At 38.2% G+C, this 144179-nt stretch overlaps 2 protein-coding genes, 2 long non-coding RNA genes, 1 other non-coding gene and 1 pseudogene across 7 annotated transcripts; 3 read left to right on the forward strand and 3 right to left on the reverse strand.

Annotated features, from left to right (window-relative positions):
* Positions 1–20376: 20376 nt before the first annotated feature.
* On the forward strand, positions 20377–109379 carry IRGM (immunity related GTPase M). 2 transcript variants are annotated; one of them, XM_009235811.3, is made up of 4 exons: positions 38823–39509; positions 39987–40954; positions 72685–72746; positions 107579–109379. In XM_009235811.3, exons 2-4 carry the CDS (start codon positions 40388–40390, stop codon positions 107628–107630), a joined length of 681 nt encoding a protein of 226 aa, XP_009234086.2. In that variant the 5' UTR covers positions 38823–39509; positions 39987–40387; the 3' UTR covers positions 107631–109379. The 2 variants fall into 2 exon arrangements, 1 of the variants encoding a protein (XP_009234086.2); XR_008525560.1 differs by lacking the exons at positions 38823–39509; positions 39987–40954; positions 107579–109379 and adding an exon at positions 20377–20453 and having other exon boundaries at positions 72685–72806.
* On the reverse strand, positions 53160–57548 carry LOC129059578 (uncharacterized). The gene is made up of 2 exons (XR_008525561.1): positions 56854–57548; positions 53160–53436 (listed from the first exon to the last, which is right to left on the reverse strand). It is a non-coding gene; the product is annotated as an uncharacterized LOC129059578 (long non-coding RNA).
* LOC112133633 (small nucleolar RNA SNORA77) lies at positions 78642–78766 on the forward strand. Its single transcript, XR_002915262.2, has one exon. It is a non-coding gene; the product is annotated as a small nucleolar RNA SNORA77 (small nucleolar RNA).
* Positions 89121–101982, forward strand: LOC134761472 (uncharacterized). The gene is made up of 2 exons (XR_010140110.1): positions 89121–89253; positions 100084–101982. It is a non-coding gene; the product is annotated as an uncharacterized LOC134761472 (long non-coding RNA).
* On the reverse strand, positions 101385–118007 carry ZNF300 (zinc finger protein 300). Of its 2 annotated transcripts, none has more exons than XM_009241198.4 (6): positions 117725–118007; positions 110841–110956; positions 110118–110161; positions 105428–105554; positions 105062–105184; positions 101385–103960 (listed from the first exon to the last, which is right to left on the reverse strand). In XM_009241198.4, the coding sequence occupies exons 2-6, from the start codon at positions 110872–110874 to the stop codon at positions 102411–102413; spliced, it is 1878 nt and encodes a 625-aa protein (XP_009239473.3). In that variant the 5' UTR covers positions 110875–110956; positions 117725–118007; the 3' UTR covers positions 101385–102410. The 2 variants fall into 2 exon arrangements, with proteins under 2 accessions (XP_009239473.3, XP_054412055.1); XM_054556080.2 differs by lacking the exon at positions 117725–118007 and adding an exon at positions 109386–109543 and having other exon boundaries at positions 110841–110908.
* Positions 118008–137679: 19672 nt separating this feature from the next.
* Positions 137680–144179, reverse strand: part of LOC100439575 (zinc finger protein 300-like) — a 22822-nt pseudogene continuing 16322 nt past the window's right edge.

A 144179-nucleotide genomic window follows, 5' to 3' on the forward strand; every position in this document is an offset into this window, starting at 1 on the left:
TAAACAGTGGACATGAAAACTCTATAAATCAATTGAACATAAAAGATGTATACAGAACGCTCTACCCCAAAACAACATAATATACATTTTCATCAAAGCACATAGAATATTCCCCAGGACAGACCATATGTTAAGTCACAAAATAATTTTAATGAATTTTTAAAGGATTAAAATCATGCAAAGTATTTTCTCTGACCACAAGGAATGAAATTAGAAGTAAAAAATAGAAAGAAATTGGAAAATTTGCAAATACGTAAAAATTAAACAGCACATTTTACAACAACCAATATGTTAAACAAGAAATCACAAGATAAATTAGAAAATACTTAGAGATGAATGAAAATAAAAATACAAACAATAAAACTTATAGGGTGCAGTTAATGCAGTACTCAGAGGGAAATTATAGCTGTAAACCCATAACTTAAAAAATGAAGATGGATCTCAAGTTAATAATATAACTTATAATGTATCTTAAAGAACTAAAAAAAGAACAAACTAAAGCAAACCTAACAGAAGGAAGGAAATAATTAAGATTAGATTAGTGATAAATAAAATAGAGAATAGAAAAGCAATTGAGTGAGTTAATGGAAACAAAAGTTGGTTCTTTGAAAAGATCAACAAAATCGACAAACTTTTAAAGCTGGACCAATTTTAAAAAGAGAGAAGACTCAAGTTACTAAAATAAGAAGTTAAATGAAGGCATTTTCCTGGACACACAAAAAGGAAATGGATTAAAAGAGAATACTATGGACAATTGTATACCAACACATTAGAAAACCTGGATGAAATGGGCAAGAAACGCACAAACCCTGAAATCTGACTCAAGAAGAAATAGAAAATCTGAACATATCTATAAGAGTAGACATGTTTACACCTTCCAAACACTTTACTTCTCCTAAAAAGACAGAATCAGTAATCAGAAGCCTCCCAACAGAGAAAAGCCCAAGACCAGATGGTCTCATTGGTGAATTCTGCCTAACATTTGCAGAAGAATGAACACCAATCCCTTTCAAACTCTTCAAGAAATAGAAGGGGAGAAAATACTTTCTAACTGATTTTTTGAGGCCAACATTACCCTGATATGAAAGCCAGACAAAGACACCTCAAGACAAGAAAACCACAAACCAACATTCCCTATGAAAACATATGCAAAAATGGTCAATGTATACTAGTAAACCAAATCAAGTAATATACCAAAAAGGCTATACACTATGATTAAGTTGAATATATCACAGGAATACAAGGGTGGCTCACCTATGAACATTATTCAATGTAATACACCACAGTAACAAGATGAAGGGGAAAATGAATGACCATCTTGATTTATGCAAAGTATTTGACAATCACAAGAATACTCAAAAAATTAGAAATAGAATGGAACTTACTTAACATGATGTAGAGACCTAATTAGAGAAAAGGAGTCAGGTTGGCGGGACCAAGAGAAAGCAAAAAGATAGAACAAATAAACTACAAATATGACTTTCTTCATAGTTATATAAACAAAAGAGGAATTAAATGAATTATAGGTCTGTTTTTCTTTATGGCTCAAGACATATAGCCCTCCTGAACAAATAACATACATAACTTACAAACTTCCTGCTTGCCATAAAATGCCTCAATTTATCAAACATCCTGGCTGACAGAAGAATGCAAGTTTCCAGGTTCCATCCTATAAAATCTCCAGCAAGCCTTTGTTTCTTTGCAGTCAGTTCCTCTTCTGCTGGCCTGCACACTGCCTCCTCACAACATGTTTTCATACTTTCTTTAATAAATCTGCCTTTCTTTACCTACAATTGTCTTGGTAAATTCTTTTATCTCTACACCACCAACCCAGATAGTCATCACTCACCTACAACACATGATAAACAGCATTTAGGGAAAACACATAGCTACATCATACTCCATGAAGAATGAATAAAAGCTTTCCCTAAGTATAGGAAAAATACATGATGCCTGCTTTTGTCCCTTCTATTCAGTACTGAAAGTTCTGGCTAGAACAATTATGCAAGAAAAAAACAAACAAATAAAAGGGATCCAAATTATAAAGGAAGGAGTAAAACTATTTGCAGATTATATGATCTTATAGATAGGAAATCTTAAAAGATATACACACACAAACTATTAAAGCTAATAAATTCAGGAAAATATTGAGTATATAACTAGCACTTAAAACTTAGTTTTGTCAACATGCTGTTCGCTATGTTAAAAAAAAAGATTAGTTTTGGTTCTACTCATAGCAATGAATGATCCAAAACTAAATTAAGCAAATAATTTCAGAAGGGTGGAGCAAGATGGCACAATAGAAAACTCCACTGATTGTCCCTCAATGCTAGGACACCAAGCTGTCTACACAGACAAAACACCTTCATAAGAATGAAAAATCAAGTGACCACTCATAGTACCTGGTTTTAAATTCATATCGCTGAAAGAAGCACTGAAGAGATTAAAAAAAAAAGTCCTGAATCGCAGACACCACCCCTCCCTTACCCCCGGCAGCAGCAGTGGGCATCTCTGGGCACTGGGGGAGGGAGAACACACCAACTGTGAAGCATTGAAAGTGCTGTTCTATTACAGCAGAAAGGAAACCCAGACCAAACTCAGCTGACCTGCCCACAAAGGGAGGGAGACAGTGATCTAAACTTGAGTTCCTGCAAGCCTCACCACCACGTGCTACAGCACTGTGTGTCTCCAAGTAAACTTGAAAGGCAGTCTAGGCCATAAGGGTTGCAACTTGTAGGTGAGTCCTGGTGCTGAATTAGACCCAGAGACAGTGGACTAGGGGGACAAGTGACATACTGAGACACCAGCCGGGTCAGCTAAGGGAGTGCTGGCACCACCCCTCCCCTAATCCCAGGCTGCACAGCTTGTGGCTTCAAAGAGAACTCCTGTCTTCTGTTTGAGGAGAGCAGAGGGAAGAGTAGGGAGAACTTTGTCTTGCATCTAGGATCCCAGCCCAGCCACAGCAGGATAGGGCACTGGTCAGAATTGTGAGGCCCCTATTCCAGGCCCTGGCTCCCAGACAACTTTTCTAGATACACTCTGGGCCAGAAGAGAACTGGCTGCCTTGAAGGAAAGGACCCAGTACTGCTACCATTCATTCATCTTGCTAATCAAAGAGCCCTTGGGCCCTAAAAAACCAGCAGCAATATCCAGGTACTACATCGAGGGCCTTGGGTGAACTTCTGAGATTTGATGACTTCAGGTGAGACTCAGGACACAACCAGCTATGGTGGCTATGTGACCAAACTCCTTCCGCTTGAGAAAAGCAGAGGGAAAAGTAAAGAAGACTTTGTCTTACATCTTAGATACTAGTATGGTCACAGTTGTGTAGAGCACCAAGCAGGCCCTTGGGGTCCTCAATCCCAGGACTTGACTCTTGGATGACATTTCTGGACCTGCCCTGGGCCAGAGCAGTACCCACTGCCCTGAAAGATGAGTCCCTGGCCAGGCAGCATTCGCCACAAGCTTGCTTAAAAGACCTTGGGCCTTAACAGAACACCATGGTAATCTGGCAGTATTCTTCATGGCCTGGGGTGGCAGTAGCTATGCTGAGGCTCCTCTTCCTTTGGAAAGGGGAGGGAAGAGTGGGAAGAAATGCATTGTGTGGTTTGAGTGCCAGCTCAGCAGAATACAACAGAACACCATGTAGACTTCTAAGGTTTTTGACTCTAGTCCCTGACTCCCAGGTGGCACTTCTGAACCCACCTGGGGCTTGGGGGACCTTGCTGCTCTGAAGAGAAGGACACAGGCCTGACTGGCTTTACCACCTGCTGATTGTAGAGCCCCAGGGCCTTGAGTAAACATAAGAAGTAGTCAGGGAGAAGTTACAGTGGGCCTTGGGCAAGACCCAGCTCTGTTCTGGCTTCAGGTTTGACCCAGTGCAGTCATAGTGGTGGTGGCCACAGGGGTGCTTGTGTCACTCCATCCAAAGCTTTAGGTGGCTCAGAACAGAGAGAGACTCTGTATGTTTGAGATAAAGTAAGGGAAGGGAACAAGGGTCTCTGCCTGGTAATCCAGAAAATTCTCCTAGATCTTGTTCAAGATTAGCAAGGTGGTACCTCTACAATACTGCAAGAACCACAGCATTACTGGTCTTGGGTTGCCCACTAAAGCAGATACAGCTTCGATCACAAAACCCAAGTCCTTTCAAATATCTGGAAAACCTTCGCAAGAAGGATGGCTACAAATAAGCTCAGACAGTGAAGACTACAATAAATACCTAATCATTCAATGCCAGACTTTGAAGAACATCTACTAGCATCAATGCCATCCAGGAAAATGTGACCTAACCAAATAAGGCACCAGGACCAATCCTAGAGAAACATATATGTGACCTTTCAGACAGAGAATTCAAAATAGCTGTGTTGAAGAAACTCTAAGAAATTCAAGATAACACCAAGAAGGAATTCAGAATTCTATCAGATAAATTTAACAAAGAGATTGAAATAATTAAAAAGAACCAAGCAGAAATTCTGGAGTTGAAAAATGCAAACTACTAAAGAATACATTAAAGTCCTTTAATAGCAGAATTGAACAAGCAGAAGAAAGAATTAGTGAGCTTGAAGACAGGCTAATTGAAAATACATAGAGGAGACAAAAGAAGATTCTAAAAGCAGCAGGATAAAAGAAACAAATAACATACAATGGAGCTCCAATACATATGGCAGCAGGCTTTTAAGTGGAAACATTAGAGGCCAGGAGAAAGAAGCATGACATATTTAACGTGATGAAGGAAGAAAACTTTCACCCTAGAATAGTATTATCCAGTGAAAATGTCCTTCAAACATGAAGAATAAAGACTTTCCCAGACAAACAAAAGCTGAGGAATTTCATCAATACCAGACTTTTCCTACAAGAAATGCTAAAGGGAGTACTTCAATCCGAAAGAAAAGGACGTTAAAAAGCAGTAAGTAATCACCTGAAGGTACAAAACTCATGGATAATAGTAAGTACACAGAAACACAGAATATTATAACACTGTAACTGTGGTGTGTAAACAACCCTTATCCTAAGTAGAAAGACTAAATGATGAACTAAAGACTAAAGAAATCAATAAAAAATAACAACTACAATAACTCTTCAAGACATAGTCAATACAAAGTATAAATAGAGACAAAAAAATGTTAAAAAGCAGGTGGATGAAGTCAAGGCATAGAGTTTGTGTTAGTTTTCGTTTTGCTTATTTGTGTATACAAATAGTGTTAAGTTGTTATCACGTTAAAATAATGGGTTATAAGATAGTATTTGTTGGCTGGGCATGGTGGCTCATGCCTGTAATCCCAGCACTTTGGGAGGCCGAGGCAGACAAATCACAAGGTCAGGAGATTAAGACCATCCTGGCTAACATGGTGAAACCTCGTCTCTACTAAAAGTACAAAAAGTTAGCCAGGTGTGGTGGCATATGCCTGTAGTTCCAGATACTCAGGAGGCTGAGGCAGGAGAATCACTTGAACCTGGGAGGCAGAGGTTGCAGTGAGCCGAGATTGAGCCACTGCACTCCAGCCTGGATGACAGAGTGAAACTCCATCTCAAAAAAAAAAAAAAAATAGTATTTGTGACCTTCGTGGTAATCTCAAACCAAAAAAACATGCAATGGATGCACAAAAGATAAAAAGCAAGAAACTAAGTCCTATCACCAGAGAAAATCACCTTCACTAGAGGAAGATAGGAAGGAAAGAAAGAAGGAAGAAATGACCACAAAACAACTAGAAAACAAATAACAAAATAGCAGGGTAAGTATTTACTTCTTAATGACAACATTGAATGTAAATGGACTAAACTCTCCAATCGAAAGACATAGACTGGCTGAATGAATTAAAAAAAAGATCTATTGATCTGCTGCCTATAAGAAACACACTTCACCTATAAAGACACACATAGGCTGAAAATAAAGGGACAGAAAAAGATATTCCATGCCAATGGAAACCAAAAAAGAGCAGGAGTCACTATATTTGTATCAGTTGAAACAGATTTTAATCAAAAACTATAAGAAGAGACAAAGAAGGTTACTATGTAACGATAAAGGGGTGTATTAGTCCGTTTTCATGTTGCTGATAAAGACATACCAGAGAGTGGGAAGAAAAAGAGGTTTAATTGGATTTACAGTTCCACATGGCTAAGGAGGCCACAGAATCATGATGGGAGGTGAAAGGCACTTCTTACATGGTGGCAGCAAGAGAAAAATGAGGAAGAAGCAAAAGCAGAAACCCCTGATAAACCCATCAGATCTCATGAGACTTATCTGTTATCATGAGAATAGAATGGGAAAGACTGGACCCCATGATTCAATTACTTCCCCCTGGGTCTATCCCACAACACGTGGGAATTCTGGGAGATACAATTCAAATTGAGATTTGGGTGGGGACACAGCCGAACCATATAATTCCACCCCTGGCCCCTCCAAATCTCACATCCTAACATTTCAAAACCAATCATACCTTCCCAACAGTCCCCTAAAGTCTTAACTCATTTCAGCATTAACCCAAAAGTCCACAGTCCAAAGACTCATCTGAGACATGGCAAATCCCTTCCACAAATGAGCCTGTAAAATCACAAGCAAGCTTTACTTCCTGGATACAATGGGGGTATTGGGTAAATACAGCCATTCCAAATGGGAGAAGTTGGCCAAAACAAAGGGGTTACAGGGCCCATGCAAGTCTGAAATCCAGAGAGGCAGTCAAATTGTAAAGCTCCAAAATGATCTCCTTTGACCCCAGGTCTCACATCCAGGTTATGCTGATGCAAGAGATGGGTTCCCATGGTCTTGGACAGCTCTGCCCCTGTGGCTTTGCAGGGTAGAGCCTTCCTCCCGGCTGCTTTCATGGGCTGGCATTGAGTGTCTGAGGCTTTTCCAGGTGCACGGTGCAAGCTGTTGGTTGATCTACAATTCTGGGTTCTGGAGAACAGTGGCCCTCTTCTTACACATCCACTAGGCAGTGTCCCAGTAGGGACTCTGTGTGGTGGCTCTGACCCCACATTTCCCTTCTGCACTACCCTAGCAGAGGTTCTCCATGAGGGCCCTACCCCTGCAGCACACTTTTGCCTGTGCATCCAGGTGTTTCCATTCATCTTCTGAAATCTAGGTGGAGGTTCCCAAACCTCAATTCTTGACTTCTGTGCACCCACAGGCTCAACACCATGTGGAAGCTGCCAAGGCTTGGGGCTTCCACCCTCTGAAGCCACAGCCCAAGCTGTATATTGGCCCCTTTAAGCCACAGCTAGAGCAGCTGGGACAAGTGGACCAAGTCCCTAGGCTGCACACAACCTGGAGACCCTGGGCCTGGCCCATGAAACCATTATTTCTTCCTGGGCCTCTGGGCCCATGATGGGAGGGGTGCTGTGAAGGTCTCTGACATGGCCTGGAGACATTTTCCCCATGGTTTTGGGAATTAACATTAGACTCCTTGATATTTATGCAAATTTCTGCAGCCAGCTTGAATTTCTCCCCAGAAAAATGGGTTTTTCTTTTCTATCACATTGTCAGGCTGCAAATTTTCCAAACATTAATGCTCTTCTTTCTTTATAAAACTGAATGCCTTTAATGGTACCCAAGTTACCTCTTGAAGGCTTTGCTGCTTAGAAATTTCTTCTGCCAGTTACCCTAAATCGTCTTTCTCAACTCAAAGTTCCACAAATCTCTAGGGCAGAGGCAAAATGCTGCCAGTCTCTTTGCTAAAACATAACAAGAGTCACCTTTGCTCCAGTTCTCAAAAAGTTCCTCAGTTCCATATGAGACCACCTCAGCCTGGACCTCATAGTCCGTATCACTATCAGCATTTTAGGCAAAGCCATTCAACAAGTCTCTAGGAAGTTTCAAACTTTCCCACATTTTCCTATCTTCTTCTGAGCCCTCTAAACTGTTCCAACCTCTGCCTGTAATCCCAGCATGGGCAAATTTCTTACTGTCTGGGATACTCACTTAAAATTATAATAGGTGTACCCAACTAATAAACGAAGTCATTTGATCTTATGAGTAAGCAATGATATGGGGAGAGCTCAACTTCTCTTTTGCTTCTTTTTCATAACCACTATTTGTTGCCTATGCTGGACATATATTTAGCATGAAGAAGGATATCCAGTAGTCCTTTCTTATCCACAGGGAATATGTTGCAAGACCTCCAGTGGATGCTTCAAACTTTGGATAGTACTGAACTCAATCATTGTCAATTGGAACATTTTCTGTCCATGTCTTCCACCCACAAATTTAATGCCTTTTCCATCTTAACTAAGCACTTATCACACACTGTGGATGTAACTTTTACCGTTTGAGGTGTGAGCAAAACTAGCATAATTGTTTTCCTTCAGCGTTTCATGGATAGAAGATTCATTCTTACTGTAGATATTAGCAACCTAGTATATGACTTTTCCCCTTATTAAGTCAAGAATTTTCACCTTTTCACTTAAAGGAAGCACTTTACAACTTCTCTTTGGTGTATCTGAATTGCCAGCATCACTATTCTTGCACTTTGGGGCCATTATTAAGTAAAGTAAGAGTTACTTGAATATAAGCATGTGATATTATGATACATCTGATAATGAAGACAGCTAGTAAGTGACTAACAGGCAGGTACTGTCTATAGTGTGGATATCCTGAACAAAGGAATGATTTATGTCCTGAGTGGGATGAAGTGGTGCAAGATTTCATCACCCAATTCAGAATGATGTGCAACTTATAATTTATGAATTGTTTATTTCTGGAATTTTCCATTTAATATTTTCAGATTGCAGTTGGCTGTGGATAACCGAAACTGCAGAAAGTGAAGCTGTGGATAAGGGAGGGACAACAGTGCATCACATTAACAGAATGAAAAACAAAAACCATATAATCATCTTGATACATGCAGAAAAAACATTTGATAAAATTCAACCTCCCTTTATGATTAAAAAAACCAACAAATTAAGTATACAAAGAATGTAACTCAAGGAAATAAAGTCCATATATGACAAACCTACAGCTAACATCATATTCAATGTTGAAAAGCTGAAAGTTTTTTCTCAGTATCAGAAACTAAGACAAAGATGCCCACTCTCATCTCTTCTATTCAACATATTCCTGCAAGTTCCTAGCCAGACCAATTAGGAAAAAAAAAGTCATGTAAATACCATTTGACCCAGCCATCCCCTTACTGATAATACACCCAAAGGAATATAAATCATACTGCTATAAAGATACATGCACACATATGTTTATTGCAGCACTACTCACAATAGCAAAGACTTGGAACCAACCCAAATGTCCAACAATGATAGACTGGATTAAGAAAATGTGGCACATATACACCATGGAATACTATGCAGCCATAAAAAACGATGAGTTCATGTCCTTATACATCATGGAATACTATGCAGCCATAAAAAATGTTGAGTTCATGTCCTTTGTAGGGACATGGATGAAGCTGGAAACCATCATTCTCAGCAAACTATTGCAAAGACAAAAAACCAAACACTGCATGTTCTCACTCATAGGTGGGAACTGAACAATGAGAACACTTGGACACAGGAAGGGGAACATCACACACTGGGGCCTGTTGTGGGGTGGGGGGAGGTGGGACGGATAGCATTAGGAGATATACCCAATGTAAATGATGAGTTAATGGGTGCAGCACACCAACATGGCACATATGTACATATGTAACAAACCTGCACATTGTGCACATGTACCCTAGAACTTAAAGTATACTAATGTATATATATATGTATATAAAAAGAAAAGTAAGAAGTGTAATTGTCTCTGTTTGCTGATGGCATGATCTTCTATATACAAAACCCTAAAGACTCCACCAAAAAACTGGTAGAATTAGTAAACAAATTCAGTAAAGTTGCAGGACACAAAATCAACACAGAAAAATTAGGAGCATTTCTATATACTAACAGTGACCTATCTGAAAAGGAAATTAAAAAAAATTACATTTACAGTGGTATCAAAGGAATAAAAACAATTTTATTTAAAATTTAGAAGTAAATTTTTTAAAATTTAGGAATAAATTTAATAATTTGATAATAAAATAGAAGATAAAACTTAGAAATTAACTAAGAGGGTGAAATATCTGTACACTGGAAATTATGAAACATTGATGAAAGAAATTGAAAAGACACAAATAAATGGAAACATATACCAGTTCATGGGTTGGAAGAATTAATATTGTTAAAATGTCCATACTACCCAAAGTGATCTACAGATTCAATGCAATCTCTACAAAATTTCAATGTTATTTTTCACATTAGAGGTAGAAACAATCCAAAAATTTATATGAAACTACCAAAGACACTGCCTGAATAGCCAAAGCAATCTTGAACAGAAAGAACAACATTTGAGGCATTATGCTACCTGACTTCAAAATATATTACAAAGCTATAGTAATTAAAACAGCATAGTATTGTCACACAGACAGACACACAAACCATTGGAACAGAATAAATAATAGAATTAAACCCATGCATTTATGGTCACTTGATTTTTGACAAAGGTATCAAGAAAATACAATGGGGATAAGACACTTTTCAATAAATGGTGTTGGAAAAACTGGATATCCACATGCAGAATAATGAAATTGGACCTTTATCTCACAACCTGTACACAAATCAACTGAAATTAGATTAAATACTTAAATGTAAGACCCGAAATTGTAATGGTCCCAGAAGAAAACATAGGGGAAATGCTCCATGACATTGTTCTGGGCAATGATTTTTAAGATATAACCCCTAAAGCACAGGCAACAGAAACAAAAATACACAAATGGGACTGTATCAAACTAAAAAGCTTCTGCACAGCATAGGAAGCAAGTAATAGAGTGAAGAGATAACCTACAGAATGGAAGAAAATATTTTCAACACACATCTGAAAAGGGGTTAATATCCAAAATATATAAAGTACTCAAAGTTCAATAATAAAAAAATAATTAATCCAATTTTAAAAGGGCCTGAATAGATGTTTCTCAAAAGAAGACATACAACTGGGCAACAAGTATATGAAAAAATGTTCAACATCAATAATTATCAGCAAAATGCAAAATAAAACCAAAATGAGACACCATCTCAAATCTGTTAGGATGGTTATTATAAAAAAGACAAGAGGTAACAAGTGTTGGTGAGGATGTGAACAAAAAGACCCCTTGTATGCTGCTTGTGGGAATGTAAATTAGTACAGCCATTATGGAAGACACCATGGAGGTTCCTCAAAAAACTATATGATCCAGCAATCCCACTTCTGGGCATATCCAAGGGAACTGAAATCAGTATCAAAGAAACATCTGCACTCCCATGTTCATTTCAGCATTATTCACAATAGCCAAGCTTTGGAAGCAACCCAAGTGTCCATCAACAGATAAATGTATAAAGAAACCATGGCATGCATACCCAATAGAGTACTATTTGGCCAGAAGAAAGACTGAAATCAAGTCATTTGCAGCAACATGGATGGAACTGAAGGTTATCATGTTAAGTGAAATAAGCCAGACTCAGAAAGACAACTATTGCATGATCTCACCTATATATGGAATATAAAAAAATAAAACTCATGAAAGTAAAGAGTAGAATAGAAGTCACCAGAGGATGAGGGGAAATATGGAGATGTTCATCAAAGGGTACAAAATTTCTGTTAGGAAGAACAAGTTTTGGAGACCTATTGCACAGCACAATGACTATAGTTAATAATGTAATGTATATTTCAAAATTGCTAAGAGAGAAGATTTTATGTGCTCATACAAGAAATATGTTAAATATGTGATGAATATGTTAATTTTAGCTTGACTTAATTATTCCATAATGTATACACATCTCAAAACATCACTTTGTATGTCATAAATATATACCATTATTTTTTGTCAAGTATTTATAAAAAAACTTGTCATGTTAAAAAAGGCACATGCATACCTTCAGCCTAGAAAAATTCTACTTATTGTTTCTGGCTTAGAATAATAATCATAGAGGGGAGGAGCCAAGATGGCCGAATAGGAACAGCTCCGGTCTACAGCTCCCAGCGTGAGCGATGCAGAAGACGGGTGATTTCTGCATTTCCATCTGAGGTACCATGTTCATCTCAATAGGGAGTGCCAGACAGTGGGTGCAGGTCAGTGGGTGAGTGCACCATGTGCCAGCCGAAGCAGGGGCGAGGCATTGCCTCACTCGGGAAGCGCAAGGGGTCAGGGAGTTCCCTTTCCAGGGGTGACAAACGGCACCTGGAAAATTGGGCCACTCCCACCCGAATACTGTGCTTTTCCGATGGGCTTAGGAAACGGTGCCCCAGGAGAGTATAGCCCACACCTGGCTCAGAGGGTCCTACACCCACGGAGTCTCGCTGATTGCTAGCACAGCAGTCTGAGATCAAACTGCAAGGCGGCAGCGAGGCTGGGGGAGGGGCGCCCACCATTGCTCAGGCTCGCTTAGGTAAACAAAGCAGCCAGGAAGCTTGAACTGGGTGGAGCCCACCACAGCTCAAGGAGGCCTGCCTGCCTCTGTAGGCTCCACCTCTGGGGGCAGGGCACAGACAAACAAAAAGACAGCAGTAACCTCTGCAGACTTAAATGTCCCTGTCTGACAGCTTTGAGGAGAGGAGTGGCTCTCCCAGCACGCAGCTGGAGATCTGAGAATGGGTAGACTGCCTCCTCAAGTGGGTCCCTGACCCCTGACCCCTGAGCAGCCTAACTGGGAGGCACCACCCAGCAGGGGCAGACTGACACCTCACATGGCCGGCCGGGTACTCCAACAGACCTGCAGCTGAGGGTCCTGTCTGTTAGAAGGAAAACTAACAGAAAGGACATCCACACCAAAAACCCATCTGTACATCACCATCATCAAAGACCAAAAGTAGATAAAACCAAAAAGATGGGGAAAAAACAGAGCAGAAAAACTGGAAACTCTAAAAAGCAGAGTACCTCTCCTCCTCCAAAGGAATGCAGTTCCTCACCAGCAACGGAACAAAGCTGGATGGAGAATGACTTTGACAAGCTGAGAGAAGAAGGCTTCAGACGATCAAATTACTCCAAGCTATGGGAGGATATTCAAACCAAAGGCAAAGAAGTTGAAAACTTTGAAAAAAATTCAGAAGAATGTATAACTAGAATAACCAATACAGAGAAGTGCTTAAAGGAGCTGATGGAGCTGAAAACCAAGGCTTGAGAACTACGTGAAGAATGCAGAAGCCTCAGGAGCCAATGCGATCAAATGGAAGAAAGGGTATCAGCCCTGGAAGATGAAATGAATGAAATGAAGTGAGAAGGGAAGTTTAGAGAAAAAAGAATAAAAAGAAACAAGCAAAGCCTCCAAGAAATGTGGGACTATGTGAAAAGACCAAATCTACATCTGATTGGTGTACCTGAAAGTGACGGGGAGAATGGAACCAAGTTGGAAAACACTCTGCAGGATATTATCCAGGAGAACTTCCCCAATCTAGCAAGGCAGGCCAACATTCAGATTCAGGAAATACAGAGAATGCCACAAAGATACTCCTCGAGAAGAGCAACTCCAAGACACATAATCGTCAGATTCACCAAAGTTGAAATGAAGGAAAAAATATTAAGGGCAGCCAGAGAGAAAGGTCGGGTTACCATCAAAGGGAAGCCCATTAGACTAACAGCGGATCTCTTGGCAGAAACCCTACAAGCCAGAAGAGAGTGGGGGCCAATATTCAACATTCTTCAAGAAAAGAATTTTCAACCCAGAATTTCATATCCAGCCAAACTAAGCTTCTTCATAAGTGAAAGAGAAATAAAATACTTTACATACAAGTAAATGCTGAGAGATTTTGTCACCACCAGGCCTGCCCTAAAAGAGCTCCTGAAGGAAGCGCTAAACATGGAAAGGCACAACCGGTACCAGCCACTGCAAAATCATACCAAAATGTAAAGACCATCGAGACTAGGAAGAGACTGCATCAACTAATGAGCAAAATAGCCAGCTAACATCATAATGACAGGATCAAATTCACACATAAAAATATTAACTTTAAATGTAAATGGACTAAATGCTCCAATTAAAAGACACAGACTGGCAAATTGGATAAAGACTCAAGACCCATCAGTGTGCTGTATTCAGAAAACCCATCTCACGTGCAGAGACACACATAGGCTCAAAATAAAAGGATGGAGGAAGATCTACCAAGCAAATGGAAAACAAAAAAAGGCAGGGGTTGCAATCCTAGTCTCTGATAAAACAGACGTTAAACCAACAAAGATCAAAAGAGACAAAGAAGGCCATTACATAATGGTAAAGGGATTAATTCAACAAGAAGAGCTAACTATCCTAAATATATATGCACCCAATACAGGAGCACCCAGATTCATAAAGCAAGTCCTGAGTGACCTACAAAGAGACTTAGACTCCCACACATTAATAATGGGAGAATTTAACACCCCACTGTCAACATTAGACAGATCAACGAGACAGAAAGTGAACAAGGATACCCAGGAATTGAACTCAGCTCTGCACCAAGCGGACCTAATAGACATCTACAGAACTCTCCACCCCAAATCAACAGAATATACATTTTTTTCAGCACCACACCACACCTATTCCAAAATTGACCACATACTTGGAAGTAAAGCTCTCCTCAATAAATGTAAAAGAACAGAAATTATAACAAACTATCTCTCAGATCACAGTGCAATCAAGCTAGAACTCAGGATTAAGAATCTCACTCAAAACCACTCAACTACATGGAAACTGAACAACCTGCTCCTGAATGACTACTAGGTACATAATGAAATGAAGGCAGAAATAAAGATGTTCTTTGAAACCAACGAGAACCAAGACACAACATACCAGAATCTCTGGGATGCATTCAAAGCAGTGTGTAGAGGGAAATTTATAGCACTAAATGCCCACAAGAGAAAGCAGGAAAGATCCAAAATTGACACCCTAACATCACAATTAAAAGAACTAGAAAAGCAAGAGCAAACACATTCAAAGGCTAGCAGAAGGCAAGAAATAACTAAAATCAGAGCAGAACTGAAGGAAATAGAGACACAAAAAACCCTTCAAAAAATTAATGAATCCAGGAGCTGGTTTTTTGAAAGGATCAACAAAATTGATAGACCGCTAGCAAGATTAATAAAGAAAAAAAAAGAGAGAAGAATCAAATAGATGCAATAAAAAATGATAAAGGGGATATCACCACCGATCCCACAGAAATACAAACTACCATCAGAGAATATTACAAACACCTCTATGCAAATAAACTAGAAAATCTAGAAGAAATGGATAAATTCCTCAACAAATACACCCTCCCAAGACTAAACCAGGAAGAAGTTGAATCTCTGAATAGACCAATAACAGGAGTTGAAATTGTGGCAATAATCAATAGCTTACCAACCAAAAAGAGTCCAGGACCAGATGGGTTCACAGCCGAATTCTACCAGAGGTGCAAGGAGGAGCTGGTACCATTCGTTCTGAAACTATTCCAATCAATAGAAAAAGAGGGAATCCTCCCTAACTCATTTTATGAGGCCAGCATCATCCTGATACCAAAACCTGGCAGAGACACAACCAAAAAAGAGAATTTTAGACCAATATCCTTGATGAACATTGATGCAAAAATCCTCAATAAAATACTGGCAAACCGAATCCAGCAGCACATCAAAAAGCTGATCCACCATGATCAAGTGGGCTTCATCCCTGGGATGCAAGGCTGGTTCAATATATGCAAATCAATAAATGTAATCCAGCATATAAACAGAACCAAAGACAAAAACCACACGATCATCTCAATAGATACAGAAAAGGCCTTTGACAAAATTCAACAACCCTTCATGCTAAAAACTCTCAATAAATTAGGTATTGATGGGACGTATCTCAAAATAATAAGAGCTATCTATGACAAACCCACAGCCAATATCATACTGAATGGGCAAAACCTGGAAGCATTCCCTTTGAAAACTGGCACAAGACAGGGATGCCCTCTCTCACCACTCCTATTCAACATAGTGTTGGAAGTTCTGGCCAGGGCAATTAGGCAGGAGAAGGAAATCAAGGGTATTCAATTAGGAAAAGAGGAAGTCAAATTGTCCCTGTTTGCAGATGACATGACAGTATATCTAGAAAACCCCATTGTCTCAGCCCAAAATCTCCTTAAGCTGATAAGCAACTTCAGCAAAGTCTCAGGATACAAAATCAATGTACAAAAATCACAAGCATTCTTATACATCAATAACAGACAAACAGAGAGCCAAATCATGAGTGAACTCCCATTCACAATTGCTTCAAAGAGAATAAAATACCTAGGAATCCAACTTATAAGGGATGTGAAGGACCTCTTCAAGGAGAACTACAAACCACTGCTCAAGGAAATAAAAGAGGATACAAACAAATGGAAGAACATTCCATGCTCATGGGTAGGAAGAATCAATATCGTGAAAATGGCCATACTGCCCAAGGTAATTTACAGATTGAATGCCATCCCCATCAAGCTACCAATGACTTTCTTCACAGAATTGGAAAAAACTACTTTAAAGTTCATATGGAACCAAAAAAGAGCCCACATTGCCAAGTCAATCCTAAGCCAAAAGAACAAAGCTGGAGGCATCACACTACCTGACTTCAAACTATACTACAAGGCTACAGTAACCAAACAGCATGGTACTGGTACCAAAACAGAGATATAGATCAATGGAACAGAACAGAGTCATCAGAAATAGTGCCACATATCTACAACTATCTGATCTTTGACAAACCTGGCAAAAACAAGAAATGGGGAAAGGATTCCCTATTTAATAAATGGTGCTGGGAAAACTGGCTAGCCATATGTAGAAAGCTGAAACTGGATCCCTTCCTTCCACCTTATACAAAAATCAGTTCAAGATGGATTAAAGACTTAAACGTTAGACCTAAAACCATAAAAACCCTAAAAGAAAACCTAGGCATTACCATTCAGGACATAGGCATGGGCAAGGACTTCATGTCTAAAACACCAAAAGCAATGGCAACAAAAGCCAAAATTGACAAATGGAATCTAATTAAACTAAAGAGCTTCTGCACAGCAAAGGAAACTACCAACAGAGTGAACAGGCAACCTACAAAATGGGAGAAAATTTTCGCAACCTACTCATCTGACAAAGGGCTAATATCCAGAATCTACAATGAACTCCAACAAATTTACAAGAAAAAAACAAACAACCCCATCAAAAAGTGGGCGAAGGACATGAACAGACACTTCTCAAAAGAAGACATTTATGCAGCCAAAAAACACATGAAAAAATGCTCACCATCACTGGCCATCAGAGAAATGCAAATCAAAACCACAATGAGATACCATCTCACACCAGTTAGAATGGCTATCATTAAAAAGTCAGGAAACAACAGGTGCTGGAGAGGATGTGGAGAAATAGGAACACTTTTACACTGTTGGTGGGACTGTAAACTAGTTCAACCCTTGTGGAAGTCAGTGTGGCGATTCCTCAGAGATCTAGAACTAGAAATTCCATTCGACCCAGCCATCCCATTACTGGGTGTATACCCAAAGGATTAAAAATCATGCTGCTATAAAGACACATGCACACGTATGTTTATTGTGGCATTATTCACAATAGCAAAGACTTGGAATCAACCCAAATGTCCAACAATGATAGACTGGATTAAGAAAATGTGGCACATATACACCATGGAATACTATGCAGCCATAAAAAATGATGAGTTCATGTCCTTTGTAGGGACATGGATGAAATTGGAAATCATCATTCTCAGTAAACTATCGCAAGAACAAAAAACCAAACAGCGCATATTCTCACTCATAGGTGGGAATTGAACAATGAGAACACATGGACACAGAAAGGGGAACATCACACTTCCGGGACTGTTGTGGGGTTGGGGGAGGGAGGAGGGATAGCATTGGGAGATATACCTAATGCTAGATGATGAGTTAGTGGGTGTAGCGCACCAGCATGGCACATGTATACATATGTAACTTACCTGCACATTGTGAACATGTACCATAAAACCTAAAGTATAATAATAATAATAAAAATAAATTTAAAAAAAGAAAAATAATCATAGATGTATGTAAAGATTCACAGGTAATAATGTTCATCTTAATATTTTTATACACAATGAAAAGTTGAATATAAGCTAAATGTTTAATTGTAGCTACTAAAAATTAGGTTTTAGAAGAATATTTAATGATATACAAGATAAACGTTACATTAAAAAGAAAAAAGAATTGAAAGTAAAGGGATAGAAACATTAACAATTAAAATTAATCAAGTGAAAACTTTTATAGCTACAATAATACTAAATTAGTCTTTAAGGAAGCACTACTAGCAATGAATAAATTACTTTAATAAAATTATCAATTAAAAGTAATGGCCAGAAATTCTAATTTTATGTAAAATTAATTTCATGGCTTCAAATGTATATATAATGGGATAAGATTACAGAAGTATAATTAAAAAAACAAAAGAAATCCAGGTACATAGTTGGAAATCTTAACACAATTCTCTCAACAATAAATAGAAGATAGAAAAGTTAAAAACATTTATATATTTATTCATGGACAACATGAAGAATGGACTTAATAAACTCATATGTAATGATAATTGAACTTATTTTAATTAACATATATAACACTACACTCTCAGCCCAAAAAACACATATTTCTTTCAAGTTTACATGCAACAGATATCTGAAAAGACCATAAACTGAGCCATTATAATGATTTTGGGAAAAAAGCTTCTAAGTTTGGAAATTACACAATATACTGCAAAATAATGCCAGAGGAAATTACAATGAATATTTAAAAATAGTTCATATATAGTGATGATTAAAATATAATATGTTAAATTTGTGGAATGCAGCTAAATGTGTGCTCAGTAGAAATGTGAAGCTCTAAATACATTTGAAAGGAAAAAAATTACATAAAAAAAGTCAGAACCAAATTTATCAGAACTCTGGAAAACAGTGAAAGTTGAATAACAACCAAGCAAATGCTAAATGGAGCAAAAGACAGCATAAAAAGTAGAAATTAGTAAGCATTCCTCAAAAACATTGTAATACAACCAAACAATCCACATTCACTTGGTGCAAAATATTAGAACTGAATAAAGTAATAGATACTCAAAAGCATAAAAGGAAAAGCGGGGAACAGAGTTTCTTTAGAAAATTGGTTCGCTCAAAAGAACCTATGTGTACTAGAAATTTAGAAAGTCAAGTTCCTGCCCAGGGCAGGACATACATTTAGAAAAAAACTGAGGAAAAACAGTACGGAAGTTTCGCAAAAAATTAAAAAATAAAACTATTATGTAATCCAGCAATCCCACTATTTGGTATACATCCAAAGGAAATGAAATCAGTATGTCAAAGAAATACATGTACTCTGATGTTTACTGTTATTTACAATAGTTAAGACATGGAAGCAACCTAAGTGTCCATAAAGGGGTGAATGGATATTTTAAAAAATGTGTCCTGTATATACAATGAAATACTATCCAGCCTTAACAGAGAAGGAAATTCTGTCATTTGTGACACCACGGATAAGCCTGGAGGGCATTATATTAAGTGAAATAAGCCAGGTACAAAAAGACACATACTGCATGATCTTATTTATATGTAGAATCTAAAAAAGTTGATCTCGTGGAAGAAGAGAGTAGAATGGTGGTTTCCTGGGACTCAGTAGTGGGGTGAGAGTTGGGGAGATGTTGATCAAAGGCTATAAAATTTCATCTGGGTAGGAAGAATAGGTTCAACATACCTGTTGTACAACATCATGACTATAGTTAATACCAATGTATTTTTTTCCTTGAAAATTCCCAACAGTAGATTTTGTTGTCTTACCACATACAAAAATGATAAATATGTGAGGTTATATATATGTTGATTACATTACCATTCTGGAGTGTATACATATCTAAAAACATGTTGTACAAAATAAATATATACAATTTTACTTGTCTATGTAAATAAACTAAAGAAAGAAAACAAAATGCATATAATAAAAGATAATAAGAAGAAAGAAGAAACCTGAGAAGACCCTCAGCTTTCACCTCTGGCTAACAGCTGGATCAGTGCAAGCTCTAAGAGAAGGCTAAGGCAGAATTATAAACAGCCTGTTAAGCATTGAAGGAGTGTTCCAGAACTATGCTAATCTGCAATGATTGAGAGAGATTTTTTTTTTTTGGCTGTCTTTTATTTCTTCATTTATTTTTGGGAAGGGACTTGATATGGTACACTAAAAAAAAAACTAAAGTCGTTTATCAGTTCTAGGAGCATTTGGGCAGAGTCTTCAGGGTTTTCTAGTATAGAATCATATTGCCAGAGAAGAGAGATAATTTGATTTCTCCCTTTTCTATGCCTTTTATTTTGTTTTCTCTTGCCTGATCGCTGTGATTAGACTTCCAGTACTATGCTGAATAGGAATGGTGAGAATGAGCATCTTTGTCTTGTTCCAGCTCTCAATGGGAATGCTTCCAGTTGCTGCTCATTCAGTACGACATTGGCTGTGGATTCGTCATAGATGGCCTTATTATTTTGAGGTATGTTCCTTCAATGCAGTTTGTTGTGGGTTTTTAGCATAAAGGAATGTTAGATTTTATCAAAAGCTTTTTCCTTATAGACTTTAGTAAAATTTCAAGATACAAAATCGATGTACAAAAATTAGTAGCATTTTGATACACTAGTAATATTCAAGCTGAGAGCCAAATCAAGAATGCAATCCCTTTTACAATAGCCACAAAAATTAAAATACCTAGCAATACATCTAAACAAGAGGTGAAAGATCTTTACAAGGAGAACTACAAAACACTGCTAGAAGAAATAATAGATTACACAAACAAATGGAGAAATATTCCATGCTCACAGATTAGCAGAATCAGTATTGTTATAATGGCCAGACTCCCCAAGGCAATCTACAGATTCAGTGCTATTCCTATCAAACTACCAATGTCACTTTTACACAATTAGAAAAAACTATTCTAAAATTCATGTGGAACCAAAAAGGAGCCCAGTCAGCCAAAGCAATCCCTAGCAAAAAGAACACAGCCAGAGGCATCACATTACCTGTCTTCAAACCACACTATAAGGCTATAATAACAAAAACAGCACAGTACTCATACAAAAACAGACACACAGACCAATGCAACAGAATAGAGGACCCAGAAATAAAGCCACATACCTATTGCTATCTGATCTTCGACAAAGTTGACAAAAACAAGCAATGAGAAAAGGACTCCCTGTTCAATAAATGGTGTTGGGATAGCTGGCTAGCCACACACAAAGGAATAAAACTAGACCCTCAGCCAGGCACGGTGGCTCATGCCTGTAATCCCAGCACTTTGGGAGGCTGAGGCGGGTGGATCACGAGGTCAGGAGATTGAGACCATCCTGGCTAACACAGTGAAACCACATCTCTACTAAAAATACAAAAATTAGCCAGATGTGGTGGTGGGGACCTATAGTCCCAGCTACTCGGGAGGCTGAGGCAAGAGAATGGCATGGACCCGGGAGGTGGAGCTTGCAGTGAGCCAAGATCGCACCACTGGACTCCAGCCTGGGCGACAAGGCAAGACTCTGCCTCAAAAACAAAGAAACAAAAAAATACAAAACAAAAAAACTAGACCCCTACATTTCACCATATACAAAAATTAGCTCAAGAAGGATTAAAGATATAAATATAAGACTTCAAACTGTAAGAATCCTAAAAGAAAGCCTAGGAAACACCATTCTGGACAATTGGCTTTGGGAAAGAATTTATGACTAAGTCGTCAAAAACAACTGCAGCAAAAAAAAAAAAAAAATTGACAAGTGAGACCTATTTAAACTAAAGAGTTTCTGCACAGCAAAGGAAACTATCAATAGCGTAATGAGAAAACATACAGAGTGAGAGAAAATGTTCACAAACAATCCATGTGACAAAGGTCTAATACCCAGAACCTGTAGGAAATGTAAACGAACCAACAAGCAAAACCCAAACAACCCTATTAAAAAGTGGGCAAAGTCATGAACAGACACTTCTCAAAAGAAGACATCTAGGTGTCCAACAAACATATGGAAAAATGCTCAACATTACTAACCATTAGAGAAATGCACATCAAAACCACAATGAGATACCTTCCCACATCAGTCAGAATGGCTATTATTAAAAAGTCAAAAAATAACAGATGCTGGTGAGGCTGCAGAGAAAAGAGAATGTTCACACACTATTAGTGGGAATGTAAATTATCCCAGCCACTGTGGAAAGCACGTTGGAGATTTCTCAAAGAACTCAAAATAGAATTACCTTTCGATCCAGTAATCCCATTACTGGGTATAGCTAAAAGAAAATAAATTATTCTATTGAAAAGACATACGCACTCGTATGTTCATCACAGTACTATTCACAATAGCAAAGACATGGAATCAACCTAGATGTCCATCAACAATGGACTGGATAAAGAAAATGTGGTACATATATATCATGGAATACTATGCAGCCATAAAAAATGAATCACATCCTTTGCAGCCACGTGGATGTTACTGGAGGCCATTATCCTATGCAAATTAATACAGGAACAGGAAACCAAATACTGCATGTTCTCACTTATAAGTAGGAGTTAAAAAAAATCAGTATTTGTGAACATAAAGATGGCAACAGTAGACACTGAAGAAAGGGGGGAGGAAGGGAGGGGTCCAAGTACTAACAAATGATTGGGTACTATGCTCACAACCTGGGTGATGGGATCAATTGTACCCCAAACTTCAACATCACACAATATACCCAGGTAAGAAACCTGCACATGTACCCCCTGAATCTAAAATAAAAGATGAAATGATTTAAAAAATTAAAAATGGACTAAACATAAAAAGAAGGTAGTAATGGAGGAAATGAGAGGGGTAAAGTATAATATAGAAAGAAAAAGTAAAATGGCAAAAATAAGTTCTTCCTTACCAACGATTACTAAATGTAAGTGAATTTAACTCCCCGGTCAAAAAGCAGAGACTCCTATAGAGTCATTTCAGATCTAAAGATACACATAGGCTGAGAGTGAAAGAATGGAAAAATATATTTCATACAAATAATAATGAAAAGAGATCAAGGCAGAAATTTCCCCAATAATAGTTGGATAATTCAATATTCCACTTTCAATAATGGATAAAGCATCCATACAGGAGATCAATAAGGACCCAGAGACATTGAGCAACACTAAAAACTAAATAGACCTAACAATTTAGAACAATACACTCAACCAGAGCAGATTATATATATATTTTCTCAAGAGCACATGGCATATTCTCCAGGACTTTAGGCCACAAAATAGGTCTCAGTTAATTTAAAAATGTTGAAATCATGCAAAGCATCTTTTCTGACTACAAAAAAAAAAAAAAAAAAAAACCCTACAAATCAATAAGAGAAGAGGAACTGGAAGATTTACAAATCTGTGGAATTCAACAGCACACTATTACACATCCAGTAGGTCAAAGGAGAAATCACAATGGAAATTACAAAATACTTAAAGATGAGTGAGAATAAAAGTACAGCATACCAAAACTAATGTGATGTAGGGAAAGGAGTGCTCAGAGGGAAGTTTACAGGTGTGAACACCTACATTAAAAAGAGGAAAAATCTCAAATTAACATAAATTTACACCTTGAAGAACTATGGGAAAAGGGCAAATGAAACTCAAAGCTAGTGGAAGGAAACAATAAAGATGAGAGTAGAGTTCAATGAAATTGAGATAGATAAACAATAATCAATGAAAACATCAGTTGATTCTTTGAAAAGATTAACAAAATCGACAAACTTTTAGTTAGACCAGCAACGAAAACCAGAGAAAACACAGATAACCAAATCCAGAAATGAAAGTGAGGACATTACTTACCAACCTTACAGAAATAAAAAAGATTATCAGAGAGAATAATGAAAAATTATTCACCAGAAAATTAGATAACCAAAGGCAATGGACAAATTACTACATACACAAATGACCAAAACTGACTCAAGTAGAAAATTTGAACAAACCTATAAATGCTAAATGAATTCAATAAATAATCATGAAACTCTGTACAGGGTGACATCAGCAAGACTTTTCCAGCTGCTGCTTGAGGGTCTGACATCAGGGAGTTCTAGTTTCTGGAGGGATCCAAAAAACAGGAGTAGGAATTTGCATTTTTTATTCTCTATGCCCTTTCAGGGCACCTCCCTTTATCTCCTTGGCTGGGAAACCATGGTTTTTCTCTTGCTGAAGAGACCCACTCATAAGGCAAAGGGCTGCATGGGCCTCTTATCATGAACATTTAAATGAACAAATTGTGTGTGTATGTGTGTATGTTGTGCATGTGTTTGAACAATTATTAAATTCAGCACACAGTGTCTGCCCTGAACCAGCACATTACACCAGGGAGTGGATACTCCAGGGACTCCCAAAACACCCACACTTTGGAAGCAGAATGGTCCAAAGTTGTAACCAAAGTTGATCTTCCCCTGTGTGGGATGATCAACACTGTGTTTGAAATGCTTGTTCTTTGGTGCTGTAAAGAAATAGCAGTTGAACATAAATTTAATTTTCTCAGCAAGGCCATTTTTATACTTTCTGCAGAAAGCGTACACTCACCAGCAGTTTTGCCACAAGAGTACACTGAACAAAGGAGACAGGGTCATTTACAACTTGATGCATCCACCTTACTGCTGTGTCTGCTTTCTATTGGCTGGAACAGGACTTCACATTCTGTATTTGTCTTGATTGGCTAGGAACTTAGAACTTTTTAAAAGGGGCAAAGGCAGAGGAGAACAAAGGAAGCAGGCAGTAACTTGTGGAATGCTGAGAAAGGTAAAAACACCTTCAAATAAGGAAGAGGAACAGGCAATGACCTAATGCTTTCTTGGACCAGTATAAGCATGCCAGGGCAAATATTTAGGCTAAATTGTGGGAGCTCAGAACATAAAGTACATTGATTTCTTTATTACAGCTAACAGATATTTAAGGATGTTAGCACAGGTCTTTGAATAAATTTTCCTTCTAAGAGAAGTTACTATTTATTCCTAATTAGATGAGGAGGAACGTCTTTGAAGAGGAACCTCTACTTTACTTTTCACAATTCCTTCTCTTCTTATTTCATAACTCCTCTTCAAACTTGTTTAATATGTTTTGACTTAATTGCTTTGTTTGTCTTTCTAAGAGAAGTAATTTTTCTGAATAGGGTGGAGGAGAGTTAGGAGTTAACTCTGTAAGAGTGGCACAGACAAGTTTTTGTATAAAACTTTGAAAGCAGGGAATAATAGCCTACAAGAATAAGTACACTAATAACAAGAGTGAATGAGGTGAGAATTGAAGTTCAAATTTATTTTTATCCACTTAACTAATGCTTTATTATTTTATTATTATTATTATTTTATTTTGTTCTTTCTTTCTTTATTTTTTTGAGATGGAGTCTGGCTCTGTCACACAGGCTGGAGTGCAGTGGCACAATCTCGGCTCACTGCAAGCTCTGCCTCCCAGGTTTACGCCATTTTCCTGCCTCAGCCTCCTGAGTAGCTGGGACTACAGGCACCTACCACCACGCTGGCTAATTTTTTTGCATTTTTAGTGGAGACGGGGTTTCACTGTGTTAGCCAGGATGGTCTTGATCTCCTGACCTCATGATCCACTTGCCTCAGCCTCCCAAAGTGCTGGGATTACAGGTGTAAGCCACCACTCCCAGCTGTTTTAATATGTTAGAAAAAGGATTATTTATTTTTGAATTTTTGGCAAGCTTATTGGATAGGGCTGTTAATCCTTGTAGCACTTTTGTTATAGTTCCATCAGGGCAGTATTATTAGGAACAAAGGTACAATATTGAGTTTTAATTATGACACAAACATCCCCTTTTTCTGCTAATATTATATTTAAAGCTATTTTATTTTTCTAGGCCATCTGGCTTAGCTTAGCTATCTCTTTGATGCTTAGCAATCTGTTTGATGATGTCCTGAGTGTAATGTATGAATTGTTGCTGATTGTAGTAGATATAGTTCATTTAGTCTACTTTTTTTTTATTTATAGTTACTCATCAGAACAACATGGATTCAAATTTTGCAGCTGTTTGATTTTGTGCTTTAAACTTATTTGGCACTTCTCATAGGACCTTAATAGCATTTACATAAAACTGAGGATTAAAGGACTCATAAGGAGTTTCTCTTGGCCTGTGGTGCTTTGTTTTTACTTTTTTAGACTGATGAAATGCCAGGGTGAAGGGGATAGCCAATTGGATTAGAGCACAAGTACTGCTCCAATTATTTGGCAGAGTGTCCAGTAAAGGACCTTCACAGCACCACCATACATTTGCTTGAGGATGGCTAAGCATGGACTGATAGGCAAGCTCTTGGAAAGGCTCGAGCTCCTTGCATCTTTTTGTGCTTCCAAAGAACACCAAATTTTCCTCTTGCTGTGAGAGGCATAAAGTAAACTTGGCATTTAGAGGTGGAAGCTGGATTGCCTTCAGGGGCTGACCAGAAGAGTGTTGAATTTCAGGAAATAGCAGAGAGAGCTTGGCATGATGGATGATCCTAAGTAGTGGGATTCTGAAAAAGAGCCACCATACAGTCCATATCTGGTCGATGAGGAGACCGTCTGAGTGGAAAGAAGATAATCTGGGCCTCTGGCCTACCGTGAATACAAGGGTAATAATCGCTTTTATTTAAAGTGTGAGCGGAATATTTAATCCATTCCAGCTACACATTTGCATCTTGATATTTTGTCTTGATGGCTAAGGTCTGTCTGTCTTAGATCTCTTATTTTTAAAATAGACACTCTAGTTTTATTAGATGTAGGAGCAACCAGTGTGGGATCTAGAACTGAGGCTACTGAAGAAGAGGAAGATGGGATAATAATGCGTGTTTTCTAGAGTTAGTTAAGGTGGAGGTAGTGACAGAGAGAAGGACAGGGTTATATTGATAAGGCTAACAGTTAGAAGGGGTAGTCTTTTTAGTGAAATAGATGAAGGGTTTTAGATCTGCACAAACCTTTTTTGTGGAAGTCTAACTTTGTTCCTGAGTAGTTTAAAGGACGTAGTCCTATTTACTACAAGGTTACCAGGCTATAGGAGCAGAAAATCAGCATCTTGGCTGCAGGTGATCACAACGATGAGTGCTAGGGGTAACTGTGTCAATTAGAGGGCCAGGATATAAATATTTGTGTGAAAAAGCTAACTGTCATTGATCTTTTACATTTCCACAAGGTATGATAGAGCAAGCATTAAAGGCAATGGTCTGAGGCAGACTTAGTTACATTAATAACAAAGGAACTAGTAACAGAATAAGGAAAGAAAAGGAAGCAATATAGAAGGTATGTGAAAATTAAGCTTTCTTTAACTTTAACTTAGTAGGGCTTGATCTTAGTACAGTAACCTAAGATGTTTTCTTGACTCGAGTATGGTGGGTCCATTCTTTCTCGGCTGTGCGGATGGCAGTCTCAGTGGTTAACAGCATAAAATAGGGTCCTTCCTAGGCTGGCGTGAATTTTTTTTCTATCTTTTGATGAGAATGTGATTTTTAGGCTGGTGCTGGTGTACTGGAAATTCTAGGGGTGGTACCTGTGCTAAAAGACTTTTAGTTCTGAGGGAAGGGAAAGTGGAAGATAAATTAAGTATATCATTTCTGCTGCATATCTTGGGGCTTGAGGCCTCATGGTGATGTCTCCCACTCCATTCCTGCTCAGCACTGCCCAGGGGATGTGGCGGCCTTGACCCCTCTTAAGGTCTTGGCTGTCTTGTGGCCTTCGCCACCCCTGCACGTTGTGGCCTTGGGGATGAGGGGCCTTGTGGGACTTACCTGGCCACCTTCAGGCCTCAAGAAAGCTAAACACCATTTTATATTTGAAAATGCTTTTTGTATGATTTTATATGAGATAAGTTAAATTTTACCTTTATATTAATGTGCTATTAATGCTAAACTTAATTTTAATAAAATCTTGCAGATATTATTTATCCAATTTTAATGTCTGACTATAAGGTAAGATTTTTATAGACACTTTTTAACCTTTTATAATTTTTGTTAAAGAGCAGGTTAGTGCTTTAAGAAAAATCTATTGTGCTTTTATTTTAATGTCCAGTTCACAGAAAAACTGGATGATACCTCTTCAACTTTAGCCAATATGTTTACACACAGAATTTCCTTTGCAATTAACATTTTAAAACTTGCTTAAACCTTTAAAACAAATTTTCTAACCTTTTAATATAGGTAAGAATCCATATTCTTATGCCTTCTTATAATCCTGTTATTAAAAGTATATTTTATTTTTCTTACATACTTTGTACATAAACTGTTTTTTAAATAGTTTTACATTCAGGAGGCCTAATTACTTTTAAATTATACAATATTTATTGCATAAATTCATTTTTGTAACTTTCCTTATGACTTTCACAGACAATCTTCAACATGTCTTAACTTTCTGCCTTCCTTTTACACTATTTCTTTTCTTAGTTTCAACTTCTGGGTCTTTCTTTGATTTCTGTCTCTTCCAGTTTCTCTCTTACTCTTTTTTTTCTATTTCTCTCTCTCTCATTTGCACTCTTATTTTCCTCTCTCTCATTTGCACTCTATTTTTCTTTCTCTCTCTGTCATCCTCTGTTTCTTTTTTCCTTTCTGAGTTCTCCTGGTCTTGCGGCTAGCAGGGCTGGGCAAAGGCATGGGCCTCGCCCCCAAGTATGCGCTGCTGTCTATTTCTCCTGTTTTTATTTTTTTCTGATTTCATTTTTTACTTTTTTTCCCCTTTCTTCCTACACTTAGTTTCTCAGGCTGGGTGGGATTTGCATGGCTGCAGTCCAGGCCCTGGGCCTTCACTGGCCTTGAGGCTTGGCAGATGCCTGCAGCAACTTGCAAGAACTGTACCTTTTCACCTCTTCTGCTCTCCTCCTGGCACTGGTCCTCACCCTCTTTTTCACACAGAGCTGGGCTGGGGAGAGGGACTTAACTTTTGGCACACCTGGCTGTTTGGCACCATGCTTGCTGTTTTTGCTCTCTTTCTCTCTGACTTCCTCTCCTAGTTTCTTTTTCCTCTCTGCTGGTCTTTCCTTTGCCTCTGCCAGCCACCTACGCTGCTGTTTTCCTCCCTCTCCTTCCTCTTCCTCTAGGGGAGCCACCGGGGAGAGGAGCTTAGGCTTTTTCTTTCCTCGAGAAGAGGGGGAAGGGGAGTTTTGAAAATATATATATATATATATTTTTACTACCAGAGGTTTGTGTGAGGTTCAACCCCCTCTCAATGGGGATTTCTCACCTCTTTTTGAGGTTCAAGCCCCCCTCAATGGGGATTTCTCACCTCTTTTTGAGGTTCAACTTCTTCAATGGGGATTTCTCACCTCTTTTTTGAACTCCAAGACATCCTGACTAAGGAATACTTCACTGGCCCCTGTCACTTTCTTTCCTTAGTCCTGCCTAAGGAATGCTTTATCTCTCCTGCAGTTTCTCTCTCCTTGGTATGTCCTAACCAAGGAATGCTTTACCACCCTGTGGCTTATTTTTTAGTCTTGACTACCAAGGAAATAGTTTACTGGCTCTCCTGGTGTTTTTTTTCCTTGGTCTGTGCACACAGTTTCCTGGTTCAGGTGATATATGAAGATCTTTTACTCCAGGTCACCGGCCAGTGTTTTTTTTTTTTTTTTTTGTGTTGCTGAGAGTCTGGGTTTATTTGTCACAGCAGGTGGGTCTCGAGTCCTTATCCCTGAGGCCACTGCAATGAGGCAGAGGAGTGTGCTCCTTCATGAGAGAGGACTGGAGACCACCTCCAGAGAAGAATGTATCCCCGTACCAGCCACCAAATTGTTTGAAATGCTTGTTCTTCGGTGCCATAAAGAAATAGCACTTGAACATAAATTTAATTTTCTCAGCAAGGCCATTTTTATACTTTCTGCAGGAATGTTACACTCACCAGCAGTTTTGCCACAAGAGTACACTGAACAAAGAAGACAAGTTCATTTATAACTTGACGTGGCCACCTTACTACTGTGTCTAGTTTCTATTGGTTGGAACAGGGCTTCACATTCTGTATTTGTTTTGATTGGCTAGCAATCTAGAACATTTTTAAAAGAGGAAAAGGCAGAGAAGAACAAAAGAAGGAGAAAGTAACTTGTGGAATGCTGAGAAAGGTAAAAATACCTTCAAATAAGGAAGAACAGGCTGTGACCTAAGGCTTGCTTGGACCAGTATAAGCATGCCAGGGCAAATATTTAGGCTAAATTGTAGGAGCTAAGAACATAAAGTACATTGATTTCTTTATTATGTCTAGCAGATATTTAAGAATGTTAGCACAGGTCTTTGAATAAATTTTGCTTCTAAGAGAAGTTACTATTTATTCCCAATTAGATGGGGCAGAAAGTCTTTGAAGAGGAACCTGTACTTTACTTTTCACAACTGTATGAACTGGTTATAGAAAAGAGAAATGTTCTTCAGAGAAAGTGACAATCCTTATGGAGAAAGTGAAAAAATCCTGAAATTTACTGCCACACATGCATACTTTCAGAAATTTGCATAATTGTAGAACTCTTCTTCCAATTTGATCACCCCACCCCATCTTTTTGTTCTTTACTTACTATTATTTCAGAGGGATTCAGGAAAACAAGGGAGATAAATGCATGAATTCCACTCTACACTGTGCTATGGAGCCAAATTTACTTTAAGTCCACCTAGCTGGTGAATTTAAATGGTTTAAAACAACAGTAAAGGGGAGGAGATGGGCTGTAGAAGAAACTGCTTCGTTATCATGAAGTGATTGATAGAAATAGTAGATTACCATTCCAGAGACTGAAGATAAATTTCATGAACATTTCTAATGGATGACTTGGGCCTGGACCTAACAGAATCATTAGAGTCCTTCCTAGAGATGACAGCAATCTTTGTTTCCTACAATTCTTGGTTCTTCCAAGATCCAGCAATAGGGTGTTGATGGTTTAAGACATAAAGACAATATAATTATTACTTTCATCTCATTTAAAATTAGAGGCATTTGGCCAAGCTATTTTAGTTTAGGTTCCACAAAAGCAATGCCCCCAAAACAAAGACTTGGCTACAGATAGATTATCCTGTGGGTGATCCTGCCTTATTTAACTGGGGCTCAATCCAACATGCATATGCCCCCAAATTGTCCAAGTGGGACAATGTGGGCAGCTTGGACCTGGCTCCCAACCCACATTGGTAAAGGTACCCCCCAAATATTTCCTCCTCACTACTTCTAGGCTGAACATGCATGCTGGGCAAATGGGCTCTCTTGGATCTGAAGACTGCTCTAAAGCAGAAAAGCAGAGAGACATGTTGGGAGGACACCTAATTCAAGTTAATAGAGTTGGCTGGCCAGTTTACAGACTCTCTCTCTTTCCCTCCCTTGTCAACTTACGAATTTGGGCAATTGATTCAAAATTCTTGCAAAGGCAAATTTGGGTAACTAGGGTCTATTGCCAGGCTCTATTGATAACAGAGTACATCCTCACTGAGCATCCTCCACTCGGTGCCAGCAAGCTCCTGGTGTCAATGGTGGGGAGGTCATTATGTACTCAGGTGCACATCTCTGATGGATAAATATATTGACTATTATCCATGGATACCCAGCTAAAGTCAGCAGTGTGCAGAGATGAAGAGTTCAAAAGAGGCAACGACTGAGAAGAGCTAGGATGAAAGAGAACCAGCCTACAACAGATGGGAAGTAACCCTTGTTCCTGGTCATTCCGTCCTCTGTGTCCCTTCTGTCAGGGACCTAGATACACAGCAGGCATGCCCCTGTACCCCTGCCTACTACCCAGTCTCTACGTGAGTTGGATAAGGAGTACTTTATTCTATAGTCTTGGATGAACATCAGCTAGAACAATGGAATAATAATGAGACTTTAAGTAACTAAATTCTTCAGGATTTCCTGAGTGCCTACATACACATTATCTACTTCAACTTCATAAAGCCTGAATGAAATGAAAATAACTTTAAGATAATGAATCTCAGACACAATGGAGGAAAAGCTCCAGACACTGGCTGAGGAGGACCTAGGACCTCAGCCCATTTGCAGGACACTTTCCTCTTCTATCAGACACCCATGCTCCCCTCCATCTGCAGCCTCCCACACCCAGGGACTAACCATCAGGAAAACGCCTAGTATTTCTTCCCTCACTTGCGAATTCCTCACTAAATGCATCTCTTCTTGCTGCCTTTTACTTAACTGGCTGCACTTTGCTCAGCCCCCTCTGCTCTTACTGTCTTTCCAAGAAAGTCATAACTGATGGATGTACATTTTTTGGGTTTTGGAAACTGTTGACTGTTGTCACAACAAGGAGGTAAGACATGCTGGCAAAATCCTTTGGCACCTGCCTTGCTGTGGCTGAGTGGGGCTGGGCTGTGATGGCAAGAGATAGAGGGGTCCTCATTATGGGTGAAAGCTGCATGGGGCTCTTTGCATACTAGGGCACCAGAAGTTTTCTTAGTGTGGCACCCACAGCCCGGAGGGGTATCACTGATAATTAACATCCAAAGAACCTGAGGCCCAAAGCAGAGATAGTAGCTCCAAATCTCTTATTAGATGGAAGACTGAGATTCCCATCTGATTTTTTTTCAAACCAGCCAGAGTATTTGGAACAGAAATGCCTAACTTGCCTGTTAAAAAGTAAGAGAGTGCTGATATTTAAGCTCTGGCTGGAATTTAAGACTCTGGCTTTTTCTTGAAAGCTCCATATATGAAAAAGAAAAGTGAAATCAGATTATGCTTTTTCCTCTTCCCAACAAAGCCAGTATTTCCAAGAGTGAAAGGCTCTCTGTCCAGTACTCAGGCTGCCCGGTGTGGATGGCTCAGTGAGAGAGGGGAGAGTGAGAAGCCATTGGGGCCAAAACTAGGGCTCTCAGTGACTGAGAGGAGTGGACAAGTCTTCAGTCAGCAGAGTTGGATTTGGGATGACAGACCAGGATTTCTGGGGTCAGTGCAAAGGCCAGTGAGAGCCTCCTTCTTCCCTTCTCTGCTCAGCCCCTGGGGTCTTCTTCCTCCACAATGAGTACTGGTGAGTCTGAAATCTCTTCTCTGCCTATGCTCCACTGAGGGAGACCAGGCCTTTGTGTCCTGGGAGCAGAGTGAGATAGAATTAAGGAATCTGCTCTGGAATCACTGAAAGCAACATGATGTTTTCACATCACTGCCCCCTGCATCACAGCTCCAAAAGGGACACATTATAGTCCCCAAGAATTGGCTGGAATACTACACAGGTTTGTTAATTCTCTGGCCACGCTTAGGGAATATCCTCTCTCCCGGTCACACTCAGGTAATCAGAAGTCCAGACATTCTAATAAATAAGCCCTAGACCCTTGTTGAACTTAAATCTCCCTCTCCCCAGCTCAGTCCCACCTTGGAGTGAGAAATCAGCAGTAGGGACAAGAAAAGAGTCAGCTTCTGGTCTTTTCTTTCCCCTACCTCCTCTTCTATGAGCGTCTGATGTTTGGGACCCTTACAAGGTGTCTGTGTGGGAGTGGCGAGGGTGGTGAAGGGTAGAGAGGTGGGGAGAGGAGAGGCAGTGGTCAAAGTCAGGACAAGTCTCACTTGTCATATGGTTGCAATCTGGCCTTAATGGCCTCTGGGGGGTGGTGAATGTTACTGCCTATCCTCTAGTATGAGGGACCATGAGGGACCCTCTCTGATATTCCTTTTGGGACCTTTGAGATAGGCAAAGCCCTAATCCGCAGATTTACTCTCACCTCCTCAGTCTCTGCAACAGGTGGGCCCAGTATCTTTCAACTGAGGTCCTGTTGACTGTGTTCTGCACACTGGGCTCTTCCCTCTAGTCCTTACTGTTGGCCTTTGATGAAGGCACATCCACATGCCCTTTCTGCTTCCTCAATCTGACAGTTGTCCTGTTCTGACCCGGGCAAGGAGTTAAGGGGGCAAAGCCAATCTCACGATCTCATAGCTGCATAAGTGGTTTTGCAACTTCTTAGTTCTGTAAATCTCCAGAAAGCAGACACACTATCATCTTACTAGCCTCATAGCCACCTTGTGCTGGGGCATCTCTTCACTTACTTTAAACACCCTGGGGGCTTTTCTTATGGTCCCCATTTAAAACAAGGAAATGAAATTCTCTGAGAGGTGAAGCAGATAACCAAGGTCACTGCTAGTATAAACATGCATGTGCAAGTGTCTTTTTCATATAATCACTTCTTTTCCTCTGGGTAGACACCCAGTAGTGGCATTGCTGAGTCAAATGGTAGATCTACTTTTAGTTCTTTGAGGAATCTCCATACTGTTTTGCATAATGGTTGTACTAGTTTACCTTCCCACCAGCAGTATAAAAGTGTTCCTTTTTGCCACCTGCATGCCAACATCTGTCATTTTTAAATTTTTAAATTATGGCCATTCTTACAGGAGTAAGGTGGTATCTCATTGTGTTTTTAATTTGCATTTCCCTGATTATTAGGGATGTTGAGCATGTTTTTTCATATGTTTGTTGACCATTTGTCTATCTTCTTTTGAGAACTGTCTATTCATGTCCTCTGCCCCACTTTTTGATGGGATTATTTGTTTTTATTCTTGCTGATTTGTATGAGTTCCTTTTAGATTCTGGATATTGGTCCTTTGTCAGATGCATAGTTTGCAAAGATTTTCCCCCACTCTGTGGATAGTCTGTTTACTCTGCTGATTATTTCTTTTGCTGTGCAGAAGCTTTTTAGTTTAATTAGGTCCCATTTATTTATTTTTGTTTTTGTTGCATTTGCTTTGGGATCTTAGTCATGAATTCTTTGCCTATGTCAACATCTAGAAGAATTTTTCCAGTGTTATCTTCTAGAATTTTTATGGTTTCAAGTTAGATTTCAGTCTTTGATCCATCTTGAGTTTATTTTATTATTATTATTATTCTTTTTGAGATGGAGTCTCACTCTATCACCAGGCGGGAGTGCAGTGGCGTGATCTCGGCTCACTGCAAGCTTTTCCTCCTGTATTCAAGCAGTTCTTCTGCCTCAGCCTCCTGACTAGTGGGGACTACAGGCATGCACCACCATGCCCAGCTAATTTTTGTATTTTTAGTAGAGACAGGGTTTCACCATGTTGGTCAGGATGGTCTCTATCTCTTGGCCTCGTGACCCATCCGCCTCAGCCTCCCAAAGTGCTGCGATTACAGGCATGAGCCACTGCACCCAGCTGAGTTTATTTTTGTATAAGGTGAGAGCTGAGGATCCAGTTTCATTATTCTACATGAATCATCACATTGATTTTTCCCTCAGCCTTTTCTGATAATGATCAAACAGAGAAAAAGCCTGGGATTTGATCCACATTATTTTCTGGGCTCATGGAGTTCTCTGATGCACCAGCTTCCACATCTGTGATAAGGCCAGGTCTTAGTTTGCTATAAGTACCTTTGTTTGGGGATCAAGATAATTGGCACGGAATTAACTATATATAAACTTACATGGGAAATCTATTAATCTGTGTTCATCATTCTGCATGTTTTACTCATGAAATTAATTCATTGGATTATGAAAACAAACAGATGAAAAACATTCATAGAATGGAATAGGAGTTATAGGGTGTATTTAAGGCAAATTGGTCTGTAATACCTCACATTCACCTGTGTGCTGGTATTTGTGTGCATGTGTACTTGGTTCCTATATGCTCACTTAGTAAATTTAGGAATATGCTCCTTCTAGGATCTGGTTCTTTTTTTTTTTTTTTTTTGTATGGCTGCCACTCTGTAATTGAACCTGGTCCCATGACTCCCTTTAGAAGGGCCTCCTCCTCCTCTTCCAAAAGGACTCCTCTGCCCCTGTCTGGAGGAAGGTATCTGGCAATATATCTGAGCAAGATATTCAAAGAGCCGAGCTTGGAGCAATTGTAACCCAGGCTGAATTCTAACCTTCCAGGTCAGTGCTCCTGGAGGCTCATGCAAACAAACACACAGGCACACTAACAACACCTGGAAGACACTCCAACCTCATGCAGAGGAAACCACACCCTCACTGGCAGTGACACAGGGGCCTGGGCAGGCATAGCACAGAAGAGTCCTGCTGGAACTGAGATAAAGTATCTCAATTGTACAAATAATTATTTTTGGCTTGGTTGTGTCTAGCGTGCAGCTGGTGAGCCTTCACCATGGACCCAGGAGAAGTGGATCATATGATCAAGGCCTGGGGGTGGGACAGTTGAGCTGGGGCTGCAGGGGCTAAGGCTCTTTTCCATGGGTCTCAGCACTGGTGGACAGGTAAGCAGACAGGTTTGAAGATGCTGGCTTGGTTCACAGACATGGTCACAGAAAAAGCCTGGAAAACTATAGGGTTTTCTGCTGACCTCCCACACTCACTATGGACGGTCAGTACCCTGCACTGGCCTGTGTCGTACCCAAGCAGAGTGTGCTTGAAAATCGGATGTATATTAGTAGACCCCGTGCTCAGCGGGGACAGTTTAGAAAGGAAGTTAATTTATCTGTCAATTAGTAAGTTAACAACACACAAAGTGTACTGTGTTTTACTAATCAAACAAAAATATATTAAACACCTGCTGGGCACAAGGAGTACAATGGTAAAGAGTCTAGTGGAAATGTTTAATGGTTAATGCCAAGACGTGTGTATGCATTAATATGATGCCAATCATTTAATACCTCATGAAGCAATAGTTTCTGGGACTACTTGGGTTAGAAAATGGCCCTGCCACAGGCCCAAGCCCATCCCCCACCCCGCATGTGCTCCTGCTCCACTCCCTTGTGCATCTCTCTGGTATAATGTTGTGGGGAAGGGGAGTGCTCGATTCCTCACCTTAACCAGCCTGCCAGCTATCCATGCAGAGACATTTGGGCAAAACTCCGAAGACGAGACCTCCCCACTCCATTCTCCTGCTAGGCTGCTGAGGGACTCCATTTGAACCTGGTAACTACCCTGCCCCATTCCCTCCAGATTCCATAGGTTACCTCTTCCTCTTTGTGGACTAACTAAAAGCAACCGTATCTAAGTAGCATTTGATGAGAAGAAACTAGTTATTTACATAAACCAAAATAATGTTACAATGGAGAAACTTTATATAGCAGCCACAAATGAAGCCTGGCATGAGGAAGTCAATGATCAGTTGCTGCTCTCGCCATATGGTGGGTTATAAAATCTCCCCAAGACAAGTGAGGCACCGAGAAACTGAAGACTCATATACATTCCAGAGAACAGGGCCTCTCTCATCCATCTCCTCCATTAGGGCCTTTCTTCATGTTTCATAGATAGACAGCTGGAGCCAGTTCTCTGCTTCCTGGGCCCTCTAAAAGGGCCAAAGACTTGGACAAATCCATCGTCCTGGGCACTCAGGAGGCAAGATTCTGTGTGTGCATGAGTGTACAAACATGTGTCATGTGAGAGAGTGTGTGGGCACTGGGCACACGAAGCATGAGTGAGTGAGGGTAGGTGAGTGAACACGTGTCAGCCTACATGAGTGCATATATATATGCACAGAGTGTGTGAGCATGTGTGCACCAAACATAAGTTTGTGTGAACGTGGCACCACAAGTGAATTTGTGCGTTTGTGTGTGGGGTAAGTGAACATGTTGCAGCCTGAGTGAGCAAGTGTAGTGGGTGCAACAGGGATGAATCTGTGTATGTATTCATGTTTACACATGTCAGCTTAAGTATGTTAGGGTGTGTGAACCTGTGTCAGTGTAAGTATGTGTGGGCCTGTGCACAGAGTGCAAGTGAGTGTATGTGTGCATGCCAAGGGTGAGTGAGAGTGTGTGTATGGGTTGGGGTGGTAAGTAAATATGGCTGGGCATGGGTGAGTGTGCACACCAGGTGTGAGTGGCTGTGTGCACAGTGTTGTGTGTGTTCACAATGAGTGTGTGAAACAGACCTGCCAGGCCATGCTAGTGAGAGGTGACAGTGTGCTGGCAGCCCTCACAGCCCTTGCTGGCTCTAGGAGCCTCCTCGGCCTTGGTGCCCACTCTGGCCACACTTGAGGGGCCCTTCAGCCTGCTGCTGCACTGTGGGAACCGCTTTCTGGGCTTGCCAAGGCCGGAGCTGGCTCCCTCAACTTGTGGTGAGGTGTGGAGGGAGAGGCGCGGGCAGGAACTGGTGCTGCGGGCGGCGCTTGTGGGCCAGCATGAGTTTTGGGTGGGGGTGGGCTCAGTGGGCCCTGCACTCAGAGCAGCCATCCCCGGCAGTGAGGGGCTTAGCACCTGGGCCAGCAGCTGCTGTGCTCGATTTCTCCCCGGGCCTTAGCTGCCTCCCCGCAGGGCAGGGCTTGGGACCTGCAGCCTGCCATGCCTGAGCCTCTCTCCCCGCCCCTCTCCATGGGCTCCTGCGCAGCCCCAGCCTCTCGGATGAGTGCCGCTCCCTGCTCCACCCATGGCGCCCAGTCCCATGGACTGCCCAAGGGCTGAAGAGTGCGGGTGCATGGCGGGGGACTGGCAGGCAGCTCCACCTGCGGCCCAGTGAGGGATCCACTGGGTGAAGCCAGCTGGGCTCCTGAGTCTGGTGGGGACTTGGAGAATGTTTATGTCTAGCTAAGGGATTGTAAATACACCAATCAACACTCTGTATCTAGCTCAAGGTTTGTAAACAGACCAATCAGCACCGTGTGTCTAGCTCAGGGTTTGTGGATGCACCAACCGGCACTCTGTGTCTAGCTAATCTTGTGGGGACTTGGAGAATCTTTATGTCTAGCTAAGGGACTGTGAATGCACCAATTGGCACTCTGTATCTAGTTCAAGGTTTGTAAACACACCAATCAGCACCCTGTGTCTAGCTCAAGGTTTGTGAATGCACCAATCTACACTCTGTATCTAGCTAATCTAGTGGGGAGGTGGAGAACTTTTGTGTCTAGCTCAGGGATTGTAAATGCACCAATCAGCAACCTGTCAAAACGGACCAATCAGCTTTCTGTAAAACAGACCAATCGGCTCTCTGCAAAATGGACCAATCAGCAGGATATAGGTGGGGCCAGATAAGAGAATAAAAGCAGGCTGCCCGAGCCGGCAGTGGTAACCTGGTTGGGTCCTTTTCCATGCTGTGGAAGCTTTGTTCTTTCCCACTTTGCAATAAATCTTGCTGCTGCTCAGTCTGTGGGTCCACACTGCTTTAATGAGCTCTAACACTCACTGCAAACGTCTGCAGCTTCACTCCTGAAGCCAGTGAGACCATGAACCCACCGGGAGAAACCAACAACTCCAGACCCGCCACCTTAAGAGCTATAACTGTCACTACAAAGGTCTGCAGCTTCGCTCCTGAGCCAGCGACACCACGAACCCACGAGAAGGAAGAAACTCAGAACACATCCAAACGTCAGAAGGAACAAACTCCGGACACATGGCCTTTAAGAACTGTAACACTCACCGGCTTCATTCTTGAAGTCAGTGAGACCAAGATCCCACCAGTTCCACTAGGAGTAGAGAATCACATCACCTTCTTTTAATCAGTCTCAAATACCTGGCCCCTTGGGGAACCTGCAAGAGCCAGGTTTGGCGAATGCAATGATAATCAATTGTCTAATCACTGCCCTGAAAAAGAGCAGAGCATTTGAGTATGCTCTCTCCTTCTTTCCCTTACTTCAGTTGGGCCCAACATGACAATCCTAATGGAAGCTCAGGGGTCAAAGGCTGGTGGCTTACTTCGTATATATTGCAGCATTTCAGTACTGCTCTGCACGTGTGCGCCTCTGCCTGATGAGGTAAGTGTTAAACAGGGATGATCACAGCTTCAAGTAAGCAATTTATGTCCTCTGGCGCCATCTTCAGCAGAGAAATATATAGGTCACTTTTACTTGTCTGGTCTTGGTCGTGAAATACGTACTGAAACTTGTGAAGGAGCAGACCTATATTAGGATAGAGTAAAAGAGGGAAAGACAAAAAACTCTTGGGCTTTTCAGGAGACTTGGTTCATTCTCTGCTTTTCAAGCCATCTCATACCACATTCCTGCTTTGGAGGCTGACTGTTGGAGGCACAACCGGCCTCACGGCATTCCTCAGGGACCCTACCTTTCTTGCTCCCTGAAGGAATGTGCACATTGCTTGAATAAAAACAATCAAAGAACACTCAATCAAGATCGTCTTTGCTGCAGTCTTCGTTGAGGGCTGGGGATGCTAAAAGTCAGATGATTCATGTGTACCCTGTCCATCCTAACTCACCTGCTCTTCTACTTCCGCAGCTTACTTCAGTGCCCACAGATACGACAGAGTTCCCAAGTGCCCCTCACAGTCCATTAGCTGCATCCCTAACGTCTTTTTGCCACACCATAAGCATTGGGGTTTGTTTGTTTGTTTGTTTTGAGACGGAGTCTCACTCTGTGGAGTCTCGCTCTGTTGCCAGGCAGGAGTGCAATGGTGTGATCTCGGCTCACTGCAATATCTGCCTCCTGGGTTCAAGCGATTCCCCTACCTCAGCCTCCTGATTAGCTGGGACTACAGGCGCACACCACCATGCCCAGCTAATTTTTTGTATTTTAGTAGAGACAGGGTTTCACCATGTTGGTCAGGATGGTCTCGATCTCCTGACCTCGTGATCCGCTTGCCTTGGCCTTCCAAAGTGCTGGGATTACAGGCATGAGCCATGGTGCCCGGCCAGCATTGGGGTATTTTATTGAAGATGGAGGCCATGAGTGTTGAGAAAGCCTCAGCAGATGGGAACTTGCCAGAGGTGATCTCTGACATCAAGGAGACTCTGAAGATAGTGTCCAGGACACCAGTCAACATCACTATGGCAGGGGACTCTGGCAATGGGATGTCCACCTTCATCAGTGCCCTTCGAAACACAGGACATGAGGGGAAGGCCTCACCTCGTACTGGGCTGGTAAAAACTACCCAAAGATGTGCCTCCTATTTCTCTTCCCACTTTTCAAATGTGGTGTTGTGGGACCTCCCTGGCACAGGGTCTGCCACGAAAACCCTGGAGAACTACCTGATGGAAATGCAGTTCAACCAGTGTGACTTCATCATGGTTGCATCTGCACAATTCAGCATGAATCAGGTGATGCTTGCCAAAACCGCTGAGGACATGGGAAAGAAGTTCTACATTGTCTGGACCAAGCTGGACATGGACCTCAGCACAGGTGCCCTCCCAGAAGTGCAGCTACTGCAGATCAGAGAAAACGTCCTGGAAAATCTCCAGAAGGAGCGGGTATGTGAACACTAATTCCTGTCTTCATTAAACATTTTCCATCTCCTCCTATTGATTCCTTTTCTCCTTTATTTCACTGGACTCATTGAAACACACCTGGTGCAGAAGGGTATCTTACAATTTTAGGGGGCATGTAGAAAGTGTGGTTGTGTTGTTCTTTGAGATCTTTTGGGTGCTGGGGCCAAGATTCCCAGGCAAGGCTGCTTGCTTCAAAGGTCCTTTCCCTTCACAGAACTCTCCACCAGGTGCTAAAAATGATCAGTGTCTTAAAATGGATGCAAGATTATATCATCAGGGTCCTAGCACTCTCAAACTGAGTCATTTGAGAAGACTTTAATAATGAGGGTATTTTCAAAGGTGTGGACAGGGTGCAGGGAGACTACCAAGACAAAACGTTAACCCCACAGTGTAACCTCAAGGCAAGTAGCGGTCGGGAGGAGTCCTCTCCAGGTTTGAACAGGCAAGTAGAGAGGCAGGTTGCTTGAATCTCAAGATGGAGTTTATCAGTAATAGGCTTCTGGGCTTACAAACACACAATTGAAATCTACAGCAAAACCTCTAAAACAGAAAAAATAGTAACCATGTTAAAGGGTTCTAAGTTCTTGTTTTATCCAGAGCATGAGTAAAGATGTTGATTAAGTTTAAACTATGGTTTATAAGCAATGCCTAATATCTTATGGTTTATAAGGAATGCCTAATATCTTAAATAACTAACAAAGGAATATAAACTGTGCAAATAACTTGCAAGTGACAAGAAAAACAATAGTATAGCAAAAATTCACTCAATACAAAGGAAGGCATCAGAAAAAATATAGCACAAAATAAAATGTTACATATAAACTGAAAATATCAATAATTATATTCCGTGTCACTGGACTAAATGTTTTAGTTAAAAGTAAAATGATCATCAGGCTGGATTTTAAAATTCTAACCATATATGTGCATGTAATTTTTTTCTTTTTCTCTTTTTTTTTTTTTTTTTTTTTTGAGATGTAGTCTTGCTCTGTCGCCAGGCTGGAGTGCAGTGGTGCAACCTCAGCTCACTGCAACTTCTGCCTCCCGGGTTCAAGCGATTCTCTTGCCTCAGCCTCCCAAGTAGTTGGGACAACAGGTGCACACCACCACGCCCAGCTAATTTTTGTATTTTTAGTAGAGACAGGGTTTCACCATGTTTGCCAAGATGGTCTCTATTTCTTGACCTTGTGATCCACCTGCCTTGGCCTCCCAAAGTGCTGGGATTACAGGCATGAGCCACTGCACCTGGCCACCACATATATTTTATAAGTGACATGCTAGATAAGGATACAGAAAATATGTAAGAAAACCTACCCCTCAAGTCCCAAGTCAAATAAAGCAATTGTAAGCCAAATATATAGTAAATAATGTTTCAGAGAGATGCCTGTATAGATGGTATAAGCATTCATTAAAAAACCAAAAATATACCCAATAGTCAGACTGGTTTTAAACTCTAGCTTTTGGAGGGGAACGAGTTTTCTGTGCTGCTGAAGGGTCCTATTTCTTTTCCTTTCTTTCATTCATTTTTTAAAAAATGTCTGCTTTATTGAGATGCTAGTCACATACGTAATCTAAAAAAATCTGTATGGCAGTAAAAGATGTGTGCTTATAATTTAAACAGTACATAATTATGCACTAGTATGTAAGTTCTATTTCCTAATAATAAGAAGTTGTTAAAAATGTCTTCAAAGGAGGTCTTCATATACTGAATATGGAGATCTTCAAAGGAGGTCTTCATATACTGATATAGAACAAATACCAATATGTTAAAGAAAAAATAGATTGTTAGACGTTATTTAAGAAATGCTTCCATGTCTGTAAAATAGAGAAATAGCTTGTGCATACTTGCTTATGTATACATACAATAGTTCTGCAAGGATATTATGGTCATTTCTGAGGGGTAAGGGGTGAATAAATATGGAGTGGGAAGACATATTATTATGTACCCCCCTTTTTTGAGATAAGGTCTTGCTATTTTGCCTTGGCAGGAGTGCAGTGGTGCCATTATTTAATACCTTACTTGAGCCTCGAACTCATGGTATCTTCCTGCCTCAGCCTCCTGAGTAGCTAGGACCACAAGCACACACTTATTATGCCTGGCTGATTTTTAAATTTTTTTGTAGAGACAAGGTCTCACTATGTTGCCAGACTGGTCTTGATTATTCTGGTTTCCACCCCCTGTAGTGAGAGTGAGCCATGAGTTCCCTGCCTGGCTGTGCCTGAGGTCAGCTCCCAGACCCAGGAAGACTACGAGGCAAAGATGGATGAAGGATTCTTGTACAGAGATGTCTGAGTATTACTCAGCTGGTACGCATTAGCTTTCTATTTTAATGAGCATTTTCAAATTTGAAAAACAAAATTCATCTCTACTTTTAACTGAAAGGTGTTTGGAAATATTAGTTTTGGTTTCAATGAAGCCATGCAGGTAAGAAAAACCATCTTACTTGGACTGGAAAAGAGGGATAGGTCAAATTTCAGGGCAAGAATTGACATGATAGTTGGGCAGGAACAAAGAGATAAAGGGAAGCCTGTGCTTTTGGTTGTACTCCCTGCATATGGCCCTGGAACAGAAACCTGGTGATCTGATTATCATAAGCAGCACCCTCCTACCATTGGTCTTGAAGGGAAGATGGAGCAGGTGCAGAGTCAGATGATGGCAGAGAATGCAGTAGGGTGTTGCATACACTCCATCTTCCTCCCCCTTATCTGTCCTAGACATGATTGGTATGGCTGGTAAAGAATCATGGACCCATGTGCATCAAATATTCACAATTTAGCATAAATAAGAGCATCAGCAGGGACCTCATCAGGACAGGGATTCTTTTGATCATCCATCGTCCCCTAATGCACGACGGCAGGCCATGTGTGGGGCAAATATTCAACTTTATAATAGACAAAATTTTTGTATATAATTGAATTTTTTGTTTTGTTCCTTTGAGAAGATGATATATAAAACTCAAATTTGGAGATTTGAATATAAAGGGCCATTGAATCATTTGTATATTTCTGAATCTTGCTTTATTCAATCACTTGCCACTCCCAGCACTGCGCTTCATCTGTGTCTTCACAAAAGGGAAAGAACTAGCAACAGCTTCATTACTCTTCCCTCCTTGTAACCACTGATGGTATTTACAAGCAGGAAGATAACCCAGGAAGTTCTCATCTAAGAATGTTTTTAGTAGGCTTTTTGCATTGCTTATTGTAGATGAATCTGGAATTTGTGAAGTACAGGGCACAACTTGGAGAGCTAAAATTAGTCATGTAGGTTTCCTACCTGTGCAACTAATGGAATGTAAAAAGCTCTAAACTTAAATGGCCTCCTAGGGCTAACAAGTACGGCATGTACATGGTACATACAGTAACATTAATCTCCTACTCAGACACAAAGTACATTCCAGTGCAAAAATGTGTTTTTTTGGAAGTATGTCTGATCTTTTGGGCCTTTTCAAAGATGGATGTTGCTGTTTCTCTGCTTGCTTTTTGCTCATATTCTTCATCAATTAGTAAAATTCGGTATTAAGTAAGCTGTATAATTTTCAAGAATCTGCTTTGACAGTTTGACCTCCGTGGTAGTGTAATGACTTTAAATCAGAACTGTGCCATTCAATCAGCTTTTGGTGTACTTCTGATATTACTATAAATTCTTAGACTCAGCTTCTCATTATTATCTCATATTCTTGTGTTTTAAAAACCTTAGTTCTATCCTGAGACTTTGCTGAAGTTGCTTATCAGCTTAAGGAAAATCAATGTACAAAAATCACAAGCATTCTTATACACCAACAACAGACAAACAGAGAGCCAAATCATGAGTGAACTCCCATTCACAATTGCTTCAAAGAGAATAAAATACTTAGGAATCCAACTTACAAGGGATGTGAAGGACCTCTTCAAGGAGAACTATAAACCACTGTTCAATGAAATAAAAGAGGATACAAACAAATGGAAGAACATTCCATGCTCATGGGTAGGAAGAATCAATATCGTGAAAATGGCCATACTGCCCAAAGTAATTTATAGATTAAATACCATCCCCATCAAGCTACCAATGACTTTCTTCACAGAATTGGAAAAAACTACTTTAAAATTCATATGGAACCAAAAAAGAGCCCACGTTGCCAAGTCAATCCTAAGCCAAAAGAACAAAGCTGGAGGCATCATGCTACCTGACTTCAAACTATACTACAAGGCTACAGTAACCAAAACAGCATGGTACTGGTACCAAAACAGAGATCTAGACCAATGGAACAGAACAGAGCCCTCAGAAATAATGCCACATATCTACAACTATCTGATCTTTGACAAACCTGAGAAAAACAAGCAATGGGGAAAGGATTCCCTATTTAATAAATGGTGCTGGGAAAACTGGCTAGCCATATGTAGAAAGCTGAAACTGGATCCCTTCCTTACACCTTATACAAAAATCAATTCAAGATGGATTAAAGACTTAAACGTTAGACCTAAAACCATAAAAGCCCTAGAAGAAAACCTAGGCATTATCATTCAGGACATAGGCATGGGCAAGGACTTCATGTCTAAAACATCAAAAGCAATGGCAACAAAAGCCAAAATTGATAAATGGGATCTCATTAAACTAAAGAGCTTCTGCACAGCAAAAGAAACTACCATCAGAGTGAACAGGCAACCTACAAAATGGGAGAAAATTTTTGCAACCTACTCATCTGACAAAGGGCTAATATCCAGAATCTACAATGAACTCAAACAAATTTACAAGAAAAAAACAAACAACCCCATCAAAAAGTGGGCGAAGGATATGAACAGACACTTCTCAAAGGAAGACATTTATGCAGCCAAAAGACACATGAAAAAATGCTCATCATCACTGGCCATCAGAGAAATGCAAATCAAAACCACAATGAGATACCATCTCACAGCAGTTAGAATGGCTATCATTAAAAAGTCAGGAAAAACAGGTGCTGGAGAGGATGTGGAGAAATAGGAACACTTTTACACTGTTGGTGAGACTGTAAACCAGTTCAACCATTGTGGAAGTCAGTGTGGCGATTCCTCAGGGATCTAGAACTGGAAATGCCATTTGACCCAGCCATCCCATTACTGGGTATATACCCAAAGGACTATAAATCATGCTGCTATAAAGACACACGCACGTGTATGTTTATTGCAGCACTATTCACAATAGCAAAGACTAGGAACCAACCCAAATGTCCAACAATGATAGACTGGATTAAGAATATGTGGCACATATACACCATGGAATACTATGCAGCCACAAAAAATGATGAGTTCATGTCCTTTGTAGGGACATGGATGAAATTGGAAATCATCATACTCAGTAAACTATCGCAAGGACAAAAAACCAAACACTGCATGTTCTCACTCATAGATGGGAATTGAACAATGAGAACACATGGACACAGGAAGGGGAACATCACACTCTGGGGACTGTTGTGGGGTGGGGGGAGGGGGAGGGATAGCATTAGGAGATATACCTAATGCTAAATGGTGAGTTAATGGGTGCAGCACACCAGCATGGCACATGTATACATATGTAACTAACCTGCACATAGTGCACATGTACCCTAAAACTTAACGTATAATTAAAAAAAAAAAACTAATTCCTAAAAAAAAATAAAAAAAATAAAAACCTTAGTTCTTAAAGATTTCTTATTCTCATGTTTTCCTGCTACATTTGATTCCTTAGAGCAATCATTTGTTCTGATTAAACTATTAACGGAATTATTTTTTCTACCTAAGTTGCACAAGGGATGGATATTCTTTCCATCTGGCTCACCTTATTCAAAATACTAAAACTATAATCAAAGCCCATTGTAGATATTCATCTCTTAATTGAGCTGTTTGTCTACTTCTTATTTCATGAAATTAGGAAATTGTTCACACATTCTCATTAAGAGCAGTGATGCCAGTGATGCAGTGTGGTATAAGGATGAAAGCTGGTACCCAGAGCATGGGATAAGCTAGAGAGAATTCTAAGGACATAATATAAAGCCATATTCTGCAGAGAACGGAAAAGGCCAAGTCTCCATTGAGGCTTCAGTTCTGGAAACTAATCTCAACAAGAATGTACCCTTTTTCATTCTCAACTCTAGGAACAAGCAGAAGAATCAAACAACTATTTCTATTTTGGGTTAGTTTGTCTATAATAATATCTCATTTCCTGGAGAAGTGTTTTAAGAGTGCATATTGTTGAATTTCTAATAGAAGAGAAAATAATATTGAGTTTATTTTTAGGCAACATTCTCAAATGAATTATGGTAATCTTTGCTCATATCTTTTGTTATTTTATTTTTTCTGCTAGCTTTGGGTTTAGATCATTATTCTTCTTCTAGTGCCTTAAAACATAAAGGTGTATTGTTGAACTGAAATCTTTTATCCTTTTAAAATGTAAGTATTTAAAGCTATAATTTTCCCTCTTTGTACTGCTTTTACAGCATCCCATTAGTTTTTGCAAATTGTGTTTTCATTTGTCCTAAGGTTTTTTCTAATTTTTCTTATTTAACCCATTGGTTGTTTAAAAGTGTGTTGTTTAATGTCCACATATTTGTGAATTTTCCCGTTATTCTTCTGATATTTTCAGTTTTATTCCATCATAATTGGGAAAGACACTGCATAATTTCAATCTTTTAAAATTTATTAACACTCATTTTGTGGCCTAATGTATGGTCTCTCCTGAAGAATGTTACATATTCACTTAAGAAAAAACCATATATTCTGATGGGATCTTGTTGGGTGAAGTGTTCTGTATGTGTCCAGTTGGTCTGCAGAATTGTTCAAGACTGGTGGTTCTATCCAGCATTGAGAGAGGGGTATTGATATTTCCTACTATTACTGTAGAGCTGTCTATTTGTTCTCTCCAATTTTATCAATGCTTGCTTAATATATTTTGGAGATACGATGTTTGGTACATATGTTTATAATTATTATATCTTAGTAGAACTGATTCCTTTACTTACATGTAGTATCTTGCTTTGTCTCTTGTAACAGTTTTTAATTTAAATTTAACCTAGAGTCTATTTTGTCTGATATTAGTATAGCCACCCCTGCTCTCTTTCAGTTACTATTTGCGTGGAATATCTTTTTCCACCCTTCCACTTTCACTTTCAAACTATGGTATCCTGAGATCTATAGTTGATCTGTAAAGTATCTATAAAGATAACATATAATTGTATCACATCTCCCCAACCCCATTCTACCAATATCTGCTTTTTGATTGGACAGAAACATCCATTTACATTTAAAGCAATTACTGATAAAGTGGAACTTCTGCCATTTTGATGTTTTCTCTTTGTCTTACACCTTTTTTGTCTCTCATTTCCTCAATTACTACTTTCCTTTGTTTTTAGTTCATTTTTTATAGTGGCACATTTTGATTTCCTTTTCATTTCCTTTTGTGTAAATTTTGTGGATATTTTCTTTGTGGTTACCATGGAGGTTACATGTAACAGTACAAAGTTATAACAATCTATTTTGAATTAATACCTACTTAACTTCAATTGCACACAACACTTTGCTCTTTTACAACTTTCCCTTCCTGCTTTGTTATTTCTGTCAAAAATCAATCTATATATATGTTGTGTACCTATTAACATGGATTTATAATTATTTTTATGAATTTGCCTTTTAAAATCTTTAAAAAATAAAGTGTAGTTACAAGCCAAAATTATATAAAACTATTAGTTTTTATAATGTCCATGTATTTGCCTTTACCGGAGATCTTTATATTTTCCTATGTGTTCAAGTTACTGTCTATTGTCATTTTATTTCAACTTTGAAGGGCTGTCTTAACACTGATTATAGTGGAGGACTAGTAGTAATTTAGCCTTTTAGCTTGTTTACCTGGGGGTGCATTTATTTTTGCCTAATTTTAACAGGACAGTTTTGCCAAATACAGAATTCTCAGTTGACAAGTATTTTTTTTTTCTTTTAGCACCTTAAATATATCATCTCTGTGCCTTCTGGCCTGAGACCTTTCTGCTGAGAAACCTACTGAAAATCTTATTGAGGATAGCTAGTATATGATGAGTCCGTTTTCTCTTGCTGCTTTTAAGATTCTATTAGTCTTTTAACAGTTTGATTACAGTTTGTCTCACTATGGGTCTTATTGGCTTTATCTTGTGGTTCATACAGCTTCTTTGTATGTCTTTCCTCAAACTTGGGAAGCTTTTGGCTATTACTTTTTCAAATAAATTATCTGCCCCTTTCTTCTCTTTCTCAAAGTCCCATAATGTTTTAAATGAGTAAAAACACAATAATTTTGAATATGACTTTTTCTTAATGGGAATTTACTTGGTTGCTCTTTTTTCTGACTGTTTTTCAGAGTTTCTATAAAGTTATTTAAACCATCCATAGTATTTTTTTCTATGAATGAACAAAGGTTTGGAGGTTCTTAGCTTACCATTTTGCTGATATCCCTCAGTACTATGAACACAAGTAGGACCAAGACTCATCGCCTGGCTGCTAGCCAGCATTGCTTTGAGTTATACTTTTCAAAATTCTTCTACTTGGTGTAGCTCCTAGTATATCTTTGTTGATGAGGTAAATGAAATTCAACATGCACAGTAATTTTTCTCAAACTTAGATTTATTTTCTAATTAAAAATAAATGTAATAATTGGCAGCTTAAAAATGAATAGAAGCACAGTGAAATTTTCTCATTTTTTTCTTTATCCTTAAGGAAGAGTTTGTTTTATTCATTATAATTATGTGATGACTTAGTAAGTAGTTGAATTTTATTTAAATCATTGAAATGATTAATTTTTCTGTTGGCAACCAGAGAAGTGACTGAAACGGTTTCTCTTGCTGACTTAGATATTTAGTAGGCATATGGGAAGTGATCAGATTAGGAAGAATGTAAACTTATCAAAAAAGTGACAAGGAGGAATGGTAAGGTAGCCTTGAGTTCAGGGTACTAGGTCTGATTTTCCAACATGGTAGATTCTTTAAGGCACCTTCATCTTTTCACCACCTGTAGTTTGAGTTCACTTAGGAATGACATAGGGGTTCTTTCTTCAGGTTCTATTGACCTGAGTAACCTGGTTACCAGAGTGGAGCAGATAAAATGAGCAACAGTGAAATATAAAACACTAGTATGTTCACTGCAGCAAAAGAAAAATAAACTAGCCAAATGTGAAATAAGACTATTAGGGAGAAGGCAAAAACACAGAAACAATATGTTTTGTAAAAGGGGAAAATTTGATATCAATTAATTTAGACTTTCTGAAGCATTGTCTTAAAGAACAGTTTCTCCAGATGTTAATTAGGAGACACTCAATTTTTAAAAGTTAAAACATGTTTTAACTTCAACACTCAAGAGATTTTAAAATTATAACAATAAATTATAAATCTCTAACAGCATTGACTATCATGGGGGAATATTTCAGAAAATAGTATTTTAAAAGTATGTATATATATATATGTCCAAATTTTATAAGTTAAATATATGATTTAAAAAATAAAATGTATCAAGGCTGGGCGTGGTGGCTCATGCCTGTAATCCCAGCACTTTGGGAGGCCAAGGCAGGTGGATCACAAGTTCCGAAGATCGAGACAATCCTAGCCAACATGGTGAAACTCTGTCTCTACTAAAAGTACAAAAATTAGCCAGGCATGGTGGTGTGCACCTGTGGTCCCAGCTATTCAGGAGGCTGAGGCAGGAGAATCACTTGAACCTGGGAGGCAGAGGCTGCAGTGAGCTGAGATCGCACCACTGCACTCCAGCCTGGGCGACAGAGCGAGACTTTGTCTCAAAAATAAATAAATAAATAAAAATTATAAAATAAAATAAAATGTATCAAAATTCTACTCTAAGGGTGATTTTTAAACATTCTATTTATATTTGTGTATTCTCTATGTTAACTGTGATGTTGGTAATATTGTTTTTCAACATCTACCAATTGGGGTAGTGTTCCTTCTATGACTTCCATGCAGCAACCTTTAAAATACTGCTGCGGTTTTTTTTATTTTATTCTTCAGAGACAGGGTATTGCTATGTTTCCCAGACTGGTCTCAAACTCTTGGGCTCAAGCAATCCACCTGCGTTGGCCTCCCAAAGTGCTAGGATTACAGGTGTGAGCCACTGCACGGGGTCTGCTGCAGTTTCTTAATCCCTCTTCCTCCTCCACATACATACACCTGCTGTGGATCCATCCATTTTCAACTACTGACTTGATTGTCCAGGGTGACAACTAAGAAATGGGTGAGGTCATCTTGACAGTCACCTAGGGGAGGATTAGCTTGACCCTGGCACCTCTCACTGGGAGAAGCTTTATAGATTTCATTGCCCAATATAGCTAAATAATGCACTACTCCCTAAAATAGATTTCATTGCTCAATATAGCTAAATAATGCATGACTATCAAATATTTTGGAATACTAACAGGAGAAAATTGTGATGCAATGTCACAATTTAAACATAAATTTATACAATGGCAATTTAATATCTCCTATAACATTTTTGTACTTTATAAAGTTCATACAAGAAACACAAAGTGCCTTTATGATACAATGTAAAATACCTGTTTATGCATTTCATTACTGGATCCTCCATTACAAGGAAAATTAATGCTCAAATTGTTTTATGAATAAGTGGTTTATCAAAAGCCTCATATAAAAATAGTCTGTTAAATTGGATAATCTTTGAGTTTAAGTTCTCTTTCTAAACCTGTGGGTATTTTCTTGGCACTGATGCAACAGCGTTCAAAACTGGACATTCTGAACTTTTTGGGGAATCCTAAATCCTAATAACTCCAATATACTTGATTGCAATGCCCATGTGTATGCTGTTATTTTGTAATAGTTTACTAAGAAACTTTGCTTCCTGAGCAACCACAGTCCCTGTCCTGGAGCTCATGCCAAAGAGTTAATAATTATGCAGGCACCGCAGGAACAAGGTCCAAGATGGACAGACTGGCCAGCCTTCCACCCAGATCCCTGTGCTGCTCCCCAGGCTGTGGCCACTGTTGCCACCACTATTGCTTCTGCTGCTGCCTTGGGACCTCCCACCTTAGTGCCTCTGCATCATACAGACACAGCTACTAGGCTGATTGCTCGGGGTCTGTGCTACCTGCCTTGCTCACTGGACTTTTTATGTTAACTTAGTTCTCCCTCTCTGTATCTCCTGTGAACTAATTGTGAGATTTAGGAAACTGGTTTTTTTTTTCAGAGTATATTACATGATGGTATTGTATAGTTTAAATTTTGTCTTATCATGTGCAATCTAATGTCTGTCAAGATTTTAAGATTGCTCAGTGGATAGTATCAGACACCCATAACTGAATGGCTTCAATCAGTAACAAGTATTTATTGCTGTTCATGAGTCTGTGATTTAGTTGGCCTCACCTAGGTAGTTCTCTATGTGGTGGGAGCTACAACCTCAGTCACCTGAAGGTTCAAGTGGTTTGAAATGTCCAAGATGGCTCACTGGAGGTTCAACTGATTTGGAATGTGTATGATGGTGGCAGTTGGTCCTTGCTATAGGCTGGGATTTTACATGGGGCTGTCATTTAGAGCCCTTGTGTTCTCCCTCATGTAGCCTTTCCAAGTGGCTCTCTCAGAGTTCCTTCAAAGTATCGTAGTTTCAGGACAATCATACCTCTTCTTTGGTGGCTGGATCCTAGGAGTGCAAAATTACAAGCTATCTGGTCTTTTTAAGGCTTAGGACAGGAAGTAGCACAAAATTACTTCACAGCATTCTACATTCAAACAAGTCACAGGGCAGGGTCAGATTCAAGAGGAAGGGACTAAGTGAGGGGAACACCAGAAGGAGTTGTTCATTAGCATCATCAATGTAAGAGATTACCACCAGCTTTCATTTTTTTTCTCTTTCCAAATGGGCATGTTTGTTCTTGTTATCCTGTCTCTGTTCATTGGATGTTGGGAGTGGAGGTAGATAACTTGCGATTTTTAGTCGCAGGTCTCTAGATTAAGTAATGGTCCATCTGAAACTTATGTACAAATAATGATGACATTCAGGACTTTGAGTCTTAGGCCAAGATGATGGAAATTTTGGATGCATCCCTTGAGGGGGTGAGGATGTTTTTCATGCTAAAGGAAAGAAATGAATATTTGCAAATATCCAGAAAAGTGGACTGTGCTGATTGAATTTTTTGAAAAAAATATTTCATATTATTTTCTACCAGAACCTTCAAATATGGGTTATTAACTATTGCTTCATAAAACTACCACAAACTAGAGACTTAATAAAATACATGTTTATTATCTTACAGATTATGTGGATGAGAAGCCCAGGTACAATTGGGCTGAGTCTTTTGATTCAATGTCTCTCATGGGCTATGATGAAGTTCCCAGCCAGGGGTGTGGTCTCATCTGAATGTTCAAGTGGAAAAGGATCTGCTTCCAAGCTCACTCATGTTATTGGCAGAATTCATTTTTTCAAGAGTTTTTTCCTTGTTGGTTGTGAGTTGGAGCCACCCTCAGTTCCTTGCCATGTGGCACTTATTTTCCATAGTGTAGCTGTCAGCATAACAGAATATGTCATCAAAATTAGCAAGGAAGAGGAAGTCCTAGTAAGACACAGGATATAATCTTATGTAATGTAGTCACAGAGTGACATCCCATCACCTTTGCTATTGTCTGTTGGTTAGAATCAGGCCACAGTTCCTGTCCACATTCAAGGAGATTGTATAAGGGGTGAATATCAAAGGAGGGAATAATTGGGAACTATTTTAGAGTCTGTCTGCTGCACCAGCCTCCTCATTGAGAGACAATTAGACTGTTTACATCATACATTTCAGACCTGACCATATGACTTATTTCAGCCAATGGATTGTGGGGGAAGTGATATGTGCTGCTTTTAAGAAGATTTAAGAATTGCCTTCTGATCTGCAACCTTCTCTTTTATTCTCTCCCCAAGCAAGTTCTTAGATATTCATCAGCCTAAATTTTTGAGCTGACCTACTTTAGGTATGTAAAAGAAGTAATAAATTAAGTCTATTGACTGTCACTGAGATTATAGGAAGGTTTTTAACTGCAGTATAATTTATCTAAAGTTGACTGGCCCTGCTAAACTAAGAGATACAAGAAGCATCCTGGGGCTAGCAACATTGGAGAGCAATGACAGCCCTAGACCAGGAGGGACCTGGGAAATTAGATCTTGCAAAGAGGGATGTAAGGAATGAACACACCAGCCTCACTTTCCATCTGGCACTACTGCTGCCCATTGGCAGGGAGGAGAAGAAGGCTAAAAACAAGACCTTAGAAAATGCTAACCTTTCAGAGGCAGATGAAGAAAGAAAGAAGAATTTATGGGGGAGTTGAGAAGAAATAGGAAGATAAAAACAAAACAGTAGAGACATGGAATGGAATGATAATAAAATGAAGAAGTGGCCACATTGAGAGATTCTTCTTAGGGCTGCACTAATTTAGGGTTTGTGTCTATCAAATTTAGAAAACAGAATTTCATATGTGTTTTAGAAAGAGAGACATCTGTGAAACTGGTGCAGAACAGAGCACAGGAATATAATAAAATGGGATGACTAGTGAATATGAAGTAAAGCTGCAGAAAGAAGTTTTAGACCACTGTTTAAAGAAGCTTGCTTCTGAAGAAGAGTAAAAAGGAAATATCTAAAAGAAGGGAGCTCAAAAAGGTGCTTGTTTTAACAAATAACAGCGTTGAAATTTTTGCAAGTTCAATGGAAATGTTCTATTTGAGGCTGATGATATAGGAGACAAAATAGAATTTGTATATAAAATAAGGTCCATAACAATATGGGATAAAATATAATGATTACCTCTGGATAATTTTGGGACAGTAAATCCCGATTTCAAGGCTCCTGATAGATGTAAATATATGAGGTTATAATTTTTTAACATCTATGTAACTAAGAATTTTAAATGAACAATTATAATTCTTCATAATACGTAAATGCATCAGTTTGGAATTTACAAAGACATTCTCTTTCATATTTAATATTCACAACAGGGTATGGGGTTAGTGTTCTGGTTCCCATTTTGCAATGCAAGAAATAAGATCCAGAAACCTCATAACTGCAGAAGCTACACCTGAACCGATAATTTCATTCCCAAGTATAGTGCTATATAGCCTAACCTTTTATCATTTTCTAAATGTTCTTGACATGTAATCAGTCAGCAGGCACTGCTTTGGGGTAGCTAGTTTTGAAAGGGTCTTCCTGTTTAAGAGAAATAGGATTTGAGGGAGAGATCTGGAGGCACTTACCAAGCAGCCTGTCAAAGGCCTCATGATCCTCAGGTTGTAACTTCACCATTATCTTGAGCCATAGGTAAAGCCATAGGTAACAGCCAGGACCTGGTTTTTCTTAGCCCCTGGATGTACTTCCTGCACAAATACTACCATGCAATTCCTCTTGGAGCCCTAAACTTCAGGCACAGAGCTGGAATCTATCCAGGGTCCCAAGAAAACAAAAGGGCTACAGGACAAAATCTTACCCAGGAGGAACTAGTTGTGGATCACTCTAGCCCTGCCAAACCAGTCCCTTCTGCTCTGGCCAGCCAGATGCTTGACCTTCTTTTCCATCTTTTACCTTTGTTTATGTATTTTTTTACTATTTGCTTTGCTATTACTATATTTCTCATGATTCATTTCCTTATTAAAATTAATTTTTCCCATTGTAGAAAAAGGAATCCTTTACTTCCCAAGTTTTTCTTCTGTGTAGATTTCCTTCTCCCCAGCTCTTGTCCCTCTTGTTCCCAAAGCCCAGTGTGAAAGTGGATTTCACATTGCTCCTCTCTTCCACATTAAACATTACTTCCTAACATCTGTATCTCTTCATCATTACTAGTCAACCCTTTCAAATCTCTTTACACTTCAATCCTCTCACCTGCAGGTCCTGTGCTTTCTTCCTTCACTATCATGTCTGAGGCACACCCTGGAATGGTAAGCTGTGGGCTCTGCTTTACAGAATGGCAAATGGCAGACAATGAGCCATGATGTCCTATTTTTCTCCTATTTTTCTCCTATCACAAGGTTGGGTCTGCCCACAGATTTTCCCCAGTCTGTCCAAACTCCTATTCTGTACATTGGCTTTGACCAATCCTGGCAAGAATGTAAGCCGCTATTGTAAATGCAATTTCAATGGGTGTTTGTTGGAGGCAGCACGTTAGTGCTGTGCAATGGCCATAAAGATCATGGGGCAGGGAAACAGAGTCAGGGAGATAAAAATGTAGCTGGATGACTGATTATTGCTCTTGACTATGGGAGTGTCCTGATGCTTCATGAAAACCCCAGGACCAGAGTTATAAGGAGAAGGTGAAATAAAACTTCACAGACCATTTCCCATCTCTCCCATCTCTCTGTTTCTCTCTCTGTCTCTCCTTGCTGGTGAGAGGATGTGTGATGCATACCACCTACCATATACCCATGTAGAATAACATTAGAACATAAATTAGAAAGGGAATAAATGGAGTTAAATTTTTCTAAATATTTACTTCTGACCAGTAAGCGGTAACATTATTGACATATATTAGATCAGAATACAAACACATATACAAGCACAAAAGGATTAGTGGAGGAGGAATGCATAACTCACAAGCTAAGAGAAAGGAAAAGGAGAAATAGAATATTAAAGAATATTCAGCCAATTCAAAAGTATATTAAAGAACTAAAACAGGCAGGAGAAATGGACAATAATTTGGAAGATGTTACATATAAACTCAAATATATCAAAATTTCATTAAATGTTAATAGACTAAATATGTAAAGGGCAAAGATTAGTAGAGTGAGTTTTTAAAAACTATATGCTTATAGCAGATACAGATTTTAAATATTAGGATACAGAAACCTTGAAACAAAAAGGATGAAAATACATATACATTATTCAAACACTAGTCAAAAGAAAGATCTTATTGCTCTACTTACATTGGCTAAAATAGACTTCATTGGGGAAAACTTACTAGCAATGAAGAAGGAAAATTCACCAGGATTATATAACATCAGCAACCAACAAATATTAACAGGCTTGTTCTTTATGTGAAAACACACCCCTCCACATTTCTAAACTAAGGGTGTATAAGAAGGAAAATATTCTCCATTATCAGAAAAGATGACTTTTTTTTTTTTTTTTTGAGATGGAGTCTCACTCTGTTGCCCAGGCTGGAGTGCAGTGGCACAATCTCGGCTCACTGCGGACTCTGCCTCCTGGGTACCAGTGATTCTCTTGCCTCAGCCTCTCGGGTAGCTGGGACCACAGGCACGCACCACCATGTCTGGCTAATTTTTGTATTTTTGGTAGAGACGGGGTTTCACCATGTTGGCCAGGCTGGTCTTGAACTCCTGACCTCAAGTGATCCACCTGCCTTGGCCTCCCAAAGTGCTAGGTTACAGGCGTTTGCCACTGTGCTCGGCCAAGGATGTCTTTTTAATTTCAAGAAATTACATTGTTAACTCCCTGTACACTCTGCTCCCAGGTTCTATTGTTCTGTGATTCTGAGTTTCCATGGTTTTGTGAGCCATTGATTCCAATCTAAAGCAGCCCAGATTCTGATAAAGTCATTTCCAGTATCCTGGCTAGGAATTCCTGTGGCAGGTATTTTGGCTGTACTGACATGAGCCATGGCAAAGGAAAGAATGATGCCTGCCAACGGCAAGTACTCACCTGAGAGTGTGGGAGTGACCACATTTAGGGAGAAGAGAAAGAAGAAAAACTGCTTCCTCCATGGCACTGGCATACTCTAATTCCAGATGGAATTAAAACAGCCTTTGGGACATTTTTTTGAGAAGGCTGGAAAGTTCACCCACTGCTTGACTTGGAAACCACTGCAGTGACAGATGCCATTATGGACAGATGAGATGATCTGAAATTTTGAAGATGGTACAACCCATTGTCTTTTTGGTAATGATACATAAAGAAACTTCTGACAAAAATCAATAAAAAGGAGAGTATAAGTTTGAAGAAGTGAAAATTCTGCAGGAGGAAAAAAAGTGAAAATATCCCATGTATAGATATTAAAACAAGATATTGTACCCCCACCAGCTGTTATTCCCAAATAATTCCATTACTTTATAACTGTTACTGATAATATGAATAACCTTTAGCACATTCATTTACTGTTTTCCAAGAGATGAGTATCTTAGGGGGAACACTGAAATAGTCTTCAAAAATGTGAAGTAGATTGAACATTTCATATTCTGATTACCCACTAAAATAATTTTCATTTCTGATGATAACATTTTTAGTTTTTGATCTATTTGCAAGTGATTTTTTTGCTTGTTTGTTTTATTGACATAACACATAGTGAAGTGCAGAAACTCTTCATTGTACTCATTTGAGTCACTAATATTTCACTTTGAAATAACACATCTTTTTCTCTCTCTTTTTTTAATTTCAGTAGGTTTTTGGGGAACAGGTGGTGTTTGGTTACATGGATAAATTCCTTAGTGGTGATTTCTGAAATTTTGTGCACTCATCACCTGCACAGTGTACACTGTACCCAATGTGTAGTCATCTTCCCCCTGAGTCACCAAGTCCATTTTATCATCTTTATGCCTTTGTGTCCTCATAGCTTCACTCCCACTTATAAGTGAGAACATACAATATTTGGTTTTCCATTCCTGAGTTACTTCACTTAGAATAATGGTCTCCAGCTCCATCCAGGTTGTGGCGAATACTGTTATTTCATTCCTTTTTATGGCTGAGTAGTATTCCATGGTATATATATACACCACCCATTGATTGATGGGCATTTGGGCTGGTTCTATATTTTTGAGATTGCGAATTTTGCTGCTATAAACATGCATCTACAAGTGTCTTTTTTGTATAATGACTCCTTTTCCACTGGGGACATATTCATTAGTAGGTTTATTGGATCAAATGGTAGATCTACTTTTAATTCTTTAAGAAATATCCATACTGTTTTCCATAGTGGTTGTACTTGTTTACATTCTTACCAGCAGTGTAAAAGTATTCTGTTTTCACAACATCCATGCCAACATCTATTTTTTTTAATTTTTAAATTATAGTCATCCTTGCAGGAGTAAGACAGTATTGCATTGTGGTTTTGATTTGCATTTCCCTGATAGTTAGTGATGTTGAGCATTTTTTAATGTTTCTTGGCCATTTGTATATCTTCTTTTGAGAATTGTCTATTTACATCCTTAGCCCACGTATTGATGGGATTATTTGTTTTTTTCTTGCTGATTTCTTTTAGTTCCTTGTAGATTCTGGACATTAGTCCTCTGTTGAATGCATAGTTTGCAAAGATTTTCTTCCACTCTGTCGGTTGTCTGTATACTCTGCTGATTATTTCTTTTGCTGTGCAGAAACTTTTTAGTTTAATTAATTATTTATCTTAGCTTTTGTTGCATTTGCTTTTGGGTTCTTGGTCATGAGGTCTTTGCTTAGGCAAAAGAAAGGTTTTTCTAATATCTTCTAGAATTTTTATGTTTTCAGGTCTTAGACTTAAGTCTTTGATCCATCTTGAGTTGATTTTTATATAAGGTGAGAGATAAGTATCCAGTTTCATTCTTCTACATGTGACTTGCCAATTATCCCAGCACCATTTGTTGAATACAGTGTCATTTCCCTATTTTATGTTTTTGTTTGCTTTGTTGAAGATCAGTTTGCTGTAAGTATTTGGGTTTATTTCTGGGTTCTCTATTTTACTTCATTGGTCTATGTGCCTATTTTTATACCAGTGCCATGCTGTTTTAATAACTATAGCCTTATAGTATAATTAGAAGTCAGGTAATGTGATGCCTCCAAATTTGTTCTTTTTGCTTAGTATTGTTTTGGCTGTGCAGGCTCTTGTTTTATTCCATGTAAATTTTAGGATTGTTTTTTCTAGTTCTGTGAAAAATGATGATGGTATTTTGATGAGAATTGCATTTAATTTGCAGATTGCTTCTGGCAGTAAGGTTATTTTCACAATATTGATTCCAGCCATTCATGAGTATGGAAAGTGTTTCCATTTGTTTGTGTCACCTATGATTTCTTTCACCAGTGTTTTGAAGTTTTTCTTGTAGAGGTATTTCACCTCCTTAGTTAGGTATATTCCTAAGTGGGTTTTGTTGTTGTTTTTGTTTTTCAGCATTACAAAAGCAGTTACATTCTTGATTTGATTATCAGCTGGGTCACTGTTGTTGTGTAGCAGTGCTACTGATTTGTGTACATTAATTTTACATTAAATTCTGAAACTTTACTGAATTCATTTGTCAGATCTAGGAGCTTCTTGGATAAGTCTTTATGGTTCTTTAGGTATACAATTCACCAGTAAACAGTGACAGTTTGACTTCCTCTTTACCAATTTGGATGCCCTTTGTTCCTTTCTCTTTTCTAATTGCTCTGGCCAGGACTTCCAGTAATATGTTTAATAGAAGTGGTGATAGTGGGCATTCTTGTCTTGTTCCAGTTCTCAGGGGGAATGCTTTCAACTTTTCCCCATTCAGTATAATGTTGGCTGTGGGTTTCTCACAGATGGCTTTTATTACCTTAAGGTATGTCCTTTCTATGCTGATTTTGTTAAGGGTTTTATTCATAAAGGGATGCTGGATTTTGTCAAATGTTTTTTCTCTGTTGAGATGATTGTGTGAATTTGTTTTTAATTCTGTTTATGTGGTGTATCACATTTACTGACTTGCATATATTAAACTATCCCTGTGTCCCTGGTATGAAACCCATTTGATCATGGTGGATTATCTTTTTGATATGCTGTTGGATTTAGTTAGCTAGTATTTTGTTGAGGATTTTTGTATCTATGTTCATCAGGGATATTGATCTGTAGTTTTCCTTTTTGATATTGTCCTTTCCTGGCTCTGGTATTAGGGTGATACTAACTTCATAGAATGATTTAGAGAGGATTCTCTCTTTCCCTATCTTTTGGAATAGTTTCAATAGGACTGGTACCAATTCTTCTTTGAATGTCTGAAAGAATTTAACTGTGAATCCATCTGGTCCTGGACTTTTTTGTTGGTAATTTTAAAATTACCATTTCAATCTTGCTGCTTGTTATGGGTTTGTTCAGAGTTTCTATTTCTTCCTGGTTTAATCTGTGAGAGTTGTATGTTAATAATTTTTCTTTTTATTTTTTGCTCAGCTCATGAGGCACCCACTTATCAAGCTTTTTCACCTTTCCAATTTGCTTCAAATGCCAAACGACCATAGAATGGTCAACATTGAGTTATTCAGCAACTTTTCATGTAGTTGTAAGAGGATCAGCTTTGATTATTGCTCTCAATTTGTCTCATGTTTCTCTCAATATGCTGAAGATATTTGCAGTTTCCACCTGTGTATTATACTTCTTTTAGAGGGATTTAAAAAATAGCAGGAATTACTAAAGATTCCAAAAGACCTCCAAAGCCTGTGGACATGGAGGATCCAAGCCTATATCTCCAAGGAGGAAAGAAAAATAATGCTAATATCTGGGGTCCAGATGAGAATAAAGAGAAATTTGCAGTAAGATGTATACTTACGTTGGTGCAAAAGTAATTGCAGTTTCAGACTGTGAATTTTAAATTATTATAGCTAGGCTCAAACACATCTTTATTAATCAAAATAGGAACCATTACGGGCAACACATAGGTGCACATCCCTAACCTCGGCAAAATAAACTTTCTAAATTAACTGAGACCTGTCTCAGATTTGGGGGCTTATATTTTGATAACTACAAAGGGATTCTGGGTGGAGGTGCCCTTGATTTTTGACAAAGCTCCTGTCAGTGCTTGGTACCAGCTTGAGCTATCTTTATGGGTCAAACCAATAAGAAAATTTGCTGAGCCCTGGAAGCACACCCTCCAGAGAATCTTTAATCTCCCCAAATTTAATCAATCAGATCTAAATTTTATTTTGCTATACAACTCCTTTTTTTTTTTTTTTTGGAGTTTTACTTCCTTTCAGCACAAGGAAGGCAAGCTCTTCCTGCTTTCAAGATGATGGACAGCAGGTAACTCCTTTATGGAATTTCAGCTTGCTTCCAATAGGGAAGATGAGTTTTTTTTCCTGGTCCTAGGATGGTAGAGAGCAGTCTTCAGCCTGAGACCCATTCCTAGGTAGGTAACTAAATTGGGGTTTGTCTTGGCTAAAGTTAAAATTAACAGCCATCTGGTCTTAATTTCTCCTTACCATTAGAGCACTCAGTAATCATATAAGTTATGCAATCATTTGTTTTGCTTAACTGTTGTTTTATTTGTTATTGTTGTTTGTTTCTGTTTTTGTTGCTGTTTTGATTTGTTTCCCATTGGGTTTGACCAACTCTATCTGTCTTGATCGAATCTGAAGGAAAGCTCCAAATTATGAGGAATGAGGTCTCTGAAATGGCTAAATTCCCACCAAAAAAAAAGTGGTATGGTGGGAGGAGAAAAACAGCCAGAAAAAGGAAAACAAAAAAGGAAAGATTTCTGATTTTGACTATTTAAGGGGTTTTATTTACATACAAGGCAACCCTTTTGCTAGCCAGGTGAAACTGAAAGCAATGGCTGTCACCCCATGCTACAGTTTGATAGCTAAGGTTCTGCCTTTTTTCCACCATGACAGCCTGGATTTTGGTTCCTAAATCAAGTTCTTTCTGGTTTGATACTTGGTACTTCTGAAATAGTGGCAATCTGCCCTAGCTGAAATATGGTAATGAGATTTAAAAAAATTTCCTTTAAAGGAGCTCAATGGTTAAAGTCAGCTTAATTAAAAGCTAATGTCCAAGATGTGTCTGTGTCTGTGTGTGTTTGTATTTAAACGGCCTTTTTTTTTTTTTTTTTTTTTTAGGGTTGCAATGATATATTTTTTTATCTTGTTTGAACCTTAAAAAATATTAGTCTGACCTCTCCTTCAGAAACATCCCTGGTCTCCTTGCCTGTTTCTTTTTTTTTTTTTAATTTTTCTATTTTTTATTTTATTATTATTATACTTTAAGTTTTAGGGTACATGTGTACAATGTGCAGATTAGTTACATATGTATACATGTCCCATGCTGGTGTGCTGCACCCATTAACTCATCATTTAGCATTAGGTATATCTCCTAATGCTATCCCTCCCCCCTCCCCCCACCCCACAACAGTCCCCAGAGTGTGATGTTCCCCTTCCTGTGTCCATGTGTTCTCATTGTTCAATTCCCACCTATGAGTGAGAACATGCAGTGTTTGGTTTTTTGTCCTTGCGATAGTTTACTGAGTATGATGATTTCCAACTTCATCCATGTCCCTACAAAGTACATGAACTCATCATTTTTTATGGCTGCATAGTATTCCATGGTGTATATGTGCCACATTTTCTTAATCCAGTCTATCATTGTTGGACATTTGGGTTGGTTCCTAGTCTTTGCTATTGTGAATAGTGCTGCAATAAACATAAGTGTGCATGTGTCTTTATAGCAGCATGATTTATAGGCCTTGGGGTATATACTCAGTAATGGGATGGCTAGGTCAAATGGTATTTCTAGTTCTAGATCCCTGAGGAATTGCCACACTGTCTTCCACAATGGTTGAACTAGTTTACAGTCCCACCAACAGTGTAAAAGTGTTCCTATTTCTCCACATCCTCTCCAGCACCTGTTGTTTCCTGACTTTTTAATGATTGCCATTCTAACTGGTATGAGATGGTATCTCATTGTGGTTTTGATTTGCATTTCTCTGATGGCCAGTGATGGTGAGCATTTTTTCATGTGTTTTTTGGCTGCATAAATGTCTTCTTTTGAGAAGTGTCTGTTCATGTCCTTTGCCCACTTTCTGATGGGGTTGTTTGTTTTTTCTTGTAAATTTGTTGGAGTTCATTGTAGATTCTGGATATTATCCCTTTGTCAGATGAGTAGCTTGAGAAAATTTTCTCCCATTCTGTAGGTTGCCTGTTCACTCTGATGGTAGTTTCTTTTGCTGTGCAGAAGCTCTTTAGTTTAATGAGATCCCATTTGTCAATTTTGGCTTTTGTTGCCATTGCTTTTGGTGTTTTAGACATGAAGTCCTTGCCCATGCCTATGTCCTGAATGGTAATGCCTAGGTTTTCTTCTAGGGTTTTTATGGTTTTAGGTCTAACATTTAAGTCTTTAATCCATCTTGAATTGATTTTTGTATAAGGTGTAAGGAAGGGATCCAGTTTCAGCTTTCTACATATGGCTAGCCAGTTTTCCCAGCACCATTTATTAAATAGGGACTCCTTTCCCCATGGCTTGTTTTTCTCAGGTTTGTCAAAGATCAGATAGTTGTAGATATGTGGCATTATTTCTGAGGGCTCTGTTCTGTTCCATTGATCTATATCTCTGTTTTGGTACCAGAACCGTGCTGTTTTGGTTACTGTAGCCTTGTAGTATAGTTTGAAGTCAGGTAGCATGATGTAAAAGGGCTTTATATTTGTTTTTTGTTTCCTTTCCTAGGACATTGTCCTTTTTATTGAGCAAAAGTTTTTTTCTTCTCAGTTGATCAAACTCTGTTTTGTTCATTTACTTCTGCTGTCTCTCCTTTCTCTTGCACCCTCTGCTGCATGAGGGACCTAAAATAGTTTATAATAGCCTGAGTGGGGTTCCTTAAAGAAAACAGAGAAGGCCCCAGACTCCCTTTGGGGGAAAAACCTGTTTTTCCTTATGGAAGCCCAGGAGTGTGAACAGATAAGTTCATCTCAGCTTTAAACTGCTAGGTATTATGTTACCTGATTTATTGACTAAAATAGTTATTGAAACAGGTTACTCTTGGGTTTTTAAAGAAGAGTGTAGTGTAGACACTTAGAAATGTCTGGTTTTATTATTATACTTTAAGTTTTAGGGTACATGTGCACAATGTGCAAGTTAGTTACATATGTATACATGTGCCATGCTGGTGTGCTGCACCCATTAACTCATCATTTAGCATTAGGTATATCTCCTAATGCTATCCTTCCCCACTCCCCACACCCTACAACAGTCCCCAGAGTGTGATGTTCCCCTTCCTGTGTCCATGTGTCCTCATTGTTCAATTCCCATCTATGAGTGAGAAATGTCTGTTTTAAACAAATTTTTAAAAGTGTACTGTAAAAACATCACATTGTCTAACCTCATAATAATTCTCCCTTTTTGGAAACCCAGGAGTAAGTGTGGGCTGTGCCCGGAGCTCATTGATCCAGTTAAAAGATAGGTAGTCCCTACCTAAATATGATTGGTTTTCTTATACAATCCCATGATAGATTTTTGTAATTTTATGTTTGATTTGACATTCATTTTTAATCTCCCTCTAGCACACCAGTCTTCTTTTCTCTGTACCTTATGATGTAAAATTTGCTATTTGATTTTCACCTGAGTTGTTTCCTTTAATATGCATATTTAATGCTATTTAGCTTACAACTACCTAGGGTTGTGAAACAGGTTATCAAGAATTTGAAAGTCTGACAGGAATAAAAAGGTTTTTGTGAATCTATAATATAGTTATTTCTATCAGCATTCCTGATGAAGCTGGGGACACTGAATTTGTAAATTCTGATGAGCCTTTTTTTGCCAGAAAAAACAACTTCCCCATCCCCAGGAGGGGCAACACCCCCTCCCTGACCCGCGCTGCCATCAGCTTTTCCACCTTTGTCTGAGAAGATAAACCCTGTGCTGCCTGAGGCAACAGTGATGGCCTCCCCTGAGGCAGTTGTGAGGCAAGACAATGTTTATTCTCCTCAGGAACCAGTCCCAACCTATAACTAGAAGCAGGCCCCTAGAGGTGAGGTTCATAGTGTGACCCACAAGGAGGTGTGCTACATTCCAAAAGAACTACTTGAGTTTTCTGATTTATATAAGCAGAAATCTGGAGAACAGGCAGGGGAATGGCTATTAAGGGTGTGGGATAATGGTGGAAGAAACATAGAGGTTGATTAGGCTGAATTTATTGATTAGGGCCCACTACACAGGGATTATGCATTTAATGTTGCAGCTCAGGGAGTTAAAAAGGTTCTAATTGTTTGTTTGCTTGGTTAGCTGAAATATGGGTTAAAAGATCGCCCATTGTGGGTGAGCTGGAAATGCCTAATCTCCTTTGGTGTAATGTACAGGGAGGGATCAAAAGGCTTTGGAAGATTGGGATGCTGGAGTGTATTAGTCACTTTGGACCTACTCATCCAAGCTGGGAGGGTCCAGAAGACATACCCTTCACCAATAATTTGCAAAACAGATTTGTGAGGGCAGCATCTGCATCCTTGAAAAGCTCTGTGATTGCTCTTCTCTGTATGCCAGATCTAACAGTGGGAAACACAGTCACTCAACTACAAAATTTAAATGCAATGGGAATAATTGGATCCCGAGGTGGCACGAGCCAAGTGGCGGCACTCAACCATCAAAGGCAAGGTGGGCATAGCTACTGTAATGGACAGCAGAGGCAAAGCAGCAATCAGAATAGTCTGACTCATGTAGAGCTCTGGCATTGGCTAGTTAATCACAGTGTTCCTAAAAGTGAAATTGATAGGAAGCCCACTGCATTCTTACTTAATTTATATAAGCAGAAAACTTCCAGGCCAAGTGGACAAAAGACTAATTTGAATTATATAAACAGAGAATCACAGCCCCTCAATCAATTTCCAGACTTGAACCAGTTTACAGATGTAGAACCCCTTCAATGAAGAGGAGGCCAAGTCTCCTTGAGGAATGACCCCACTACACTACCAACAATTTATGCTGTTAATCTTTCTCCCATCCTTCCCCAAGGAGACCTCTGGCCTTTTACCAGGATAACTGTGCATTGGGGAAAGGGAAATGATCAGATATTTTGAGGACTACTGGACACTGGCTCTGAGCTGACATTGATTTCAGGGACCTAAAACATCATTGTGGCCTCCCAGTAAAAGTAGAGGCTTATGGAGGTCAGGTAATTAATGGAGTTTTAGCTTTTGTCTGACTTACAGTGGGTCCAGTGGGTCCCTGGACTCATCCTGTGGTCATTTCCCCAGTGCTGGAATGCATAATTGGCATAGACATACTTTGCATTTGGCAGAACCACCACAGTGGCTCACTGACTGGTAGGGTGAGGGCTATTATGGTGGGAAAGGCCAAATGGAAGCCATTAGAGCTGCCTCTACCCAGAAAAATAGTAAGTCAAAAACAATATCACATCCCTGGAGGGATTGTAGAGATTAGTGCCACCATCAAAAACTTGAAAAATGCAGGGTTGGTGATTCCCACTACATCCCAGTTCAACTCTCTTATTTGGCCTGTGAAGAAGACAGATGGATCTTGGGGAATGACAGTGGATTATCATAAGCTCAACCAAGTGGTGACTCTGATTGCAGCTACTGTACCAGAAGCACAGTTAATTTGTTAATTGCTTGAGCAAATTAACACATCTCTTGGTACCTGATATGCAGCCATTGATTTGGCAAATGCCTTTTTCTCCATTCCTGTCCATAAGGCCCACCAGAAGCAATTTGCCTTCAGCTAGCAAGGCCAGCAATATCCTATCTCAAGGATATATCAACTCTCCAGCTTTGTGTCATAATCTTGTTTGGAGAGATCTTGATCACTTTTCCCTTCCACAAGATATCAAACTGGTCCATTACATTGATGACATTATGCTGATTGGACCCAGTGAGCAAGAAATAGCAAACACACTGGATTTGTTGGTGAGACATTTGTATGCCAGAGGATGGGAAATAAATCTGACTATAATTCAGGGACCTTCTACCTCAGTAAAATTTCTACGGGTCCAGTGGTTGGGGCCTGTCGAGATATTCCTTCTAAGGTGAAGGATAAGTTCTGCATTTGGCCCCTTCTACAACAAGGAAAGAGGCATAACACCTAATGGGCCTATTTAGATTTTGGAGACAACATATTCCTCATTTGGGTGTGTTATTCTGGCTCATTTATTGAGTGACCCAAAAGGCTGCCACTTTTGAGTGAGGTCTAGAACAGGAGAAGGCTCTGCAACAGGTCCAGGCTGCTGTGCAAGCTTTTCTGCCATTTGGGCCATATGACCCAGCAGATCCAATGGTGCTTGAGGCATCAGTGGCAGAGAGGAATGTTGTTGGGAGCCTTTGGCAGGCCCTCATAGGTGAATCACAATGGAGGCCTCTAAGATTGTGGAGCAAGGCCCTGCTATCTTTTGCAGATAACTACTTTGCTTTTGAGAGACAGCTCTTGGCCTGTTACTGGGTTTTGGGGGAAACTGAATATTTGACTATGGGTCATCAAGTTACCACGCAACCTGAACTGTCTATCATTAACTGGGTGCTTTCTGACCCATCTAGCCATAAAGTGGGGCACGCACAGCAGCATTCCATCATCAAATGGAAGTGGTGTATACGTAATTGGGCTTGAGCATGTCCTGAAAAGCACAAGTAAGTTACATGAGGAAGTGGCTCAAATGCCTATGTATTCCACTGGTGCAACCCTGCCTTCTCTCCCTCAGCCTGCACTGATGGACTCATGGGGAGTTCTTTATGATCAGTTGACAGAGAAAGAGAAGACTAGTGCCTGGTTCATAGATGGTTCTGCATGACATGCAGGCACCACCCAAAAGTGGACAGCTGCAGCAATACAACCTTTTTCTAGGACATCCCTGAATGACAGTGGTGAAAGAAAATCTTCCCAGTGGGCAGAACTTTGAGCAGTGCACCTGGCTGTGCACTTTGCATGGAAGGAAAAATGGCCAGATATGAAATTATATACTGTAGCCAATGGTTTGGCTGGATGGTTAGTGACTTGCAAGAAACATGACTGGAAAATTATTGGCAAAGAAATTTGGGAAATAGGTATGTGGATGGACCCCTCTGAGTGGTCAAAAACTATGACGTTTGTATCCCATGTGAATGTTCACCAACAGGTGACCTCAGCAGAAGAGGATTTTAATAATCAAGTGGATAGGATGACTCATTCTGTGGACACCACTCAGCCTCTATCCCCAGCCACCCCTGTAATTGCCCAATGGGCCCATGAACAAAGTGGCCATGGTGGCAGGGATGGAAGTTACACATGAGCTCAGCAACATAGACTTCCACTCACCACGGCTGACCTGGCTATGGCCACTGCTGAGTGCCCAATTTGCCAGCAGCAGAGACCAACACAGAGCCCTTGATATGGCACCATTCCTTGGGGTGATCAGCCAGCTAGTTGGTGGCAGGTTCATTATATTGGACCTCTTCCATCATGGAAAGGACAGCAATTTGTCCTCACTGGAATAGACACTTACTCTGGATATGGGTTTGCCTATCCTGCGCACAATGCTTCTGCCAAGACTTCCATTCATGGACTCACAGGATGCCTTATCCACCACCCACCGTCATGGTATTCCACACAGCATTGCCTCTGACCATGGCACTCACTTTACAGCTAAAGAAGTGTGGCAGTGTGCTCATACTCATGGAATTCACTGGTCTTACCATGTTCCCCATCATCCTGAAACAGGTGGAATGCCCTTTTGAAGTCACACTTACAACACCAGCTATGTGACAATACTTTGCAGGGCTGGGGCAAAGTTATCCAGAGGGCTGTGTATGCTCTGAATCAGCATCCAATATATGGTACTGTTTCTCCCATAGCCAGGATTCACAGGTCCAGAAATCAAGGGGTGGAAGTGGGAGTGGCACCACTCACCATCACCTCTAATGACACACTAGCAAAATTTTTGTTTCCTGTTCCCATGACATTATGTTCTGCTGGCCTAGAGGTCTCAGTTCCAGAGGGAGGAATGCCACCAACAGGGGACACAGTAACGATTCAATTTAACTGGAAGTTAAGATTGCCACCTGGACACTTTTCCTACCTAAGTCAACAGGCTAAGAAGGGAGTTACAGTGTTGGTTGGGGTGATTTTCCCAGACTATCAAGATGAAATCAGTCTACTACACCACAGTGAAGCTAAGGAAGAGTATGTGTGGAATACAGGAGTTAGGGCATCTCTTAGTTTTACCATGCCTTGTGATGAGGGTCAATGGGAAACTGCAACAGCCCTATTCAGGCAGGACTGCAAATGGGTTCCAGACCCCTCAGGAATGAAGGTTTGGGTCACTCCATCAGGTAAAAAACCATGACCTGCTGAGGTGCTTGCTGAAGTCAAAGGGAATACAGAATGGGTAGTAGAAGAAGGCAGTCATCAATGCCAGCTACGACCATGTGACCAGTTGCAGAAATGAGGACGATAATTGTCATGAGTATTTCCTCCTTATTTTGTTAAGAACATGTTTATGCATTTATACACTTGTACTAAGAAAATATCTTATTTTATTCCCTTTTTTCTTCATCATATAAGATTTATTGACTTTATATTAACATTTAAGCATTGTTAATTTTACGTAATAGCATTTGGGTTGGGGATTGGTGCATTTCCAGTTGTACGAAGAATAGTTGCATTATGTTAGGTGTAATTATGACCTTATTATTGTCTTTGTTTGAAGATTATGTAGGATTTCAGGAGATGTATATGGGTTCAAGTTGATAAAGGGAGGACTTGTGATGGTTAATATTGCCAACTTGATTGGAGTGAAGGATGCAGAGTATTGTTCCTGGGTGTGTCTATGAGGGTGTTGTCAAAAAAGATTAACATTTGAGTCAGTGGATTGGGAAAGGCAGACCCACCCTCAATCTGGGTGAGCACATTCTAATCAGCTGCCAGTGAGGCCAGTATTAAAGCAGGCAGAAGAACGTGGGAAGACTAGACTGGTTTTGTCTTCAGCCTACATCTTTCCCCCATGCTGAATGCTTCCTGCCATTGAATATCAGACTTCAAGTTCTTCAGCTTTGGTATTCAGACTGGCTTCCTTGCTCCTTAGCTTGCAGATGGCCTACTGTGGCACCTCACCTTGTGATTATGTAAGTCAATACTCCTTAATAAACTCCGCTTATATATATATAAGCTTTATATATACATCTATTAGTTCAGTCCCTCTAGAGAACCCTAATGTAGTAGGTGTTATTATTATTCTCCTTTTAAAGATGAAGAAATCAAAACACAGAGAGGGTAAGTAGCCTGCCCAGGATCACACAGGTTTTAAGACAGTGACACCTGAGAATAGGTTGAGTACCATGCTTGCTAACCCTATAGGGCAGTGACTTCACTCTGCAACCTTATGAAGCCCTCTGAATAATTACCTCATTTTTATTTTTTATTTTTCAGAATTTCACGGGTGACCTAAATAACCACTAGGTGTTTTAGTTTCCTAGTTTGCATTTTTGCATAACTTAAAGATTCCAGGTCATTGAATTTCATTTGCTTATACTTTTTTGTTTGCATGTTTAAATCAATTTTGCTTCTTGTACAAAGCAAGTCTTGTTTTCCTCAGAGCTCTAGAAACCAAGTGTACCCAAACCACAGCCATGTACCTCTTGCTTGCTGAAAGGATCCTGAGAGAAAAGCAAGACAAAGAAATACAGATGAGCTCTGCAAACCCTAGAAATAGCAAGGCCCAGCTCAGGTGAGAAAAAAAAATCTTCATGGATTTTAGTAAGTTTAAAGTTTGGAAATAGTAAACTTTTTTTTTTTTTCATTTTTGTTAATGCTTCCTAACTTTGTGAGGCTAGAGAGTACAAATAGTGATCCCAACTTCCTGACTCAGCTTCTTGATCTGTAAAATGGGAATAATAATCCTCTCTACCTCATGGGATTGTGGTGAAAGATGATATGCAAATCAATAGATGTGACATACTTAGGACAGGGCTCCACGTGTTTGTTGCCATTGCTATGAATTTTCACCACCATTATTGTCTTCAGGAATAAATGACTCCCCTTCTTCTCTCTTCCTTCCTCTACCTCTTCCTTCCTCTCTTCCAGCTCCTCCTCCTCTCTCCTCATCTTCCCACCTTTTTTTGCCATATTACTTTCCACTTAAAATCAAAACATAGAAAGGGTTTACTTTTTGAGCTCATCACTATGAAATTTATTTAGAATTTATCTTTATCCATTTAGATATAGGTAATTTGTATAATTGTAGTAAAACTGAAGGGTATTCCCAATTCTGAATACATCTTATTTGTGCATCCAAATATGTATATTTATTACTGTTATAAGGTCTATATAATTATTATTATTGTGTAAATATTATTATTGAAAAAGATAAATGTATAATTCTTGTTATATTATTATTATTGAAAATTTGTTATGAGAATAATTATTATTTTCTCTTAGGATTCTTTCAGTAAGAAAGAAATAAGTGGCTGCGATGTGGGTATAGCTGTTGGTTTCCAGGGCTCTAAGGAAAACAAAGTTTACTTTTTACAAGTGGCATGATTGATTTAATGAAGCAAATGAAAAAATTCTAGCAAAATTCAATGACTTGGAATCTTTAAATTATGCAAAAACACAAACTGGGGTCAAAACACCTAGTAATTACTTAGGTCACTCTTGACTCTTGAAATTCTAAAAACAACTGCATAAAAATGTTCATATCAGTAAGAAAAATCCAAAATGCTGATGGTAGCTGAGATGGATGTCAGTGTTAGATCCATAAGAAAAGGTAATGAGTAAAAAGGGAAAGGTAAATGAAGCTTCCAAGGATGTGCAGATTATCCAAAAATTTAATTGCATGCCAGTGTTTATTTTTGTTAAACTGGCTTACTTGCTTCCATCAGAAGTAAGAAATGTAGATGAGGTCTGTGTTACATAAATGTGCATTGGAACACCAGTGTCAATCAGAAAAATTAGAAAAAATCTTTGTTTTCAGATTCTCTTTGCATTTATCAGTAATTTAAGCACTAAAGAATTATTCATGTGTTAAGAATATGTCATCATTAACCTCTTTGAATGAAAGCAATGTATTCACTCATCCATTTAAAAAGTAATGCTTGCCAAGTACTTGGTCTGGCCATGCACTGTGCTGGCTAGGCACTGGGGGCATGACTTCCACAAGGCTCACATTCCCTACCCACTATCTTGCAGCTGGCCTGCCGTGAGACATACCTCAAGATTACTCCAGAGAATTCCACAAGGCCCAGAAATGTGTAAGTATTTAGAAACTTTTTACAGTGAAAATACACAATGAACACTAAGGATAGAAGCAACAGCTAAGGTCACTTTTTATAAAATGTACAGTGTGGGTCACAGCTCATTGTGATGGGGTAGGTCGAGGCATGAGATTCCAGAGAAAGAGCCCAAGGTAAAATTCAAGGGTACACTTACTTCTTAGGGTGGCTTCTTCAGCTGAGTACCAGATAAAAAGATAGCTTGTGTTGAAGCAGTATATTGTAAGACTAAGGTGTGTCTTAAACTCAGCAATTACCCTCAGAATGAAGAGCTGCTCATAACATGAGCAGCAGGCAAGACCTAAGACTAGTTGAAGGATCAGCAGGCTGTAGTCTCCCACTTTTTTCCCTATATAAGATATGTGCTTGCTAGTGGATGGGCAAACTGGAGTCATGTGAACCATTAAAATTCCCCTCTTTGGATTTATAATTGAATATACATTAATTAAATAGTTTTGTATGACTCCACTGTCATTATTTGTATAATTGTTTATTTAAGCTTAGAACATTCAGTCAATTGTGGGAGACATGAACAGCTTTTTATCCACTTGAAAATGCCAAATTGTTTTCTACATATTCCTAAAGTGAAGGTCCCCAGCATGTGTAGCAAGTGTCCTGTTTATCATTCCTTGTTTAGTTCCTTTAAGTGTCTGTGGGTATATCTGCAAAAACTCATAAGGCACCTGAAAAATTGTAGAAATTTATGCTTAAACCGAAATTAAGAACCTGGGTTTATTTTAGTAAATCTTTCTCTCCAGTTTTCTAGAAACATCCTAAAGATATACATCCTTTATACAGACACTAACCTTCTCAGGAACCACACACTCCCACTGAGTGTTGCCTGTGATAGTTTGCCCTATGCAGAGGTCCATCTGTAAGTCCAACTTGCAGCCTCCTGTCCTCCTAGGTCATGTATCTAGGTCAGATCACTCACCCAGGCCAGGAAAGCCCTCCCAATGGGAACCCACTTTTTAGTTGTCCAGAGTATGCCTTCTTGCTATCATATTCAACTGTATCATTCAACATGTTAAATAACTTTCACTTTTCATGTGGGAAAATGTTTCATATTTTCATAAAGAGTACCTTATGGAAGTTAATCATCACTGAAACAAAACAACTGTGCCTTTGCTTTGTGTTGTCCTTGATTTCAAACTTCTTCAGTTATTAAAAAATGGTTGGGCTGGGCGCAGTGGCTCATGCCTGTAATCCCAGCACTTTGGGAGACTGAGGTGGGCAGAACACCTGAGGTCAGGAGTTTGAGACCAGCCTGTCCAATGTGGTAAAACCTCATCTCTACTAAAAATACAAAAATTAGCTGGGCATGGTGGCACATGCCTGTAATCCCAGCTACTCAGGAGGCTGATGACAGGAGAATTGCTTGAACCTGGAAGGTGGAGGTTGCAGTGAGCCAAGATCATGCCATTGCACTCCAACCTGGGTGAAAAAAGCGAAACTCGCTATCAAAAAAAAAAAAAAAATGGCTTTGATTTTTAAATATCCATGTATGGGAGGGCCAAAGGTCTCCCCAGATTCAATTCGAACAAGATGACACCAAGATATATTATAATCAAACTGTCAAAAGTTAAAGAGAATTTTGAAAGCAAGAGAAAAGAAGCATATAACAGATAAGGAGTTCCAATTACAGGCCAGGAAAGAGTGGGATGATATATTTAAAGTGCTGAATGTGAAAATTTGCCAAACAAGAATACTGTACCTGGCAAACTGTCCTTCAGAAACAAAGAAGAGACAATGGCTTTCCCAGACAAACAAAAGCTGAGGGAGTTTATCATCACCAGACCCGTGTTACAAAAAAATGCTAAAGGGAGTTATTCAAGCTAAAGGAAAAGGACACTAGTAACATAAAAACATATGAAAGTATAAAAAAACTAGTGAAAGTGAGAACACAATAGAATTCAAAATGCCCTAATACTGTCATGGTGGTGTGTGAATCACCTATATCTTTAGTATAAAAGTTAAAAGATAAAATTATTAAAAATAATAATAGCAATATCATCACTGCAATAATTTAAGGACTACACAATACAAAAAGATGTAAATAGTAATATCAAGAATAACATGTGGGAGAGGGGCAGTAAAAGATTAGAGTTTTTAAATGTGATCAAAGATAAGTTGCTATCCAGTTAAAATAGCATAATCAGTGTAAGATATTTTATATAAGCCTTAGGAAAACCTCAAAGCAAAAACGTATATTACTTACACAAAAGATAAAAAGTAAGGAATCAGCAAGGCACAGTGGCTCACCCTGTAATCCCAACACTTTGGGAAGCCGAGGTGGCCTGGATCACTTGAGCCCAGGAGTTATTGACTGCCTGAGAAACATAACGAAGGACTGTCTCTTCAAAAAATACAAAAATTATGCAGGTGTGGTGGCACCCACCTGTAGTCCCAGCTACTCAGGAGGCTTAGGTGGGAGACTCACCTGAGTCTCGGAAGTCGAGGCTGCAGTGAGCCATGATCCCAGTCTGGGAAGTCGAGGCTGTGGTGAGCCATGATCATGACACTGAACTCCAGCTTGGGTGACAGAATGAGGCCCTGTCTCAAAAAAAAGAAAAAAAAAAAGAAAAGAAAAAGAATCAATGTATGCTGTAGAGAAAATCACCTACCAACTAAAAAAGATAGCAAGAGAGGAAAAAAGGAACAAAGAATCTACAGAACAACCAGAAAATAATAACAAAATGATAGTACTAACTTCTTACTTATCAATAATTATCTTGAATGTAAATAGATTAAATTCTTCAATCAAAAGAAAGAGTGAATAAATGATTTTTTTAAGTGACCCAACTATATGCTGCTAAAAGAGACTCACTTCAACTTTATAACTGAAAGTCATATGGAAAGAAAGTGAAAGGATGAAAAAAGATAAACCATGTAAATAAAAACCAAGAGAGCAGGAGTGCCTATACTTACATCAGATAAAATAAACTTTAAGTCAAAACTTCAAAAAGAGACAAAATTGCTATGTAACCATCAGGGAATCAATTCATCAAGAAGATATAACAATTGTGAATACATACACAACCAATATCTGAGCACTTAAGATGAATGGAGCAAATATGAGTAGATCTGAAGGAAGATATAGATTGCAATACAAAAATAGTAAGGGACTTCTCTACTGCAGCTTCAACAATGGACAAATTATCCAGACAGAAAATCAATAAGGAAACATCAGACTTAAACTACACTTTAGACCAAATGGACCTAACAGACATATACAGAAAATTTCATCCAAAAGCAGCATAATATAATTCTTTTCAAGTACACATAGAATATTTTCCAATATAGATCGTGTGTTAGTTCACAAAACAAGAAATAACAAATACAAAAGGATTAAAATTATTTGAAGTATCTTTTCCAACCACAATGGTATGAAACTAGAATCAATAACAGAAGGAATTTTGGGAATTTCTACATATTTCATGGAAATTAAGCAGCATGCTAACAACAAATGGATCAATGAATAAATTTGAAGGAAAACTAAAAAATATCTTCAGACAAATTAAAGTGGAAACAAAATATATCAAAATATAAGAAATGCAGGAAAAGCAGTTCTTTTTCTAAATAATACTTTATTGTGCACTTATGAAAAAGCAGTTCTAAAAGAAAAGTTTATAGCAATAAATGCCTACACCACAGATAAAGATCTCAAAAAAAAAAAAATGTAATGTTATACCTCAAGGAACTAAAAAGATAAGAAAAACTAAGCTCAGAGTTAGTAGAAAGAAGGAATTAATAAAGATCAGAGCTGAAATAAATAAAATAGAAACAAGACAAACAATAGAAAGATCAAATAAACTACATTTGTTTCTTAAAAAGATAAACAAATTGACAAACCCTTAGCTAGACTAAGAAAAAAAGCAAGAAGACAAAATCAGAAATGAGTTATAATACCTGAAATACATTACATTACAATTGAAATACAAAGGATTATAAGAGACTACTATGGACAATTATAGGCCATCAAATTTAATAACCCACCAGAAGTGAATAAATTCCTAGACACATACAACCTACCAAGACTGAATCATGCAGATATATAAAATCTGAAAAGACCAATAATAAGTAAGTAGATGAAAGTAGTAAGAAAAAGTCTCCCACCAGAGAAAAGCCCAGGACCTGATGGCTTCATTACTAAATTCTACAAAGTATGTAAAGAAATAGTACCAATTCTTCTCAAACTCTTCAAAAAAAATTAAAGAAGAAGGAATACTTCCAAACTGATTTTATAGGGTCAGCATTACTCTGAAACCAAATCCAGATAAAGACACTACAAGAAAAGAAAACTGTAAGCTAATATCCCTGATGAACATAGATGCAAAAATCCTCAACAAAATACCATGAAATCAAATGTAACAGCATATTAAACGGATCACTCACCACTATCAAGTGGAGTTTATCCCAGGAATACAAAGATGGTTCAATATTCACAAATCTATAAATCTATAATGTGATATATCACATTAATGGAATGAAGGACAAAAGCCATATTATCATATCAATAGATTCAGGAAAAGCATTTGATAAAATTAAATATTTTTCATAAGGAAAACTAAAAAAATTAGGTATGGATGGAACACCTCAGCAAAATAAATGCCATAGATAACAAATCCATAGCTAACTTCACACTCAATGGCAAAAACTGGAAATCTTTCCCTTTAAGATCAGGAACAAGACAAGGATGCCCAAATTTTCCACCTCTATTCATGTACTGGAAATCCTAGACAGTAATTAGGCAAAAGAAAAAAAAAGACATGCAAATTGAAAAGAAATAAGTTAAAGTGTGCCTGTTTGCAGACACATGATATTATATGTAGAAAATATTAAAAGACTCCAACAAAAAACTGTTAGAAAAATAAATTCAGTAAAATTGCAGGATACACAATCAAAAATCATATAAAAATCAGTAGCATTTATGCACACTAATAGTGGCTAGCTAAAAAAAGAAATTAAAAAAATTATATTTACAATAGCTGCAAAGGAGACAAAAGACCTGAACACTGAAAATTACAAAACATTGATGAATGAAATTGAGGATGACACAAATAAGTAGAGAATATGCCATGTTCATGAATTGGAAGAATTAATGTTAAAATGTTCATACTACCAAAAGTGCTCTATAGATTCAATACAATCCCCATCAAAATTCCATGACACTTTTCACAGAAATAGACAAAACAATCCTAAAATTCTATGGAGCATCAAAAGACCCCAAATACCCAAGGAAATCCTGACCAAAAGCCAAAACATACAAAAAAACCTAGAGGTATCAAACTACCTGATTTCAAAATCTGCTCCAAAGCTATAGTAATCAAAACAGCATGGAACTGGCATAAAACAAACACAAAGACCAATGAAATGAAATAAAGAGCCCTCATATAAATCTACACATTTACAGTCAATTGATTTTTGGCAGAGTTTCCAAGAACACACATGGGAAAAGGACAGTCTCTTCAATAAATGGAGTTGGGAAAACTGGCTCTCCACATGCAGAAGAATAAAATTAGATCTTTATCTCATATTATATTAAAAGATTAACTCAAAATGGATTAAAGACTTAAATGTAAGATCTGAAACTGTAAAACTATTGAAAAAAATAAGAGAAAAGCTCCATGACATTGGTCTGGGCAAAGATTTTTGGAATATGACCCCAAAAATCACAGGCAACAAGAGCAGTAATAGGCTCGTGTGATTACATCAAAGTAAAAAGCTTCTGCACAACAAAGAAAACAACCTACAGAATGGGGAAAATATTTTCAAGCCATACATCTGATAAGGGCTTAATAGATAAAATATATAGGGAAGTAAAATGGCTCGATAGTAAGAAAACAAATAACCCAAATTAAAAATAGACAAATTGCAGACTCACTCTGAACCTGACTGCAACCCAGGATGGGTGCTTTTTCCTTCTGCCAGAACAACATTCTGGGGTGCTGTGGACACCTGACCTGTCAAGAGTGATGTAGCTGCCCAGGAACATAGGGTGCTAGAGAACAAAGGACAAACGACCTGAATAACATTTCTAAAAAGAAGGTATACAAATGGCAAGCAGGCATATGAAAAAATGCCAACCATCACTAATGAGAGAAATTCACATTAAAACCACAATGAGATATCACTTCACACCTGTTATAATGGTCATTATGAAAAAGACAAAAGATAACAAGTGTTGGCAAGGATGTTAAGAAAAGAGAACTGTTGGTGGTGATGTAAACTAGTCCAGCCATTATGGAAAACATATGGGGTTCCTAAAAAAAAATTAAAAATAGAAGTACCAAATGATCCAGCAATCCAACTATTGGGCATATGTCCAAAGAAAATAAAATTGGTATATCAAAGAGCTATCTGCACCCCATGTTCATTGCAGCATTATTCACAATAACCAAGACATGGAATCAAGCTAAGTGTCAGTCAGCAGTTAAATGGATAAAGGAAATGTGGTATATATTTACTTAATGGAATATTATTCAGCCTTTAAAGAGAAGGAAATCCTGTCATTTACAACAACATAGAGCAATCTGGGGATATAATGTTAAATGAATTAAGCCAGGCAGAGAAAGACAAATACTGTACGATTTCACATATATGTGGAATCTAAAAACATTGAACTCATAGAAGCAGAGAGTAGAATGTTAGTTTCCAGGGACTGTGAGGGGAAAGATGGGGAGATGTTGGTCTAAGGATACAAAATGTCATGGGAAAAAGTTCAAGCAATCTATACTTAGCGTATTTTATTCTTGAAAATCACTACATTATTATGCCATTCAACATCCCTTGTGGTCAGCTCTCTAATAACCTCTTCAAATCTCATCACTCTCTGGCTAGCAAAATACAAAAAATGATTCTAAGATGCTTGCAGTTCTGTAGGTCGGTGCCAAAGTAATCGCGGTTTTTGCCATTACTTTTAAATGACAAAGAGTTAAGTTGAAAACTTGTAGCAAGTAAAGCAGAAATTATGAATTCTTCTGGAGCTAAGGAGACATACCACCAAGCTATGGAGGGAAAGCTCTGGAGGACCACATTCTAGGAATACATGTGATGAGAGGTAAAGTGATGATGTATCCTTTGACATCCTTAGATTTTGTATCCTTAGATCAACATCTCCCCATCTTTCCCCTCACAGACCCTGGAAACTACCATTCTACTCTCTGCTTCTATGAGTTCAATGTTTTTAGATTCCACATATATGTGAAATCATACAGTATTTGTCTTTCTCTGCCTGGCTTAATTACTTTTAAATGGCAAAAACTGTGATTACTTTGGCACCAACGTAATAAAACCTGCTTTCCAGATTTTTCACACGCTACTAGCTGTCCCTAACTCATCCACCCTCTTAAACTTAATTTACTTATTCATCAGGCATCATCACTTTACTTCTCATCACACATATTCCTAGAATGTGGTCCTCCAGCGCTTTCCCTCCATAGCTTGGTGGTATGTCTCCTTAGCTCCAGGAGAATTCATAATTTCTACTTTACTTACTATAAGTTTTCAACTTAACTTTTAAACTTGCCTCTACCCAGCCCCAGAATTTGGTAAATATCTTGAATGGAAGGCTGGCTCTCTTTCTTAGATGCCTCAGGTCATTGTTTTATCACCTGAGACCCAAGCAACTGCTGATAATTCTGGTTTCTCTGTCCCCCACAGTGCCCTCTTCCTGAGCCCAGCTTGAGTTTCAGCTTCTTGTCCTATCCCCAAATCACTAAATACATTCAGGGAAAGCTGTAGATCTTGAGCTTATTTATGAAAATTTCTGTCTCCTTGAAATTGTGCTCCTTTTAGTCCTCATTACTTCTAAGGGTCTTAATCTTTTAATGGATAATATGACTTTGTAAAATACATGGTTTTCAAGTTATTCTTAGTGAGGGTATTATTGAGATGTCAACTACTTCATCACATACTAAATGGAACAAAGTCTTTGTTGATACAAGATATTTATGACAGGAAAAGAGTTCTCATTAACTTATAATGAGCAATGTGATCAAGGAAAGTATATTTGTTATGTCACTCACTACCATAGAGATCTATATTGTGAAACCAAGAGTTGTACAAGTCTTGATTCAAGGGATGAATGTTTATTTTCCTATTAGAATCTGCTTCTTAATCATAAAGAGTAAAATTATGATACTATATTGCAGCCATAAATCTGGATGAACGATTGTCTTGATTTAGAAAAAATAAAAGGAAGAAATACATGAATAAGGAACAAGATTTTAAAAGTCAAGAGAAGATTTGATCTTGCTGTGTGGTTTTCTCTTCATTCCTTCTGCCCACAATATTCAATACTTCAAACTCTTTCATTACTAGACCTAACTCCAGCTCTCCTTCCTAAATAAATAATTCACATTTTGGTGCCACAGTTGCCTCCAATTCAGGCTGTATTTCAGCCTTAAGGACACTGGGACTTTAATCTGCTTCAGTGATGGGCTGTTATTTTTATTTATTTATTTTTTTGAGGTGGAGTCCCACTCTTGTCACCCAGACTGGAGTGCAATGAGGCAATCAAAGCTACCTGCAACCTCACCCTCCCAGGTTCAAGCGATTCTCCTGCCTCAGCCTCCCAAGTAGCTGGGATTACAGGCACCCACCACCATGCCCAACTAATTTTTGTATTTTTAGTAGAGATGGGGTTTCACCATGTTGGCCATGCTGGTCTCGAACTCCTGCCTCAGCTGATCTGCCTGGCTCGGCCTCCCAAATTTCTGGGATTACAGGCGTGAGCCACCATGTCCGGCCTGATAGGCTGTTATTTGACATTAACCCTCCCACTAAGAAAAGCCGATTAAAGAAAAAAGAAATGTTTACAGGTGGAGAGGAGTTATAAGCCAAAATATCTGAGTCTCATATTTGAAGCTACTTTTTACCTGTGAGGATTTTCAATTTTGCAAGCAATGGTTGAGAGCCTGAAAATCTGAGCAGAGCTAGCAACAGACTCACAGAACAGAGGGGACAAAACCTGGAGTTAAGAGCCTGCTGAGGAAGAGAGACTGTGGTAAAGACCCCAGGCTTTGGATGAAGGGATGCCCTAGAAGTAGAGAGGACAAGAAACAGATCAGCCTCAAATCTTAACAGGAACCAGAGGAAAAGAAAAGCCACATTCACTCCAAGAGAAAAGCAATAAGAACTTAAAAACTCATTGAACTTAAAAGAAATCCAGGAGACAATAGAATGATACATTCAAACTGTGGAGACAAAATAACTTCAAACCTAAAATCCTAAATTCATAAAAACAAAATTATTCAAAGGTGGAAGTGATGTGAAGACACTTAGAGACAGCCAGAAACTAAAGAACTCATCACCAGCAGACCTACACTAAAGCAAATACTACAGGGTGTTCTTAAGGCAGGAGCAAAGTGATCTCACAAGGATACTCTCAGATTCAGGGAAAATAAAGGCAACAGAAAAGCCAAATATATTAGTAAAGCTAAAGTAATATGTTTTTAATGAAATAATAATAATATCTTATTGGACTTAATGTTTACATATATATAAATGCATTATATATGTTTATATGCATATATGTGTATGCAAATCAAAATAACTAAAATACACAACAAGAAAACATAAACTTGGAGAATGAAAATGGAGATAAGATTCTAATCTGACCAGGAAGAGGTAAAAGTATTGATTTTTATTACAGCTGAAAAAGTAAAAATTACACATTGTATTTCTAGGGTAAGCAAAAGAGAATAAATAGAATGCATAACTAACAAGGTAAGAGAAAAATGGAATACTAAAAAATATTCAGTACACTTCAAAGCAAGACTAGAAGGAACATAAAACAGGCAGAAAACGTCAATAAAACATATTAAGATAGTAGACTTGAAACCAAATTCATCGAGGATTTTGAGCCAAGATGGCCGAATAGGAACAGCTCCGGTCTACAGCTCCCAGTGTGAGAGACGCAGAAGACGGGTGATTTCTGCATTTGCATCTGAGGTACTGGCTTCATCTCACTAGGGAGTGCCAGACAGTGGGCACAAGTCAGTGGGTGCATGCACCATGTGCGAGCCAAAGAAGGGCGAGGCATTGCCTCACTTGGGAAGCGCAAGGGGTCAGGGAGTTCCCTTTCCTAGTCAAAGAAAGGGGTGACAGACGGCACCTGGAAAATCGGGTCACTCCCACCCGAATACTGCACTTTTCTGACGGGCTTAAAAAACGGCGCACCAGGAGATTATATCCCGCACCTGGCTCAGAGGGTCCTACGCCCACGGAGTCTCACTGATTGCTAGCACAGCAGTCTGAGATCAAACTGCAAGGCAGCAGCAAGGCTGGAGGAGGGGCGCCCACCATTGCCCAGGCTTCCTTAGGTAAACAAAGCAGCCGGGAAGGAAGCTCGAAATGGGTGGAGCCCACCACAGCTCAAGGAGGCGTGCCTGCCTCTGTAGGCTCCACCTCTTGGGGCAGGGCACAGACAAACAAAAAGACAGCAGTAACCTCTGCAGACTTAAATGTCCCTGTCTGACAGCTTTGAGGAGAGCAGTGGTTCTCCCAGCACACAGCTGGAGATCTGAGAACAGGCAGACTGCCTCCTCAAGTGGGTCCCTGACCCCTGACCCCTGAGCAGCCTAACTGGGAGGCACCCCCAGCAGGGGCAGACTGACACCTCACATGGCTGGCTGGGTACTCCAACAGACCTGCAGCTGAGGGTCCTGTCTGTTAGAAGGAAAACTAACAAACAGAAAGGACATCTACACCAAAAACCCATCTGTACATCACCATCATCAAAGACCAAAAGTAGATAAAACCACAAAGATGGGGAAAAAACAGAGCAGAAAAACTGGAAACTCTAAAAAGCAGAGTGCCTCTCCTCCTCCAAAGGAATGCAGTTCCTCACCAGCAACGGAACAAAGCTGGATGGAGAATGACTTTGACGAGCTGAGAGAAGAAGGCTTCAGACGATCAAATTACTCCAAGCTCTGGGAGGATATTCAAACCAAAGGCAAAGAAGTTGAAAACTTTGAAAAAAATTTAGAAGAATGTATAACTAGAATAACCAATACAGAGAAGTGCTTAAAGGAGCTGATAGAGCTGAAAACCAAGGCTCGAGAACTACGTGAAGAATGCAGAAGCCTCAGGAGCCGATGCGATCAACTGGAAGAAAGGGTATCAGCCATGGAAGATGAAATGAATGAAATGAAGTGACAAGGGAAGTTTAGAGAAAAAAGAATAAAAAGAAACAAGCAAAGCCTCCAAGAAATATGGGACTATGTGAAAAGACCAAATCTACGTCTGATTGGTGTACCTGAAAGTGACGGGGAGAATGGAACCAAGTTGGAAAACACTCTGCAGGATATTATCCAGGAGAACTTCCCCAATCTAGCAAGGCAGGCCAACATTCAGATTCAGCAAATACAGAGAATGCCACAAAGATACTCCTCGAGAAGAGCAACTCCAAGACACATAATCGTCAGATTCACCAAAGTTGAAATGAAGGAAAAAATGTTAAGGGCAGCCAGAGAGAAAGGTCGGGTTACCATCAAAGGGAAGCCCATCAGACTAACAGCGGATCTCTTGGCAGAAACTCTACAAGCCAGAAGAGAGTGGGGGCCAATATTCAACATTCTTAAAGAAAAGAATTTTCAACCCAGAATTTCATATCCAGCCAAACTAAGCTTCATAAGTGAAGGAGAAATAAAGTACTTTACAGACAAGCAAATGCTGAGAGATTTTGTCACCACCAGGCCTGCCGTAAAAGAGCTGCTGAAGGAAGCACTAAACATGGAAAGGAAAAACCGGTACCAGCTGCTGCAAAATCATGCCAAAATGTAAAGACCGTCGAGACTAGGAAGAGACTGCATCAACTAATGTGCAAAATAACCAGCTAACATCATAATGACAGGATCAAATTCACACATAAAAATATTAACTTTAAATGTAAATGGACTAAATGCTCCAATTAAAAGACACAGACTGGCAAATTGGATAAAGACTCAAGACCCATCAGTGTGCTGTATTCAGGAAACCCATCTCATGTGCAGAAACACACATAGGCTCAAAATAAAAGGATGGAGGAAGATCTACCAAGCAAACGGAAAACAAAAAAAGGCAGGGGTTGCAATCCTAGTCTCTGATAAAACAGACTTTAAACCAACAAAGATCAAAAGAGACAAAGAAGGCCATTACATAATGGTAAAGGGATTAATTCAACAAGAAGAGCTAACTATCCTAAATATATATGCACCCAATACAGGAGCACCCAGATTCATAAAGCAAGTCCTGAGTGACCTACAAAGAGACTTAGACTCCCACACATTAATAATGGGAGAATTTAACACCCCACTGTCAACATTAGACAGATCAATGAGACAGAAAGTCAACAAGGATATCCAGGAATTGAACTCAGCTCTGCACCAAGTGGACCTAATAGACATCTACAGAACTCTCCACCCCAAATCAACAGAATATACATTTTTTTTAGCACCACACCACACCTATTCCAAAATTGACCACATAGTTGGAAGTAAAGCTCTCCTCAGCAAATGTAAAAGATCAGAAATTATAACAAACTGTCTCTCAGACCACAGTGCAATCAAACTAGAACTCAGGATTAAGAATCTCACTCAAAACCACTCAACTACATGGAAACTGAACAACCTGCTCCTGAATGACTACTGGGTACATAAGGAAATGAAGACAGAAATAAACATGTTCTTTGAAACCAGCGAGAACAAAGACACAACATACCAGAATCTCTGGGGAGTATTCAAAGCAGTGTGTAGAGGGAAATTTATAGCACTAAATGCCCAGAAGAGAAAGCAGGAAAGATCCAAAATTGACACCCTAACATCACAATTAAAAGAACTAGAAAAGTAAGAGCAAACAAATTCAAAAGCTAGCAGAAGGCAAGAAATAACTAAAATCAGAGCAGAACTGAAGGAAATAGAGACACAAAAAACCCTTCAAAAAACTAATGAATCCAGGAGCTGGTTTTTTGAAAGGATCAATAAAATTGATAGACCACTAGCAGGACTAATAAAAAAAGAGAGAAGAATCAAATAGATGCAATAAAAAATGATAAAGGGGATATCACCACCGATCCCACAGAAATACAAACTACTATCAGAGAATACTACAAACAGCTCTACATAAATAAGCTAGAAAATCTAGAAGAAATGGATAAATTCCTCAACACATACACTCTCCCAAGACTAAACCAGGAAGAAGTTGAATCTCTGAATAGACCAATAACAGGAGCTGAAATTGTGGCAATAATCAATAGCTTACCAACCAAAAAGAGTCCAGGACCAGATGGATTCACAGCCGAATTCTACCAGAGGTAGAAGGAGGAGCTGGTACCATTCCTTCTGAAACTATTCCAATCAATAGAAAAAGAGGGAATCCACCCTAACTCATTTTATGAGGCCAGCATCATCCTGATACCAAAGCCGGGCAGAGACACAACCAAAAAAGAGAATTTTAGACCAATATCCTTGATGAACATTGATGCAAAAATCCTCAATAAAATACTGGCACACTGAATCCAGCAGCACATCAAAAAGCTTATCCACCATGATCAAGTGGGCTTCATCCCTGGGATGCAAGGCTGGTTCAATATACGCAAATCAATAAATATAATCCAGCATATAAACAGAACCAAAGACAAAAACCACATGATTATCTCAATAGATGCAGAAAAGGCCTTTGACAAAATTCAACAACCCTTCATGCTAAAAACTCTCAATAAATTAGGTATTGATGGGACATATCTCAAAATAATAAGAGCTATCTACGACAAACCCACAGCCAATATCATACTGAATGGGCAAAACCTGGAAGCATTCCCTTTGAAAAGTGGCACAAGACAGGGATGCCCTCTCTCACCACTCCTATTCAACATAGTGTTGGAAGTTCTGGCCAGGGCAATTAGGCAGGAGAAGGAAATAATGGGTATTCAATTAGGAAAAGAGGAAGTCAAATTGTCCCTGTTTGCAGATGACATGATTGTATATCTAGAAAACCCCATTGTCTCAGCCCAAAATCTCCTTAAGCTGATAAGCAACTTCAGCAAAGTCTCAGGATACAAAATCAATGTACAAAAATCAGAAGCATTCTTATACACAAACAACAGACAAACAGAGAGCCAAATCATGAGTGAACTCCCATTCACAATTGCTTCAAAGAGAATAAAATACCTAGGAATCCAACTTACAAGGGACGTGAAGGACCTCTTCAAGGATAACTACAAACCACTGCTCAAGGAAATAAAAGAGGATACAAACAAATGGAATAACATTCCATGCTCATGGGTAGGAAGAATCAATATCGTGAAAATGGCCATACTGCCCAAGGTAATTTACAGATTAAATGCCATCCCCATCAAGCTACCAATGACTTTCTTCACAGAATTGGAAAAAACTACTTTAAAGTTCATATGGAACCAAAAAAGAGCCCGCATCACCAAGTCAATCCTAAGCCAAAAGAACAAAGCTGGAGGCATCACACTACCTGACTTCAAACTATACTACAAGGCTACAGTAACCAAAACAGCATGGTACTGGTACCAAAACAGAGATATAGATCAATGGAACAGAACAGAGCCGTCAGAAATAATGCCACATATCTACAACTATCTGATCTTTGACAAACCTGAAAAAAACAAGCAATGGGGAAAGGATTCCCTATTTAATAAATGGTGCTGGGAAAACTAGCTAGCCATATGTAGAAAGCTGAAACTGGATCCCTTCCTTACACCTTATACAAAAATCAATTCAAGATGGATTAAAGACTTAAACGTTAGACCTAAAACCATAAAAACCCTAGAAGAAAACCTAGGCATTACCATTCAGGACATAGGCATGGGCAAGGACTTCATGTCTAAAACACCAAAAGCAATGGCAACAAAAGCCAAAATTGACAAATGGGATCTAATTAAACTCAAGAGCTTCTGCACAGAAAAAGAAACTACTATCAGAGTGAACAGGCAACCTACAGAATGGGAGAAAATTTTCACAACCTACTCATCTGACAAAGGGGTAATATCCAGAATCTACAATGAACTCAAACAAATTTACAAGAAAAAACAAAGAACCCTATCAAAAAGTGGGCAAAGGACATGAACAGACACTTATCAAAAGAAGACATTTATGCAGCCAAAAGACACATGAAAAAATGCTCACCATCACTGGCCATCAGAGAAATGCAAATCAAAACCACAATGAGATACCATCTCATACCAGTTAGAATGGCAATCATTAAGAAGTCAGGAAACAACAGGTGCTGGAGAGGATGTGGAGAAATAGGAACAGTTTTACATGTTGGTGGGACTGTAAACTAGTTCAACCATTGTGGAAGTCAGTGTGGTGATTCCTCAGGGATCTAGAACTAGAAATACCATTTGACCCAGCCATCCCATTACTGGGTATATACCCAAAGGACTATAAATCATGCTGCTATAAAGACACATGCACATGTATGTTTATTGCGGCATTATTCACAATAGCAAAGACTTGGAACCAACCCAAATGTCCAACAATGATAGAGTGGATTAAGAAAATGTGGCACATATACACCATGGAATACTATGCAGCCATAAAAAATGATGAGTTCATGTCCTTTGTAGGGACATGGATGAAATTGGAAATCATCATTCTCAGTAAACTATCGCAAGAACAAAAAACCAAACAGCGCAGATTCTCACTCATAGGTGGGAATTGGACAATGAGAACACATGGACACAGGAAGGGGAACATCACACTCTGGGGACTGTTGTGGGGTGGGGTGAGGGGGGAGGGATAGCACTGGGAGATATACCTGATGGTAGATGACGAGTTAGTGGGTGCAGTGTACCAGCATGGCACATGTATACATATGTAACTAACCTGCACATTGTACACATGTACCGTATAACTTAAAATATAATAATAATAATAAAAAACCAAATTCATCATACTGTCATTAAATGTTAATAGACAAACTACTACACAAATGGCAAAGATTATTAGTGACATTAAGGAAACTATATGCTTATATTAGACATACGTTTTATTTATAAGAATTTAGAAATTTTGTACATAAAAGGATGAAAAAATACATCACTCATATACTAATTAGAAGAGGGTTGGTACGGTTATATTTATATTGGACAAAGTAGACTTCATGACAAGGAAACGCTTACTGGTAATAAAGAAGGAAAATTCACCAGGAATATATAATAATTATTTTTATTTAAATATCAGCAACCAACATATATTGACATGTTTGTCCTCCATTTGAAATGTACTACATTTCTAAACTAAGGGTATATATGAGGTAAAATTTTCTCCATCACCAGAGAAGGATGTCTTTTTAACTTCAGGTAAAAGAAAGAAATCATATTGTGACTCCCTTGCTCATTAATCACCAAGATTCCATGATTCTGTGATTCTGAGTCTCCATGGTGTTTTGAGTCTCTGATTCCAGTCCAAAGCAGTTCAGTTTCTGAGAAAGATCATGTCATTTTCACTGTCCTGTCTGGGAATTCCTGTAGCAGGTATTTTGACCATACAGTTGAGGGCCATGGCAAACACAAGGAATATCTTAAAAGTAGCAGATAGCACACCTGCAGGGTGTGACAGTAACTACATTTAGGGAGAAGAGGAGGTCAAAACAGCATATTTGGTTATTCCATAGCACTGGCATGCTCTGATTTTAGACAGGATTTAAACAGCTCTTGCTGGGAACACTGGCCTGTGCCTATAATCCCAGCATTTTGAGAAGCTGAGGCAGGAGTTCAAGAACAGCCTGAGCAACATAGTGAGACCACTTCTCTAAAAAACAATTAGGGGGCTTAGTGATGCATACCTTAGTCCTACCATCTTAGGAGGCTGAGGCAGGAGGATCACCTTATCCCAGTTGTTGTAGACCAGCTTGGGCAATATAGCAAGAGTCTGTCTCAAAAAATAAAAATAAGAATAAAACAGGGCCGGGTGTGGTGGCTCACGCCTGTAATCCCAGCACTTTGGGAGGCCAAGGTGGGTGGATCATGAGGTCAGGAGATTGAGACCATCCTGGTTAACACGATGAAATCCCGTTTCTACTAAAAAAATACAAAAAATTTAGCCGGGCATGGTGGCGGGCACCTGTAGTCCCAGCTACTTGGGAGGCTGAGGCAGGAGAATGGCGTAAACCCGGGAGGCGGAGCTTGCAGTGAGCCGAGATTGTGCCACAGCACCCCAGCCTGGGTGACAGAGCGAGACTCTGTCTCGAAAAAAAAAAAAAAAAAAGAATAAAACAGCCCTTGGGAAGTCTTTCAAAGAGGTTGGAAAATTCACCTGCTGCTTGATATGGGTACCCTTTGCAATGACGTGTTATATAGATGAGTACCACGGTCTGAAATTCTGCAGACAGGACGTAATCATTGTCTTTTTGTAAATAAGTATATATAATCCAATAACCCTGGACAAGAAATATCTGATAGAAACCAATAGAAGGGAGACTGTAACTCTAAATATATAAGTGGAAATGCTACAAAGGAGAAGTGAAAATATTAAACAAGTATAGATATTGAAAGAGGTTTTCCAAATAATGCTATTGCTTTATAACTTTAAATAATATGAAGATCCTTTTCCAAGAGACAAAGTTCTCGTGGGAATAATTTGAACTCTTATTTAAAAATATAATGTAGGTTGCATTTCTCATATTCAATTCTTTCACTAAAGTAATTTTCATTTCTGATGGTACATTGTTAATTTTTGCTCTATTTGCAAAGTAAATCTTATGTTCTCATTTCTTTCATTGTGGTATAATGAACATATAGTGAAGTGCAAACATTTTAAGTGTATTGCTTCATGAGTTTTAAGAAATGTGTGACCATATCAAAATATACATTTCTAGCACATGAGAAATTTCTTTCATGTCCCTTTGTAGATAACCCACCCACTGAGGCAGAAACTATTCCAATTTTTTGCAACATAGACTAATTTTGCCTATTTCAGAACTTAGCATAAATGAGGTCACATGCATAGTTTATCAATTTTAGGCCAGTTCCACACAATCTTGAAATGATAGCTTTATGGAATGTATTGAAATTAGGTAGTAAGTTCTCCAATTTATTCTTCCTTCTTAAGGTTGTTTTCACTACTTTAAGTCTTTTGTATATCCATATGAATTTTAAAATCAGTTTGTCAAATTCATTTTTTTTTTACTTTTATTTTAGGTTTGGTAGTACATGTAAAGGTTTGTTATATAGGTAAACTGATATCATGGGGGTTTGTTGTACAAATTATTTGATCGCCCAAGTATTAAGCCTAGTACCACTAGTCATTTTTTCTGCTTCTCTCCCTTCTCTCAACCTCCACTCCCAAGTAGACTCCGGTGTCTTTTGTTCTATTCTTTGTGTTCATGAGTTATCATCAGTTAGCTCCCACTTATAAGTGAGAACAAGTGGTATTTGGATTTCTGTTCCTGCAGTTAGTTTGCTAAGGACAATGACCTCCAGCTCCATCCATGCCCCTGCAAAAGACGTGATCTCATTCTTTTTTTATGGTGGCATAGTATTCTATGGCCCATGGAATATGTACCACATTTTCTTTATCCAATCTGTCATTGCTGGGCATTTAGGTTGATTCCATGTCTTTGCTATTGTGAATAGAGTTGCAGTGAATATTTGAATGCGTATGTCTTCACAATAGAATGATTTATATTCCTCTGGGTATATACCCAGTAATGGGATTGCTGGTTTGAATGGTAGTTTTACTTTTAGCTCTTTGAAGAATCACCATACTGCTTTCCACAATAGTTGAACTAATTTACACTTTCACCAACCGTGTATAAATGTTCTTTTTTCTCCACAACCTTGCCAGCATTTGTAATTTTTTGGCTTTTTAGTAATAGTCATTTTAACTGGTATGAGATGTTATCTCATTGTGGTTTTGATTTGCACTTCTCTAATGATCAGTGATATTTAGCTCTTTAAAATATGATTGTTGGCCACATGTATGTCTTATTTTGAAGTGTCCATTCATGTCCTTTGTCCACTTTTTAAATGGGGTTGTTTTTCTCTTCTAAATTTGTTTAAGTTCCTTATAGATGTTGATAGACCTTTGTCAGTCTCATAGTTTGCAAATATTTTCTCCACCCTGTAGGTTATCTATTTACTCTGTTGATGGTTTCTTTTGCTGTGCAGAAACTCTTTAGTTTAATTAGATCCCATTTGTCAACTGTCACATTCATCATGATTGCTTTTGGTGTCTTTGTCATTAAATCTTTGCCCGTTCCTATATCCAGGATGGTATTGCCTAGGTTGTCTTCCAGAATTTTTATAGTTTTGGGTTTAACGTTTAAGTCTTTAATCCATCTTGGTTAATTTTTGTATATGGTGTAAGAAAGGGGTCCAGCTTCAATCTTTATATGGATAGCCAGTTTATTAACCCAGCACCATTTATTGAATAGGGAGTCTTTTTCCCATTGCTTTTGTCAGCTTTGTTGAAGATCAGATGGTCCCAGGTGTGCAGCCTTATTTTGGGGCTCTCTATCCTGTTCCATTGGTCTATGTGCCTGTTTTTGTACTAGTACCAAGCCGTTTTGGCTACTGCAGCACTGTAGTATAGTTTGAAGTCAGGTAACATAATGCCTCCAGCTTTGTTCTTTTTGTGTAGGATTGCCTTGGCTACTTGAGATCTTTTTGTCTTCCATATGAATTTTAAAATTGATTTTAAAAATAGTTCTGTGAAGAATATCCTTGGTAATTAGGTAGGAATAGCATTGAATCCGTTATTTGGTTTGGGAAGTATGCCCATTTTAATGATATTATTTTTATCCATGAGCATGGGATGTTTTTCCATTTGCTTGCATCTTCTCTGATTTCTTTGAGCACTGTTTTGTAATTCTCATTGTAGAGATCATTCACCTCTCTGGTTAGCTGTATTCTTAGGTATTTTATTATTTTTATGGCAATTGTGAAAGGGATTGCTTTCCTGATTTGGCCCTTGGCTTGGCTGTTTTTGGTGTATAGGAATGCTGGTGATTTTTGTAAATTGATTTTGCATCCTGAAACTTGCTAAAGTTGTTCATTAGCTAAAGAAGCTTTTGAGCTGAGACTATGGGGTTTTTTAGATATAGAACCATGCTATCTGCAAACAGAGATAGTTTTACTTCTTCCCTTCCTCTTTGGATGCTCTTTATTTCTTTTACCTGATTGCTCTGGCTAGGGCTTCCAATATTATGTTGAAGAGTGGTGAGAGAGGGTATCCTGTCTTGTGCCAGTTTTCAAGGAAAATGCCTCCAGCTTTTGCCCATGCAGTATGATGTTGGCTGTGTGTTTGTCATAGATGGCTCTTAGTATTTTGAGGTATGTTTCCTCAATATCTATTTTATGGAGAGCTTTTAACATGAAAGCATGTTGAATTTTATTGAAAGCATTTTCTTCATCTATTGAGATAGTCATGTGGCTTTTGTCTATAGTTCCATTTATGTGATGAATCACATTTATTTATTTGCTTATGTTGAAGCAAACTCACATCCCAGGAATGAAGCCTACTTGATCGTGGTGTATTAGCTTTTTGATGTGCTGCTGGATTTGGTTTGCAAATATTTTGTTGAGGATTTTTGCATCAATGTGTATCAATATTGGCCTAAAGTTTTCTTTTTTTGTTGTGTCCCTGCCAAGTTTTGGTATCAGAATTATGCTGTTTTTATAGAATGAATTGGGGAGGAGTCCCTCATCCTCAATTTTTTGGAAGAGTTTCAGTAGGAATGGTACCAGCTCTTCATTGTACATATGGTAGAATTCACCTGTGAATCCATGAGGTCCTAGGATTTTTTGATTGGTAGGCTACTTATTACTGATTCAATTTCAGAGCTCATTATTGGTCTGTTCAGGAAATCAATTTTTTCCTGGTTCAATCTTGGGAGCATGTATATGTCTAGGAATTTACCCATCTCTTCTAGGATATTTTAGTTTGTGTGCATAGAGATGTTCAAAGCAGTTTCTGATGGTTATTCTTATTCCTATGGGGTTAGGGGTAACATTCTCCTCATCATTTCTAATTGTGTTTATTTTGATGTTTCCTCTTTTTTTCTTTATTAGTCTAGCTAGTGACCTATCTTTCTTATCAATTTTTTCAAAAAAAACCAACTACTGGATTTATTGACCTTTTGAATGATTTTTTTTGTGTCTTGATTTCCTTCAGTTCAGCTCTGATTTTGGTTATTTCTTGTCTTTGGATAGCTTTGGAGTGGATTTGTTCTTGCTTCTCTGATTTTTTCCATTGTGATGTTAGGTTGTTAATTTGAGATCTTTCTAATGTTTTGATGTGGGCATTTAGTGCTATGAATTCCCCTCTTAACACTGCACAAGAGTTCTGAATTAGATTGAGCTAGCTGAAATGACAGAAATGCAATTCAGAATATGGACAGGAACAAAGATCATAAAGATTCAGGAGAACAACAAAACCCAATCTAGGAAAACTAAGAATCAAAATAATACAGGAGTGGAAGGATGAAATAGCTGGTATAAAACAGAACTTAATGGATCTGACAGAGCTGAATAACACAATACAAGATTCATAATGCAATCACAAGTAACAACAACAGAATAGACCAAGCAGAGGAAAGAATCTCAGAACTGGAAGACTGGCTCTCTGAAACGAGACAATCAGACAACAATAAGTAGGAAAGAATTAAAATGAATGAACAAAACCTCCAAGAAGTATGGAGTTATGTGAAGAGTCTAAATCTATGAATCATTGGCATTCCTCAAAGGGAGGAAGCAAACAACTTGGAAAATGTATTTCAGGCTATCATCCATGAAAACTTCCCCAACCTTGCTAGTGAGGCCAACAATTAAATTCAGGAACTACAGAGAACTCCTGCAAGATTCTACAGAAGAAGATCATCACCAAGACCCATAATTGCAGGTTTTTCAAGGTCAAAATAAAAAAAAGAAAAAAAGAATGTTAAAGGCAGCTAGAGAGAAATGACAGGTCGCCTACAAAGAAAACTTCATCAGGCTAACAGTGGACCTCTCAGCTGAAACCTTACAAGCCAGGAAAGATTTAAACCTGCCTCACAAGAGATCTTGAAAGGAGTGCCAACTATAGAAAGGAAAGACTTCTACAAGCTAATACCAAAGCACACTTAAATACACAGACCAGTAACACTATAAACCAACCACACAAACAAGCCAGCATAATAACCAGCTAAAAGCACAATGACACACATCAACAATAACCTTGAATGTAAATGGGCTAAGTGCCTCCACTTAAAAGGCACTGAGTGGCCAGCTGGATAAAAAAGCAAGACCCAATGGTATGCTGTCTTCAAGAGCATATCACACATAATGACACCCATAGTCTCAAAAAAAAGGGATAGAGGGAAATTTACCAAGCAAATGAAAACGAGAAAAAAGCAGGGATTGCAATTCTGATTTCAGACAAAAACAACAACAACAACAACAACAACAAAACAGACTTTAAACCAGCAAAGATTTAGAAAGACAAAGAAGGGCCTTACATAATGGTAAAGGGTTCAATTCAACAAGAAGGTCTAACTATCCTAAATATAAATGCAGCCAACACAAAAAAACCAAGTTCTTAGACACCTACAAAGAGACATAGACTCCCACATAATAAAAGTGGGAGACTTTAACACTCCACTGATGTTGTTAGATAGATCATTGAGGCAGAAAATTAACAAAGATATTTAGGACCCAAACTCAACATTGGACCAAATGGATCTGATAGAGACCTCTACAGAACTCTCCACCCAAAAATAACAGAATATACATTCTTCTCATTGCCACATGGCACACACTCTAAAACTGACCACATAATTTGACATAAAACAATCCTTGGCAAATGCAAAAGAACTAAAATTATGCCAAACACACTCTCAGATCACAGCATAATAAAAATAGGAGTCAAGACTAAGAAAATCACTCAAAACCATGAAAATTAACATGGTTCTGAATGACTATGGGGTAAATAATGAAATTATGGCAGAAACCAAGAAGTTCTTTGAAACTAATGAAAACAAAGATAAAACATACCAGAATCTCTGAGACACAGCTAAGGCAGTTCATTGAATTTTACACAAAAAATATTGGCTGATATTTTGATAGAGATTGTGTTAAATCTATGGACCAATTTGGGGAGAATTAATATCTTAACAGCATCGAGCCTTCCAACCAATAAACTAGATCTATTTCTCCATTTTGGTCCTTCTAAATTTCTTTCAGCAATGTTCTATAATTGTCACGTATTTTATTATGTCTATTCATGTTTCATATTTAAATGCTATTGCAAGTAGTATTGTTTTCAAATTTCAATTTCTGATTGTTTATTGTGGAGTTTTGTCTATTGACCTTGTATCCTAAGATCTTACTAATCTCAAGTATTAGTTGTTAGTATATTTTTTTCAAGATTTAAAACTTTTTACATACATGACCGTATTAGTTCGTTTTCATGCTGCTGACAAAGACATACCCAAGACTCTGCTATTTACAAAAGGAAGAGATTTAATGGACTCACAGTTCCACATGACTGGGGAGGCCTCACAATCATGGCAGAAGGTGAAAAGCACATCTCACATGGTGCCAGACAAGAGAACTTCTGCAGGGAAACTCCCCCTTTATAAAACCATCAAAGCTCATGAGACTTATTTACTATCACAAGAATAGCACAGGAATGACCTGCTCCCATGATTCAATTACCTCTCACCAGGTCCCTCCCACAACATGTGGGAATTGTGGGAGCTACAATTCACGATGAGATTTGGGTGGGGACACAGCCAAACCATATCAATGAGCATATCATCTGTAAATAGAGTTTTACTTCTTTTTTTCCAAACTGAATGCCATTTTTTGGCTATTGTACTGTCTTGGACCTCTAGTATATTGATCACTAGAAATGACAGAGAAGACATCTTTGCTTTGTTCTTTATTTTTAAAAAAACTCAGTCTTTCACTATATGATATTAACTGTAGAGTTTTCACTTCCTTTTTATCTATTGAAGAAGTTAGTTCCTGTTTAGATGATTTTTGTCAAATACTTTTTTCATCTTTTGAGATAATATGGTTTCCCTTTTTGTTTGCTAATGTGGTGACTTACACTGATTGCTTTTCAAATGTTAATCTAACCTTGCATTTCTGAGAGAAAACCTACTTGGGTCTTGATGTATTATCCTTTTTATATAATGTGACATTATTGTTTAGACTTTTGCATCAATAGTTATGAGGGATATTGGTCTGTAGTTTTATTTTCTTATAATATCTTCTGGTTTTGTATCATGGTGATGCTGACCAAATATAATGAATTGGGAACTATCCCTTCCTCTTCAGTTTTGTGGAAAAGCTTGTATAGAATTTGAATTGTTGCCTCTTTAAATATTGTTTGGTTTGAGACAGTTCACCAGTGAAGGTCTATGATCCTGAATTTGATAAGGTTTTACACTACAAGTTGAATTTTAAAAATTGATATAGGACTATTTATGTTAATATCTATTTCTTCTTGAGTGAGCTGTGGTAGGTTGTATCTTTCAAAGGATTTGTCCACTTCATCTGTTATCAAGTTTATTGGTATTAAGATGTTCATAATCTTCCCTTATTATTTTTTTGGATGTCTGTAAAGTCTGTAGTAATGTCACTTCTCTCATTTCTGATTTGAATAATTGTGTCCTCTCTCTCTTTTTTCCTGGGTCTGACATATCTATCTTCTCAAAAAGTCAGCTTTTGATGTATTTTCTTTTTTTCTATTTAATTTATGATTTGAACAGATCATTCTGCTGTTTATAATGCATTTGATTTTTTCCTGCTCCTATCTTCTTAAGGTAGAAACTGATACATTGTTTGAGACTTTTCTTTTCTAATGCATTCCTTTAGCACTTTAAATTTATCTTTAAGAACTACTTTACAGACATTTCACAAATGTTGACATGTTGTGTTTTTATTTTCATTAAGTTCAAAATGCTTCATTTCCTTTTTGATTCATTCTTTGACTAATGGGTTATTTAGAAGTGTGTTATTTAGTTTCCATATATTTGGTATTTGCCAGATATTTTCATGTTATTTATTTCTAATGTAATTGATTTCTAATGAATTAAATTAGAATCACATGAGAATGAGTCACCTTACCTTTTAAATTTATTGCTCTGTCTTGGTAAATGTTTCACATGGACTTAAAAGTGTGTATTGTACCATTTTGGTGTACGATGTTCTACAAATGTCAACTAGGTCAAATTGGTTGATTTTGCTGTTCAAGTCTACCTACTATAACCTTACTAATTATCTTCTCATTCTCTCAATTAGTGAGAATGTATTGAAATTTCTAACTGTAATTGTGGATTTGTCTATTTTTCCTTTGAAGTTTTATCAGTTATTGCTTCATGTATGGTGAAGCTCTGCTATTAAGTGCATAAGTGTTTAGGATTATGTTCTCATGATAAACTGATTCCTTTATCACTATGAACTGGTCTTTTAAAGATCTCTGTTATTATTTATCCTGAAATATATTTTATCTGATATTAATATAGGCCTTTCAGATTTCTTTCGTGTTATCATCGTATATCTTTTTTCCATTCTTTTACTTTGAACCCATTTGTGTCTTTACATTTAAAGTGTGTTTCTTGTAGGCAGCATATAGTCTCTGCGTTTTTATCTAATATGACAATCTCTTCCCCTAATTGGTGTCTTTAGATCATTTATGTTTAATCTGAGTATTTATATCATTAGATTAAGACTATCATTTTGTTTTCTATTTGTTCTGTTTTTTGTTCTCTTTTTCTACCTTGTTTTGGATTATTTATGATTACTTCTCTTCTTTTTGGATTTAAGTTATAACTCTGTTTTGTTATTTTAGTGGTTTGTTTAGCATTTGTACTACACATTTTTAGCTTATCCCAGTCTACTGCCAAGTTATATTGTGCCACTTCATGTATAGTAAAACAGACAATATGAACATGACCATGTTTTGCCAGCAGATGACCACATAGCCATTCCAATGACAGGCACTGATTTTGGCCTGTCTCTGGCAGCTGTAATTTTGTATGGTACGGCACTTTTCAGGCAGCCATATCCATGAACACGCTGAGATTTTCCATAGATGTGGAATTTCAAAGCAGTGTTAGACATTAAATCAAGCTTCCTCTTGGTCTTCTCAACAACAAAATCCAGGGTCAGGATCCTTTAATTTTTTGGCAAACTAGCAAAAAAGAGTATCATCAAGCAGAACACAACTCCCAAGGGACTAAATTTCTATACTTTCCAATCCTAGAGGGTCAAAGCTCAGGGCATTCACTGAATATTTAGCATCAATCACATCCCCAATGTTCTGCAGGTAAGAATCCTCTTAACTCATTTAAAGATCCAACATGATTATCATAGGTCTGTATTCCCAATAAACTATCTCACTGTCAGGATGTATGAGAAGTCATTTTTGAACACTAAAACGTAAGGATTAAGATTAAATTTTTGATTAAATGGTGACTTTAAGTGTTTTCATGGAGTCTTTTTCTTTCAATATTAAAACTTGGCTAAATAATAGGAGCATCTGCATGCAAGCATCATGTATCATGAACCAATTCAGAAAACGGTGTGGAAGATAACTGTTAATTACAGAAGGGAAAGGGAGGCAGGAGAGGCAGCATAACGTAATTGTTAAGTGTGTAGACTCTAGAATCAGAATACTTGAGTTTTAATTAATCTCTCCAAATTATTTAGATATTTTGCAAAACCTGCTTATTAGGTCTAGTAAATATTTTGTGCAGTTTTTGAGATCTTCTACATAGAAGGATATGTTGTCTACAAATAACAACACTTTTATTTCTTCCTTTCCAGGTTGCAGGCCCACTCCCTACTTTGCTTTGCTTATGGCACTGGCTAAATTCGCCAGTATAATGTTAACCAGAAAGAGTCAAGTAAATATTCTTGCCTTTTTCCAGCCATTAAATATGATGTTTACTGTAGGTTTTTAATCTATGCCCTTTAACTATTTGAGGAGCCGCCCTTTATTCCAAGTTTACTTAAAGGTTTATTATTTTTTTCAATCTACATTTTTTTTGAGGCAGGGTCTCATTCTGTCACCCAGGCTGGAGTGCAGTGGTGCAATCACTGCAGCCTTGAGCTCCTGGGGTCAAGGTGTCCTCCCACCTTGTCCTCCTAAAGTATGGGGATTACAGATGTGAGCCACAATTTTCTTGTTTTGTTGTTCCTATTTTGTGTGTTTTCCTATTTCTTCATCTTTTACTTTTATCATGTCCTTTTTACTTTTTTGGAGTTAGATCACAGCGTTTTTTTTTATTCTAACCTATTGAGACTGTTGCTTAGGTATTTTCAGGATTTCTTTTTGCCTGATCTATACTTACTGCTATACATTGTCCTCTATTACAGGTTTAGGCAGAATAAATTTTGTGAACGGTATACAGTAAATTTGTTTTTTCTTTGTTTTACCCATTTGGATAACTGAGCCAGAGGCATAATTGAAAAGGTGAGTTTCCTCCCATTGTTCTACAATGCCAACTTTGTCATAATTCAAGTGTCTACAGGTAATTATCAGTTTTCAGATTCTCTTTTACCATTGATCTACATGATTACTCGTGTAATACCACATTGCCTTAATTGCCACTGTTTTATAAGAAGTCTAATAAGTTATCCAAATTTGTTCTTCAAAAGTGTCTTAGCTACTCTTGCCTTGGAGCATTTCTGTATGTAATTTTAGAACCAAATTATAAGATTTTTATAAAAAAGGTTGTTGAGGTGTTGATATAAGGTTCATTGACTATTGTGAAAAACTGATGTAATTTTGTTGAGGAGTGAAAAATATGACTAATCACACGTATTAGATACACTGTTGGGGCAACCATAGGATGCACAGATTAAAAAATTTATAAAGAACAGACCATCAGAGTAAGCCTGATAAAAGAATTATGCAAAACAAGACATCAGAGTAAGCTCAATGTAACTAGTGATGAAAACTAGGTATCTGCCATTTACCAACAGAGGGGAAGCTTAGTTCCACACAACTGTAGCTTTAGTTCCATATAAACAGAGCCAAAAATCCACTAGTTTTATAGCCATGTGCTATCTACCCACATGCTACATAGTATTTTTATTCGTTATTCAACAATAAAATTAGCAGATCCATTTTATGAATGGGCTTGCTCTTTTGGATTTCTCTTTTCCCACCCCAACAATATATAAATCACCTGGGATGTGGGGGAATGATATCTTTAACATTGAGTTCCCACATCCCTGTCCAGTGAATGACATCTTTAATACTCAGTTCCCACATCCCCGTCCAGTGTGCCCTCTACTCTACAGTTGTTCTCAACTAGAGGAGCCCCATGTTTTCACAACAGACAGTTTAGCCAAGCAGGAAGGGGATCAAGTGGATAGGAAATCAAGCAGGAAATATGTGTAGATGCTGTGTTTATCGCACAGGTATTCTCATCCTTGCCAAGTATGCTCTCCTGCAGGTCACTTCCAGCAAGGGTGCTCATCTAAAAATGCTTATGGGGGAATGGATGGAATGACAGAAAGTATAGTAGGTGATATCTTAGAAGCCTCCAGTTCTCAAGGCTATGCAGGCATTACTTCTCACCCCAAGAGTTTTCCCCTGTAAGTTTTCAGGGAAAACAGTTGGGGCTTCAGGGAAAGGATCACAAAGAAGTGAAGAGACATTAGGCAGGGTCTTTATGTGCAATCACCATGGTTTATATAAGTATATGAAAATAAATGCAAGTATTAAAAAACATAACCTTAACATAGCAAAAATAAGGCCACCAGGATCAGAAGACAGTAAAATGAGCCACTTACAGGGATAGGCAATCAAAAGCAGAGTGTCCAGAGGGAAAAGAAAGTTCAGATGTGGTTTTTACACATTAGTCTTAACATCTAATGCTTCAAGATAGAGAGTAAAGATTTAAAAAGTACTAATATTAACTGAAAATGAGCTCTGCATTGTATTTGTACTTACTGATAAAAAATACTCAGATAGGGGAAGTACGTTTGCCTAAAGTCACACAATCTGTGAGGCACTGAGCCAGGATTAAACCCAAGACCATCTGGCCTCAGTGCCAATGTTTTTCAGCTCCAAGTTCCCAGTTGGGAAGAGTAAAAGGGAGACCTGCTCAAAAATGCATCAATCTCAAGGTCCTTCCAGAGATGCAGGTCAACTTACATGCTTGAGATGGGAAAATGCATACAGATCAACTTCACTGAATCTGTCAACCTATCTTTCCATTTTTTTGTACAAGAATTTTACATGTAGCTTTAGGGGTCATGCTCAAGCCCCTTCTTAAAATAGTGTATAGGTTTTATTTTGTTGTTGACTCAAGCTTTCTTCCATGTCTTTTATAGAAAAATTACTTTATGGCCATAATTGTGACAAGCTAATATTAGCAGTTTCACAATGGCTGATTATCATTATGTAGTATAAGGAATATGCAACTTGACAATACTCTGTATGCTTAACTTGCTGTGCTGATCACTGAGTTCATTCCTTTAAAAGCTTTACATGCCATATTAAAAATGTTCTTCATTTATATAACTATTTTCCATCATCTTTGCTGGAAAAGTTAGGCATCACCAAACTAGAAACAAATTCCCTTAAAAATTTTTATCTATTGGGATGTTGTCCCCAAGCTTATCAAATTAATTGGGTTTCTAGTAATTATTAAGGCTTGAGCTAATACTAAGGCTTTTCTGTGGCCAGTTCATTATGATTTTACCACTGTGTGAATTCTCTGGTGTACAGTTAGTTGTGACTTCTGGATGAAGGCCTTCCCACATATAGCACATTGATAGGGTCTTTCCCCAGTATGAATCCTCTGATGTAAAACAAGGTCTGACTTCTGAGAAAAGGCCTTTCCACAATCAGCACATATGTAAGGTTTCTCTCCTGTATGAATTCGCTGGTGTCCCGGAAGGTGGGACTTCTGAGAGAAGGCTTTCCCACATTCAGTACATATATAAGGTTTTTCTCCTGTGTGAATTCTCTGATGTCCAATGAGATGTGACTTCTGGCAGAAGGCTTTGCCACATTCACTACATTTATAGGGTTTTTCTCCAGTATGTGTTCTCTGATGTATGATGAGCTGTGACTTGCGGGAGAATGTCTTTCCACATTCAGTACATTCATAAGGTTTTTCCCCAGTATGAACTAACTGATGTGTAATGAGTTCTGTCTTCCTGCTGAAGGCTTCCTCACATTGAGCACATTTGTAGGGTTTCTCACCAGTGTGAATTCTTTTATGTATAATGAGGTGGGACTTCTCACAGAAGGCTTTCCCACATTCAGTACACTCATATGGCTTCTCTCCAGTATGAGCTCTGTGGTGTATAATCAGCTGTGACTTCTGGGAAAAGGCCTTCCCACACTCTCTACATTCATAGGGTTTTTCCCCAGTATGTATTCTCTGATGTATAATGAGGGGTGATTTCTGGGAGAAGGCTTTCCCGCATTCATTACATTCATAGGGTTTCTCCCCAGTGTGTACTCTCTGATGTATAATAAGGGATGATTTCTGAGAGAAGGCTTTTCCACATTCAGAACAATCATAAGGTTTCTCCCCAGTATGAGTTCTCTGATGTACAACAAGATGAAACTTCTCACTGAAGGCTTTTCCGCATGCACCACAATCATATGGTTTCTTTCCAGTATGAATTCTTTGATGTACAATGAGTTGTGACTTCTTAGCAAAGGCTTTTCCACACGTAACGCATACACAGCTTTTCTCTTTAGTTTCCACATTCTGATATTGAATAAGGGATTGTGTATTTCTAAAAACGTTTCCACACTGATTATCATCAAAAGGTATTACTCCATTGTGAATCTTCTCAAAATTAGAATTGGGCTCACTCTGGCCAGATGATTTTCCACCTCCAAAACTCTGATCAGGTTTTTTTCTTGAATTGCTCTTATAACAACTCGGTAGGTCAATATTTGGTTTTAAGTTCTTTTTAAAAGCATCATATTTATGGAATCTCTGTATTGATGTATCTGTTTCTATGCACTCTTGAAATATTTTCCCCAATGGATTATATTTATGCCCTGATGCCTCAGTCACTGTTTTGCTGTTAACAAATGTGACCTGCCTGAAGAGTTTGTCTTGATTCTCTAGAAATCTCTGCAGCTGACCATCACCTTGACAGACTTTTAAAATGGAGCACAATGAACCATCCCTTGTGACTCCTTTCAGTATCTTATGATGGAAGGAAACTGTCCCCAAAATACATGACTGGGAGTTGTGAAGGTTACTCTTCCTGTCTAAAAGAAGAAAAGATACAATTTAAGAGTCATCACAAGAGTCAACTAACAGAGGGTAAAGAAGTAGAACAAATGGATGATCCAACATAGTAGATGAACTCACAAAAAAAGGATGGAAGCAGGTCATCTCAGAAGACAGTATAGCATATAGTGTTATCAGGTGAATAGACAGACAAGAATGTTAAACAGAAATATTCATGTAAAAACTAAACTTAAAAGAGATGAAAAAGTGTCTGGGGTCTCATCACTAAATTTTTGATTATTTTTCTAGAATATTTCACTTCTGCTTTCTGAATAGAAACCCCTTTTCACCTTTTAATTTCATTTATATTATAAATCATGTGCTACACATTCTTATTATCCTAACATCACTCTAAAGAAACAAGGTATCTTCTGTATGCAAAATACTTTAACTCTCCTCCATCTATTTCCCTAACAACTAACACAAATAATAGAAAAATCCAATATCCTGCTACAGATTCAGTATCAGAGTCAAACTGAGAATACAGACGTAAATTCCACTACTCCCAATAAACTACTTTCTATACATGTCAAGTAAAACTAGTAAAGTTCTCCCAGAAAAGCTGTATCTTCCTGACCCTAAGGTTTTGTTCATGTACTCTCTCTCCAACACTGCTTGCCTTCACCCTCCTCCTTCAGCCTCATCAGCATTTATGTCATTCAGAGCAGTTACAGTTGCATGTTCTGAAAAATGTTTCTGAAATACTCTCACATCTCTTTAGACTCTAATTTTCTCTGAACTTTTAAAACAGTAACTGTATTTGACATTTAATTTAATATAGTCATTTATCTGGGAATATTGCCTTTTAAAGCACAGCTTGTGTTCTTGAAAGGAATTTGCCTTCTATTGCCTTTAAAACCCTTTCAGGAAAGACAACAAATATAAACATATATATATACACACATGAGACAGGATCAACAAAAAATAGAACTCCTCTGAAAGGCTTCACAATTACTTGTTGAGTGACTACTAAATTCTCAGCATAGAAGCAAAGAATAGGAGATTTCGATAAGGATAGAAACATAAACCTCAGGCAGCAATCAATTAAAAAAACACACATAAGTTGATATTTCACTTCCCTTGTCTCCCATCTGCCTGATAGTCATCTGGATAGATCCAAGTTGATATGTCTCCCTTTATGATCCATGGCTCTTCTCCTTGTTCCAACCTGGAGATGACATCTGGTTTGGAAACTGGATACCCTATTAAACAGAAATCACAGAGAACTGAGATTGACTGCACTGAAGGAAAAAGAGAAGGTGCAGTTTCAGGTGGTCTACAATAAAGCTGTCCAGTTAGCCTTCAACAAAGGCATAACCTCCATTTGCAAAGGTATAAAGGTCATAAAAGTCATGACATATGTCAGGAACAATCTAATCACAGCAACTGGTAAGGAAAGGCACTTGATTGGACAACTCTGAGTTATTCAGGGAAGCCATCCTTACCCATTGAAACCAGGTGGCTGTAGTTCTCCAGCATCACATCCCTGTACAGGGTCCTCTGAGAAGGGTCAAGTTGCTGCCACTCCTCCTGGGTGAAATCCACAGCCACATCCTTGAATGATACTAACCCCTGTAATAGTAAATTCCTGTTCAATCTGAAATGATCATTCTCATAATTTCTACTATAATGTGCACAACTACACCCACACCTAGTTTTGTATAATAGTTTTTGGGAAAAACAAAATAAAATCCTGTTTTAGCAAGCAGAGCCAGGCATATGAGGAGAAAAAAAGAGGTAAACCATAAAATGTCTACCTAATACATATAGTAATTTCATACATTTTAAAGGCAGCACCCAAATAACTGGGAGGAAGACAGATTATTGGATGAATAGTTTTGAAACAATGAATAGTAAAGAGGAAAATAATAATGTTGAAGAAATATTATGGGTTGAGTTGTATCTCCTGAATATTTATATGTTGAAGTCCTAACCCCCAGTACCTCAAAATGTGATATGACTTGGAAACAGGGTCATTACAGATATACCTAGCAATATGAGGTATTTAGGGTGAAACTGAATCCAATATGATCTGTGTCCTTATCCAAAGGGGGAAATTTGAACACAAAGACATGCACAGAGGGAAGATAATGCAAAGAGAAAAAAGAAGATAGTTATAAAGAAGCCAAGGAGAGAGGCATGAAACAAATACATCCCTCACAGTCCTGAAGAACAACCTTGATTTTGGACTTCTAGCCTCCAGAACTATGAGACTAAATTTCTATTGTTTAAGCCACCCAGTTTGTGGTACTTTGTCATAGCAATCCTAGCAAACCAATACACTATATAATACCTGGGAAAAAGAATAAATTCTGATGGAATAAAAATTTAAACTCTAAAAAGTACTAAAGGCCATAAAAGTAACAAAATAAGACACAGAGAATTTAATGATTATAGAGCAGAAACGCCCTTTGTAAGTACATTTTTTTTTAAAAAAAGAAAAGCTACATTTAGAGAATCATAGAATGCCAGAGCTCTAGAAGATCATTAATCTAATCTCTTTATTTCATAGGAAAATGATCTTAGCTTCCCCCAAATTCAATAGCTTTCTTATATACATACAATAGTAATAGAATGAATACACCAATTACAGTAGCAACAAAAAATAAGGAATCCCGAATGATAAACTCAACAAAAATGTGCAGAAAACATTAATGAAGAAACCACAACAAATTAGTGACATAACATCAAAAAAGAATTTGGGTAAGAGTAGAGTTATAAAATGTTTCTGGAGGGAAAATTGACTATTTTAATTATGTCACCATTATCCTCACAATAGTTGTTAACTAATAGCAGAAACTAATCTAATAGCGATCTGTATTATTTTAAATAAATTGTTCAGACTTTTTCCCTAAATATTCCATAATTACCAAACACCACTTTCAGAATGAAAATGATTATTTCAAATGTCAACATTGCCTGCTTAAAAGCCTCCTTTGTTTTCTTCTTTGCTAACACAGTCTCATCTCAGTCATCTCAAATCTCAAGCTTTCTCTCATCCCACACCAATTCCATATTCACTCTGTCAAGCTGCCAAACACTTGGTTGTCCGTAACAATCCTGTTAATTTTCCTATTGTACATATAAGAAAACTGAGGATTACAGTGGTTAAGTAAGTACTTGCCAAAGATTACATACTAAATATATGATTGATGAACTCTCATATCTGCAAGATTTATTCTCACTCAATAGTCTAGGTTCTTGACTACTGCAGTCCAAACTGCCTCTCTGATACTGTAAACATCATGATCTTTTATATTTTATCACTTCAATACCAACCTTAGTCGACCTTTCCATGAAGCACTCTCCATTTTAGTTTCAAAATTCTCAGCCTTCCTAAAATCACTCTGCCCTTTCTACTTTTACAAATGCTGCTTCCTGTCCTCAGCCTACTTCCCTCATGAGCCAAAGTTCAATAATCATTTAAGCCTATTACCCACTTCCTTAGAAATCTGGTTGTTCCCCCCTCTCTGCTATAACAGTACCTGCTCCCATGTCTGCTACAGAAATTTTATGTGTTAATGTTATTTTCTACATCTCTTTACATCTCTGCCGATGTGTTAATGTTGGTTTCTACATCTCTTTTTTCTCTGCAGTCCTTCCAGAAGAAAACTATACGTAAATCTGCTCAGGATATTCAACAGCTAGCCAGTGCATATGACATATACTGGGTACTTAAGAAACGTTTGTTAAAAAGAAATGAATAATGATTATAAAGAAAAAATAAATTAAAACTCATGTTTAGTTAAAAACTGTTTTGTGTATTAGTCTACATTTGTTTTATCTGAAGAAAAGTAACATAAGAAAGATAATAAATGTGGAATACAGAGGAAATCCATTCTGAGAGGTAAATTCATTGTAACATTCTGATTTTGCTTTAATAATGATACCCAAATGCTTCAATATAATAAGTATGTATAAATTTCTTAATTTTAAGAAAAATATAGTACATAATCAGTAGAAAATTACACTTTTGTCAACTACAAACAATTTTTACAGCTCGGGTCCCTGGGGAAATGGAAGTGCTATTAAGTGATGCAAGAAATGAAAGGGAAGTAGGTGTTACAGGCTGAAAAGGAGGATATGTGTAAAAACGACTTCACTTCTGGATGGTAGGGAAATAATATACAGCCCTCTTCCTGAAGAAAGAAGCATTTAATCAATTAATTAGCCACAGCAGTTGGATTTACTGGGCTAAGTAAAAAATCCATTCTCCTTCAAAGCAGTGCTGTGTAACAGAAATATAAAGCTAACCAGATAGGTAAGTTTACATTTTCTAGGAACCACATTCAAAAAATTATTTTCAATAATATACATTTATTCCAATATATTACTCAAGATATCATTTCAACATGGAATCCTTAAAAACTACTAGTGAGTTTTTTTGAAATATAACTTTGAAATCTGGTATGTACTTAACACAACATATCTCAATTCAGACTAGCCAATTTCAAGTGTTCAGTAACCACATTTGGCTGATGGCTACTATATTAGACAGCATGGCTCTAAAACAAAGCTACTGAAATCCAAAAACGAAAACAACAATGAAAAAATCTTTTTGCAATAGAACTCTACTGTAAAATATACACAAGGACTCCTAATGTAAAAGCTGATTTCAAGATTTGACAATGATAATCATAATGATGATGTAATAACAGCTGACACTTAAATATTTCAGTACAAACCATGCCCCAGTTATGGTTTTAAGCATGGTTTTTACTCAATTCTCACAACAACCCTATGAGGATTACCATCTCTATCTGTAAGATGAAGAAACAATCCCAGGCAACCAGGCCACAAGGAAATATGCATCTGATAAAACAATAAAGGAGAATTCTATGTACTGATATGGAAAAAGATATTCTAAATGTATACAAAAGACCTTTATATTGGACAGTAAGTTAAAAATCAGGTTGCAGAACAAAATGTTTACTATAACATACTTTTTCCAAAAGAAAAGCGCAAGAAAATAAGAGACATTCTCACACATTTGTACTTTTACATATAAACTGTTAATCACAGTTATATTCATATCAAAAAAGGTTTGGAAGGTTAGAAGCAATGGTTAACACTGATTATCCTGGGAGAAGGTGAGTTTAAGTGAAAAGGTCTCTTTGTTTAAAATTTTTATCTTTTATATAATTTTAAATGTTTATATGCCAATGCTGGCAGAAAGAAAAAATAATACAAACTTTTAAAAATGGGAGAGCAAAGAAGGAACAGCCTTGAACTTGACAGTAATCCTACAAATTCTGAAAGCACAGCAAAAGATATAGAGCATCAGGGACCTTTGCCCTGCAAAGATTTGCCAAATAAATATAATTTAAGAATGGCTTTTTTGAGAGAAATACATAGTTTAGAAAAACATTCAAAATGTGCCTATCTTAATGTTAATGAATTTACCTGTGGATAAAGCTGGACAATAGGAAGCATCTGTAATCAATTTGTTCCTCGAAAGCAGGGGTCAACAGACTTTTTCAGTAAAGTTTACATTTTTGGCATTGCAGGCCATACGGTTTCTGGTGTAACTACTCAACTCTGCCACTGTAGCTAGAAAAAAGCTATAGACAACATGTAAACAAACAGCATGGCTGTGCTCCAATAAAACTTTGTTTATAAAAACAGCTGGAGAATGGGATTTGGCCCATGGCAATAATTTGCCAACCCCCACTCAAGAATAAGGTTCAAGGAGTTTGGCTAGACATTATGACACATCCCCTCTAAAAAAGATCGTTTTAAGACACCACTACAAGAAACCTACTGTGGCATTTAGCAAAGAAGTGTTGGTGAGAACACTGTGCACTCCACCTCCTAGAGTAAAAGCCAAAAAGGAATTTTTTTTAGTCTTATATGGCAAAAAACATTTTCTTGCCATGGGAAATTTATCTTTCTCTTTAGGGAAATGCAAATCATGTAACTCATGATGTCTGCAAGTAAGATAAGAACAATTAGTACAATAATTTATAAAAATGGTTGCCAGCCAGGTCTTTTACATATTACCTAGCAACTCTTTCGAGGTCTTGATCTTTGTTGTTACCACCTTTTCCTTCATCCAGATTTTAGCTATCTTTACTTTCCATTTGATTGTATGAAAAACCAAAGAAGAATTTTTTTTTTTTTTAAAAAGCAACTCACCTGGGACTTCATCATTTTTTGCTGTCTTCCAAAAGGCCAGATGACTGAAAAAGCAAAACTGGTGATCAGAATGTTTTTCATAGCCAAAACCCAGACTGCAGCTTTCACATTCACCAGTCTAGCAACAACTAACATCAGAAGTCAGGTAACTAACGGGCTACCCTGTGGGATAAGGTTGTTTGAGCCTTACAGAAGGATCAGCAGGCACCATGTGGAGGAGGGATCATTCTTTACTCCTCTTGTACCTATAATATGATCACATAGAAGTTGACCAAGGTTTTATAATTGGATAGATGTGAAGATATGTTTCCAGTTGATTTACTAACAACTTACTGTTCCCCCTGGGAATCAGCAATTCTATTTATAGAAGATTTTCATGAGGCAATAATCATGGATAGCTATATAAGGATATAAGTGAAGATGGAGCTCCTTGGCAATAAGAATGGGAATAACCAAATGGAAAACTGAGGCATGTATTCCCTATTCCTGAAAAGAACCAGCAGCTGAATTCCAACAATTTTCCAAGAACTCTCTTATATTTTCCCCCAACTTAGAAAATTCTTGCTAAATCAATGTGCATGAACTCAAAGGTTAATCTTAAGATGTTTTCTGTTTAAATTTTTATTGCTCTTTTTCAACAGCGCTATTGTCTTTATACAAAAATGGTGATAGGTTGGAAACACTGAAGAAAAAGAGTATACCACAATGCAGGAAGGTAAATACCTGGTAAACTTTCCTCAGTCCCAGGACAAGTCATGCAGACAGAGCTGAACTATTTCAGAGGACGTGGGGGCTCCCATGACAGACAGATTATTTTATATGGGGGTATCAAAACAGATCTGGAAGGAAACAAAAGAAACAGTCATACTCATCTCTGGATATCCAACAGATGCTCAATAAATGTCTCTTGAATAAAATATAAAATGATTTAAATGAACTTAGAAAGCAGAGGACTGGGAGAGGAGCCAAGATGGCCGAATAGAAACAGCTCCAGTCTACAGCTCCCAGCATGAGCGACGCAGAAGACGGGTGATTTCTGCATTTCCATCTGAGGTACCGTGTTCATCTCACTAGGGAGTGCCAGACAGTGGGCGCAGGTCAGTGGGTGAGCGCACCGTGCGCCAGCCGAAGCAGGGACAAGGCATTGCCTCACTCAGGAAGCGCAAGGGGTCAGGGAGTTCCCTTTCCAGGGGTGACAGACAGCACCTGGAAAATCGGGCCACTCCCACCCGAATACTGTGCTTTTCCAATGGGCTTAGGAAATGGTGCACCAGGAGATTATAGCCCGCACCTGGCTCAGAAGGTCCTACGCCCACGGAGTCTCGCTGATTGCTAGCACAGCAGTCTGAGATCAAACTGCAAGGCGGCAGCGAGGCTGGGGGAGGGGTGCCCGCCATTGCCCAGGCTCGCTTAGGTAAACAAAGCAGCCAGGAAGCTTGAACTGGGTGGAGCCCACCACAGCTCAAGGAGGCCTGCCTGCCTCTGTAGGCTCCACCTCTGGGGGCAGGGCACAGACAAACAAAAAGACAGCAGTAACCTCTGCAGACTTAAATGTCCCTGTCTGACAGCTTTGAGGAGAGCAGTGGTTCTCCCAGCACGCAGCTGGAGATCTAAGAATGGGCAGACTGCCTCCGCAAGTGGGTCCCTGACCCCTGACCCCTGAGCAGCCTAACTGGGAGGCACCCCCCAGCAGGGGCAGACTGACACCTCACACGGCCGGCCGGGTACTCCAACAGACCTGCAGCTGAGGGTCCTGTCTGTTAGAAGGAAAACTAACAGAAAGGACATCCACACCAAAAACCCATCTGTACATTGCCATCATCAAAGACCAAAAGTAGACAAAACCACAAAGATGGGGAAAAAACAGAGCAGAAAAACTGGAAACTCTAAAAAGCAGAGTGCCTCTCCTCCTCCAAAGGAACACAGTTCCTCACCAGCAACAGAACAAAGCTGGATGGAGAATGACTTTGACGAGCTGAGAGAAGAAGGCTTCAGATGATCAAATTACTCCGAGCTCCAGGAGGATATTCAAACCAAAGGCAAAGAAGTTGAAAACTTTGAAAAAAATTTAGAAGAATGTATAACTAGAATAACCAATACAGAGAAGTGCTTAAAGGAGCTGATGGAGCTGAAAACCAAGGCTCGAGAACTACGTGAAGAATGCAGAAGCCTCAGGAGCCGATGCGATCAAATGGAAGAAAGGGTATCAGCCATGGAAGATGAAATGAATGAAATGAAGCGAGAAGGGAAGTTTAGAGAAAAAAGAATAAAAAGAAACAAGCAAAGCCTCCAAGAAATGTGGGACTATGTGAAAAGACCAAATCTACGTCTGATTGGTGTACCTGAAAGTGATGGGGAGAATGGAACTAAGTTGGAAAACACTCTGCAGGATATTATCCAGGAGAACTTCCCCAATCTAGCAAGGCAGGCCAACATTCACATTCAGGAAATACAGAGAACGCCACAAAGATACTCCTCGAGAAGAGCAACTCCAAGACACATAATTGTCAGATTCACCAAAGTTGAAATGAAGGAAAAAATGTTAAGGGCAGCCAGAGAGAAAGGTCGGGTTACCCTCAAAGGGAAGCCCATTAGACTAACAGCGGATCTCTCGGCAGAAACCCTACAAGCCAGAAGAGAGTGGGGGCCAATATTCAACATTCTTCAAGAAAAGAATTTTCAACCCAGAATTTCATATCCAGCCAAACTAAGCTTCATAAGTGAAGGAGAAATAAAATACTTTACAGACAAGCAAATGCTGAGAGATTTTGTCACCACCAGGCCTGCCCTAAAAGAGCTCCTGAAGGAAGCGCTAAATATGGAAAGGAACAACCGGTAGCAGCTGCTGCAAAATCATGCCAAAATGTAAAGACCATCGAGACTAGGAAGAGACTGCATCAACTAACGAGCAAAATAACCAGCTAACATCATAATGACAGGATCAAATTCACACATAACAATATTAACTTTAAATGTAAATGGACTAAATGCTCCAATTAAAAGACACAGACTGGCAAATTGGATAAAGACTCAAGACCCATCAGTGTGCTGTATTCAGGAAACCCATCTCACGTGCAGAAACACACAATCGCTCAAAATAAAAGGATGGAGGAAGATCTACCAAGCAAATGGAAAACAAAAAAAGGCAGGGGTTGCAATCCTAGTCTCTGATAAAACAGACTTTCAACCAACAAAGATCAAAAGAGACAAAGAAGGCCATTACATAATGGTAAAGGGATTAATTCAACAAGAAGAGCTAACTATCCTAAATATATATGCACCCAATACAGGAGCACCCAGATTCATAAAGCAAGTCCTGAGTGATCTACAAAGAGACTTAGACTCCCACACATTAATAATGGGAGAATTTAACACCCCACTGTCAACATTAGACAGATCAACGAGACAGAAAGTCAACAAGGATACCCAGGAAGTGAACTCAGCTCTGCACCAAGCGGACCTAATAGACATCTACAGAACTCTCCACCCCAAATCAACAGAATATACATTTTTTTAGCACCACACCACACCTATTCCAAAATTGACCATATAGTTGGAAGTAAAGCTCTCCTCAGTAAATGTAAAAGAACAGAAATTATAATAAACTATCTCTCAGATCACAGTGCAATCAAGCTAGAACTCAGGATTCAGAATCTCACTCAAAACCGCTCAACTACATGGAAACTGAACAACCTGCTCCTGAATGACTACTGGGTACATAACGAAATGAAGGCAGAAATAAAGATGTTCTTTGAAACCAACGAGAACCAAGATACAACATACCAGAATCTCTGGGACGCATTCAAAGCAGTGTGTAGAGGGAAATTTATAGCACTAAATGCCCATAAGAGAAAGCAGGAAAGATCCAAAATTGATACCCTAACATCACAATTAAAAGAACTAGAAAAGCAAGAGCAAACACATTCAAAGGCTAGCAGAAGGCAAGAAATAACTAAAATCAGAGCAGAACTGAAGGAAATAGAGACACAAAAAGCCCTTCAAAAAATTAATGAATCCAGGAGCTGGTTTTTTGAAAGGATCAACAAAATTGATAGACCGCTAGCAAGATTAATAAAGAAAAAAAAAGAGAGAAGAATCAAACAGATGCAATAAAAAATGATAAAGGGGATATCACCACCGATCCCACAGAAATACAAACTACCATCAGAGAATACTACAAATACCTCTACGCAAATACACTAGAAAATCTAGAAGAAATGGATAAATTCCTCAACACATACACCCTCCAAGACTAAACCAGGAAGAAGTTGAATCTCTGAATAGACCAATAACAGGAGCTGAAATTGTGGCAATAATCAATAGCTTACCAACCAAAAAAAGTCCAGGACCAGATGGGTTCACAGCCGAATTCTACCAGAGGTACAAGGAGGAACTGGTACCATTCCTCCTGAAACTACACCAATCAATAGAAAAAGAGGGAATCCTCCCTAACTCATTTTATGAGGCCAGCATCATCCTGATACCAAAGCCGGGCAGAGACACAACCAAAAAAGAGAATTTTAGACCAATATCCTTGATGAACATTGATGCAAAAATCCTCAATAAAATACTGGCAAACAGAATCCAGCAGCACATCAAAAAGCTTATCCACCATGATTGAGTGGGCTTCATCCCTGGGATGCAAGGCTGGTTCAATATACGCAAATCAATAAATGTAATCCAGCATATAAACAGAACCAAAGACAAAAACCACATGATTATCTCAATAGATGCAGAAAAGGCCTTTGACAAAATTCAACAACCCTTCATGCTAAGAACTCTCAATAAATTAGGTATTGATGGGACGTATCTCAAAATAATAAGAGCTATCTATGAAAAACCCACAGCCAATATCATACTGAATGGGCAAAAACTGGAAGCATTCCCTTTGAAAACTGGCACAAGACAGGGATGCCCTCTCTCACCACTCCTATTCAACATAGTGTTGGAAGTTCTGGCCAGGGCAATTAGGCAGGAGAAGGAAATAATGGGTATTCAATTAGGAAAAGAGGAAGTCAAATTGTCCCTGTCTGCAGATGACATGATTGTATATCTAGAAAACCCCATTGTCTCAGCCCAAAATCTCCTTAAGCTGATAAGCTGATCAGCAAAGTCTCAGGATACAAAATCAATGTACAAAAATCACAAGCATTCTTATACACCAACAACAGACAAACAGAGAGCCAAATCATGAGTGAACTCCCATTCACAATTGCTTCAAAGAGAATAAAATACCTAGGAATCCAACTTACAAGGGATGTGAAGGACCTCTTCAAGGAGAACTACAAACCACTGCTCAAGGAAATAAAAGAGGATACAAACAAATGGAAGAACATTTCATGCTCATGGGTAGGAAGAATCAATATCGTGAAAATGGCCATACTGCCCAAGGTAATTTACAGATTCAATGCCATCCCCATCAAGCTACCAATGACTTTCTTCACAGAATTGGAAAAAACTACTTTAAAGTTCATATGGAACCAAAAAAGAGCCCACGTTGCCAAGTCAATCCTAAGCCAAAAGAAAAAGCTGGAGGCATCACGCTACTTGACTTCAAACTCTACTACAAGGCTACAGTAACCAAAACAGCATGGTACTGGTACCAAAACAGAGATATAGATCAATGGAACAGAACAGAGCCCTCAGAAATAATGCCGCATACCTACAACTATCTGATCTTTGACAAACCTGAGAAAAACAAGCAATGGGGAAAGGATTCCCTATTTAATAAATGGTGCTGGGAAAACTGGCTAGCCATATGTAGAAAGCTGAAACTGGATCCCTTCCTTACACCTTATACAAAAATCAATTCAAGATGGATTAAAGACTTAAACGTTAGACCTAAAACCATAAAAACCCTAGAAGAAAACCTAGGCATTACCATTCAGGCAAGGACACGGCAAGGACTTCATGTCTAAAACACCAAAAGCAATGGCCACAAAAGCCAAAATTGACAAATGGGATCTAATTAAACTAAAGAGCTTCTGCACAGCAAAAGAAACTACCATCAGAGTGAACAGGCAACCTACAAAATGGGAGAAAATTTTTGCAACCTACTCATCTGACAAAGGGCTAATATCCAGAATCTACAATGAACTCAAACAAATTTACAAGAAAAAAACAAACAACCCCATCAAAAAGTGGGCGAAGGATATGAACAGACACTTCTCAAAAGAAGACATTTATGCAGCCAAAAGACAGATGAAAAAATGCTCATCATCACTGGCCATCAGAGAAATGCAAATCAAAACCACAATGAGATACCATCTCACAGCAGTTAGAATGGCTATCATTAAAAAGTCGGGAAAAACAGGTGCTGGAAAGGATGTGGAGAAATAGGAACACTTTTACACTGTTGGTGGGACTGTAAACTAGTTCAACCCTTGTGGAAGTCAGTGTGGCGATTCCTCAGGGATCTAGAACTAGAAATTCCATTTGACCCAGCCATCCCATTACTGGGTATATACCCAAAGGACTATAAATCATGCTGCTATAAAGACACATGCACACGTATGTTTATTGTGGCATTATTCACAATAGCAAAGAATTGGAACCAACCCAAATGTCCAACAATGATAGACTGGATTAAGAAAATGTGGCACAGATACACCATGGAATACTATGCAGCCATAAAAAATGATGAGTTCATGTCCCTTGTAGGGACATGGATGAAATTGGAAATCATCATTCTCAGTAAACTATCGCAAGAACAAAAAACCAAACACCGCATATTCTCACTCATAGGTGGGAATTGAACAATGAGAACACATGGACACAGGAAGGGGAACATCACACTTCGGGAACTGTTGTGGGGTCGGAGGAGGGGGGAGGGATAGCATTGGGAGATATACCTAATGCTAGATGATGAGTTAGTGGGTGCCGCGCACCAGCATGGCACATGTATACATATGTAACTAACCTGCACATTGCGCACATGTACCATAAAACCTACAGTATAATAATAATAATAATAATAAAAAAGAAAGTGGAGGGCTGAAATCAAACTTTTTATTATGATTCTATCAGTTTTGATTTGTTTGGTCTTGTTTTAAAATGACCATTTCTGATGGGGGTACCATCAGAAATGCTTAGTGGGCAATGGTAGACTAAGAAAAGATGTGAAAAGGGGTTGACTTTTAAGAACTCAAACAGTTGCCTATGACCTGCGGAAATTTAACGTTAAGTAAAGGCCTTCCCCAGTAAAATGTGGCTGACCACCATGACACCGTGGCCCCATTACTGTCCCCATCTAAATCTGGGAATTCTCAGGCCTAGCAATTATATACCCTACTGAATCCCCCCATGTCCATCACATCAATGAACACATGGACGCCCCCATCATTTAGTCCATAGCCTCCCATCACTGATTCCTCAAAGTCCCCTAAATCACTGAACCCAGTTAAACCCACCAGTCAGTCCACCTGCACGCCATTCCTGACCTCATAGACACCCCCTCACCTCTCACTTCCCAGTTACTAATCACATCTTGGACTCCCACATAAATCCAACACTAATCCCACCTACTTCCCCCACCACTGATTTCATAAATCTCCTACCACTGACCCTCACGGGCTCCTCTCCTCCCATTACCAATCCCACAGACTCACCCTTCACCGCACACATCCCGCCTCTGACTCCCAGCTCGATTATCAGGTCCCAAAACCACCATCACTGCTTAATGGGAACGGCTGTCACATCCATATTGGCAAACTCTCCTGCTTCCTGTCCGCGAGCACTACACCGGGCTCCCGAGGCTGCACCGTTCCGTACGGGGCGGTTTTGCCCGTTCCGCATCTTCAGAGGCTTTGTTCAGGAAGCAACATGGCTGCTCCCTGGGGCTGTTTCCACCTGGGGCCGCCATCTTGAGAGCCCGGTCGTCTTCGTACTAGCGGAGGATTCGCCCAGTGCTGAGCCCGAGAGTGGGCTGTACCACCGCGGCAGCGAAGGGAGGGGAAGGCGACGGAAAGGAGGCCTAAGAAAGGTGCAGTAAGGTGCACACTTTTGCAGAAAGATTTTACAAGGGGGATTGAAGAGGAAGTTGGAGTGAAGCTTCCTCTATTGGAAGCATGCTTCTGACGAAAGGGGAGGAATTTTAGATGGTACCATGGACGTGTTTGTGAATGGTACAGCCCCATGCCGGGAGATTCGATTGCTGAGAGGGGAAGCGTGGAATGGTGCGGTCCCCTCCGGGGAGATTCCACTGTGGGAGACAGGGACAAAATCTGGGGGCGAGGAGGGCTGAACAATCATTGTGTACTGTAATTATGCCAATAACAACGGTAAGGAATCCTTATAAGGGAAATTGATATTGCAGTAATAAGTAATAAGAGGTCGACTGAAGGAAAAAGGGAAATTAAGAGGCAAGGAAGAGGAGACTGAGGCACAAAGAGAGGGACAGTGAGAAGCAGAGAATCAGAGAGAAAATGGGGGAAATGGGGACAAAGGAGCCAGCCTAGAAAGGAGGAGAGACGGGAGACTGAAGAGAAAAAAATAGACATAGGAATAGAAGTGGGAATCTAAGGGGTAGAGCGTGGTAGACAGAGAGACTGAGACAGAAAAGAGACTTGAAAACTGGAAGGGACATAAGGGAGGGACTGAGAAGGTTAGATTTCAGAAACAACAACAACAACATGATTTTTTAAAAATGAACCAGCCAAAGAGAATACTAAAATTGTTATCTTAACCCTTAGACCTTACATCGAGCTTTACAACAGCAAAATGCATGTTCACAGACCAATGTTTCATTTGTATAAATGAATACAATTTTGAATCATAATTTTCACACGATTCATGCTTTTCGATATGTTATGAAATAGGCAGCAATTTTACATTTAGCAATTTATTTCTCATGTCAAATGCAGACTCAGATAAGAAGACAATGTATTCAGAAAGAACACTGTTGCATTAGGAAGAATGCTCCAATCTCAAATCTGCAAGAATCACAATATCAAACAAAATGACTCTTATTTTTTTAATAGGGAAGAGTAACAAGGGTTAGCAGGAACTTTGTAGGGAGAAGGATATGATATGGGGGTGTGCAGGTGGCAAAACCAGGGCATTTCTACAGAAATTGTTTCTGTTGTCATGGAATTCTGAGAATAAGCGGTTAAGGGGAGATCTTCTGAATCATAGTGCATTAGTGCAGTGTTTCAACTCAGGGCAAGCCAAAATGTAGGGGCCTGTGGGAAGGAGAGAAGTCTGACTAAAGGTTGGTCAAGACAAAGAGGATAAGAAATGGTTGGTTGTGAGCACTTAACCTCTTCATCTCTATTTAGACTTCCACAGTTATATCAATATTTATTTCTTGACTTGAGCTTAAGACAGGGTAGACACTGAATTTAGTGGTAAAGGTATATAGTAATGATTAATTCAGAATCCTCACCCTCAAGGAGTGATGCCAGTGGAAGTTGTGGAGTCAGGAAAAGGCCAGACTCTACTACTATTCCTATGCGGAGAGCCTTGTAGGAATTGTAAAAACTTTAGTTCTTCATCTTAAGAATTATGGAAAGCTGTCCTTATGTAGTATCTAATTTAAAAAGAAGATGTTGAAGGAACAGGAAGCCTCCCTCATAATGAAAGGAAGAAAATTAAAGCCATAGCATGATACCATTTCTCATCTATTTGCTTGTAAAATATTATTCTAAGTTTGGCAACACTGTTAGGCCATGGGAAATATCATGTATTACTGGTGGGACAGCAAACTTACAGCCCCTCTTTAGAGGGGTTGGCAATATCTAGCAAAACTACATGTATTAGTTATCTATTGCTGTGTAACAAATTACCCAAAACTTAGCAACTTGAAATTATAAATATTTATTGTCTCATAGTTTCTGTGAGTCAAGAATGGGAACAGCTGGGCTGGGTGGTTCAGGTTTAGTCTCTCATGATGTTGCAATCAAGCCATAGGCCAGGGCTGCAGTTATTTCAAGGCTCAAGGATATGCTTCCAAACTCAAATAGCTGTGGGCAAGCCTCAGAATATCAGTTTCCAAGCTTGCTCACATGGCTGCTTATGGGCCTCAGTTCCTCACTATGTGGGCCCTTCCTTAGGCTACCTTATTGTTTTCATGATATGGCAGGTGTCTTCCCTCTCTCTAAGGCTGCCTCATGATATGATAGCTGACTTATGTACAGACCAAGTGAGTCAAGGGGGAGAGAACACACACAAAACAGAAGCCACAGGCTTTTTATAACCTAAATTGGAAGTGGCATCTGATTACTTTTTCTGTATTCTATTGGCTAGAAGTGAGGCACTCAGGCCAGCCGATAATCAAATGAATGGGAATTGAGCTCCACCTCTTAAGGGGAGGATTATCAAAGAATGTATGGACATATCTCTAAAACCACGGCACTACATAATTTTTACCCTATGATTCAGAAACCCCACTTGAAGAATATATCCCAAAGATACATTCTTCAGAATAAAAAATAGCCAAAAGATTATTGCAAAACTGTTTTTAATACCAAAAGACAGCAGATAACACAAACATTTAAAACAGTACTATTTAGCCGTGAGAAGGGTTGGAGGAGAGAGAGAGGGAGGGAGAAATATCTTTCTGTACTAACATGAAGTGAATTTCAGGATATAATGTATATGTATCCTGAAATTATATTAAGGATATAAGATGTTAAAAACATAAAGTGGAAAAATGAAAATATTTGCTATTACCATTTTTAATGTAAAAGTGAATGAATATGTATTTATTATATATGTGCATAACATATACATAAAAAGTTGCAGTGAGAAACAAATGAAGTAATCCCTTTCCCCAGTCCTTTTTATTTACAAAAGTTATGTTCTATAAAGTCATCATAAACCCTGGATTAGCAAGTACTGAACCATTGCTTCTAGGGGAAAAATAAAATTATATATATATAATATTATATATAATTTTATATATATATAAAATATTATTTTGTAAAATGAAATCCCAGCTGAGATTATATACATATATATATACACACATATATACACACACACACACACACATATATATATAAAATAATCCTAAAAACAACTTATCCTGGGTAGATTTTATTTTATTTTACAAAAGAGAAAATGAGGTTCAGAAGTGTTAATTAACTTGCCCAATGTCACTCCATTAACAGCTGCAGCTTCTTGTACATTACTGTGCTGCCCCTTCTGTCTCCATCCTCTGGTCTTCTCTATATGAGAGCTGAAACAAGAAGCCAGAGTATTGCCTTGTTCTAACTCAACTGAGAATGTGCACATGAGGTGACACATTTTTGCTACTCTGTGTGTGTCTGCAAATAATTGCAAAAGTGCTGTATTGATTTTGGGGTTATAAATGGATTTTAGCAAGTAGGTGAATTTGCAGATGCAGAATTTGTGAATAATGAAGATCAACTAAATATATACTTACCTTAAAAATTAAAAATGAATAATGGAAAAATAAATCATCAAATAAAACATTATCTATAAAGGGTGTTATTATCTATGAAAATGTAGCAAATAACCCCAAAATCTAGTGGCATAAAAATGCATATTTGTTGTCTCACAGTTTCTGTGGGTCAGGAAGATGACATAAATTATCTAGGTTCTCTGTTTAAGGTCTCTCACAAATCTATAATCAAGTTATCATCCAAGGATAGGGTTTCATCTGAAGGCTCAGTTGGAGAAAGATCCACTTCCAAGCTCAGTTTATGATTTTGGGAGGATTCAGTGCCTCAAGAATTATTGAACTGAGGGTATTCACTTCTTTGATAGCTGCTGGCTAGAAGCCACTGACAGTGCCTTGCCATGCAGATCTCTCTAACGTGGAAACTTGCTGATTTAAGGAGGCAAGAGAAAGAGTCTATAAGGGAGATGGTAGTCACAGTCTTTTATAATCTAATCATGAGAATATGTTGCCATATTCTATTGGTTAGAAGCTACTTACTTATATGGAAGTGATTACACAAGGTCATGAATACCAGGAGGTGGGGATCATTGGTGGTCATCTTAGACACTTCCTAAGAGGGAAATAAGACAGAGGGGACAGAAATAGTACCCACTGTCCTTTGAATGTACCATGTTCTGTTTATTTTACTTGAGAACCACAAAAAATTTACATAATTGTAAAACAAAATTAAGTTTTAGAAAATAATTCCAAACTTCTGCTTCCAGCAAAGATGAAATAACAGGGAATGAATGCAGATGTGTATTGGTCCATTTTCACACTGCTGATAAAGACATACCCGAGACTTGGTAATTTATAAAGAAATTACCAGAGGTTCAATAAAGAAAAATAGGTTTAATTGACTCACAGTTCCACGTGGCTGAGGAGGCCTCACAATCATGGTGGTAGGTGAAAGGCACATCTTACATGGTGGCAGACAAGAGAGAAGTGAGAGCCAAGTGAAAGGGGTTTCCCCTTATAAAACCATCAGATCTCATGAGACTTATTCACTACCACAAGAACAGTATGGGGGAAACTGCCCCCATGATTCAATTTTCTCCCACTGGGTCCTTCCCACAACACATGGGAATTATGGGAGCTACAGTTCAAGATGAGATTTGGGTGGAGACACAGCCAAACCATATCAACACTTATAACTGAAATGATTTTAAAAACAGACAACTATATGAAACAATAGTTTTAAGATATTAGACATCAGGCAGTAAAGGATGGTAATCCTTGAGAGATGACAAACAAATGAAGTGACCCAGTTTACTTCCTTGAGAAAATTTCCAGGACAAACACAAGAAGAGGAGCGCAGGCAGACAACAGCAGACTCTCAGAGTTAAGCAGAAATAACTAAGAATCTGTGGAGACCACGGCAAAGGACAAAAAGTTGAAAGATGCTCAGAGAGAGACCTCCAGATATTCGCAGAGTATTCAGCAGAGTATTGATTAGTGCATGTATGTAAAGAAACTACCAGAACCTGGGAAAAGAAATACCTGAAAGAATTAGAGAAAACAATTGGAGTTTATTTTTAAAGCCAAGATTCATGCCTGTTCCTGCCAGACAAAGTGGAAAACTTTACAATTCTTGAAATACTGGGAAGAGTGTGCAGAATGATGTTGCCTCAGTAGTGGGGAATTATTAGCTCTAGATTAAAATCTTGCTCTCGTGCCACCTAATAAATCAGACCTGAAAGGATCAAAGCATTTCCAAGTAACTTAACAAAACTGCAGAACAATGGTTCAAAAATATATATTAGAACACAAAAGTATCTAGCATTCAACAAAGTAAAATTTACTATATCTGGCATCAAATCAAGAATTATCAGGCATGTGTAAACTTAATGTTTTCTCCCTTAGATCAGGAGCAAGGCAAGAGTATTCACTCATCACACATTCAACATAGTACTGGGAATTCTACCCAATAAAATAACACAACAAAACAAAATTACAAGCATAAACATACAGATCAGAAGGGGAAGAAATAAAAGTGTCTATATATGTGCATGATATGAATGATTTGCTATGTAGAAATCCAAAGGATTTTATAAGAAATGCCTAGAACTGGAGTGATGTCAAAAAATATGGCAGAATAGGACACTCCTGACTATCCCTCCTCCCCAGATGCCCAAATAGACACCTACACATGGATCAGTTACCTTCAAAAGAAAGCCAGAACTAGTTGAAAGACCCCTGTGCACTGAAGAATTAAGAAAATATCCACATTGAAGTGAGTAGGAAAAGCAGAGAAAGACTAATGCACAAACTCCACCCTGAGCACACCACCTTAGGATTCCCACCTCCTAGGTTTTTCCTGAGGAGTGAAGGGTTCCTACAACACATATAGTACCCCAGCTTTTATGATCCCTGCCAGCAGGTTTGGCTCTTAAATCACCTTGCATGGAGAGCAGCAGGGATTTGGCACTGGATAATTTCTTTGAAGCACAAAGATCACAGAAGTGGTTTTGAATCATGCAAACACTCACAGCAGCTGTAGCTCCTGGGTTCAGTCCAGCTTCTGGTTTCTCTCTGTAAGGAGTTTGCACACTTTCCAAGCACCACCGTGAGGTCTGCTTTCTGACTAGCCTGCATATGGGAGCTTATGTGGCAAATAAAGAATAAGAGGACCTCCTCCAGCCTCAATGGGAAGGACAGCACTCCTGTGCCTTCCACCTCAGCTTACAACAGCAATAAATCCAGGTCTGCAGACTCTCCCTGAAGGGAGGTTGTGAGACTTTTGCAAGCTTGAACAAGAGAGTGAGTAATCCCCCACATTTTCTCTACTGGCATGCTACAGCAAAAAATCCAGGTCTGAAGACTTTCCCTAGAAAGAATTTCTGCATGCATCAAGTGCCCCAAAGTGCAGTCTGACTGAGAGTGCAAGCATCTGTCACAGAACCTCTTGGTTTAAATCAGAATGAATGAGAGTGAAATTGTGGCTCTCAGTTTCTCCCTGAGGAAAGAAGTAACTGTAACACATATCTGACACCCCAGTTCTCCAAGCTGCATTTTGAGAAATTGCCTTCTATTTCACCTTTCTCAGGGCACTAGCATGACTTGGACCACTCTAATTTCCTGGAAGCTACTGAGAACAAAATCAGTGAGTTGGATAAGCTGAAAGAGTTGAGAGGAGGCACTTAGAATCTCTGGCTGGGCTGATTGGTGAGGACCATCTCCTGCATGAGTCTAGTATAACAAGATTGGGAGAGGTGGTTGTTATATCTAACATACAGAAACCATCATGGAGAGTCAAAGAAAATGAAAAAACAAGAACATTTTTTCCAAATAAAAGAACAATATAAATCCCCAGAAGCCAACCCTAATGAAATGGACATATGTGATTTATCTGACAGGGAATCAATAAACAGTCATAAATATGCTCATTGAGATCAAAACAGCAATGCATGAACAAACTTAGAATTTTAACAGAGAAATAATTTTAAAGTTACAAAACAGAAATTATAGAGCTGAAGAACACAGTAACTGGACTAAAAAATTCCATAGAAGGGTTCAATAACAGGACTATATCAAGTGAAAGAAATTACTTATGAACTGGAAGACAGGTCATTGGAAATCATCTCATCTAAAAAGAAAGAATAAATGAATGAAAAAAGTCAAGACAGTTTAACAAACTTTTGGAAAACCAGCAAGCAGAAAAATATACACAATCCAAGTACCTGAAGTAGGAGAGACAGAAAAAGACAGAAAACATTAAAAGAAATAAAGGAAGAAAAATTTCAAAGCCTGGAAAGGGAAAGAGAAATTCATAACTAAGAAGATCAGATGGGTAGAATACCAGATAAGGTGAATCCAAAAAGTTCCATGCCAAGACACATTATGTCAAATTCTCAAAAGCTAAAAACAAAGAAATTTGATAGCAGCAAGGAAAAAGTGACTTGTTACATACAGGGAACCGCAATAAGACTACTAGAATATTTTTCAGCAGAAACTTTCCAGATGAGAAAAAAGCAGGATGATATATTCAAAATGCTAAAAAGAACCTCACAAAATACTATAGCCAGCAATCCTATAATTCAAAAATGAAAGGGAGATAAAAACTTTCTCTGACAAAGCTGAGGTTTTACAGATATTTAAGGGAAAATACAAAAATATATTAATCAACTAAGTGCTAATACATTAGATAACTTAGATGAACAAATATATGGAAAGACACAGACTACCAAAATTCACTTAATAAGAAGTAGATAAACTGAAGACCTATGTATCAGTTTTTTAAAAACTGATTTGTAGTTTTGTAGTTAAACATGTTCCCACAAAGAAAACTCAGGCCAACACAGATTCACTGGTGAATGATACCAAACACATAAGGAAGAAATAATACAAATTCTTCATGAATTCTTTCAGAACATTAAAGAGGAGATATTTCTCAAGTCATTCTATGAGGCCAGCATTACCTATACTAAAAGCTGATAAAGACATTTGAAGAGAGAACTACAGACCATTATCCTTCATGAACAAAGACACAAAAATTTTAAACTAAATTTCAACAAATCAAATGTAGCAATATATAAAAATTAAAAGACATCATAACCAAGTGCAGTTTATAGCAGAAATGCAACAATCCTTTAACACTAGAAAATCCTTCAGTATATTTCACTGTATTAAACTATAAAATAAAATCTTTGTGATTATCTCACTAGATAAAGGAAGAGCATTTGGCAATATCCACCAACTCTTCCTGATTTGAGAATAAAAGGAAATTTTATAAATTGAAACTAAAAGGAAGCTTCCTAAACTTAATAAAGGTAATTTTTAAAAACCTATAAGAAACATCATATGTAATATTAAAAGACTGAGAGCTTTTCACCTAAAATTGGAACAAGGTGAGGAAGTCCACTCCATGACTTCTTCTACATTGTACTGGAAGTTCTAGTCAGTGCAATAGGCCAAAAAATAAAAAAAGTATATACAGTTTGGAAAGGAAATAGTAAAACCATCTTTATTTACAGATAATATGATCTATGTAGAAAATCTGATGTATTCTACAAAAAGAGATACTAGACTTAGTGAGTTTAGCAAGGTTGAAGTACACTAAATCAATAAAAATATCAGATTTATTTCCATATACTATCAATAAACAAAAAGAAATTAGAGTCTTTAAAATGTGCATAATAGAATTTTTAAACATATGAAATGCTTGGGGGCAAATATATCAGAAGATGTAAAACACCTGTACACTGAAAACTACAAAACATTGCTGATAGAAATGGAAGGAGAATTGTGACATACTGATGTATAACAAGACTCATTATTGTTACAATGTCAGTCTCCTCAGATTGATTTATAGGTTCAGTGCATCTATTCAAAATTGCACAAGCTTTTGAGTAGAAATTGACAAGCTGATTTTTCAAATTTATATAGAAATGAAAATGATCTAGAACAGCCAAAATAACATGACCAAAAGAAAATATGTGAGGCCTAACACTACCTGATCACAAGACATACACACAGCTGTGGTAATCAAGACAGTGTGCTATTATTGTAAGGATGGACATGCGAATCAATAAAGCAGAATAGATAGTGCAGGGTCCAACCCACAGACCCTGACCCAGTGACAGATGAAAGATGTACACTGACAAAGATATTTTGCCTATCAGTGCAGCTAAGGGTCTCTGCTACCTGAATCTGCAGCCTCGCCCTAATAAGGTGGCGAAGTTCGCATTTATTTAGTACAGATTAACTGACAAAGGTCTCGAGTAAACACCACTAGAGGGTAATTAACATTGCCGACCCCCTGAGCAGAGAGCACCCGCAGATGACCAAAGGTTGGTCTTAGGACCACATGAGTAAACAAACTATTTAGATAAACTTCCCCGCATTCTGTTGTTATTTGCTCTTTTGCTATCAACTCATGGTAAAGAGGATTAGGCTGCCTTTAGCCAAATCTTACTGAAGCTATGCAACCCTTCCAGCCTTCCAAGAAGGTTTGTGTCTGTTTCCTATAACTATCTTTACAATTTTTCTAGCCACTTTGACTGATCTCCTACATCTCCCCCTTTTCTGTTTTCTGTATCAGGCTTTATTGATTGAAGAGGGCAGATGTGTGCAGCAACAGGTCTGTGAGGTGTGCCAGTCACTGCTCTTATTCTGGCTTTGCATCCTAGAATTAGTAAATAACAAGACAAACAAAAGTGTAATCAGCAACATTCTTTTTCAATCAAGGAGTGACCCCCCAGGAGTGGGGTTCTATCCAGGAGAGATGCTCTCACACACCCTTCCATATGGCTGTTTGTTGGGTGTGTAGATCTAAGGTGTGAAGGGATTCTAAAATTTTAGTTTTAAGTTGCCTTACATCTGCTGTTAAATTGTCATGAAAGGTCAAGTTCCCAGGAGCACTCACCGGCTCCAGGTCCATGAGTTTCCTTGCTGCTGAGCTTTCCCTTCTGCCTACCGCCCGCTTGGCTGCATGGCTCTGGCTTCTAATGTTTTTTCTTATCTTTTTATAAGCGTTAAAAGAAATGGGTTTATATATCTGATTGCCTTGTCAATCTTGCATTACCAGGCAGACTAAGAGCTCCCCTTCTAATGCCGCTTGCCTAAGACATGGTCCCATAGCTGTAGCATATCCCTTGTCTTTTCTCCTATCTAATGGAGGAGGGGTCTCACACAAAACCTCCATTTTCTCTTTGTTATTTTGGCCTGGTGATAGTGGGACTGAAGGACAAGGAGGCGGTAAAGTAGGTGACAGTTCTTCCTTCTTCCATTTTTTAGGCTCTTCTGTGTATAATGGGATGAAAGTCACCCTTACTAGAGCCCATAACCTTATGGATGATACTGTGACCCATTGTCCTTGCTCATGATATTGGTTAAGATTTCTCCCCACTTGTTCCCAGAGCTCTATGTCTATCATGCCTTCTTCTGGGAACCATGGGTTATGGAATACGACAGTTTGCATTAGGTCCCTTAATTGAGCCTGTGAAACCAAGGCTCCACTAGCTTTAAGTAGCTGTTTCAATACTTTTATATACTGCATCTGTTGAGCTGATAACTGTAGTCCCATGATGAAACCCTAGCCTGAACAGTCCCCCTGAACTTGGAAATCCTGAGTGGGCACCAATGACTTACTGACTCACTGACTGCACAGTCCTTTTCACCTTCATTTTCAAGGGATCCATTGTGATCCTTTTGCAGTGTTCCTCTCAGAGGGCACCACCTGCCAGGGTCTGACCCACAGACCCTGACCCAACCGATCAAAGATGTACACTGACACAGATATTTTGCGTGTCAGCGCGGCTAAGGGGCTCTGCTGCCTGAATCTGCAGTCTCAGCCACGATAAGCCAGCAAAGTTTGCATTTATTTAGTACAGATTAAATGACAAGTCTCAAGTAAACACCACTAGAAGGTAATTAACATTGTCGACCCCCGAATAGAGAGCAATCATGCACCCACGGATGATCAAAGGTTGGTCTTAGGACCATGTAAGTAAACAAGCTATATAGATAAACTCCCCCACGTTCCCTTGTTATTTGCTCTTTTGCTATCAACTCATGGTAAAGAGGATTAGGATGCCTTCAGCCAAATCTTTCTGAAGCTATGCAATGCCTCCGGCCTTCCAAGAAGGTTTGTGTCTGTTTCCTGTAACTATCTTTATGATTTTTCCAACCACTTTGACCGATTCCCTACAAGATAGTTCGGAAATAGATCCAACTGATAAAATGACAACAAATTTTCAACAAAAGCATGACTAAGATTGTAAATTTTATGTTATGTGTATTTTACCACAATTAATTTCTTAAGTGCCTACTAAAACATATCATTAGATAAAAGTCCAAAGCACGATGAAATAAATTTTAAGATTGCATATACACTTACTATTTGATAAATCTCAGTGAGCCAAACTTCTGCTTATGAAACATCCATTTTTATTATATTATTATTATTGTTGTTGTTTTGAGATGGAATCTCACTATGTCACCCAGGCTGGAGTGCAGTGGCACAATCTTGGCTCACTGCAACCTCCACCTCCTGGGTTCAAGTGATTCTCCCACCTCAGACTCCCAAGTAGCTGGGACTACAAACATGTGCCACCACATCCATGTAATTTTTTTATTTTTAGTACAGACAAAGTTTCACCATGTTGGCCAGGCTGGTCTCGAACTCCTGGTCTCAAGTGATCTGCCTGCCTCAGCCTTGCAAAGTGCTGGGACTACAGGTTTGAGCCACTGTACCTGGCCAAGTAAGTGTATTTATTAAGGTATAAGACTAGAATACAGGCCAATAAAAATATGAACTATGTTTCTATATATTGCAATGAATAACTGAAAACTAAAATTATCTTAAAAACTACCATATGATCAGTGAAAGAGGAATAAAATTAACATGTACAAAAATCTACAATAAAAGCTATTGTATTCACTACTGAAATTTATTAAGCATTAAAATTAAAAAATTAAATGGAAAGATATATCAATTTCTTTCTTTTTTGAGATAAGGTCTTGATCTGTTGCCTAGGTTGGAGTGCAGTGGCAAGATCAAAGCTCACTGTAGCCTTTAACTCCTGGGCTCAAACAATGCTCCCACCTCAGTCTCCCGAATAGCTGGGACTATAGGCACATGCCCTCATGTCTGGCTGGCTAATTTTTGTATTTTTTATAGAGAAGTAGCTCCAGAAATCTGCACATGACCAAATCCTAAGCTGTGCAGGTTTACTGTGAAAATCCACAAGGCCAGGAAATAGAACATCTGTCAGCAGAAGAACAACTACCAGCTACATGGTCCAGCTAATTTTTGTATTTTTTTGTAAAGATGAGGTCTTGCTTTGTTGCCCAAGCTGCTCACAAACTCCTGGGCTCAAACAATCCTCTCACCTCAGCCTCCCACAGTGCTTGGATTACAGGTGTAAACCACCATGCCTGGCTTTCAGTTTCATTGATTAGAAAACTTATTGTTAAGTTATTGATTATCCTCAATTGTTCTATAGATTCAACAAAAACCCATTAACATTCCAACAGGACTTTTTTTTTTTTTTTAGAAACTGGCAAGTTCATTCTAAAATGTATATGAAAATGCAACAAGCCTTAGCAGAAGCAATCAGGAAGAACAAAGTTGTGAGATGTACCCTACCTGATTTCAAGACTTACCATAAAGCTACATTTATCAGCCTAGTATAGGCAAATATATTTTTCCATTCATATGAAGTTCTAGAACATGCATAATTAACTTATGATGAAAGAAATCAGAACAAAGAACAGTGATTGCTTCAAGAGTAAGGACAAACTAGATTAGGAAATTTCTGGTGTAATGGAAGTAGTCTATATTTTGATAAGAATGTGGGTTACACTAGTGTATGCATGTTTTAAAACTTATCAAACTGTAAACTTAAGACGTAGTAATTCATTTTGTGTTGTTTGCCACAACAAAGACAAAAAAATGAGGTGACAAATCAAAATGATTATGTGAAACAACAGAGATTTAAAGTCTTGTAAGAAAATTAAGTGTAAATGATGTAACTTACATAACATCCTTTAATTATACTCAATGTGTTCCTTCTATATTCTGGTCTTTGAGAAAAGGATTAAGTAACATAATCCCTTGTATTATCAATTAGAGTTTTAGAGTTTTAAAGCAATTGGATTATTTGTAAAACTTGCTTTAATATCTATATTTGTTGGATATTTTTATCTTTCTCTGTGGATTCTATCTTCAGATTTATAGTCTACATTCCATTGGTTTGTACCAGAGGTTTCGTTTCTTGTCCAGGTGTCTTGAATCATATACATTACAAAAAGAGACAATGGCTTTTACTGTCTTTTTAATTTTCAGATATCTAATCCATCCAATGATGGATTTACAATGTCACTGCAAAGGAAATCAGGTCAAGCAGCAGGTAACCCTTCCAGCCTTCTCCAAACAGCTTCCAAAGTCTGTTTTAATTTCATTTTAAATCAGTTATGGCAGTGCTTTGAGTACACCAATATGCTTGTTTGATCTTTCCTCTCCTTCCTTTAGGAAATCTCTTTTTGGTCACACTGGTACCCTTTACGTGTGCTGTTGCTCTTGCCTTTGCTGTGACTCATACTAGAAATAGCCAATGTTTTTACTCAGGGTTTGACAGGACGGTGAATATAACATCAACTTCCTCAGCAACTTAATTATCTTACATTGGAATCAGAGACTCACATCACCATGGAAACTCAGAATCACAGAACCATAGAATCTTTGCTGCTAAGAGCACCCACAGAGTACAATTTCTCTTCGTAACTTGAAGTTGTAAAGGATCCTTGCCTGAAAATGGAGACTGTTAACTCATTTTATCTCTTGATTAGAAATACAGAGGAATTTATTGTCACACAAAGGATAAGCATGCTGAAATTTGTTGACCACTGGTATTTAAAGTGAAATAATTATTATATGTTGCTGATTAATTTTTCCTTTTATCACTAGTAATTTTTTGCCATAAAGTCTATTTCATATGTATAATTATAGTAAAACTAGTTTTCTTTTGATTAGTGTCAGAATAATATATTATGTTTTCTCATACTTTCAAACTTTCTGTGTTATTTGGCATGTATTTGGTGTAAACATTATTTTAAAAATTCATTCTAAAAATCTTTGCCTTTTTCAACATTATTCACTTAGTGAAATTCTAATATATTTGGTTTGAAATCTACATTTTTAATGTTTGTTCTTTATTTCTTGGGCCTGTTGTGTGTTCCTTTTCTACCTTATTTGAATTGACTGGATTTTAAAAAATTAATTCCATTGTTCTCTATTGGCTTTTTAATTTTACATTCTACTGATTTTTAGTTATTTCTCTAGAAACTGTAATATCCATACTTGATCTACAAAACTCTAATAAAATTTAGTACTTTTATTATTGTTATTTTATACAAAAAATACTCATTTAGTTTCATCTACATCTTTACTCTTTGATTTTTATTTTTTCCTATATCTCAAAGTTTCTTTCTCAGGTCATTTTCCTTCTGCTTCAAGAGTTATTTTTTAAATATTAACTGACTTAGAATAAAAAACATATAATTAAATTGTACACTTTAATGAGTTTTGAAACATGTATATACTTGTGACATAATCACCACAATCAAGATAATAAACATATCCATAACCTCCCTTTATAATCCTTCTTTTCACTCTATCCCAAATGTATTCCCAGAAAGTCACTGATGTACTTTCTGTCACTATCAATGTTTGCATTTTCTGGAATTTCCATAAATGGAAGTGTACAGTACGTATTTTTGGCTTGTTTCTTTCACTTAGCATAATCATTTTTAGCTTCTTTGTTGTGTATCTATTTTGTTTATTTACCTGTTGATAAATATTTGGATTGTTTCCAATTTGGAGCTATTACAAATAAAGCTGCTGTGAAAACTGATATATGAGTCTTTTTGTAAGCATATGCATTTTTTCCTCTCAGGTAAACACCTAGGAGTGAAATGGTTAGGTGATATAGTAGAAAGATGCTTAGCTTCCTCTAAAATGCCAAACTGTTTAAAAAGTGATCATACTTCTCCTTTCCAACCACAATGTATGAGAGTTCCCTCTACCCTATAACAACAAAGAAGTGTGAGTGAGCTCTCTAAGCTCCCTCCTCCCCACTCCCTACTGGCAGTGGGGTCCAGCAAAATAGAGGGAGAAAAACATTCTACCTCAACTCAGTGGCAACAAGACAAATGCAAACCAGTTTCTTACATTCTCCAGGAAGATGTCAGTGAGACCAAGGCACAATATGAACTTCCACCTCATTCATCTTCAAAGAAGCAGTGTCAGTCAGTGCCCACTTTGCAAAAATGGTGTCATAAGGGCTCATAAGAAAACTGAAGATACATACACACTCAGTCCTCACATTGCATCTCATCAGAGGGAATACTTGCAAAAGAAAAACTAACTAGGATCCAGACTCTCATAAATATCTCCAAAATGTCCTGAATATTACAGTAAGTCACTCATACCAAGAACCGGAAAAATAACATGAATGAGAAGAGACAAGAAACAGAGACCAATACTGAGATAAACATAATGTTGGAATATTTATTTTTAACATAACTGTTTTTAAATCTAAGGATTTTTAAGTAGCCATCATAAAAGTGTTTCAAGAAGCAATTATGAATTCTCTTAAAACAAGTGCAAAAGTAGAAACAGCAAGGAAGTAAAATTCTTTTCTAAAGAACCAAATGGACATTATAGAACTGAAAAATAATTATGACCAAAATGAAAAATTAACTACATGGATTCAGTACTAGACTGGAGATGACAGAGGACAGAAACAGTGAACTTGGGGACAGATCAATAGAATTTACCCAATATGAACAAAACAGATAAAAAGTAGATTTAAAGGAATTAAAAAAGACAGGCATCTGGGAAAATAGTAAAGTAATTAGTATCATTAAAGTACCAGGAAAGGAGAAAGATACTGGATTAAACAACCATTCAAAGAAATATGGCTAGAAATTTCCCAAATTTGGTGAAAGACATAAACCTAAATATTCAAAATGTTGAGTGAACCCCAAGTAGGATAAACCTAAAGAAATCCATGCCAAGAAACATCATAACTAAAATTCTGAAAACTGCAAGAAAAATATCTTGAAAGTAGCCAGAGACAAATGACACATTACTTATAGGAGAGCACCAATTCTAATGACAGTAGATTCCTCATATGAAATCATGATGGTCAGAGGAAGAGGCCCATTTTCAGGTGTGAAAGAAAACTTTCTGCCTTAAATTTATTATCCAGCAAAAATATCATTTAGGAATGAAGAAAAATAAAGATACTCTCTGATAATGGAAAACTAAGAGAATTTGTTGTTAGCAAACCTACCCTTCAAGAATGGCTAAAGAAAATTACCTAAATAGAAAGGAAATTATTTTTTTAAATTTGGAACTTTAGAAAGAAAAGAACACTAGGATGGATAAAATAAGGTTAAATATAATAGGCTATAATACAGCTTATGAGTTTCTTAAATCATATTTGAAGGTTGAGGCTAAGACATAATCTTACATGGTGCAGAATACATGTAGACAAAATAAATAATTACATTTTTAAGGGGGAGGGTAAACAACTAAAAAGAAATAAGATTATATAATTCACTCTAGTAAAATGTCAATAGCAGTTTGTGAGAAGTTATGTATGTATATTATGATACCTAGAACAACCACTGAGAAAATGATACAAAGCTACATACTTAAAAACACTATAAACAAATCAAATTAGAATCCTAAAAATTTAATATATACAGAAGAATGAAGGAAAGCAGAAACAGGAACAAGAAACAAACAAAAAATAATAAAATGCAAAATTAGGCTTACCAAATCAATAATTACCTTAAATGAAAATGATCTAAATACACCAATTAAATGAGAGAGATTGACAGAGTGGGAAAAAATATGACCCCAAAATATACTGTCTACAGGAAACTCAATTCAAATAAAATATCGTAGGTAGGTTAAAAGTAAAAGGAAAAAAATTCCATGAAAACATTAGTCAAAGGGCAGAAAGAGGTGGCTATATTAATGAAGTAGACTTTAAGAAAGGAAAAAAAATCTAGAGACAAAGAAATGAATTACATAACATAAAGGAATAAATTCATTGGGAATATATAACAATATTAAATGTGTATGCACCAAACAACATTCTTAAAACACATGAGGTAAAAGCTGATAGAGGTGAAAGAAGAAATATAAACAGGATACAACTGACAAATTTAGAGCACTACACATAATAGTAGAATACACTTTTTTTCAAGAATTCATAGGACATTCACTCAAACGTCCATGAAACACCCACCAAGAAAGCCCATATCCTGGACACTAAAACAAACCACAGCAAATTTAAACAATTGAAATCCTGCAGAGTTTGTTTTCTAACCATAATAGGACCAAAGTAGAAATTAATAACAGACAAAATAAAGATCTCAAAATATTTTGATACTAAACAACACGTTTCTAAATAATTCATTGTCAAAAATAAATCTCAAAGACAATTAATAAAATACATAAAAATGAAAACACTCCATATCAAAATCTGTGGCATGCAGCTAAAGTAGTGCAGAGATGGAGGTTTTATACACTAAAAATTTGCTTTAGAAAAAAGGAAAAGTCTCAGCAGAATATTCTAAACACTTACCTCAAGAAACTAGAAAAAAATATAAAAATAACTCAAAGTATGAAAAAGAAAGTAAATGAGGTGAAGAGGGCCAGGCATGGTGGTTCACACCTGTAATCCCAGCATGTTGGGAGGCCAAGGTGGGTGAATCATCTGAGGTTAGGAGTTTGAGACCAGCCTGACCAACATGGCAAAACACCGTCTCTACTAAAAATACAAAAATTAGCCAGGTGTGATGGCATGGGCCTGTAATCCCAGCTACTCAGGAGGCTGAGGCAGGAGAACCACTTGAACCCAGGAGGAGGTGGAGGTTGCAAATGAGCCAAGATCATGCCACTGCACTCCAGCCTGGGTGACAGGGTGAGACTGAATCTCACACACACACAGAGAGGTGAAGAGGAAAAAACTAAAGAAAATTAATAAAACAAAAGATGAGTTCTCTAAAAATGTCAACAAACCTGATAAACATATAATTAGACAAAGATAAAAAGGGAGAAGATGCTAATAACCATTATCAGTACTAAAAGTGGGAATATCACCATAAATCCCAGTCATTAAAAGAGTGATAAAAGTATACAACAAAAAACTTCATGATCATAAATTTGATAACTTAGAAAAAACGAGCAAATTCTGCAAAATTGTTAATAATATTATCTCTTCTAGTACGTGAACATGGGAAATCTTTTATATGACTTTTCTTCTATTTCTTTCATCATTGTTTTATAGTTTTCAGTATACAGGTCTTCCAGCTTCTTGGTTAAATTTACCATTGTTATTTATTTGTTTTGTTGCTATTAATAAATGGAATAGTTAATTAATTACCTTTTTGGATAGTTCATTATAAGTGTACAGAAAGGCTACTGATTTTTGTGTATTGATTTTATATACTGAAACTTTACTGAATTTATCAGTTCTAACAGCTTTTTGGAGGCATCTTTTGGATATTCTGTGTATAAGATTATGTCAATACACAGGGATAGTTTAACTTCTTTCTTTTCCATTTGAATGCCTTTTATTTATTTATCTTGCCTAACTGCTGTGGCTAGGACTTGCAGTAATATGTTCAATAGTGGTAAAAGTAGGTATCCTTGTCTTGTCTCTGGTCTTAGAGGAAAAGCTTTCAACTCTTCACCATTGAATGTAATGCTAGCTATGGGTTTCTGTATATTGCCTTTTTTGTTTTGAAGTATATTCCCTCTATACCTAATCTGTTGAGAGTTTTTTAAATGATTAAAGGGTGTTGAACTTGTCAAATGTGTTCTCTGAATCTATTGAGGTGATCCTAGGGTTTTTTATCTTTCACTTTTCTGATACAGTATATCACCTTTATAGATAGGTGTATATTGAATCATACTTGCATTCCAAGAATAAATTTTACTTCTTCATGGTGAATAACTTTTTTGGCGTGTTGTTGAATTTGATTTGCTAGTATTTTATTGAGGATTTTTGCATCTATATTCATTTGGGGATATTGCCCTGTAGTTTTCTTATACTGTCCTTGTCTGGCTTTGGTATCAAGGTAATGCTAATCTCATAGAATAAATTTAGAAGTATACATTCTACTTTAATTTTTGGAAGAGTTTGAGAAGGATTGATATTGTTTCTTTTAAAAAAAAAGTCTTGTAGAATTCATCAGAGATGCCATCATGTCCTAGACTGATATGGTTTGGCTGTGTCCCTATCCAAATCTCATCTTGAATTATAGTTCCCATAATCCCCACGTGTCATGGGAGGGACCAAATTAGAGGTAACTGAATCAAGGGGGCAGTAACTCCTATGCTGTTCTTATGATAGTGAGTTCTCACAAGATCTGATGGTTTTATAAGGGGCTTTCCTACTTTTGCTTGGCCCTTCTCTATCATGCCACCATGTGAAGAAGGACATGTTTGCTTCCCCTTCCACCATGATTGTAAGTTTCCTGAGACCTCCCCAGCCATACAGAACTGTCAATCAATTAAACCTCTTTCTTTTATAAATTACCCAGTGTCAGATATTTCTTCATAGCAGCATTAGAACAGACTAATACATAGACTTTTCATTGATGGAAGACTTTTACTGATTCAGTCTCCTTATTTGTTATTGGTCTGTTCAGGCTTTCTATTTCTTAATGAGTCTGTCTTCATAGTTGTATGTGTCTAGGAAGTTATCCATTTCATCCAGATTATTCAATTTGTTGAAACATAGTTGTCCATAGTAATTTCGTATGATCTTTTGTATTTCCGTCCTCTCTGTTGTAATGTCTCCTCTTTTGCTTCTATTTGAACCTTCTTTTTTCTCAGTGAGTCTAGGTAAGGGTTTGTCTATTTTATTTTTTAAAAAAATTTCTTAGTTTTATTAATTTTTTCTGTTTTCCTAATCTCTTTATTTCTGTGCTGATCTTTAGTGTTTCCTTCCTTCTGATCACTTTAATTTGTTCTTCTTTTTTTAGTTCCTGGAGGTGTATCATCAAGTTATTTATTTGAGATCTATCATCTTTTTTGATATAAGCACTTATTGGTATAAGTTTCCCTCTTAGGACTGCTTCTGCCATATCCCATAAGTTTTAGGTTATCTGAAGATTTTTTTTCACATCCATTTTCATTTCTTCTGTGACCCATTGGTTGTTAGAAGCATGTTGCTTAATTTCTACATATTTGAGAATTTTCCCAGATTTCTTCTGTTTAGTATTAGGGCAATGCTAGCCTCATAGAATAAGTTTGAAGTACTGTTATTGATTTCTAGTAGTATGCCATTGTGATTGAAGAAGATACTTATTATGATTTCAATCTTCTTAAATTTGTTAAGACCTGTTTTGTGCCTAATGTATGATCTATCCTAGAAAATGTTGTGTGCACTTAAGAAACATGTGTATTTTATTGTTGGATGGATTGTTCTGTGTCTGTTAGGTTCATTTGGTCTAAAGTACAGTTTAAGTCCGATGTTTCCTTATTGATTTTCTGTCTAGATGACCTGTCTATTGTTAAAAGTGTAGTATTGAGGTCTTCTATTATTATTATATTGCAGTCTGTCTCTCTCTTCAAATCAATTAATAGTTCCTTTTTGTATTTAAGTGCTCTGATGTTTGGTGCCTATAAATTCACAATTGTTGTAGCCTCTTGATGAATTGACCCAATCATTATCATATAAAGACTTTGTCTCTTCTTTAAAATTTTAACTTAAAGTCTATTATTTTCTGACAAGAGAATAGCTACTTCTTCTCTCTTTTGATTCCGATTTGTGTGGAATATCTTTTTCTATTCCTTCACTTTCAATGTGTGCCCTTACTAGTAAAATGAGTATCTTGTAGGCAGCATATAGTTTGGTTATGTTTGTTACATCTATTCAGTCTATGTCTTTTGATTGGATAATTTAATTCATTTGCAAAAAAGGTAATTATTGATAGGTAAGGACCTTCTCTTGCCATTTTATAATTTATTTTCTGGTTGCTTAGTAGATTGTTTCTTTCTTCTTCTTGCTGTTTTCCATTGTGGTTTGATGGTTACCTTTGGTGGTATGCTTTTCGTACTTACTATGTTTTGTGCAACTACTATAGGTTTTTGGCTTTGGGGCTACTGTGAGGCTTTTAAAAATCTTATTCTTATAATAGTTATTTTAAGCTGATAACAACTTAACTTTAACTGTGTACAAAAATCTCTAGATTAATTTCCAAAACATCTTTTATGACATTGATGTCAAATTTTACATCTTTTTGTAATTCGTATTTCTTCACAACGTATTGTAGCTACAGTTTTAAAAATAGTTTTATCCTTTAACCCTCATAGCAGAGATAATATTGCTTTACTCACCACCCTTACAGTATCAGAGTATTCTGAATATTGATTATATTACTTATACCATTGAGGTCTTTTTACTTTTCTATGTTTTGTGTTATTCATTTACAGTCTTTTATTTCAGCTTAATGAAACAAAATCCCTTTAGCAGTTCCTTTAAGGCAAGCCGAGTGGTGATGAAATACTTTAGCTTCTGTTTGTTTGAGAAAGTTTTTATTTCTCCCTCATTTCTGAACAACAGCTTTGTTAGGTAAAGTATTCTTGATTAGTAGTTTTTTTCACCCTTCAGCACATTATATATAGTCTGACTCTCTTCCCTGACCTCCAGGCTTTCTGCTCAAAGATCTGCTGATAGCCATATTTGGACTCACTTGAGTCTACGGCCATGCCACCCTGAACGTGCCCAATCTCATCTCATCTCGGGAGACTCACTTGAATATGATGTAATTCTTACCTCTTGTTACCTTCAGAATACTTTGTCTTTGATTTTCGAAAATTTGAATATGATGTGTCCTGGTGAACTATTCTTTTGGTTGAATTTAATTGGAGGCCACTGTTGGTGTCTTATACCTGGATGCTGTTATTATTCTCCAAATTTTGAAAAATTTCAGCCATTATTTCCTTTTTTCTACATTCTCCTTCTGAAAATTATATTGTGTGAATATTCATTCTCTTGATGGTGTCTCATAATTCCCATAAGTCTTCATCATTGTTTGAAATTCTTTTCTTTTTGTTCCTCTGACTAAATAATTTCAAATGTCTTGTCTTTAAGCTCACTGATTCTTTCTTCTGCTTGATCATGTCTTCTGTTGAAGCTTTCTATTGAATTTCTCAGTTCAGTTATTGTAGTCATTATCGCCAGGATTTATATCTTTCAACTGTTTTTATTTCTTTGTTAAATTTATTTTGTTCATGAATTGTTTTCCAAATTCCATTAATATTTAGTTTGCTATCTGCATTTTCTTGTAGTTCTCTGAGCTTCTTTAAGAGGGTTATTCTAAATTTTTTATCAGTCATTTCATAGACCTCCATTTTTCAGGGTCTATTATTGAAGATGTATTAGTTTTAGTAGTGTAATATTTCCCTAATTTTAACATAATCCTTGTGTACTTGTAAGAGTGCCTGCATTTTTGAGGAAATAACCACCTCTTACAACCTTTGCAGTTGTTCTTTGGCAGTGATAAACTTTTAGAATTTAAGTCAGCCTGGGATTCTGGATGGCCCAGCTAACAGCAAACCTGGACAGGCAGACCTTGCCACAAAGTTCTCTAAGTGTGCTGGGCTGCTGTGTGTGCTGTGAGGTGAAGTGGAACTGCTCGATGTGCTCCATTGTCTGGTGGGACCACTGGCCAGACTCCAGTCAGGCAGAGCTGCTGTATGGGCTTTGCAGGTTGATTGAATAGAGTTTCAGGCTGTCTTTCCTGACTGGGTTGTAGTGCTGTTTAGAATCTGGAAGTGGGCAGGTCTACGAGCTGGGCTATAAGGTTGGGTGAGGTCTCTGGAATCACCACGTGACTGCTGGGGATTGGTGGAGCCATACACTCCATCCACAGATATTTGCAGTTCTGCACTTGCCTCCTGGCCTTGGGAGTGCTTAAGCGAGCTCTGGGGTTTAGTGGAGCCGCCATTAGGATGCTGGGTTTGGATGGGGTCAGCTACTCCCTTCCACAGACATTTGTGAACCTGCACTTGCCTCCCAGCATCAGAAATGCTCAAGCAGAGCCCCAGGTCCTGGTAGAGAAGCTAAGGACTGATGCCTGGAAAAGCTGTAGGACTGTGCATCCTTGTAGAGTAATGCTGTTGGCAATTTTCTGTGATGAAGCATCTCCATTGTCCAGAATGCAGAGCCATTGTCAAGACACTGGTCACTGTGAACCTCATCCCCACCCTTTGTTTCTAACTGACCCCAGGTGGTCTATCCCTGCTGATATCCTCAATGTTCTGTTTGGGGCAAGATAAGGTCTGGCATCCTGTAATGGGTCCCAGAATGGTAGGGAAGCAAAATATTCATCTTCAACTTTTTTTTCCCACTGTAGAAACCATAGGTCCTGGGGAATCTTCTTTGTGTGGTGTTGTGCCAAAGTGAGGGAGGAGTGACACCACTAAAGTGAAACCATTCTTCTTTTTTTTTTCTGAGACAAAGTTTCACTCTTGTTGCCCAGGCTGGAGTGCAATGGCACAATCTCGGTTCACTGCAACCTCTGCCTTCCGGGTTCAAGCGGTTCTCCTGCCTCAGCCTCCCAAGTAGCTGGGATTACAGGCACCTGCCATCAGACCTGGCTAATTTTGTATTTTTAGCAGAGACGGGGTTTCTCCATGTTGGCCAGGCTGGTCTCGAACTCCCGACCTCAGGTGATCCGCCCACCTCGGCCTCCCAGTGTTGAGATTACAGGTGTGAGCCACCATGCCCGGCTGAAACCATTCTTTTTAACCTTCAGATTTTTTCAGTTCTGCAATCCAAGGGGTACCTCAAACTTACTCCTTTGCTCTGGGATATTCACAAAAATATGCTTGTCTGTGGATAGTTGCTACTTGATTTCTGTGAGGGAGATCAGAGCCAGAGAATTTCTATTCTGTCATCTTGCTGACCTCACTCCAGGAGAAAATTACCACTACATACAACAAATTGGATGAATCTCCAGGGAATAATGCTGAGTAAGAAAAGCTGTACTCAAAGGTCACATACCATATGATTCCATTTATAGTACATTCTTTAAATGACAAAATTGCAGAAATGATTAGTGGTCACTAGGGATCAGGTGCTGAGGGACAGATAAGAGTGAGTGTGGCTATGAAAGGGCTATATGAGGGATCCTTGTGGTGATGGAACCGATCTGTAACTTGGCTAGCAATATCAGGATCCTACTTTTGTTTTTGCAAACTGCTACCATGGTGGGAAATTGTGTATGGTGGGAGAGCTAATGACATCCCAATTCATTTTGGTATTGGATGTTTGAGTTTTCCATTTGCTTGTTGCTAATATATAACCATATAATTGTTTTTTATAACAAACTTTGGATCCTATATTATGAAACTATCTTACTAGTTCTAGAACTTTCTTGTAGGTTCTTTAGAATTTCTGGTTACATTATCAGTCTCTCCATCACTGCCTTTCACCTCAGATAGGGCCTGATTGATGTCATTTGTATTTCTCAGAACAGGTTCTTTTCAGGGGTAGACCAGAACAGTGAGACATTCACTCCTGAAAGACTTTCTCTTGAAAGATAACTAGAATACTTAGCCCATCCTCCCTCCCCCTTGTTTGTCTAAATTCTACATAGATACGAACCTTAGTGATAGGTTTTCCCCCTCATGTCTGTTGAATAGTTTCACCAACTGGAAATTACTTATGTGTCATCCTTACCTGGCATGGGATATTTATAAATGAGTGTCTCTTTCTACAAGAAAAATTTTACATATACCTTTAGGAGTGCATGGCAAGTCCCTTCCCTCAAATACAATTTCTAGATATTGGCATTTTCAAATGCAGACTTTCTTGATGTCCTCTATAGTGAAGAACTGCATAACCAAAATTATACTAGGCTAACATTAACAATCTTACACATATATATGATTCTTGTTATATAGTATAATCAGGAGCACATAACTTCAAAAGAGATGTACATGCAATTTGTCTGTTATGCTAATCATTCATTTCTCAATTGAAAAACTTCTATATGCCATAGTGAAAATGCCCATCATTTACGTACTGACTTCTCTGTTATCTTTGATAAAGAATTAAATACATTAGGAACATGAGTACACTTGTAAAATTTTATCAAAGATGTAGTCCCCAAAATCATCAAATCCATTGGTTGTTGCACTATCTATTAAGGCTTGAACTGACCCTGAAGGCTTTTCTGTGTTCAGACCATTCTTATGAGACATTCTTATGATTTCATTAGTGTAGCAATTCTCTGATGTACAGTGAGTTGGGACTTCTGGATGAAGGCCTTCTCACATACAGTACATCGATAGGGTTTCTCTCCAGTATGAATTATCTGATGTACAACAAGGTCTGACTTCTGAGAAAAGGTCTTTCCACATTCAGCACATATGTAAGGTTTCTCTCCTGTAGGAATTCACCAATGCCCTGGGAGGTGAGACTTCTGAGAAAAGGCTTTCCCACATTCAGAACATACATAAGGTTTTTCTCTCATGTGAATTCTCTGAAGTCCAATGAGATGTGACTGCTGACAGAAGGATTTTCTACATTTGGTACATTTATAGGGTTTCTCTCCAGTGTGGGTTCTCTGATGTATGATGAGTTGTGACTTGCAGGAGATGTTTTCCCACATTCTGTACATTCATACGGTTTCTCCCCAGTATGAATTATCTGATGTATAATGAGTTCTGACTTCCTGCTGAAGGCTTCCTCACACTGAGCACATTTGTAGGTTTTCTCACCAGTGTGAATTCTTTTATGTATAAAACAGAATGCTTTCCCACATTCAGTACACTTATATGGCTTCTCTCCAGTATGAGCTCTGTGATGTATAATCAGCTGTGACTCTGGGAAAAGGCTTTCCCACACTCTCTACATTCATAGGGCTTTTCCCCAGTATGTATTCTCTGATGTATAATGAGGGGTGATTTTTGGTAGAAGGCTTTCCCACATTCACTACATTCATATGGTTTTTCCCCAGAGTGAACTCTCTGATGTATAATGAGGGATGATTTTTGAGAAAAGCCTTTTCCACATTCAGAACAATCATAAGGTTCCTCCCCAGTATGAGTTCTCTGATATGCAATAAGGTGTGACTTCTCACTGAAGGCTTTTCCACATGCACCACAATCATAAGGTTTCTCT

The sequence above is a fragment of the Pongo abelii genome, chromosome 4, assembly GCF_028885655.2.
Source record: "Pongo abelii isolate AG06213 chromosome 4, NHGRI_mPonAbe1-v2.0_pri, whole genome shotgun sequence".
Classification (NCBI taxonomy): Eukaryota; Metazoa; Chordata; class Mammalia; order Primates; family Hominidae; genus Pongo; species Pongo abelii.

Excerpts from the sequence above, each read along its gene's own strand:
- IRGM (XM_009235811.3), top strand. The coding sequence starts at position 40,388 with ATGGTGCCCGGCCAGCATTGGGGTATTTTATTGAAGATGGAGGCCATG. Across the intron at positions 40,955-72,684 it reads AAAATCTCCAGAAGGAGCGG|CTGGCCTGCCGTGAGACATA; the intron begins GTATGTGAACAC and ends ACTATCTTGCAG. Across the intron at positions 72,747-107,578 it reads TCCACAAGGCCCAGAAATGT|TCCTTCCAGAAGAAAACTAT; the intron begins GTAAGTATTTAG and ends TTTTCTCTGCAG.
- ZNF300 (XM_009241198.4), bottom strand. The coding sequence starts at position 110,874 with ATGACTTGTCCTGGGACTGAGGAAAGTTTACCAG. Across the intron at positions 110,162-110,840 it reads GACTGAGGAAAGTTTACCAG|TCATCTGGCCTTTTGGAAGA; the intron begins GTATTTACCTTC and ends TTGCTTTTTCAG. Across the intron at positions 105,185-105,427 it reads CAGCCACCTGGTTTCAATGG|GGTATCCAGTTTCCAAACCA; the intron begins GTAAGGATGGCT and ends TCTGTTTAATAG.